The sequence below is a fragment of the Stenella coeruleoalba genome (assembly GCF_951394435.1).
Source record: "Stenella coeruleoalba genome assembly, chromosome: 15".
Lineage (NCBI taxonomy): Eukaryota > Metazoa > Chordata > Mammalia > Artiodactyla > Delphinidae > Stenella > Stenella coeruleoalba.
Window position 1 is genome coordinate 26,441,843 of NC_137161.1, and position 121,896 is coordinate 26,563,738.

The following is a 121,896-nucleotide window of genomic DNA, read 5'->3' on the forward strand; positions in this document are numbered from 1 at the left end:
GGCACAAAGTGAAGGCTTAATGAAACAATTGTTACAGAACTGTAAATTAGGGCTCTCATGCCCCTAAGGCCTAAGTGAAAGAGTCCAGATGTGATCCAAGAGAATGGAACCGGACAAACTGAAGCGCATATACCCTGTCTAAATTGTTCCAGGCCTGATATTGCTAGATGCATTTTTTTTTCAAGAGGAGCTAGGATTTTGGATTTTTGAAATACTATGCAAGCCAGACAAAACACTTCTGTAGGCCAAGTTCAATCTAAGAGCCATTAATTTGTCATCCCTGCAAAATCATCTCATCCCAAGCCCCTCATTTTACGAATAGGGTAGAGTAGAAATCGCTAGCCCTTTTATCTAAGAAACCATGGAGTTCAATGGACCCTCAGCCATCTGCAGCCACTCCCCTGAGACCCCCACCTCCACCCCATGGTCATTTTTTGCTCTGTTTGAGGGAAATTCAGTTTATGTTCAAGAAAGAAGTATGCATTTCTTGTAAGTAGATTCTGAAAATGGGAGAAGGGGGTTTTGAGGTAGCCAGTGAGTCAAGGGGCAGCTGGCCCATTTTAGGCTGAAGGGAAAGGGGGATGAAGCTTTGGTTACCAAGAATAGGAAGTTACCATTTCAGAATCTAAAAATATCTTTCACCATCTGTCCACTCGGGCACAGAATGATAAATGCAGATTAGTTCCTGGATGTAGACATGAATATTTTTTGTGTCAAGCTAATAATAATAACACCACCTTGTGTGGATAGAGCTCCTCCCACCTTTTCCCCCAGGGTAAGCTAAATGGAATATATACATCATCTAGGCAAGGCACATATGGGGAAAGCAAGTCAGAGAGAGATTTGGCAACACAACAAGGGTGACACAGCAAATGAGCAGCTGGGACAAACCCTGGGAGTCCTCTTTCCAACCCTCAGCTCAGAACTGCATCTTCTGAGTTAAGCAGAATGTGTTAACAAGTAGCAGAATAAATATAACAACAGCAATAATCACCCTTTACTCCACAGTGACTTTGACTTTTTCCATGTTTTCCCCACAGGTGTGATAATCATGATAATCTATTGCATTCCTAAAATATGTTACAGTCTGCAGGGCCTTTACAAAGACCCTCTCTCACCTGACCATTCCAAGAGGTAAGAAAATGTAGATCAATGAGATGAGAAGAGTAGGGAATCGCCCTCTCTTCACAGGTGAGGAAACTGAGGCTTGGAGGGAGGAGAGGTTTGTGTAAGATCAAATAGCAGACAAGTTCATTCTGTCAGTGCACAGTAGAGCCTAAGCTACTAGAGCAATACAGACTCAAGGGGAACCCTAGGTTCAGAATTCCCCGTCTCCAGTTAACTCAGCTCAGCAGCCACCCTCAGTCCTGGCAGAGGAAGAAGCCTAGAATTGGGCGGCTTGTACAAAGCTTCAGTTTTGTCTTACTGTCCTGAGATGAAAGGACAGATAGTGGCTATCTAATCTCAGATTCAAGATCCCATATCCCCATGGCTCTGTTTCGGGGGGCGGGGGGGGGGGCGCTGCAGAGACACTGGGGAAGTCCTAGGAGGCAGAGGAGCTAGACACCTTCTCAGCTAGGTCCACCACAACCTTTCCTAAAAGTCCAAAAAGTTTGGCGGGATATTCATTTAGCTGCCTCGAATTCTGTTTCTCCTGGGAGGTTGGGAATGGACTGCAATTCCGAACTGAGAATCTTTGAGAGCAGAGAGGGACTTCTGAGATCTTTCCTAAGCCCAGGCTCAGGCTCAGCACTCAGGCAGAGAGGAGTGGGACAGGGCTGGATGGAGCCCTGGGGCCCTGTTCCAACCTTCACATTCTTCTCCATCGGCCCTGGGCCCTCCTCATTCACACACCCCTGAGGATCTCTTTCTCTTTCTTCTTGCCCCATTCCCTCTTCCCTCAATAGCCAGATCCTAGAGGATGGTACAGAGGTTGATCAGAGTTAGAGGGCAGAGGTCAGGGAGGAGCTGGCAGAGGAGGAATCAGAGCTGCAATAGGGTGGGGCGGGGCGGGGGTCAGGACAGGAGCGGGCGTGGAGGATCAGAGAAAGGCTGGGGCGGCAGGCAGCCCCTTACCACCTCCCACTCCTCCAACTCAGTTCTCTCCACCTGAGCTTCTCCTACCTCCAGACCTGGCCGAGCTGCAGGAGGTGGACGAGGGTCTGCAGTAGCCAGACGCAGAGGCGGCGGCAGCGGCGGCGGTAGGCGCTGGCCGAGGAGGGCTCAGGTCGGGGGCCCAGATCGGGGCTGCCTTCTTTGGTACGGAAGGTGACGGCGCTGTCCTTGGTGCTGATGACCGGTCCGCCGGTGCCGCTGTCCTTGGTGCTGATTGCGGGTCCCGGGGCCCCAGCGGTCTCCGTGTAGTCGTAGACGAACCAGCGGAAGCTGAGCAGTTGTACGACAAGCGAGGGCAGGATCACAAACAGCAACGTGAGGCCGAAGTAGGTGCGGTGACCCTGCAGGTAGTAGGAGGCCGCCAGCCACAGGTCCGTGGCGCCGTCGGAGAAGAACACGAGCAGCGCGCACAGCACCCAGCAGCAGTCCCGCAGCTCGTAGCGCGGCCCCGGGCCTCCCGCCCCGGTTACCCCGGGGTCCCCGGCTGCCGCCGCCGCCTCTCCGCGCCCACCCGCACCGCCCCGAGCTCCTCCGGCCGCCCCCTCCGGCCCCGGGCCGGCCGCGGCCACCGCTCCATCCGACTTCGCGGCCATGTTGGCGGAGCAGGAGGCGGGGAGCGACTTCCGGGCGGCGGAGGGGGGTGGGGTGCGGAGTGGGAAGGACCCTGTGCGGGCGGCTCCCGCCTCCTCCTCTTCCTCCTCTTCTTCTTTCTCCTCCCCTACACTTCAATTATTCATTCCCCTCGGCGCCGCCCCCGCCCCCGCCCCCGCCCTTCCCCCACCCCGCCTGGGCTGTGACCGGATGCGGGCAGCCCTCCAGGGAATGGAGAGGGGGAGGGGAGGGGAGAGCATCCCAGGTCACCCTCCTCTTCCTTCCTCAGAGGCGTGGGGCTCCAGCCACATGCTTTCTGCCTCCAAGCCCCCCACCTCACTCCACTTCCTTCTTTCCTCTTTTCTTCACCATCCCTGTCTCCATCCTCTCTTCCATTTCTCTCCTCTGTTTACCTTCAGTGGTCTGGGTCTGAGGAGAGTAGGGGACCAGGGACTTGAAAGTAAGGGGCTTCTTAGGCAGGCACCCCAGTAGACCATCACTCCATGCTAACACCCCACTTCCTAGTTTCCAAAGTGTTCACATATTGTTCCATCCCTTTCTTTCATCTTGGGAGGTCTCTTTTCTTATTGTCTTTTTCTCATTTAGGCTGAGTAAACTGCAGCTCTGAGAGTTGCTGTCTCTTCCCACTCTCCCCTTCCCCTCCCTCAGGGAGGGGCCTTCATCTGGCCACAGCCCTAGTCGAACAGAGGCTGGGAAGGGGTCAACATCAGAGGGAAAGGGATGAGAGGAAACACCAAGTGGAGGAAAGAGCAAGTGTAAAGGCCTGGAGGCCTGAGACTAGAGGGCATGTTTTCAAGGAAGTCTGGATCACAGATCCAAGGAGGTGGAAAGCTAGGAAAGTTGGGGCTGGAGAGTTCCAAGGGATGCGATCCTAAAGAGCCAGAAGCAATGGGGAAACACTCAGAATTTGATCAGGGAAGTAATGTGATCAAATCAGGATTTGGAAAAAAGACCCTGCAGCCAGAGGAGAGAAGTGCTTACAGGGAAGCAGTGTGGAGATGGAGAGACCAGAGAGAGAGCGAGTGCTAACAGTAATCCATGAGAGGGGTAGGGTCCCTCATATGCCCTGGATATCCCTAGTTCACCACCCACTTCACCCTGCTTTGCTCAGATTGGATGCACCAGGGCACTTATGATACAAGCACTCATGTAGCAGTTTCTCTTTGCTCAGAATCATTCTAAGCACTGTACATTTACTAACTCTTTATCCTTACAATTTGTGAGGTAGTTTATGTTTCCCTCCCATTTTACAGATGAAGAAACTGAGTCTCGGAGAAGTTTATTTATGTGTTTGGAATCACAAAGTGCTAGAGTCAAATTCAAACCCATCACCTGGTTCCAGAATAAGCTTTTCTACCTTCCAAAGGGAGGATGGGAATTAGGTGAGAAAGGGAGGAGAGCAGAGGGGAGGAAGGGAGGTTTGAGGACCACCCTGCTTCAGAGTGGCAAGGAAGGGAAGATGAAGGGAGACAGCTGCCCTGGATCAGGAAGGAGCAGCCATTTGCAGTCCTTCAGCCCAACATCCCTTTCATGTCCAGGGACTGTTTTGGTCCCAGCAATGCTCAGGAGTTGGAGTGCCAGCTGTTGTCCAAGGCTGAAAATGGAGGACGAAGAGTTAGGGATTAAGGGAGTTTTCCAAGCTGGATACAAAGCTGACAGTCTTTATCCACAGGCATGTGTAGACTGGTGGGAGTTTTTGTGGGTTGGGCAGGAGGGGAGTCCGAATCCCAATGTGATTAAGCAGGAGAAGTGTCTCTTCCTTTCTTTCTCCTCTACAACTCCAGGCAAGGAGACTCATGTAGTGCATGGAGCCCTGAGCAGAGGGAAGATCTGACCTCAGATCCCCTTATGGCCCTGGGCCAGTTCTGCATGTGTATGGATAGGGCCTGACAGAGTTAGGTTCTCACCTCCCGGGCCCCACCCAATGGAGGCAGCCCCTCTACCTCCCATGCCTCTCCACATCCCAGGATCAGCCTGTTCAAACAGGCAGTAGAAGTCACACTTTTATGTACGAGACTCTAGAGCCAGGAAACCTGGGTTCAAAACCTACTCATTCCTTCCTGGCTCTATGACCTTAGGCAAGTCACTCAATTTCTCTTAGCTTCAGAAAAGAAAGTAAAATGGTGGGCTTGGGGGATAACCAGTGCCTTCCTCCTAGGGCTGTGGTGAAAATTAATGCTAATCATTAGCTGGGGTGATGCCTCCCTCAGGAAGCCCTCTTGGATCTCCTACCCAGCCGTGCCCTGCTCCCTATCCCTCAGAGAAACCTCCCTGACCCTCCCCTATTATGAGCTTCCATGACACTTTAGTCTTTTCCTTCTTGACATCAATACACTGGCAATTTATCTTTTATGTTTGCCTGTTTTGAATTGTCTGGGAGCTCCATGAGAGTCGGGACAATTCATCCATTTTCTTCACTGACAAATCGCCGAGTGCCCAGTGCTGTGCCTGGCACTCAATAGATAGTCTATAAAAATCACTGAATGAATGAATGAATGAATGAATGAACAAGTGATCAGCCCTATGAAATAGGTTCTGCTATTCTCCTCATTTTATAAACAAAGTAACTTATTCGGAAAAGGGCAGCGACTTGCGTAACTATGAAGCCCTTCTGTGTGTCAGGAGCTGTGCTAAGAAATTTACTGATATTACCACATGTTATCCTCAAACTAGCCTTTTTTTGGGGGGGGGGGTGAGGAAACTGGGACTCAGGGAGGTGCTGTCATTTACCCGAGACCATTAGTTAGGAAGTAGCAGAGTTGGCATTCGAGAACTCTAGTTCAGGCAACTGGAGGAGTGACACTGAGGAAGGAACTGATGGGGTGCCTGAGTGGGTCAGGTGGGAGGGACCCACTTGTCACTGGTGCTGTAGAGGGGACTCTGCCCTGAGCAAGTTTGGACCAGTGTGTTCTGAGATCAGAGATCAGGGATTCAGACTAAGACCAAAGAGGAAGTACAGGGGTGGTGTTCCACTGGGGCCGGGGGCAGAATAACTTGGGCAAAGGCTCTGCAGTGGGACTGAGCCAGGCTCATTCAAGGGCTAAGATGAGGCTGGGTCTGGCTGATGTGGAGGCAGAAGGTGAACCACAGCTGGTCAGAAGTGGGTAGGTCCTTTGAGATCTCATCTAGTTCCCTGAGCTCTTCTTTCATTTTACACACAGGGACACTGAGGTCCAGAGAGAAGTATATCTAGCAAGTGGCAGAAGCAAATCTGGGAGCTTTTCCTTAGTGCCCAAGGACATGGCCTCTGGGCTTTGTTGGGAATCACTCTTGGAAACAGCCTTCATCACATTTCCTCAAGTAGCTAAGAGCTTAATCCATGCCTACCACACCTTCTGCTTGGACCAGTTTCTAATACACAGGACCAGTTTCCCTCTGCTTGGACCAGTTTCTAATACACAGGACTAATTCCTTTAGTCCTGTGCAAACTGTGCACAAGATAATTGACACTGCATTGTTTATAACAAGAAAAATTGGGAACGACCCACATGCCCATCAGTAGGGGACAGGCTAAATAAATCATGGACTTCCTGACAACGGAATGGCATGTGGCAGTAAAGGAGGTGACGAAGCACTCTGTCTCCTAATACAGAGAGGCAGCCGTATGGAAAAGCAAGGGACAGAACAGGTGAAAAGTGGGACTAATAATCTATATTTGTATTTGTTTGCATATGCATAAAGAAACTTTGGAAGTCTACATAAGGAAATGAGATTACTGGGGAGCACTGGGCAGAAGGGAAACAGGTTGGGAGGGAGACTTTATAATATGCCTATTTATAATTTTTTGAATCATGTGAATGTATTTACCTATTAATAAATTGAAATAATAATGGGGACAGCTGCTACTCAGCTACTGCTGAGTGTTGTCATATGGGAATAGGCAGTCAGTATGGTCAGATTTTCCAATTACTCAAGAGAAGCCAGAAATCCAGATTTTATTGTAAAATCTCTTGATTTTTAAACCTTGGCTCCATTTTCTCTCAAATACTTTTCAGGCCAAATAAATAGGTCAGTGGGTCAGATGTGGCCTGAGGGCCACCAGGTTTCAGCCTCGGCTCTAACGGCCTTCTGCTTCCAGGCTGGAGTTCTCAGCAGCCCAGGTCTCTGCCCCACTGTGGGCAGCTGGAGACAGAAGCAGAAAAGTGTCTTGTCTTGCCCCTTTCCTGGCACCCTCCAACCCTTGCCCCTTGGGGCTGTGGTATTTGGGGCTTTTAACTCGAGACCTGCAAGGCAGAGAGAGGTTATGAACGCTCAGATAAATCCTTCCCCCGGGGCCCTGCAGGCGTCAAGGCACAGCTGTCTCCTGCTGCCCACCCATCTGTCCCTGGGAAGTGGGGACAGAAGTGGGGGTGGGCAGGAGTCTCCACTCTGAGCTTCAGATCGCTGGGCTCTGTCCAGACTCAGCCTCCAAGAGATTGTGAGGAAAGAAAAACAGGGGCTTGGCTGCACCTAGCTGGTGTGTGCTGAGGTAATTCAAGCAAATACAAAATGCCAGAGCTGGAAAGGCCCTAAGGGACCATCTCATCAAACCCCTTGTTGTGCAGCTGGGAAGACTGACCTCTGCTCCCCAGCACCCCGCCCCAGACCATAGCTTTGTCGCTACTCTCCTGGACAACTGGACTGCACCAGCCTCTTCACTGGGCGCCCTGCAGCCTTTCTTTCCCTCCTATTGTTCAGTCTCCACCATTAGCCAGAGGAGCTTCTTTAAAAGAGAAATCTGGGGCTTCCCTGGTGGCGCAGTGGTTGAGAGTCCACCTGCCAATGCAGGGGACACGGGTTCGTGCCCCGGTCTGGGAAGATCCCACATGCTTTGGAGTGGCTAGGCCCGTGAGCCATGGCCACTGAGCCTGCGCATCCGGAGCCTGTGCTCCGCAACGGGAGAGGCCACAACAGTGAAAGGCCCGCGTATCGCAAAAAAAAAAAGAAAAAAAAAAAGAGATATCTGATCAGATCCCATTCTGCTCAGAATCTTCTGATTACTTCCTACTCACTTTGAGCCTGACTCCTCAGCCCTGCCTACAATCTCTCTCCTGCTCTCCTCTCCAACCTCTCATCCTTCGGTCTTGCCCTCGCACATTCTGTTCCAGCCACACTCTTTGCTATTCCTTTAACATGCCAGCTTTTGTTCCTTCTGCTCCCCCAGGTGTTCACAAGGCTCCATCTCTCTCTTCTCTAAAATGTTGCCTCTTCAGAGGGGTTTTCCTCATCATTTCTCCCCTATGCTCTGTCGCCTCACCTGCCTTATTTTTCATCCACAGCATTTATCACTACATGATGTTATAATATGTATGTTTTTGTTTCTTGTCTAGAGTACAAGATCTGTGGAGGCAGCAGTCTTGCCTACATTGTTCGCCACTGTGTCCTCAGCACTTAGCAGATTTTGGCACATAGATGCTTAGTGATCCTGAACCAGCTGTGACGTGAAAGGGCACAGTCTACAATTCAGGTGACAGCCAGTCCTGCTTCTGCCATTACCTGCTTAGGTGACCTTAAGCAAGTCACGTCGCCTCTCTGGGCCTCAGTTTCCTCATTTGTAAAACAAGGGAATCACAGAGACACCTTCAATTCAACAATCCTGGGATGTCTTCTCTATTCCAACGTCACTCTCTCCTCCATGGAATCTGAAAGTCCTTTAAACAAACGTCATTGTGTTTATTGAATAGTTAATACATTCACAGTATTCAAAATTCAAAGGTACAAAGGCAGCACATATGTCTTTCCTATCTTGTTCTCCAAGGTTCTCCTTCCCTTAGGTACACAAGTTTCCTCTCCCTCCCTCCCTCCCTTCCTCCCTTCCTTCTTTATTTCTCCCCTGCCCCCCACTGCTTATCTTTATACTGTCCTTCACCATTCTGAAACAAATCAGAGCTTAATTATACACAGTTCTGTGTTTTGATTTTTTTTCGCATAACAGCATTTCTGGAGGTTGCTTTATATCAGTGCATAGAGAGCACTCCTGTTCTTTTTTGTGGCATCCCAGTGTTCCATTGCATCGATATACCATAATCTACTTCACCAATCCCCAGGTGGTGGGCAATTAGCTTGTCACCAGCCTGTAGCAATACTTCAGTGAATGACTTTGTGGACACACCATTTTGGATACCTGTATAATAAATGGACTTGCTGATTCGATGGTAGGTGTGTTTATAATTTGGATAGATGCCCCCTATAGGGACTATACCAATTTATCCCACACATATCAGCATTGAGTAAAAGTGCTCAAAATAAGCCTTTTTAAATGGACTGCAATAAGTCCTCAAGACTCCTTGTATAATAGATGAATAAATTGTTCAACCTTGCTAAGCCTGTTTCCTCGTCAATAAAATGAGTATCCTACTTCATAGAGTGGTGGTAAGGATCAAATGAGATAGTGCATGGGAAGTCCTCAGCCTAGTTCTTGGCACATAGTAGGGCCTCTATGAAGGTTCGCATTCCTCCTCTGCTTGATGTTATCATCTGCCCCCAGACTGCAAGCTCTGTGGGAACAAGGGCCTTGTCTGTTTTGTTCGGTGCTATAGCACAGCCCTGGCTAATGGTAGGTGTCCAATAATTATTTAGTAAGTGAATGAGCCCACTTTCCAACTTCACTTCGCCCACTAGGCCCTGCATTATGACCTAGCTCCTGCCTGTCCATTCAGCTCATCCCCTACCTCTTTCTCCCCTTCTCCTTGGGATCCAGCTACACTGCCTCCTCCAGGTTCCCTCCTGCCACAGTGCCTTTGCACTTGCTGTTTCCCCTGCCTGAAACAATTTCTTTACCCCATACCCACCCATAACCTCTCCATTTGCTTAGTTTATTTCTACTCATCCGTAGGTCTCAGGTCAAATGTCACTTTCTTAAGAAAGCTACCTCTATTCCCTGATTTACGTTGGGACACCCCTCTATACAATCTCATTGGACTCTGAGCTTTTCATTTGAGCCTTATCACAATAGGAATGGTGCCTGCATGAATGTCAATCATATCCCTGTGACCAAAAGCCCGTGAGGCTCAGGACTAGGCCTGTCCTGTTTACCATTGAATCTGCAGAGCCTGGCACAGTGTAGGCACTCAATAACCATGGCCTTGAGTGAATAACTGAGTGCCAACACCCATTTTACAGAGAGATTGAGCCACGCATCCCCACCCAACACTGTGGAAGTCTGGACTCCATGTTCCACTCTCTTTCCAGTGGAAAGAGCAACTTCTGTAATGTTTTGGTTGGTAAAGAAGAAGAGAGAGGGGCTTCCCTGGCGGCGCAGTGGTTAAGAGTCTGCCTGCCGATGCAGGGGCACGAACAGGACACGGGTTCGTGCCCCGGTCCGGGAAGATCCCACATGCCGCGGTAGCGGCTAGGCCCATGAGCCACGGCCACTGGGCCTGCGCATCCGGAGCCTGTGCTCCAGGGAGAGGCCACAACAGTGAGAGGCCTGCGTACCGCAAAAAAAAAAAAAAAAAAAAAAAAAAAGAAGAGAAAGAGAGATTGGACTCTTAATTCCCTCCAAGCATGATTATGTCACGGCCTCACTCATTCATTCAGCAGACCTCTCCGGGGACATCATCTGAGGGTCCTGGGTCCTTGAGGGGAAGCCCACAGAGCCCCTAGCCTCAGTGGGCTCCCATGTCAGTGAGAAAGCCAAAACCATGGCAAAAATAGGTTTAGTCCAAAACAAGAAAGTGATCGATGCCAGAAGAAAAGGAGGACGACAGTCCTTCTGGAAGACCTGAGGGAGAGCCACCCTCCTGGGGGACCAGGTCGGGGATGGGATGGGGTCTTCTAGCAGGAGGGGCCTTAAGAGAAGAGTAAAAGCCTCAACAAGTGGAGAAGGAAAGCAAAGCGTACTCCAGGCAGAGGGCACAGCCCAAGCAAAGGCAGAGAGGTGGGCAAGTCAGGGAGTGTTTGGGAACTAGGGTTCAAGGAGAGTAGAGGAAGATGAAGTGGAGAAGAACTCACAGACAGGTATCAGGAGATGTGTCCCTGAAGGATCATTGCAACACTTCTTACAATCCCCAAAGATGGAAAACAACTTAAGTGTCCATCCACAAAAGAATGGGTCAGTAAACATGATACTCACAACCACCACACCGGCAAGCCGCAGAAAGGTGGATAATACCTAATGTTTGGGAGGATGTGCATCAGTGGTAGGGCATAAATGAGTACAGTCATTCTGGAGGGCAGTGTGGCATTTTTCAGGGATAAAAAATGTGTGCGTGCCCTTCATCAAGGCAACAGCACACTAGGGTGTTCGTTGTGGCACTGTGTGTGTCAATGCGGAGAAAAAGGGAACTCAAGCACCCACAACCAAGGAGGAGGACGTATGAAATGTGGTGGAAGCGGTTACAGGTTCTCTGGAGCTTCCAGGAGCAAGGAACTAGAGGTACACAGAGGATGTGGATAGATCTGAGGAACATCGAGATGAGAGAAAAAAAAAAAAGTGGGACATTAACACAACTTACAGCACAATAATATTATGTGGCTTATCCGTATCTACTATCTACTAAAACTAATCATACCCAGCAATCCCACTCCTCGGTATTCACGCCACAGAAAGGATACATATGTGTGTGTACCCAAAGACATGCACACGACTGTTCATATCCGCGCTCTTTGTAACAGCCCCAAGCTGGGAACCACCACAGCTCCACCAGCAGCAGAATGGCTTAACTGCTGTGAGCCCTCTGATGGAGTACGCTTCAGCATCCAGAGTAAGTGATCTACAGCCACACCCAGCGATAGAGACAGATCCATGAACAAAATGTTGAGCGAAAGAAGTCAGACATAAAAGAGCACACTCTGTGTGATTCCATTTGTATAAAGTTCAAAAACAAGCAAAACCGATGTATGGTGTTAGAAGTCAGAGTGGTGGTTACCTTGGGGTGGAGGACGGGAGGGCTTGGAGGGCTCTTCTGGGGAGGGGGCTGCTTGATTTGTGTGCTGGGTACTTGGGTGTGTTCAGTTTTTGAACGTTCATAAACTATAGTATACTTAAGACTTGTGCACTCCTGTGTGTGTTATACCTTAATAAGAATTTTTTTTTTTTTTTTTTTTTTTGCAGTACGCGGGCCTCTCACTCTTGTGGCCTCTCCCGTTGCGGAGCACAGGCTGCGGACACGCAGGCTCAGCGGTCATGGCTCACAGGCCCAGCCGCTCCGCGGCATGTGGGATCTTTCCGGACCAGGGCACAAACCCGTGTCCCCTGCATCGGCAGGCGGACTCTCAACCACCGCGCCACCGGGGAAGCCCAATAAGAAATTTTAAAATACATAAACACATAACACAACTACTATGCATTTTTCAAGAAATCACAAATATTTAAGGACATATATCAAACACAGTAGAGAGGGTTTCGGTGAGCTCAGAATTGAGTGGGGGTGGGGGGAAAAGGAGAAAATAATATAAACAAGAGAGGGTCTTTGAAGACTAACTCATGATCACGTGCTAAGAGCTGAGAGGTGGGATTAATTCAACCACCTGTACTTTACTGCATGAAAAATAAATGTAAAACTTAATTTAGGAAACTAGATAAACAAATGAACTCTGGTGCTTATAGACTATAGAATACTCTGCAGCAGTCAGGGAATAGGAGAGAGATCTAAATATACACATCAAAGATGTCCAAGAGCAAACAGGCTGCAGAGTGATCATTTGTGTGCAGTGCCTTCCATCCCACCTCCCTACCCTGCCACGCACATAATAGTCTTACATATGTTCTCTGGGTTCCTAACTACATCTTTAAATGAACATCATCACACACCCAAACTGGGACTGTGGAGAGAACTGAGATGGGGGAGGGGTGTCAAAACGGAACTTTAGTCTTCTCTGCAATGTTTTCATTTTCAATAAGAAGAATCTATTCATGGAATTTTACATGAATGGATTTAGTATTAAAGGTAGTAGTAAAGACCAGCTCACGGGCTTCCCTGGTGGCGCAGTGGTTGAGAGTCTGCCTGCCGATGCAGGGGACACGGGTTCGTGCCCCGGTCCGGGAAGATCCCACATGCCGCGGAACGGCTAGGCCCATGAGCCATGGCTGCTGAGCCTGTGCGTCCAGAGCCTGTGCTCTGCAACGGGAGAGGCCACAACAGGGAGAGGCCTGCGTACCGCAAAAAAAAAAAAAAAAAAAAAAAAAAAAAAAGACCAGTTCAGGGAGGCCGGGAATATTCTGGGCTTGTATTATCTTTGAGGTCACTTTTAAGATTTTTCAAGTCAAGCCTTGGGACCATCTGTTGCCTGATGAAATTGAGGTGCAGGGAGTTAGGACGCAGGTCCCCACCTGGCATCCCCATCTGGCTTCATGACCTCGGGAGGATCCCATGCCCTTTTTGGACCTCAGTGTCCTCATCTGCCCAATGGGAATCAGATTTCTTCGTTCCCTGGGGACGTGGGAGGATGAAGTGAGGGCATGAGGAGAATCACATGAATATAAGGGATTATTCTCTGGGTCAGGGGAGGAGAGGGAGTGGAAGCCTCCCCTCCACCTGCCAAGCCCACAAGGCACAAAGGAAGCAGAGGGAGGCGCTGGGGACCACCCAGGAGAGCAAACAGCCCATCTGTGGGACAAGGGCACGCTGTCAGCAGCTGGGAGGTCTGGCCTGGACCACTCGCAGGCCAGAGCCCCTGGGGCAGCCACCCAGGCTGCCTGGAAAATTGGGATATTGAGCCAGCTTCCTGCTACTCCCAACTCCAGTGCAGTCACAGCCCTGTCACCTCTCCAAGCCCCCATCATCACCCTCCCACCCCCAAAACACACACACACACACACACACACACACACACACACACACAGAGGACCGCACCATACTTGCCCTTTTTAGCCCATCCTATCCCCACAGCCAGAGAGGTTTCACAAGGTAAAACTCACTCATGTCCCATGCTTGCTCAAGGCCCTCCAGTAGCTTCGTATTGATCTGGGAACAAAATCCAATCCCCTTACCTTAACAAGGCCTGGCATGACCTGCCGCTCCCACCTCCACCTCCAGCACAGGGGTTAAGAGCCTGGCCCCAGAGAGATCTGCCTTGGTTAGAATTCTGGCTCTTTTCCTCATTCATTCATTCAAAAATGTTTATTGAGCACCTACTGTGGGCCAGGTAGTGTTCTAGGTATTGAAGATACATCAGAAACAAATGAGACAAAGATTCCTGCCCTCATGGAACTTCCTTTCTAACAGAGGGAGATTAACAATAAATATAAGTAGATTAAATAGCATGCTGGAAAGTGACAAAAACTGTAAAAAAAAAAAAGTAGAGCAGAGGAAGTTGATCAGGAGTACTGGGGGGTGGGGTGGGGGTTTATTTTTAAATAGAATGGTCAGGGTAGGCCTCACTGAGAAGGTGAAATTTAAGCAAAGACTTTTAGGAGCTGAGGGAGGGAGACAAGAGAACACCAAGGGAAAGTACAGGCAGAGGGAGCAGCCAGTGCAAAGGCCCTGCGGTGGAACTGCACCTGGCTTGTTTGAGGAGCAGCAAGGTGATGGGGAGAGAGGTGGGAGAGGCTCAGAGAGGTAGGGCAGGTCATGTAGGGCCTTGCGGGCCTCGGTGAGGAGTTTGGCTTTTACTGAGTGAGATGGGAGCGTTGGAGGGTTCTGACCATAAGGGAGTGGGGGAGGCAGGACAGGGAAGGAGAGGAAGCCAAGTAGCACTTGCGGATGTCGTGTGGGTGGCTGCTTCAGCCTGACTCCATGGGGGAACTCTGGAGCATAAGTTACACCTCAGAGTTATCCACCCACACCCCTGCCAGCAACCTACGCAAAGAAGGTGGGCTTTCATAACCCTGAAATGATGAGCTACAGCTTGGAGGAAGGGTGGGTCCCCCCAGAAGGCTCCAGCAGCCTGAGAGCAGTCCTCCCGAAGGAGAGAAGTGGGTGCTGGTCACTGAACACTTACCCAAGGGTGGGGCGCACAGAAACAGTCAAAGGAGGTCCAAGGGGAAGGGGTGCAACATCGTTCTTATTGCCTCCAGTCCCCAAACACCAAAGCCCCAGTAGTTACAGCCCTTTTGGCCTGGGGCGGTGGGTGGCTAAAGATGGGGCATACCCTAGTGTGATTGGTAGAATTTTCTGGTTAGGAAAGACTGAGGGTCCACCTCCACCTGAGTTGCAGAGGGTTCCATGCTTCCACGTTCCGATAACGTGGCAGTCCAGCCTTATACACCTTATGGGATGGGGAGCTAGTTACCCTTGCGTTAGATCTGTTCACTTTTGGATACTTTGGATTTTAGAAAGTTCTGCTTCATGTTGAGCCCATGGCTGAGCACCGACTGTATGCCAGGCACCATCCTAGGTCCTGGAGACACAGCAGCAAACATGACAGACAAGGTCCCTACCCTGAGGAACTCTCAACTGGAGAGGGAGATGATTAGAGAAAAAGATGGTGTGGTAAGTGCAGAGGTGTCGGTAGCCCAGGAAGCTGTGGGGGCCCCGAGAGGACTCTTGACCTTTGGGAGGAGGTGACACCAAGCTGATAAGTGGGGGACATGTAGTATTTATACAGGTACAAAGTTTGGGAGAAAACGAATCCAGGCTGATGGAAGAGTGTGTGCAAAGGCCCGGAGAATCCCACCAGTGTTCACTATCTCCATTGCTACCCTCTGTCCAGCAACTATCCTCTCCTGCCTGGATGATTGTAACAGCCTCCTCGTGGGTCTCCCACAGAGAGGCAAAGAAGCTGGGGTAGGCAGCCACTAGCTCCTTCCTCTTCTTTGTTGAGGGCCACTCCTGTGGATGTTAACTCACCTGCATTCCCCACTCAATCTGCATCTGTGAGCAGGGAGAAAGAGGAAGCCACAGGCCTGTGCTGCAGTACTTGCAGGCCACCCCCAAGGAGGGCCTGGCCATGTGGGCGGGGCACCTATAGGCCCATCTATAGGTCCACAGGCTCCATGCCTCCTTCCCCTTTCTGACATCACTTCCTTCTCTGCCCGCCCCTCCCTCCCCCCACATTCTGTTCCACCTACACTGGCTTTGCTGTCCTTCCAACTTGCCAAACGAAGGCTCATCTCAGGGCCTTTGTATTTGCTGTTCCCTCTGCCTGGAATGCTCATCCCCCAGATGCCCACGTGGCTCACCCGCTCACCTCCTCCATATCTCTGCACAAATGCCACCTCTTCAGAGAAGCCCTCCCTGACCACCTTATCTCAAGTCGCCCCTGGTTCATTCCCTCTCCACCTTGCCCTGCAGTGTGCTCCATAGCACTTATCACCCACCACCTGACATATGGTATAGTTGCTTGTTCACATGTTTATTGCCTGTCTCTCCCACCAGACTGAAAGCTTTCTGAGGGCAAGGACCATGTCTGGTTTTACTCACGGTGGAATCCCTATAACAGGGCCAGGGCAGTCAATAAATATTTGTGAAATAGATGGTTCTGAAACATAAGTGATTCTGAAACAGGAGCCCTTCCAGGTCTGACTGTCCCAAAGTCTTAGATATGCCCTCCCTCCCCAACATTGCCAGTGGCCAGGGGTGCCCTCTGAGGGCCAGTCACAGCCAAGAAGCTGCCAGTTTGGGAGACTTCCTCAACTCTTCCCCACCCGGGCCCATCTGCCAGGGGTCAGGGGTCAGCCTGGTCCAGCCCTCTTTGAGCCCCAAGATGGAGGAGACCCAGTCCTGGGGTCCAGGCCCCACAGATGCCTGGTGAGGCCTGTTTCTCCTTTGGCAAATGTTCCCCCTTCCTTCACAGGGCCTGCGTCTGCGTTTCTGAACCAGAAGGTGTTTACACAAAACATCCTGGGTTTGGCGACAAATTCACCCTCAATGAGGAATCCTTAATGAATCTCCTTCTTTCCCCATGCCAGGTGGCTGCAGGGAAAACTAGCTCTGCCTCTAGCAGTTGAAGGAAGCCAATGGCCAGGCAAAGACGGGGTGCTACTGCGACTCCTGGGGCCACGATTTAGGGGAGGGCCTTTTTTCAGGGTCCACAGACAGCTGCGGTCTGGCTTGCTGTGTGACAGGGCATTGCCCTTTTCCCTGCCTTAGTCTGCAACTGTGAAGTGTGTAATAACACATCCCCACAAAGGTTGCTGTGAAATTCAAGTAAGGCAAGGGGTGTGAAAGGTTACAGTGGCCAAAAGGAGAGAAATAAAAAGCTGGACTCAGGGAAACAAGAGGTCAGAGCTCTAGTACTGGGTCTGCTCTTGACTTTTTAAAGTCCTCACCACTCTCTCAACCTTGGTTTTTGCAGCTGTACAATGAGGTATTGGGCTTGAAGATCTCTAGGGAACCCTCTTGTTCTGAAGGGCCGCCACTTTCCACCTGCCTACCTCATCTTGGAGGTCTTCCCAGATCCTACAGCCCACACCAATTCACTTTCCAGCACTTACACAACTTTCTTCTGAGCTGGCACTCACTGCCCATGGTTTTCCAGCCCGTTCCTTGGGTCTAGGTCAGCTATTCCGGACATTGGGCCTAACACAGGGGCTCAATGAACATGGGGGTCAAACTGAATTTAAAAAGATTCCTGCCTCCTTCCAACCCTGAGGAAAGACAATGAGGGGGAGTTTTATTCACTCTCATTTTATAAACTGGAACCTGAAGATTAATATAAGTCACACTGCCACATGGGCCTCCTTGGTGTTCCTCAGGCAGGGAGGGGAAGAATGATTTGATTTCTCCAAAGCACTATCACTGCCTGCCATAGTATATAATTATTTGTTTTGTCATTAATTGTTGATGTTTCCCGCTAGATGAAGTTGCACGAGGGCAGGGACTTTGTTTTGTTCACTGCTGCACCCTCAGCCCCTAAAACTGCCTGGCACAGGGCTTCCCTGGTGGCACAGTGGTTGAGTATCTGCCTGCCAATGCAGGGGACAGGGGTTCGAGCCCTGGTCTGGGAAGATCCCACATGCCGCGGAGCAACTGGACCCGTGCGCCACAACTACTGAGCCTGCGCGTCTGGAGCCTGTGCTCCGCAACATGAGAGGCCACGACAGTGAAAGGCCTGCGCACCGCGATGAAGAGTGGCCCCCGCTCGCCACAACTAGAGAAAGCCCTCGCACAGAAACAAAGACCCAACACAGCCAAAAAAAATAAATTAATTAAAACAAACAAACAACAAAAAAGACTGCCTGGCACAGAGGAGGGGCTCAAGAACTGTACGAAAGGGAGAGGTTGAAAGGTTTGTGCCTGCAGGGGTCGCTTCAGTCCCGCCCACAAAGCTAGGCCCCGCCTCTCGCGTCCGCCCGCCGCGCGTGCATTGGAGCCTGCGCGCCACCGTTCTTTTTTCAATTGCGCATGCGCGCCGGAAGCCCTGTCAGATCGGCGAGTGCGCGGACCGAGCCGCAGCGGAGGTAGAGCGGAGGTGGGTACGGATCGCGGCCGAGCCGAGTCGGAGCAGGTGAACACCATGCTGTCGCCCGAGGCGGAGCGGGTGCTTCGGTACCTCGTGGAGGTGGAGGAGCTCGCCGAGGAGGTGCTGGCGGACAAACGGCAGGTAGGAGGCCCGTCCGCGGGGCTGGGGCCCGGGATTGGCCTGAAGGCGAGCGCCTGGAGAAACGCGCGTGGTTCAGAACTGGCTCCAGCTCGGGCTCGCCGTGAGTTGACCTAGGCTTGTGGGCCAAGGGCTGTGACGACAGACTGGGCGGTTGTGAGAGCACGTGGGTCAAATGCGTGGCACGGCACGGAGTGGGGACGTGGTAGGAGCGTGGGGCCCTGGCCATGGAGGGCCATGTAGACCTGCACAGGGAGTTTGGGTCTGGTTCTAATGGAAATGCCAAGGGTTTTAAGGGAGTTCGTGGTGACAAAAGATACTCAACATCACTAATTATTAGGGAAATGCAAATCAAAACTACAATGAGGTATCACCTCACACCAGTTGGAATGGCAATCATCAAAAAATCCACAAAAAATAAATGCTGGAGAGGGTGTGGAGAAAAGGGAACCCTCTTACACTGTTGGTGGGAATGTAAACTGATACAGCCACTATGGAGAACAGTATGGAGGTCCCTTAAAAAAACTAAAAACAGAACTACCATATCACCCAGCAGTCCCACTACTGGGCATATACCCTGAGAAAACCATAATTCAGAAAGTCACATGCACCCCAGTGTTCATTGCAGCACTATTTGCAATAGCCAGGACATGGAAGCAACCTAAATGTGTCTGTCGACAGATTACTGGATAAAGAAGATGTGAGATACACCCACATGTATAATGGAATATTACTCAGCCATAAAAAGGAATGAAATTGGGTCATTTGTAGAGATGTGGATGGACCTAGAGTCTGTCATACTGGGTGAAGTAAGTCAGAAAGAGAAAAACAAATATCGAATATTAACACATATTTGTGGAATATAGAAAAATGGTACAGATGTACCTATTTGCAGGGCAGGAATAGAGACACAGATGTAGAGAATGGATGTGTGGATACGGGGGTGAAGGGGAGGGTGGGATGAATTGGGAGATTAGGTTTGACATAAATACACTATCATGTGTAAAATAAATAGCTAGTGGGAGCCTGCTGTATAGCACAGGGAGCTCAGCTCGGTGCTCTGTGATGACCTAGAGGGGTGGGATCGGGGACTGGGGACGGAGGTCCAGGAGGGAGGGGTTATGTGTATGCATAATAGCTGATTCACTTCATCATACAGCAGAAACTAACACAGCATTATACTCCAAATAAATAAATAACAAAAAGTTTAAAAAAACAGTAACCTATGTGGTGGGCCCGGTTCCTGTCTACGTTTTTCAGAGAGGTGAAATCACATAGCTCATAGTGGACAGCAGGATTCACACCTGGGTATTCGGCTTCAGAGCCAGTGCTGTCAGGCAGTATGCTGTACTGCCTGCTCACTCCCTTTGTAGCTGTTGGGCTGTTACCACCATCTCAGTGCCAACACCTCTGCTGTTCTGATCTAATATTGTTGGGTTTTTCATGATACTAGGTCAGAATCAACTGGAGGAGCTTGCCAGGGAGTGGTTTGCACTCTCCTAGTGATTCTGAAATGCCCTAAAGCTTGAGAACTAGTGCTTCAGTGGATAATAAAAAAATAATTACCTATTTAGTCATTAAACATTTCCCCAGCACCTCCTCTTGGGGGAAGACACCTGGACAAAGCATTGTTTTTAAGGAGCTGGAAGCTGAGTGGGGGAAGAAATACCTTCACACATCAGTCCATTTTAGGCAGGACATTGGAATTAACCTAGGAATGATGGCTTGTCTCTGTTAGGTTTTAATAGCCCTGGGTCTGTTAGGAGTACAGGCTGGGGTAAGAAGTAGCTGAGTTCCTTTCTGCCCCTGTGCTTTTCAGATTGTGGACCTGGATACCAAAAGGAATCGGAACCGGGAAGGCCTAAGGGCCCTGCAGAAGGATCTCAGCCTCTCTGGTAAGCCTAGACCTCCTCGCTGCAGCCCAGGAGGCCTGTTCCGTTTCCTTCTAAGGCCTTTGACTTGTCCCTGATAGAGACTGGGCAGGAGGCCACAGGCATGTAGCACAGCCCGTGGAGATGGGGGAGACGGTATTGCAGGTCTGACATAGACTGCGGTTCAGGGTTTCAGCAGCTACTCTGCTTTAGTTTTCTCTATGATACTTCCTCAGTAACAGGTCGTTAGCGGCCAGCTTATCAGTGATGGCACTGGGAACGTGCGGGGGGTATAAAAACCCCCAGCACGTGAAAATTGTGAATTGAAAATTCACAATGTGAAAATTGTGAGAAAGCTGAAGGAGGAATTGGACATGGGGTGGGTTTTGGAGAAGGGGATAGTGGCTCTTTAGATGAGGCCAAGTGGTTGTGACAGAGTAAGGAGCAGGGGAGGGGTGTGTGATGAGGCTGAAGAGGTGGGCAGAGGCCAGGCCATAATGAAGGGCCTTGGGGGCCAAGGGTTTAAAGTGCACCGGGAAGCCTAAAACCTTCCAGTTTCTTCTCATCTCACCCGAGTAAAATCCGGAGTCCTGCAAGACCCCATGGAATTCAGACTTCCTTGAACTCTCCCACATCATCTCCTCTGCTCTTCTCCTTACTCATTGGCTCCACCCTCGCTGGTCTCTTTGCTGTTCCTAACGCCCCGGCACATTACTCATCTTTGCTGTTCCTGGTTCCTCTGCCTGCCTTGCTCTTTCCCCAGGTGTCTGCAGGGCTTACACCCTCACTTTCTTTGGGTCTCTGCCCAAATGGCACATAATCAGTGAGGCTTTAGCCGACTGCCTGCTATAAATGACAGACTCCTCCCCTACTTTGGCATTCTCCATCTCTCTTACCCTGCTTTAGTTTTCTCTACGATACTCTTCAGGGTCTGACAGATCATATCTTTGTTTATTATCTTTTTTGTTTATTCCCTCTTCTCCACTATAACGTAAGCTATGAGGGCAGGAACTTTGTCCTATTCTGCTGTGTTCTCAGCATCTAAAACAATGCCTGGCATAAAAATATTTGTTGAAGGAATGACTGTTTGCCATTTCAGAAGACGTGATGGTTTGCTTTGGGAACATGTTTATCAGGATGCCTCACCGTGAGACGAAGGAAATGATTGAGAAAGGTAAGGCCTCCTGGGCAGGGGTCAGGAACAGGTTCCCCCGCACCCCCCAGCCTTGGTCTTAACCGAGAACCGAGAGTCAGGCTTTCTTTGGGCAGCAGCTTGATGAGAGGCGGCTGTGTGCATGTTGATCCGTGCTCTGCCACTGAGTTATTTCCTCATCTCTAAAAGGGGGACACTTCTACGTAGCACAGTTGTTGTGAAGTTGAGATAAAACAGGACGCGTGCCTAGCGCAGTGCTTGTTTATCAGTGAGGAATGAGTTAGACTGCAAATAACAGGAATCCAACAAATTGAGGGTTAAGGAAATAGAGTTCTGTTCTTCTTATGTAAGAAGTTGTCCAGAGATGGGCAGTACAGGACTGGCACAGCTGTTCAGCAGTGTCACCTTAACATGTTCTCAGGGTTATTATGTCATCATCGAAGGTCTCATGTTTGAGTGCCAGGCTGGAGAAAAGGCAGAGGGTTTTCTCCATATATGGCCTTGCCTTCTATTTTGAAAATAAGACGGTCCGCCTCAGGGACTTCTGCTGATCCCTCACTTGCCAGATCTAAGGCACATGCCCACACGTAGCTGCCGGGGAGCCTGGCAGAGGAGCTCTTATTGTTCACATCCCCTGCAGTAGCAAGTGGGTTGAAATGGACGTTTGGGAAGAGTGAACCTCTAGGGTCTGCCACAGCCTGGATACACAACATAAGTTACTCAAATCTCGCAACTACGTTCCTGGAGGCTCTTTGGAGGAGCGTCATAAAGGCAAAAGGTCAGGCTACAAATGGGTCCTTGGCTGGGAAAAGGTCAAATTTTGCATGTCTGTACCCCTGAAAACATGTGGGCCAGGAGGACCAACAAGGTTGCCTCTGTCCCTGAAAACAGGGTATCTCTATCCCTATTGAAACCGAAATTCTAGCAAAGGAAACTAGGTCCGCTTGGAGGAGAAGCTTCCGGCTGTCTTGTTGAAAAACGTACACTAATATCCTGGTTATAAAATTAAGAATTGTCATTGCACTTGGGTGGAGGCTGGAGGCCACTCAGACTAAGCTTCCGCAGGGCATCGCCTGCCTGGGTTCAGGATCCTCAGCTCTCTTAGCCCACAAGTGTGGTCTTGTCACCGACATAGAGAAGTTCTGTGACATCATCACCTCTGGTTCTCAGGGATGGACCCAGGCTAAACAAGCTTGTGTGAGACTGTGGTTCCTCATTTACAGTGAGAACCAGAACCACTGCCCAGGCCAGAGGCTCGGCTCGTTAGGGCGTTCACCCATCAGAAAGAATGGAAGTCTGTGAGGAAGACAGGAATGTCACTCACGAGTGGATGAAAACAGAGCTGGGGGAGTTGGTTGGGTGGCACCAGTCAGTTGCACTACTCACGGCACACCTGCCTTTGGGTGCAGCCCGTCCTGTAAGACACCGTCCTGTAAGACAGCCTTCTCTTCACAGCCGTGAATTAGGTCAAGCGTGAGCACTAGGCTGCATGTTGACTGTTCACGTATCAGTTACCACAATCCTGCCTTTGTGAAAACCCCTGACCTTGATGAATGTGGGTTTGTGAAATTCCTCAGCCACCTATTTTTCCATCCCTCTTAGGGTAGGCTGGGTCTAGGTTCTTTTTGTCCTTACATTTGAATTTTCCACAATTTCACTGTGGGAGGGTGACCTAAAATCCTGGCGTTGCCTTCCCCATCCACTGGCCAGGGTACTTTGCATAATGAAAACAGTTCGGTGAACTGTGAGTCAGGGGACTGGTGTGCTCAGCCCTGTTTTGGGCTCACTCAGGGGTCGGGGCAGGTCATGTCCCTTCTCTAGCCTTTAGTTTTTTCCTCAGCTGGTCTCCGAAGTCTTCTTTTCTTTCCCACATGCTGAGACCCCTTGCTCTCAAGGGGGCTGGGGAGAGGCTGGCATCCTCAGATCTGTCTATAGTATAACCTCATCTTGTTTGCATCTCATTTTTCAGATCAGGAACATCTGGATAAAGAAATAGAGAGACTCCGGAAACAACTGAAAGTGAAGGTCAATCGCCTGTTTGAGGCCCAAGGTATTGGCCTGGGGGCTGGGGGTGGGGCTGGAAACCAGGAGGGGAGACAACCATCAACACGGACTTTGAAGGCAGGGGTGGGAAGCCCCTCTGGGTGGGCAGTGACCCGGGCAGCTGGTGAGTGGCACTGAAGCTGTGGGCAGTGGGCAGGGTTGTCTCGAGCCGCCCAGAGATGGAATGGACGGGAAGTCTGTGGGATCTTATTCCTGTCACAAGTTGTTTTCAGGCGCCAGGAATGGCCTGGGATATCTCACATTTATGCCAGGGCATGGTGTCGGGACTGGGATAGCTCTGACTAAGGGTCAGAAGGCCTCAGTCAGGTGGTCCAGGTTAGAGCTGAATTTCTAGGTAAACCAAACCACTCCAGATTGGTCACAGTCTGGTGCAGATCTGGAGGTTTCTAGACAGCAGTCATGACTCTGCAGGTTCTTGGTGACTCAGGAGCAGGTGTCGATGCGCATTGTTCAGTGCATTGCAGAATTTGAGGTCCATTCCTGTCAGACCTCAAGGCCAAGTGTTTGGCAGCATGAATGCAGTGTAAGCCCCTTTCCCAGGCCTGACTCCAGGGCCAGCAGGTTGGACAGCAGGAGCCCCGACTCGCTGATGAATTGTCTTCTCTTCCTAGGCAAACCGGAGCTGAAGGGTTTTAACCTGAACCCCCTCAACGAGGATGAGCTTAAAGCTCTCAAGGTCATCTTGAAAGGATGAAATTTAAGAACCAAAGTGGGGGACCTAAGACCAGCATCCCCCCTGGGATCATGGAGGACCTAGAACTCTCCAGCCTTGACACCTGCAAGGACAGGATCTGCTCTGCAAGGGGACAGTTGTGAGGAATCTGGCCATAGCCCTTGTACGAAGCTTCTTTGTCTGTAGCACTTGGCTATTCTGTGATGGCAGGAGGGAACCCTCAGCCTGCCAGTATCTGCCGGGCCTGACCACTGGGGCTGGGTGGATACAAGGCCCATTGACAGGCCCTGGCAGCCACCAGGAGGTGGGAGGGGGCAGCGCTTGTGGGGGTGTGAGAATGACTGCAACAGGCACTTCTCAACAATGGCCTGCTATTGAAAGGGGCCCCGGGCAGGGGGAAGAGTGGGAGCTCATTCCAGCATTCCTCTCAGAAAGAGAGAGAGGCATTTTCAAGCAGTGTGTGTAACGGAATTGGAATAAAGCAGGAGGCTCAGAGGCTCCTGTCCTGAATCAAGGACAGAATCTTGGTGCTTCATGGTCCGCCATAGGCAGACGCACAGTCCCCCTGCACTGCCTCCATTTGGGCCCATCTTCCTGCTTGCCCCCAGGACAGCCCAGAGCAGGTGCTGCTCATCAGCCTGCTGCGGCTGCTCTGGAGTCAGGGAGGCCTTGCAGAGTCCTGCACCAGAGGTGGGTGAGGGGCCGCGTCTTACTGTGCTGCACTTGTGCAGGGTGCGCCTCCACCGGCTCTGAAAGCAGGGCCCGGGCCAGTGCTGCTCGGAGTTCCCATCTGCCCTCGGGGTCTGCGATCCTGATGGAAATGTGCCGTGAGGGGTGTCTTTCGTGTGCCTCGAGGGCTCAATAAATGTTACCTACGTGAGCGAATAGCAGCTTCTAGTCTTCACCTCATTCAGCCCTTAATTGCCACTCCTTTAGGATACCATCTATGAAGGGGCAGTGGTTCCTCCTTGAATTGATGTCAGGATTAGATAGGCAGTAACAGCAGAAGGTGGCAGGATGGAGAGGGCACTCCATTTGGTTCCAGCCAAGTTATATGGGGAATCAAGCTGGCATGGCCAGATCCTGTGTTTTCTTCAAGATAATCTAGAAATTTAGATTTTTAGGTTGAATCCTCTGTTTTTTAAATACTGCTAATTCAGAAAATTTTTTACAACTTGGGTGTTGGCCAACAAAACACTTTACCTAAGTCAAATTTGGCCCAGACCTATGATTTTGCATCCTCTTGAGTTTTCTTAGTAGAATTTGCTGGGTTTTCCCCATAATGGCCCTAAGAAGTAGGGAGGTGGAATTGGAAACTAAATGTCTGTCCACAGTAGATTAAAGAAATTGATAACTCCAAATAGTGCAATACTATACAGCTGTAATCAAGAATGAAGGAGCTCTGAGCACTGATTTGAAACAAGCTCCAAGATACATTAAAGTGAGAAGTAAGGACAGGTGTCTAATCTCATAATTTGTGTGCAAACAATTATGTGGTTCCTTTGGAATAGAAACTGCATGGTGGGGCACAGGGTGCAAGGGAAGGACATGTTGCTGTTGTATATTTGAAAATGGGGAGTTGTGGTGTTCACTTTGGTTGATGCTGTCTAGTATGACTGCCTGGCTCGCAGTTGGTCTGTCTGAACATTGCCACTGCTTGTCTAGCTGAGGGTGGATGCTAGGCCAAAGAAGAGCCAATCAGATTCTTTCTCCTGGAAAGATGTGGAATCCATGCCTGGGGTTGTCTGGGCTTGCCCCAGTCCCAGGGATGAGGGAAGTCCCCACACTCTGGAGGCAGGAGGCCCGGAATGGCCTGGCTTCAGGGGCTTCCCAAGGCTGGCTGATTCACTTAGATTTCCCAGTATTTTCCTTCCAAAAGCCCTCCCCACTTCTCCCCTTCCTTTCCTTCCACAGTCAGATTCTTGCAGCCAAAAGAACTGTCCTGAAAGAGGGGAGAGTAATAGAGGGAGCTGACTAGGGTCCTTGGTAGGTTGCCCTGGAGCAATTAGCCACCAGCCCACTCTTGCTGCAACTTCTTTTCAACCTAGAGGAGGCGTAGGAATGTGGAAAATGCAGACATTCTTACTTGTGCCCAACTCCCCAAGCCATCTCTGCCTGCCAGCCCAAGGCTTTCTGGTCTAAAAAGCTCAGCTCCCAACCTCAAACAGGAAGGTTCAGAGAGGCACCTAGGTCACCCATCTGACTTCGATAAGTGCACCTTTGCAGAGACTGTCTCTAAGTAGCTCTGTCTTCCTGATCCTTACCTTGTCCGTGGGTTCCCTGCCATGCAGTCAGGGTATTGTAAGGAGGGCAAGATGCATATAAGGCTCAGGCCTTCCCCAGACCCCCAGTAAACACACAATCTAGTAACTGCTTGCTTTGCAAACACAGCTTAAGTTGCATAAACCCTGAACCCTTGCTCCTGGAGGAGCTTTTCAACACTGATCCCCCCGGGGAGACATCAGAGGGTCAAAGCCAGGAAGATTTGGTTGCAGCCAACAGCATCCCCTGAGCCAAGCCTGGAGCCCGAATAAAGACTGTGATCCTTTATTAGATGTGATCTCTGGGGCAGCAGAACTTGCCGCATTTGTCCTCTTCGGGCCTGACCGCCAAGCCAGCTGATCCGTCAAGGTTAAAGTCTCTCCAGTCCTGGGGATTGGCTCTCTCCTGGTGCAGAGATGCCCAGGGTAGGGTGGGGGTGCCAGGCTAGCAAAGCAGCTGCCAGGCCGGAGGGAGGGGGAGGGAGGGAGGTGAGTTCTCTGAGGTGCTGCTGTGCTGGAAACTGGGAGCAGGGAGAGAACTGGTGTGGCACCTCCCCTGGCCGCTCTCCTCTGTGCTGGGGATTAGTTGGGAGTTTTCTTCTGGCCTTGAAGGGAGCGGAACAGCTGCCTCAGCTGTTTTTTCCGATCATTGACGCAGCCTGGAAGGGAAGTGGAGTGTTGCCTGGGATGGGCTGTCCCAAGTAGAGGGGGATTTGGGGGGAGTGGAGGGGCCTGTGCTCCCACTACCTGCGGGAAGAGGGGACAGCAGGAGCCATGCAACCACGGATGGCCTATGGTTTGCATCCTGGCTCCCCTGCTGCCTGTCATGGCCCTTAGGCAGGTCATTTACCTCTTTGAGCATCTGCTTTCTCATCTGTAAACCAGGATACCTGCTTTATGGGGTGAATGTAAGGATCATCAAAAGCAGGTAATATTCACTGGGGGCTTACCTCAAACCAGGGGCTGCTTCAGGTCCAGAATGTGGACTGACTTGCTGAACTTTCACGGGAATAACGTGTACAAGAGAAAACTGAGGCTTGAAGAGGTTAAGTAGTTTACTCCAAATCACACAATAAGTAGCAGGACTGAGGGCTGAACCCAGGCTATCAAGCTCCAGAGGCCCAGCTCCTAACCACCACCCCACGTTGCCTTACCTTCTGGCTTTGCTCTGAAAATGCACTTAAAGCTATCACAGTGCCTGGTACCTAATTGGTTAAATGTTAGTTTCTTCCCTTATCCAACCCCATGTGTCAGGCACTTTCATCTAAGAGATGGCTCTTCCCTGCAGGTGGCCCCTACTCTCATGAAAATGTGTCCCAGGCAGTCCTGACATGACCTCCCCTCTCTGAGCACGTTCACAGTGTTCCCTCCCTTTTGCGCTCAGAGCTGATCCTTGAGGCGACTCTGTGGTCATTTGCTCTTGGGCCAGGCACACTGATGGCACTCACGAATGGTGGCCGACTGACTGAATCCCCATGGGGGCAACTACTGACCTGGAGGTGTCTGCCCTCTTCTCAGCACCCCAGAGCCCCATCCCTGCCTCCTAGGCACTCACCAGCCATCAAGGCTTCACTGAGCCGAGAGTCCACTAAATGCATCCCCAGGGTTTTCCAAAGTGAGTTCCGTGGAACCTTAGCTTTAACTATAATTGGCTCATTCATAATTCTCAAACCTTTGTGTCCAGTGCAAATCTCTTCTTGGAGTTCTAGACTCATCTCTGAGTTACCTGTTTATCTTTTCACCAGTTCTCAACACATCCCTAACTCATTTCATCAGTACTCTTCCACCCCCAGCCAGCTCCTCCTGTATTCAAAACCATCCACCCAGACGCTCAGCTGGAGTCTTGGGAAGCACTGGCTCTCAACCTAAGCTGTGCTTTAGACTTATCTGGGAGCTTTGATAAATACTGACGTCCAAAGACACTTATCTCCAACAGGCGTCAGTATTTTTTAATTCTCTTGCATGATTCCGATGTTCAGCCAGGGTGGAGAACCACTGTTCTGAATCTTTGCTACTCAAACAGAGTCCAGGAACCAGCAGCATTGATATCTGAGGTGGACTGTTAACACAGGCGGCTGCCATGATCCTCCCAGGCCTATATGCACCTCTCTGCAAAGGTGCCTCTCTGTGCCGCGCCTCCCGTCAAGAAGTGGAGTCTATCTCCTTGTCCCCTGAATCTGGGCTGGACTGGCTTTGGCTACTGGATTGTGGTGGAATGACATTGTGGGATTTCTGAGCCTAGGCCTCAAAAGGCTTCGCTACATCTTCTCTCGCCCTCTTGGAGCCCTGAGACTACCATCTGAAGAACCTGGGGCAGGGCTGCTGGAGGATGAGTGGCCACCTGGAAAGAGAGGCTGCTGACAGTCAGTCTCGAGCACCACACATGTGAATGAGGCTATCCTAGACCATCACGTCTCAGCAGATCTGCTAGGTGCCTGCAGCCCTGTGAGAGACCCCGGGCGACACCTGAAGAATCATAAGCAAATAAGATAGTTGTTTTAAGCTGCGAGGTTTTAGGAGGGTTTGTTACATAACAGTAGCTTGTTAGGTATGCAGACTCTTAGCCCCCTGCTCCAGACCTACTGAGTCATAACTGCATTTTTAACAACGTTCCCAGGTGATTGTACAACTTGAAAGCATTGTATAGTCATCCTCCAGCAACACCATGGGCAGGTACTAGGGGTCTGCTGTGGGAAAACCATTCACAAACCTTCTCTCCCTTGCTTTCCTGAAGGCAAACTACTTGACTTCCCAGGCTTCCTTGCGGCTGAGGTGCCATGTGACCCAGTTCTAGTGGGTGGGAAGTCAGCAGAGGTTGCTGGGAGGGCTTCCCTTTTGGAATAAAGAGTCAAAGCTTGAAAGAAAGGCTTTGGCCCTTGGGCCTTCCTGTCTCTTCCTGCCTGAGACAAGGACACGGTGTCTGGAGTTGGAGCAGCTGTTTTGTAGCCATGAGGCAACAAGCATGAGCATCAAGGCAACATGCTGAGAGTGGCAAAGCAGAAAGAGGAAAGAGCTGGGTCCTTGTGCAGCTGTTGTGTACGGCCTACCCCATGACTTCCTGTGGCTTAAGATAAATCAGTTCCTATCTGTATAACTGTTAGTTGGCTTGTTAGTGTTTGCAGCCGAACCCAATCCTAAATCATACCAAACTCTAAAAGATACTTAAAACTTCTTTTCATCAAAAAAGAGAAAAAAAAAAATGCCACAAACAAAATTTAAAAAGCAAAATGACAAACTCAGGAAAATGTTTACAGTAAGTTTGACAGAGGGATGATATCCTCAATATATTAATATCCAAGCCCTTTACAAATTTAGAAAAATGTAAGCCCATTGAAAAATAGAGTATGGACAGCTTACAAAAGAAGAAATGCAAATTTTAAATCTGAAGCCCCACCCATAATCAATGGAATGCACAGAAAACAAGTCAATCTTTTTACCTATGAAGTTGGCAAAGGTTTTCTGTTGTTTTAAATTCAGAACTGGCAAATCTGTGTAATATTTCTAAGAAAGCAATTTGACTGTAATAAGTCCATCCTTTTGACCCAGTAATTCTATTCCTAGGAATCTGTCCTAATGAAACAGCCAGAGTTTCAGCTGAGCTTTATGTGAGAGGATGTTCTCACAGGATTATTTATAAAAGTGAAAAACTGGAATCATGCCAAATGCTCGATTATATGAAATTGATTTCATAAATTTGGGGATGTTTTACAGCCATATGGTAATCTTGGTTTTAATTGTGCTAAGGGACAAGCACTAGCAGCCAAGCATTCGGGTTTTGGAGTCACAGACAGATCGGGGTTCATGTCCCCGCTCACCACTTACAACCAAGCCCATCAGCAAATGATGTAACATCTGGAGGCCATTTCCTCATCTGTAAAAGAATAAAAGCTGCCTAAAAATGAAATGAGATAACGTACGTAAAATAGTTAGTCTGGGCCTGGCCATACAATGTTTCCAAAAGAGAGGCTCTTATTATTGAATGAGATGAAAAACGCTACATGGGAAATTAGACTCAAAGCTCCAGCCCAATGCCAATTTTGTAAAAGAAAAAGCATGAATATATGCAGTTTTGAAAAACTGGATGGAAATACACCAGATTGTTAAAGATGGTTACGTCTGGATGGTTTTTTTTTTTTATTTTCTTCTTTAATTTTCAAATATTCTACAATGAGTATGAATAATTTTTATAGTCAGGGAAATTTTTCACTTTTGAAAAACCAAATTTAAAGTCAAGCCCCGAAGTCCTTAATTTCTCTTAACAACATATCATGCTTTTTGTGTGGGTGCCACTTAAGCCTTTTGAAATCCACCTCATGACAGATTAATAATATCTCTCACTACGGCATATATTAAGACAGAAACTATTTAATCTCTGTTTTACAGATGAGGAACAGAGAGGTAAGTCCCTTGCCCAAGGTCACACAGCTGGTAAATTGTAGATCAAATTAAAACAGTCTAACCACTGTGGCAAGCTGCCTCTTAGACTACTTGGCACCTCCCATGACTCATCCCTGGTGCCCACTCCCCACCTGGCCCCACATACCAAGGTGCGTGTTGGTCACAAAGTTCCCCAGCCCCGACAGGTCATGAGCCCCGTCTTCTCTGCTGACAGGGCCATCGTTCCACATGAGGTCGAAGCCTCCCACTCGCTTCTCCCTTCCCGTGAGTCTGGACAGGCAGGAGACAAAAAGGGTTAATGAAGGTGCACCTGGTAGGGCCCTAAGACTCAAGCCAGGTCCCTGACTGTTCCCTGCACCCGACTGGTGCCCACCCTGTCAAAGTATCTTCTTTTGTCCATCCATTCACTGGTCGTTTCCCAGGCGCCCACACAGGCCTCAGACGGGTCATCCCCCATTTGTCCCCAGGCTTACACACTTGCCCCCAGTAACATGCACCTATTCGTGCTTTCTGGTTTAAAGAAGTCTGCTGTTCTTCCCAGACCACAGACTCCATGAAGTCAGGGACTAGGCCTGTCATGTCCTTTATTGTGTCCCCAGTGTGTGGCACAAGGCCTAGCACATAGTAGGGGCTCAAATGTTTGTTGAATGAATAAGTGATGATGGATATAGTGGGCACCTGAGGTTCTGCCTGCTCAGCATACATTTCACCATTTTTTAGCCTGTGGGTACCTGGGTTTTTCTTTGGAAAACCATGCCTCCCTCTCTCACTCTCATGGCTCAGGTGGGGTTAACCCCCCCCCCGGGAGGTGGGCACAATACCTAGGTCAATCAGAGTCACAGTGATTGGTTCCGGTATGGGCATGCGACTCAATCCCCACCAATGAGCAATGAGAGTCAGCCCTCAAACTTTTGCCAGAATAATTGGGGAAAAGTTAATACGGAGGAAAGAGATGAGAGAGAGGGAAGTGAGAACAGACAAACCAGCCAACACTGCCTGAGCCATTCCTGAAGTCAAACCCTGGATCTTTCTATTATATACACATCATTATATCAATAAATAGCCTCTTACTGTGCACTTTCTGTGAGTTACACACTTTATAATAAATTATCTTGGTAAATTAATCTAACAAACCTGAGAGGTAGATAGATATGAAATCTCCCATTTTACAGATGAGAAAACTGAGGCTCAGAGAGGTGAAGTGAGTGGTTCAGGGTCACACAGTCAGGAGATATTGAGGAAATCCTGCTGGACCAAATCTCAGAAAGCTGTAGTTGGCCTGCTCTGCTGGGACAGGGCTGAGTCCCTGGGCCAGGATCTGACCCTGTGTGGACATTGCAGTTTCTCCATCTGTAGAATGCTGGGGCGGGGTGGACAGAGCCATGTCTGAGGGCCTCTCAAGTCACAAGGTTCTGAGTTCTCTATCCTCGGTGGGAACCCCGATGGTCAGGTACAGGGATGCATGAGCAAGGTTGCTCTCCCTCACCTGGCCTCCATGTCCACGATGTGCAAGGTGTCTTCCAGGAGGCAGGTCTTGAGCTCATAGTCCTCCTGGCTGCTGGCTGTCAGTGATGGGGATGCATTGACCTCCAGGAGCCACCTGCGGAGGGAAGGGAGTAGAGAATCTTAAGTGTACCTGGTCCCTGAGGCCCCTGGAATTTCACTGAGAGGCTAGATAGGGTCCCTCAATTCAACCAGGGCTGCTCTCTCCACATTTCCATTTGAAGAAAGGGTTCAGGGGCTAAAACTTTCTTTTTTTAATTAAATTTATTTATTTAATTTTGGCTGCATTGGGTCTTCGTTGCTGCGCGCAGGCTTTCTCTAGTTGCAGCGAGCGGGAGCTACTCTTCATTGCGGTGCGCAGGCTTCTCATTGCGGTGGCCTCTCTTGTTGCGGAGCACGGGCTCTAGGCGCGTGGGTTTCAGTAGTTGTGGCACGCGGGCTCAGTAGTTGTGGCTCGCGGGCTCTAGAGCGCAGGCCCAGTAGTTGTGGCGCACAGGCTTAGCTGCTCCGCGGCATGTGGGATCTTCCCGTACCAGGGCTCAAACCCGTGTCCCCTGCATTGGCAGGCGGATTCTTAACCAGTGCACCACCAGGGACGCACAAAACTTTTGAAAACAACTGTCACAAACTTGGGCAGTTCCCACAGGGTCCAGGTGGTGACTTATAGGAAGCAAGTTGGTGGGGGTAAGAATGATTTTGCTGCCCTCATGCTTGTTATCGCTTTTCCTTCTTTCAAAAGAGCTGTGAGTACAAGAAAAACTCCTTTCCTAGTGAAACTTTGCCCATAAATGGCCTGACACGTCAGGGGGTGGGGAGTAGCAGGGAGGGGTAGGGACTGTGGTGAGCCGGAAAGAGCATTCCATGTCTAAAGGGGTGGCTATGGAGGCTCTAGGAGAGCGTTGCCCTGTGAGAATGTGAACCCAGAATTGCAAGATCCTCTGACTTTCCCAGAAAAGCCAAAAAATCCAGATTTTTGTGTAAACATCTTCCAGTTATTGGAGACTGTCAATGAAAATCAACCAAATGCAAAAACATCGGGAAGGCCAAACTCAAAGTGTCTGCAGGCCAGAAGCAGCTCAAGGGCCGCCAGCCTGCAACCGCTTGTTTTGTGCAACCCTGTCATTTTACAGACAGGAATCTGGGGCACAGAGAGGGCAGGGCTCACCCAGCAGGTCAGTGGGAGGCTAGGGCCCCCTTTCCACTATCTTCTGCTTCCTGCCAAGCTTGTTTCCCCTTTCAGTGTCCACTTTAATGCCCATAGCACATCTTGCATCCCCGGGGGCAAGGGAGAGAGACCCGCTGGTGCCCGGCCCCTGTTTCTCTTGAACTTGGGCCCGACTTAGGTCTTGCTCTAGGGCTCCTACTCCTAGCTCAGAAAGCCCCTCAACAACTATACAGTGACCCTGGGGAGGGGGTTGGGTCCAGGAACCTCAGTGCTGTGGGAGCAGCTCAGCCCAGGAACATGGACCCTGGGCCTGGCTCAGCCCTTGACTTACTGCATGACCTCAAGCTGCCTCAACAACCCCACTGGGCTTCTGTGCCCTGTTGTATCACGTAAGGGCCATCACTGTGTTCCCTGATAGTTCAGGTTTGTTCTACTCATCAGCTCAACCTCCTCGTGGGCCCTGGGAGGGCACAAGATTCTTGGCAGGGATCGACATGGTAACAGTACTTCCTTACATGGCACTTTGCATCCTCAAAGCACCAGGGCTAACAGAGGGGAAGCTTCTTGCCTGATAGGAGGGGAGGATCGCTGACTCAGCAGATGCTCAGCAAAGGCCTCAGTGCCAGGCATGGGGCTCAGTACCTCACTTCTTCCTCATAAAGATCTTACAGACAGAGTGACCGTTTTATTTTATTTTTTAATATTTTTTGGCCGCACCGCGCGGCATGCAGGATCTTAGCTCCCCGACCAGAGATCGAACCCGTGCCCCCTGCAGTGGAAGTGCAGAGTCTTAACCGCTGGACCGCCAGGGAAGTCCCACAGTGACCATTTTATAGACAGGCAAGCTGAGGCACAGAAAAGGAAAGTGTGCCCCACTGGGAAGTGGCAGAGCTGAGCTCAAACCCGGGCAGTCTGGGTGCAGAGTGTGTAAAACATCCCTCCAGGCTCTCCGGGCCGCGAGCCCATCCACTTACGGCTTGAGGTCCTGGTCTATGAGGATGTCATAGCCATACAGCTCGAAGCAGTGCTTGTCGCTGATGATCACCTTCTGCACGCTCTGCAGGCTTCTGATGAAGATGTTGTCCATGTCACTGAAGAGCGTCTCCACTGCCGTGGGCCCATGCTTGGATGCCAGATACTGCCGGAAGCGCTGCAGCATCCACTTGCAGCCCTGGGACCCCGCCACCGGGTTGGGAGAGGGAGCCTCGGTCAACCCGGACCTGGCCCATCCAGACCATCATTTACCATCAGCACAGCCCCTAGGCTTGGACGAGAGGGGCCCAGTCCTGAGTCCTGTGATTAGGAGAGCCCCAAGTGTGTCCCTCCTTGAGGGGCGAAGATTCTACATGCCCAAGAGCCTGTGCCTCTCTTTCTAGAGCACAGCCTGCTATCCACCACCCCAGAAGTCCCTGACCAAATGCCCTGCACCAGTTTCCTCCCTGGGCCTGCCCTTATGCAGACAGACTGCCCTGACCATTGTGCAGCCCAAGGCCCAGGGAGTCAGTCACCAACAGCTTGCTGTTTTGTGTGTGTGTGTGTGTGTGTGTGTGTGTGTGTGTGTGTGTGTGTGTTTGAAGGAAGCCCCCTCGGGGTGATGGGGAGCTGGGGACCATGTCTTCCTGGGCTCTTCTGTTCTGGCTTTTAACTCTGAGAAGTCTGAGTGTTCTAAATATGAACCTGGCCTTGCAGGTTATCAGGTAGATAGATGATAGATGATAGATAGATAGATAGATAGATAGATGATAGGAGTATATCTGTCAAGGTAGGAGGATACAACACATTTTTTTAAACAGTGTGTTCGTTTGATTTGTAACTTTTAAATATTTAGACATATGATGTGTGGGCCTCCATTTGTACTCTTGCCCTGGGCCCTGCAAATGGGAAGGTGATCTGAACTCTCTTGGGCTCCTTGGCATCCCTCCTCCTCCCCCCAGCCCAGTCCCAGAGGCCATACCTGGAGGGCAGAAGCCCAGGTTCCTCACCTTCTTTGGGTGGTAGTCGGGAGACGTCTTTTGCACGGCGACATTGGTGAGGTGAACATCTGCCAGAGATTAGTGGTCAAGGGCCAGTGCGGACAAGAAGGCGCTGAGCCCTGTGCCATGTAGCCCCCAGGGACCGAACTGAGACCCTTGCTTGGGAAGTGATGGGGGAAGGCCACCAAACAGCCCAGAGGTCACGTGCGGGGGCTTCGGAGTCAGATGGGCTCGCACCCCTGAGCAAGTCACTTAACCTCTCTGAGCCTGTTTCCCCACCTATTAAATGGGGGCGTGTAGTAGTATATTGACCTCACAGGGTTATCTGAAAAATCAGATAAGATGCTGTGTAGAAGCACCTCTTACAGTGCCTGGCGTGGCTGATATTAGATTAGGATTGTTCCACTCAAGAGGAGAGAACACTTTCTAACATGTAGAAAGACCAAGCACAGAACAGCCATCTCAGGACATTCTGAGCTCTCTGTCACTAGAGGGGCTCAGGCTGTGTGGCCACTTTGCAGGAATATCAGAGAAGTGACCCAGCATTGGGATGGGGTCATGTTGGCCGCCTTTGAAGTCCCAGCCCTGAGAGTCTGCTTTCGGTATCATTACCATCGTCACCACCAGTAACATCGGCAACACTTTGAAGCTTACAGAGCATGTTCACACACTTCAGCTCATGTATTCCCCAAATCATTCCCATATCACAGAAGAGAGCTTCGAGGCTCAGAGAGGATGACAGCCACTCAGAATACCCCTTCTCAACATCCTCCTCCACATAGCTAAGTAAGATGGATCCCCAAAACCTTGTGTAGTGACAAGACATAACTTTCACTTGGACTTGTTGGTGAGACAGGCTGAGACCTTTTGCTGCAGTGCTTGCACCTGGATACACAGAAACTATAAGGGACTAAAAATAACTGCATGCATGCGCAGTTGGGGCAAGTTATGGACAACAAGATACAAAGAGACCAAAAAGCCCAACTGCCACTTCTGAAGAGCCAGGAGCAAAAGCAGAGGGTCGGGAGCAAAAGCAGGGTATCGCACATGCCCCCTACACACCACCACCACCAAAGCGTTGGGCAAACCACCTAAGCCACCCTTCTGGCCCGACCCCTGGACACACCCCTACCCTCATCCCATATAAGGAACCAGCTCCCCCCACCTTGGTGAGTAAGGGAACTTGTTACTTGTTCTTGCCCCCCACTGCTGCAGCAGGGGCCCCAATAAAGCCTTGGCTGAATTTCTTCTCTGGCCTCTGATCAATTTCTATTGATTGAGGAGGCCAAGAACCCTGGTTGGTAACATTGGGACATTTCACAGATGCGGAGGTAGAGGCTCTAGGTCACTGACCCAAGTCTAATTCCCCTAACACGTATGTTTCTCCATATTTGTGGCATATTGGACAGGGCTTCAGCCTCTCCAGAGAAGGTGGGTATCCTCTGTAGCACCATTTTCCTAGAATGTCTTCTTTAGGGCTTTTCAAAGACCTTTTTTTTTTCACATTTGTCTGAGAGATTTTCTGCCTTAATTTCAAAAGAATAAGCACATAACAAACCACTAAAAGGAAGAGAGCCCTTACATTTTTGGTCAATTGATTTTCGAAAAGGGTGCCAAGACAACTAAGTGGTGGGAAGCAAAGTATTTCCAACAAATGGGGTGGGGATGCCTGAATATCCATGTGTGAAAGAATAAAGTTAGACCCCTTTCTCATACCATAGACAAAAATTAACTCCAAATGGACCACAGACCTAAATATAAGAGCAAAAACTATAAAGCTCTTAGAATAACATTTAGGAATAAGTCATTGCAACCTTGGGTTAGGCAGAGCTCCTTAGCTGTGACAACAAAAATACGGGTGAAATACACACAGAAAAAACTTTTGACAAAATTCAACATTGATTTATGATTAAAAAAATTCTCCAGAAAGTGAGCATAGAGGGAACCTACTTCAACATAATAAAAGCCATATATGACAAACCCACAGCAAACATCATTCTCAATGGTGAAAAACTGAAAGCATTTCCTCTAAGATCAGGAACAAGACTCTCACCACTATTATTCAACATCATTTTGGAAGTTTTAGCCACAGCAATCAGAGAAGAAAAAGAAATAAAAGGAATCCAAATTGGAAAAGAAGAAGTAAAACTGTCACTGTTTGCAGATGACATGATACTATACATAGAGAATCCTAAAGATGCCACCAGAAAACTACTAGAGCTAATCAATGAATTTGTTAAAGTTGCAGGATACAAAATTAATGCATAGAAATCTCTTGCATTCCTATACACTAAGGATGAAAAATCAGAAAGAGAAATTAAGGAAATACTCCCATTTACCATTGCAACAAAAAGAATAAAATACCTAAGAATAAACCTACCTAAGGAGGCAAAAGACCTGATTGCAGAAAACTATAAGATACTGATGAAAGGAATGAAAGATGATACAAACAGATAGAGAGATATACCATGTTCTTGGATTGGAAGAATCAACATTGTGAAAATGACTATACTACCCAAAGCAATCCCTATCAAATTACCAATGGCATTTTTCACGGAACTAGAACAAGAAATTTTACAATTTGTATGGAAACACAAAAGACCATGAATAGCGAAAACAATCTTGAGAACGAAAAACGGAGCTGGAGGAATCAGGCTCCCTGACTTCAGACTATACTACAAAGCTACAGTAATCAAGACAATATGGTACTGGCACAAAAACAGAAATATAGATCAATGGAACAGGATAGAAAGCCCAGAGATAAACCCATGCACCTATGGTCACCTTATCTTTGACAAGGAGGCAAGAATATACAATGGAGAAAAGACAGCCTCTTCAGTAAGTGGTGCTGGGAAAACTGGACAGTTACATGTAAAAGAATGAAATTAGAACACTTCCTAACATCATACAAAAAAATAAATTGAAAATAGATTAAACTTACCTAAATGTAAGGCCAGACACTACAAAACTCTTAGAGGAAAACATAGGTAGAACACATAAATCACAGCAAGATCCTTTTTGACCCACCTCCTAGAGTAATGGAAATAAAAACAAAAATAGGGCTTCCCTGGTGGTGCAGTGGTTGAGAGTCCGCCTGCCGATGCAGGTGACATGGGTTCGTGCCCTGGTCCGGGAAGATCCCACATGCCGCGGAGCAGCTAGGCCCGTGAGCCATGGCTGCTGAGCCTGCACGTCTGGAGCCTGTGCTCCGCAAAGGGAGAGGCCACAATAGTGAGAGGCCCGTGTACCTCAAAAACAAAACAAAAACAAACAAATGGGACCTAATGACACTTAAAAGCTTTTGCACAGCAAAGGAAACCATAAACAAGACAGAAAGACAACCCTCAGAATGGGAGAAAATATTTGCAACCGAAGCAACTGACAAAGGATTAATCTCCAAAATATACAAGCAGCTCATGCAGCTCAATATCAAAAAAACAAACAACCCAATCCAAAAATAGGCAGAAGACCTAAATAGACATTTCGCCAAAGAAGACATACAGATGGCCAACAAACACATGAAAAGATCCTCAACATCACTTATCATTAGAGAAATGCAAATCAAAACCACGATGAGGTATCACCTCACACCTGTAAGAATGGCCATCATCAAAAAATCTACAAACAATAAATGCTGGAGAGGGTGTAGGGAACCCTCCTGCACTGTTGATGGGAATGTAAACTGATACAGCCACTATGAAGAACAGTATGGAGGTTCCTTAAAAAACTAGAAACAGAACTACCATATGACCCAGCAATCCTACTACTGGGCATATACCCTGAGAAAACCATAAGTCAAAAAGATACATGTACCACAATATTCATTGCAGCACTATTTATACAATAGCTGGGACATGGAAGCAACCTAAGTGTCCATCGACAGATGAATGGTTAAAGAAGATGTGGCACATATATACAAGGGAATATTACTCAGCCATAAAAAGGAACGAAATTGAGTTATTTGTAGTGAGGTGGATGGACCTAGAGTCTGTCATAGAGTGAAGTAAGTCAGAAAGAGAAAAACGAATACCGTGTGCTAATGCACATATATGGAATCTAAAAAATACAGTACTGATGAACCTAGTGGCAGTGCAGGAATAAAGATGCAGATGTAGAGAATGGACTTGAGGACACGGGGGGAGAAGGGGAAGCTGGGATGAAGTGAGCCAGTAACATTGACAAATATACACTACTAAATGCAAAATGGATGGCTAGTGGGAAGCTGCTGCATAGCACAGGGAGATCAGCTCGGTGCTTTGTGACAACCTAGAGGGGTGGGGTAGGGAGAGTGGGAGGGAGGCTCAAGAGGGAGGGGATATGGGGATATAAGTATACATATAGCTGATTCACTTTGTTGTACAGCAGAAACTAACACAGCATTGTAAAGCAATTATACTCCAATAAAGATGTAAAAAAAATTATATTGAGATTAAAAAAAAAGCACAGGTGGCAATAAAAAAGTAGATAAATTGGACTTCATCAAAATTAGAAACTTTTGTGTTTCAAAGGACTTTATGAAGAAAATGAAAAGGCAGTGCGCAGAGGATTTTTAGGGCAGTGAAATCACTCTGTATGATACAATATGATGGATACATATCATTATATGTTTGTCCAAACCCATAGAATGTACAACCTTAATGTAAACTATGGACTTTGGGTGATTATGATGTGTCAACATAGGTTCATCAATTGTAGCAAATGTACCACTCTGGTGAGTGGTGTTGATAGTGGGGGAGGCTATGCACACATGGGGGAAGGGGGTATATGGGAAATCTCTGTACCCTCCTCTCAATTTTGCTATGAACCTAAAACTGCTCTAAAAAATAGTCCTTAAAAAAAAGGACAACCAGGGACTTCCCTGGCAGTCCAGTGGTTAAGAATCTGCCTTCCAATGCAGGTGATGCAGGTTCGATTCCTGGTTGGGCAACTAAGCCTGCACGCCACAACTAGAGAGAAGCCTGCGCACTGCAACGAAGAGCCCGCGCTGCAACAAAAAGATTCTGTGTGCCTGCAACCAAGACCCGACCCAAAAATAAATAAATAAATAAACATTTAAAAAAGAGAAAACAAACAATGGAACAATATATATTAAAAAATATAAAGGACAACCCACAGAATGGAAGAAAATATTTGTAAATCGTGTATCTGATAAGGGAGCAGTATTAAAAATACATTTAGAAACTTACAGCTCAACAATAAAAAAGACTACCTAATGAGAAAATGGGCAAAGACTTTGAGTAGAAATTTCTCCAAATATTTACAAATGGCCAGGAAGCACACAAAAAGATGCTTAACATCATTAGTCATCAAGAAAATGCAAATCAAAACCACTTCACATCCACTAGTGTGGCTATAATAAAAAAGGACAGATAATAACAAATGTTGGCAAGGATGTGGAGCAACTGGAACTCTCCTACCATGCTGGTGGGAATGTAAAATGGTGCAGTGCTTTGGAAAATAGTTTACTCGTTCTTCAAAAGGTTAAACATAAAATTACCATGTGACCAGCAACACCACTCCTAGTATATACCCAAGAGAAATAAAAACATATGTCCACACAAAAACTTGTACACAAATGTCCATAGCAGCATTATTAATAATAGCTCAAAAGTAGAAACAACCCAAATGTCCATCAACTAATGAATGGGTAAATAAAATGTGCTATATCTATACAATGGAACATTGCTTAGCAATAAGAAAGGAATGAAGTACTGATACAGGTTATGACATGGGTGAACTTTGAAAACATTATGCTTAATAAAAGAAGATACAAAAGACCACATATTATATGAATCCATTTATATGAAATGTCCAGAATAAGCAACATATAGAGTAAAAAGTGGTTGCATAGGGCTGGGAAGTGGGGTTGGAAGGAAATGGGAAATGACAGCTGATGAATATGGAGTTTCTTTTGGGGGATCGTGAAAATGTTCTAAAACTGAATGTGGTGATGGTTGTGTGAAGATGATAAGAACCCAATGAGTTGGGCTTCCCTGGTGGCACAGTGGTTAAGAATCCGCCTGCCAATGCAGGGGACACGGGTTTGAGCCCTGGTCCAGAGGATCCCACATTCCGCAGGGCAAGCCCATGTGCCACAACTACTAAGCCTATGTTCTAGAGCCCAGGAACCACACTACTGAGCCCATGTGCCACAACTACTGAAGCCCACGCACATAGAGCCCATGCTCTGAAACAAGAGAAGCCACCAAAATGAGAAGTCTGCACACCGCAACGACCCCACTCGCCACAACTAGAGAAAGCCCGTGTGCAGCAATGAAGACCTGACACAACCATAAATAAATAAATAAATTTATTTTTTTTTTTAAAAAAGAACCATTGAGTTGTATGATTTAACTGAGTGAACTGTGTAGTATGTGAATATATCACAATACAACTGTTATTTAAAAAATGGAAAAAGAGGATGTTCAGGCAAAGTGAGTTACTGGCTTTAAGAGGGGAAATTGCTCCCTTGTGTTGGAGGAAACACTCACATTTCTCCGCACACTGCTCCTGCCTGCGGGGAGGAGAAGTCAGGGACTTCCCTAGTTTCCAGGGGGAAGCAGAGGCTAAAAGAGGAGAGTGGGTGACTGGTCAGCTGACCTCAGAGCCTCCCCTCTCCACAGATGGACCTGAAACCAGGTTCCAATGGACCAACAAGCTAAGTGGCAAAAAGTAAGCAAACAAACGGTCCAATTCATAGAGAAGTGGAACTGATTAGCTGTGAGATCTTCAGGGGGAAAAGGATTTTCTTATCTTAGAAATGACAATAGAAATCACAGAGGAAATCAGTGGATATAGTCAACTATGTGAAAAGGAAATTAATCAGATGTCAAGGCAAAACTGAAAGGCAAACATGACTAGAGAAAAGATTTGTAACAAATATGACAGGCTAATGTTTTGTCACGTGAAAATCACGCATAAATTGTTAACAGTAAAATTGTATGACCCTAATAGATAAATAGATAAAGGATATGAAAACATAAAAGAAAAAATATAACTGGTAAAAGACCATCTGGGAAAGTGCCCAAAGTTTCTAGTAATAAAAGATACACAATTTTAAAGGGATGTAAATGGGGGAAAAATGCAAATTGGAAGAGATGCAAATTCTAAGGCAAAAAATCTGCTTCCCCATCAAGTCAGTTACATTTTTTTTAACCTTTTTATTGGGAAAAAATTTTAAACCCACAGAATACTTGCAAGAATAGTACAATGAATTCCCATATATGCTTCACCTATATATGCCAATTGTTTTGGAAATGTGTTTTTTTTTTTGAATAAATTTATTTATTTTTGGCTGTGTGACGTCTTCGTTGCTGCGCACGGGCTTTCTCTAGTTGTAGCGAATGGGGGCTACTCTTCATTGCAGTGCGCGGGCTTATTGTGGTGGCTTCTCTTGTTGTGGAGCACAGGCTCTAGGCAAGCAGGCTTAAGTAGTTGCAGTGCACGGGCTTAGTTGCTCTGCAGCATGTGGGATCTTTCAGGACCAGGGCTTGAACCCGTGTCACCTGCACTGGCAGGCAGATTCTTAACCACTGCGCCCCAGGGAAGCCCTGGAAATGTGTTTTTTAATTGATCGTCCCCAGTACTGGGGAGCTGGAATGAAATGTCAGTGGGAGGGTAAAAATATGAGGAAATCTTCTGGGAAACAATCTGGCCGATGCCCTTGACCCAGTATTTATACCCCTGTGGCATCATACAAAGGAAAAAATTTTAATATAGTAAAAGATTTATGAAAAAAATATGTTTCTTTGCAGCATTGTTTGTCCTAACAGGAAGAAACTGACTACTTCCCAAATGCCTGCAGCAAGTAGGATTAGTAAACCAGTAAAACCGGTAAAACCAGTATTCAGTGGAATACTTTGTAACTAATAAAAAATGTCTATAAGGAAAATACTTAAATAATGTTCAGTGAAAAAAAGGTTATACTTATACAGTGTGATCACTCATATATAAAAGGCCAAACAACAACAAAAAACCTGGGAGGAAAGACATCAAAAAGGTAAGTAGTTATTTCTAGAAAGTGTGACTAGAAAAGGTTTCTTTTCCTCCCTCCCCCCTTTTTGTACATTTCTGTATTTTCTGATTTGTCTTTAAAGAGCTATACTTTTACTATGAAGGCTATATCCTTTCAATGTTTTATTCTCTTTACTATTAAAGTAATTCATAGCAGTTATAAAGAACAGTTCATAATATAGAGAAATGTGTAAAGTTGACAGTAAACGGTTCCTGACCTGATTCTAATCCTCTGAATTTTTCAAAGTTAATAGATTCATGAGTATCCTTTCATACTTTCTTCTAAACAGAAACGTACTTCCCTAAAAGCAAAAATGGGATTGTAAACGCATCCCAGTTCTACACCGCACATGTTTCCACCTCATGGTCTGTGATAGACACGTTGGGTTTTTGTTTGTTTGTTTTTCTTGGCAGAGCTTTGCAGCTCGTGGGATCTTAGTGTTCCCAAACAGGGATGGAACCCGGGCCCTCAGCAGTGAAAGCGCAGAATCCTAACCACTGGACGGCTAGGGAATTCCTGTAGGTATTTTTCCATGACATTTCAATCACCTCATTGTATTCAACAGCTACACAGGATCCTGGAAATGCTTTATCATTCATTTCACCGTCCCTCTAGGGTGGGTTAAGCTGTTTCTGCTTGTTTACTACTACAGTGTTGAGGTGAATATTTTTATATTTTGGGTGTGTGTATATGCATATATGTATTTGAATAATTGTGTGTAAACTATATATGTTATATATATTTATTTAAAGTCAGGTTAATAATATTATATATTATTATTTTGTGATCCCAAGTTGCTTTATTATTTTAAAAGTTGCTGTGTTTCTAAAGCAAATATGGCAAAATATTAATATCTGCTAAATCTGGATGGTAGATGCATAGATTTCTGTTACAGCCTTTCCTGCAGTTTTCATAGAATTTAAATATTTCAGTATTTAAAAATTAAGAACAATTAAAAGAAGGGATGGAAAATTACGTGTATTCACTCACTGTGAAAACAGCAAAGGCTCATTAAACAGAAACTAGCCCTGGGAGAGGCCTCAGTTTAATAAGGCCCCATGATGTCTGGAGATAAGCAAACACTTTTAAATGGGGGTCGGGAGACCACTAACGCGTACTGAGTAGTCATTCTGGGTTAGGCATTGTCTAAGTGCTTTACATGTATCATTTAACTTTAATAAGAAATGAGGTGGCAAAAAATGAAAGTAAAATAAATTTGATGAGTTGCATATGGTAAAGGCTTGTTAGAATCACAAAATAAAACAAACATACTGGAAAGGCTGAAGTTGGCTAAATAGAAAGAAACAAATTGTAGAAAATTCTCAGGAAGGCCTAAGCCCTTCTATCATGTAGGGAATGTATTATCTTGGACAGACACTTAATTGAATAATGAAATTAAGGCACAGTGATGTGAATTGACTAAAAGCATCAGCTGGATTGCCCAGGCCAGAAGCTTGGCAACATCACTTGTCATTTCCACCTCTCCCATATGCAGGTGATCTAGTCGTGCTGATTTATCTCCTAAATATTTCTGATCATACCCCTTTTCCTCTGATGCTCATGTCTGAAAATCTTAAAAACAATCTTTGATGTTTATATTTGAACCAGATAATACATTCACATAGTTCAAAAGTCAAAAGGTATAAAAATGTATATAAGGAGTATCTCCTTCCCACCCCAGTCTCCACCTGCCCATTTCTCCTCCCAAAGGCAAATTCTGCTTCCTGTTTCTTCTACATCCTTCCAGAGATATCTAGGCACAGATAAAAACATATACAGAGATACACTTTTTTGTGTGTGTGTGTGGTACGTGGGCCTCTCACTGTTGTGGCCTCTCCCGTTGCGGAGCACAGGCTCCGGACGCGCAGGCTCAGCGGCCATGGCTCGCGGGCCCAGCCGCTCCGCGGCATGTGGGATCTTCCCGGACCGGGGCACGAACCCGTGTCCCCTGCATCGGCAGGCGGACTCTCAACCACTGCGCCACCAGGGAAGCCCCCCCATTCCTTTTTTTTTTTTTTTTTTTGTGGGACTTGGGCCTCTCACCGTTGTGGCCTCTCCCGTTGTGGAGCACAGGCTCCGGACATGCAGGCTCAGCGGCCATGGCTCACAGGCCCAGCCGCTCTGCGGCATGTGGGATCCTCCCGGACCGGGGCACGAACCCGCGTCCCCTGCATCGGCAGGCGGACTCTCAACCACTGCGCCACCAGGGAAGCCCCCCCATTCCTTTTTTTTTTTTTTTTTTGTGGGACTTGGGCCTCTCACCGTTGTGGCCTCTCCCGTTGTGGAGCACAGGCTCCGGACGTGCAGGCTCAGCGGCCATGGCTCACAGGCCCAGCCGCTCTGCGGCATGTGGGATCCTCCCGGACCGGGGCACGAACCCGCGTCCCCTGCATCGGCAGGCGGACTCCCAACCACTGCACCACCAGGGAAGCCCCCCCATTCCTTTTTAACAGCTGTATAGTACTCCACTGTATAAATGAGTAATTCATTTAGGTATTTTCTTTTTTAAAAAATCTCACAACAAGGCTGTGCAGTGAATAACATTTAACCCCCTCTTTTACTATATTGCTAGAGTACCTGCAGGATAAACTCCAGAAGGGAATTGCTCGGTCAGAGGGTCTGTGCATTTATCTTTTGATAATTTGCCAGATTGCCTCCTAAGCGGTTGTACCAGTTCACATTCCACCAGCAATGTATGTACTCCCCTAGCCTCGCCAATATAGCGTGTTATCAAATTTTTCATATCTGTCAATTTGATGGGTGAAAAGGACATTGTATTCAAGTGAATGAGTGAGCTGATGACTAGGCATGTAAAAGGACGCAAACATTCTCCAAAGGGACTCAAACACTCCTATCCTATGAGCATGAATCAATGTGAAATGATCACCAAGCAGAGAAGCCTGGGGTGAGTTGCTCTGAGCAGAGCAAGGCTGCTCTCCTCAGATCACTGGAGGATCCCCCATCTCCACAAGATTGTGAGCTCTGGAAGGGAAGTGACCAGGGCTATCTTGTTCACTGCTGTATCTCCTGTGCCCAGACCAGAGCCTGGCACTCAGCCAACATCTGTGGAGTGAATGAGTTATCTCAGGACCAGCCAGGGGACAGGCAGAGCAGGGTATGTGGAGAACACTTAGGGGTGGGGGGTGGGATGCCAGGATACACTGGTCATCAATGCTGTTCAGTGTGAAGCGGGTGTTGGAGAATCGGGCGAAGCCGTCCCGGTACAGCCAGGCTCGCAGCGGCATGTACTGTGGGGGAGGTGGAAATGGAGAGAGAGAAAAGGGAAGGGGAATCAATACCAGCACTTTCACAACTCCTAGCTTTTGCACCTGCTGTTTCCTCCGCCTGGCATGCCCTGCCTTCTCTCCCACATCATCCTTCATGAATCTGCTCAAACATCACCCTCCTTTGATTCGATCCCCCTCCTTCCCTGGAGGTAGAAGTAAGGGTAGGGAGATGCAGAAGGGAACAAAGTTAATGGGTGTCTTCTCTGCTCCACCACCACATGTGACACCCACCAGCTCACGGTGTGTCCATATTCCCCACCAGACTGTAAGCTCCAGGAGGACAGGGGCCGAGCCTGTCTTGGACACCCTTATATCCTGTTCCCAGCAGAGAATATTGCACCAGGAAGGTTTAAGTGTTCGTCGAATGCATGGGCGGAGGGAGTATAGCACCTCCTTTGTTAAGAGAGTAGGATGCCTGGATCCAAGTCCCAGCCCTGCCACTCACCGTCTGTGTGAACTCAAGCCAGTCACTCAGTCCCTTTGATCTGTTTCCTTATCTGTAAAATGAGGCCAATAAAAGATCCTACCTCCCTGGTTATTAGGAGGACTGAATGAGATAAAACCTGCTAAATACTGGGCCCGGTGCTCAATACATGCTAGCTGTGGTTACCATGGATGACTGAATGAATAAAGAAGGAAGGCAGAGTGACAACCCAGTTGCTGGGGTCTCTGAGACGGCAAAGCTTGGATCTGTTTACCCACCCCCTGGGCTCTCCCAGGCAGGTTAAACCAGACAGCTCACACGGGTGCCCCCAGAATGGCTTCTGCCCCTGTCCCCCAGTCCAACTGTCCCTTCCCCGCCACTGGAGGAAGGCACCTGTACTGGTCACTCACCGACATCACCAGCACGTAGACACGCAGGTCAAACTTGCGGCCTGTCAGGCAAGGAAAGAATTAATCAGGGTAATGAATATTGAACGTGTACCGTGCTAGGTTTGGGGGATACAACAGTTGACAGGCAGATGTGAATCCCAGTGTGCCACAGGAGGTACCGGGTGCCTGCCTAGCCCAGAGGGGGCGGGGCCTTCGCGCAGGAGGAGCTGCCTGAGTAGAGGCCCAGAGGCGACAAAGAGCTTGGTCCAAGGGCAGAGTGGAAGGAGATGTGAGTGAGGTCAGCAGAGGCCAGGTCATGTGCAGTTTTTGGATTTTGTTCCACCAACCATGGGAAGCTACTGAAGGGTGTCCGATCCATCTGGCAACTGTGTTTGGAGTAGAGCGAAGGGGGCCAGAGCAGTGGGCATCAATGCGGAGGCTGGCGTGTTGCCCTGGAGGGAGAGGACAGTGTCCGGAACTGGGATGGAGGTGGCCAGCAGGTTCAAAAGCTGCATGGGAACTTGATGGAGAACCGGATGTGGGAGGGAAGAGAGGGACGCTCCCAGAACGGTCTCCACCTTCTGGCTCGGGGGTGCGAGGGCTGCGTCCCCAGGGGGAGGCTGGTGGGTGAGCCAGATGGTGGGGGGAGGACAAGGGGTAGATGTTAGTCCTGTTGGATTCGAGTTGCTGAGAGGTGCCTGCGAGGGGATGATACAGGCTGCAGGACATCAGGGTCTGGGGTGCAGGGCAAGGTCTCGGCTGCAGACAGAAAGCTGGGAGTTACTGGATCTGGGTGGTGGTTAAAACCACGAGAGAGGATGGGGTCACTGGGAAAGGGAGGGGTGGAGAAGACACCACGGACTGCCCCGGCGGAAGGACATTTCCTGACGAAGTGAGAGGAGGTAAGTGATGTTGTCCCCTTCGGAGCACTGGCTCCTCTCAGACCAGACCCTCCCAAGACGCCCCTCCTCACATACTGCCTGACGTGTCTGTACTTCACGGCCCCTGTGTGGGAAAAGCAGAGGTGGAGACGGCCTGGGGAAATCTGAGAAGGTTTCATGCGCCATAGCCTGGTTCCGCCTCAGGCCCTTGGCCCTTACAGCTCCCCGGGCCTCCAAATCTACCCACGGGTGACTCCTAGCTGTCATTCAGGGTTCAGCTCCCCTCACCTCTGCAGAGAGGCCCTCCCTCACTCTGCACTTGATTTACTTCCTAACACTCACCGCTGTGTGGAACTATCTTACTTCTTTGTTTCTGGTTTATTGCTGTCTGCTCATTGGAGTGTAAGCTCCAAGAGAACAGGGTGGGCAGCCAGCACCCTGGACGATGGTTGGCACTGACTAGGCACTTTGTAAATATTTGTTGGATAAACGCATGAAGGAGCTGGTTCTTGAAGAATGAAGAGGATTTTAGCGAACCAGGAAGGGAGAGGGAAGGGCATGCCAGGCAGGGGGAACCTTAGGGGCAACGGCTGGGAGGTGGGAGCATGCAGGGTGGGATTCTGTCTTTGCATCCCATCATGCCTGGTGTCAGGCTGAGCCCACGTTGGGCTGCTAATCAAGGCTTGTTGACTGACTGACCGACCATCCCATGGAAGGGCAGGAGCAGAGACAGCCATCTTACCTCCTATCAGGTAGGGATTTTCGATGTAATGCTGAGCTACATAGTTCTCCACGGGAATATCATCTTTCTGGTCATCAGAACTTCTTGTGGCCTAGTTGTAATAATAATTGTTATTAACATTTTTTTCGCATTTCCTGTATATGAGGCATTGTGATAGGCACTCTACTTGGGGGTATATGATCTGATCCTTAAATCAACCCTGTCGGGAAAGTACTAATGTTATTCCCGTTTTACAGATGAGAAACTGAAGCACAGAGAAGGGGAGTGACTTGCCCATGGTAACACAGCCAACTGGTGGTACAGCTGGGAAGTGGACCCACACAGGCTGGGCCCAGAGCTGGATATTTAGCCTCTAGATCTGTGCTTCCCAGTAGGGCAGCTACTGGCCACATGTGGCTATGTACATTTATATTTTAATTGATTAAAAGGAAATGATGTTACATGCTACAATATGGAGGAAACTTAAAGGCTTCATGCTAAGTGAAACAAGCCAGACATAAAAGGACAAATATTGTATGATTCCACTTATACGAGGTACCTAGAGGAGTGGAATTCATAGAGACAGAAAGTAGAAGGGTGGTTGCCAGGGGCTGGGGGCAGGGGGCAGGAGGGAATTAGTGTTTAATGGCTACAAGTTTCAGCTGGAGAAGATGAAAAAGTTCTAGAAATGGATGGTGGTGACTGTTGCACAAAACTATGAATGTACTTAATGCCATTGAATTGTACACAAATAGAGTTAAACTGGTAAGTTTCATGTATATTTTACCGCAATAAAAGAGGAAATAAATTAAAAATCCAGTCCTTCAGTCGCACTAGCCTCATTTCCAGTGTTCAGTATATCAACATGGCGCTAGTGGTCAGGGCATTGGAGAGCACAGGTGTGCACCATTCCCACCACTGTAGAAAGTTCCGTTGGTCAGTGCTGCCTGGAGTACCACCCAGGCCTCCAAGGACCTTCCTCTCCCTTCTCTACTTGCTAATTCTTTGCAGGCCAGCCCAGCTCAGGAGGATAGCACGCTCCTTTTCACCTCACCATCTGCAAAGCCCTTTCCCACCCACTGTCCCCTTCACAGTAACCTTGTGAGAAAACCGAGGCCCAAAGGCAAATGTCACACACCTGGTAAGGTCACACAACAGCCAGTGGCAGTGAGCGCTGGAACTCAGGGCTTCTGGGCCCAAGGGCCAGAATTTTCTACACCTACCACCACCCCCACCCCCAAGCTGCTTCAATATCGAGGCAGCCAGGTCTTCTCTTTCTGGGACCCAGGGCTACCCCCACCTATACTCATGTGGCTGCCAGAGGGGTTGACAGCGCTCGGAGCCGGCTAAGCCCCCAAGCTGGTGAGCTTCTTCGCGGCGGTGCCCCGACAGTTCCATTGGAGGAATCAGGACACACGGTGGGGAGGAAAAATTCATTTATTGAGCACCTGCTGTGAGCTGCTGACACGGTAGGTGCCCGTTGTGGAGTTCTGTCATCCTGCCCCTCACACCCGCCCTGCACATTATCATCCCTAAGGGGCTCAGCAGTTTCCCCAGGACCACACAGCTGCTGAGGCAGGATTGGGACCAGGATTTCTGCTGTGACAAAGACGGGGTTGGGGGAGGGAGGGACCTGCCTCGGGCTCAGTCCAGGACCTGGAGGAAGAGTTAGCCAAACTCTCTGCAGCCAGGTGAGCAGGAAGCCCAGGAAAAGAATGCACCGTTCTCTTAGACATATTAACTCACTGATTCACAGGGGCACAGAGAGGTGAAATGACTTGCCCAAGGTCACACAGCTATTAAGTGGCAAGGTCAGGATTTGAACCCAGGCAATTTGGCTCCAGAGACCCTGCACCCATAGGCAGGCCTGCAGGCAGAGCTTCTTGGCCAGCCCTCCAAGTTTTGAGGGCAAGGAGGAGGGGCCCCTCATCCATGCAAGGGCAAAGGAGGGTTTGGGGAGGAAGGGGGAGGGGCAAGCTCACCTTCTTCCAGTCCATGATGTCCTTCAGCCTCCGGAAGAGGAAGATGCCCTTCCCCTGCGACCGGGCTACCTGGGGTGGGGGTGAGGGCAGAAAGGTTGGCTCTCAGCTCTGTGTGGTTCCCTGTTGGCCCCTGGGCTTGGGGGCCTGGGGCCCCTCCCCAGGGGCCCCTCCCCAGCATTTTTCTGTTTCCTTCCCCGAGGGCCCCCCAGCTGTCCCTGAGGAATGGCCCAGCCCAGCCTTGAAGGGGTTGGGACAGAGAAGGTGCTAAGCATGGTGGGAGGGAGAGAGGGAAGTGGGAAGGAAAGTGAGAGACCGACTGAGCTCACAAAGGCACACAATTGCATGAATAATACAAAGGAGCAGACAATTAAAAAGCCATTTCTAACAGTCCTGGGAACACATCATCCACTTCTTTTTTTGGAAATCAATTTGCCTTCCTAATTAGATTTTGCTTCAGCTAATACTGCAATCAGCCTGCCTTTGTTGAATCCCAGCATGGATAATTCAAAGCTTCACAGAGTCTAGGGGTTGGGAGAAGCTTTCATTCCATGCAGGGCAGCAGGCACCAAAGGCATTGCTCCCTCTGTGACATCCCTCCACAATGGTCACCTGCCTGACCTTGCACATTCACAGTGCCGGGGAGCTCACTACCTGCCCCCACCCCTTGACAGCCCATTCCACGGCAGGATAGCGCTATTAAGCAGTCATTTCATCCAGAAGGTACATATTAGGTGCCTACTCTGTGCTTGGCTTTATGCTACAGCAGTAACCCAGACCTCATGGAACTTTCACAGCTTAACCTGTGTTGAGTTAAAATTCGCCTGCCTGGTTCTGGCCTCTAGGCCTCCTACAACAAATCTGGTTCCTGGGCCCCAGAACAGCCCTTTGGTTATTTGCAGCCCCTGAGCAAGTGCCCCGGAGCCATTTTTTCTCCAGCATAAATGCACCCAGCCTGAGCAAACTCTCATTTCGTTCTCATCTCCTCTGAGCATGGCCCAGCTGGTCAAAGCGAGGCTCTTGGTACGATGTGAGGCGGGCAGGGCCATCAGGCATGGCCGCGGGTTGTTGCAAGAAGGGCTTCCAGCGGTGGGGGCAGTGGGAGCTAAAAACCCAGCCCTGCTCTGCCTGCCATGCTGTGCACCCTGATTCAGGGTGTGTGTGCCCAGAAGATGGGGTGCCCAAAATACTGGAGCACTGGCAGTGGTGCAGGGGCAGCCACACGTGCACAGCTCTTTTGGAAAACAATTACTCAGTGTGCATCCAGGGCTTCCAACGGTTCGCAGCTGTGCAAAGACTTGACTGGGCACTTCGGGAGAGATGACCCAGAGTAAGCAATGAAAAGGCACTGACCCATAGTCTTCAGGGAAACGCAAATGAAAACCCCAATATGATAGCACTACACACTCCCCAGGAATGGCTAAAAGTAAAGGCAGACACTACCAAGTGTTGGTGAGGATGTGGAGAAACTGGAACGCTCACACACTGCATTGTTGGAAACTGTTGGGCAGCATCCACTAAAACTGAAGGCAGGCACCCCTGTGACCCAGCGATTCCTCTCCTAGGTAACTCCGTGACAGAAACGTGTGCACGTGGGCATCCATGGACATGCACGGCAATGCCCAAGCAGCACAATTCATAATAACTCCAACCTTGAAACTCTCAAATGAATAAATATTCTCTCAATGGAATAGTGTACAACAATGCTTAGCAATTTACAGTTACCCACATCAGTATGGATGAATCGGACGGACATAATGTTGAAGGAGAGAAACCAGACACAGTGTAGCTGTACTGCATGATTCCAATTATATAAAGTCCCAAAACAGACAAAAAGAACCTATGCCGTCAGTGACTGGGGGTGGTGGGTGGAAAGCGGTCTGGGGGAGCTGCTGAGGGGCTGGCAATGCTCTGTGTATAATCTGGGTACTAGTGTTCACCTTGTGAAAATTCATCAAGCTATATCCTTAATAATTTGGGAACTTTCTGTTTTATTAAACTTCAATTAAAAAACTTCTTTTTAACAGTTCATACCTTTTGATCTAGGAACCGCCACCCCCACCCCTGTCGGTTGACTTCCCTAAAGCCATTCCACTTCCTCTTGTTCCTGGCTGACAAAGCCCACCTCTCAGGATGGAGGCTAGAAAGACCAGATACTTGTTTTCCCAGCCTCCCTTGCAGCTAATGGAAACCATGTGACCCATTTTGGCCAAAGAGACCTAAGGAGTTATCTGCTTGGGGCTTTGAGGAAAGAATTTCATCCTTGTTAAAAATATTAGGGTTGGGGAGAGATTGGGGGTGGGGGGGGAGAGATTGGGGGCGGGGGGGGTGAGAGAGAGAGAGAGAGAGAGAGAGAGAAAGTGTCTGCCCCTTGTTCAAATGCTGCATCTGAGGAGGTGAAACCTGCAGCTACAACAGCCATCTCACATCCATAAGGTGACAAGTTTGATGACAGAAACCCAACACACTGAGGAGGCAGAGTGGACAAAGAGAAGAAGCCCGGGCTTTTAAGGGCACCTTTGAGCACATCCCTAAACCTGGAACTGCCTACCTCCAGCTTTCTTGTTATATAAGATAATGAAAAGCCTTTATTGTTTAAAGCCTTGTTAGTCACTGACATGCCTATTCCAGGAGATGTCCTGGAATAATCCTAAAGAGTGGAAAATAAACTTCCTGCGTGGTGATATATCAGAGTTGTTGAGACTGGAAATCACCTAACATCTAGCCCCACCAGACTGTCGTTTCCAAAAGCAATCACAACGATATTCCCAGTCCCACATGTCTTCCCCAACCTTGCTACCCACCACCTTCCAACAAGAGGAAAGTCAATGTCCGTTCCCCTTGAATCTGCGTGAGCCTTCAGGACTGTCTCAACTAATTGTGTACAGCGGAAGTGATGCTGTGGGAATTCCAGTGCTGGGTCATAAAAGGCAACACAGCTTCCACACAGCTTTCTCTTTGGAGATGGTCACCCTTGGAACCCAGCCACCATGCTGTGAGGAAGCTCGGGTCACGTGGAGAAGCCCACACTGGGGGCAACTGAGTCTTCCAGCCCCCAACCCTGGCTGAACTCCCAGCCAGCAGCCAGCACCAACTTGCTAGCGGAGCGAGTGGGTCAGCTTGGCAGTGAGCCCTCCAGCCCTCAGTAAATCCGCCCAGGTAGATGCTGGAGCAGCCATGAGCCTTCCCTGTCAAGTGCTGCCCAAGCCGGAGGCTCATGAGCTAAATAAGAGATGATTGTTGTTTCAAGCCACGGAGTTTGGGAACGCAGCAACAGAAACAGAACTTTAGGGGAATAGTTCCTAAACAGTGGTAATATTAGAAGCTAATACTTCTCAACAATGAACCAGGCACAAGGATTTTACACACATTTCCTCATTAAACCTTTATTTTTTTCACCTTGCATTTTCTTTTTTCTTTTTTTTTTTTTTGCGGTACGCGGGTCTCTCACTGCTGTGGCCTCTCCCGTCGCGGAGCACAGGCTCCGGACACGCAGGCTCAGTGGCCATGGCTCACAGGCCTAGCCGCTCCGCGGCATGTGGGATCCTCCCGGACCGGGGCGCGAACCCGCGTCCCCTGCATCGGCAGGCAGACTCTCAACCACTGCGCCACCAGGGAAGCCCTCTATTTACTATTTTACATTAAAATTTTCTGACATATCAAAAGCAGAGAATAGTACATACTCCCAATACACAAATTCAAAATTATCGAACTTTCATTTTAAAACAAATCCCAGATGTCATGTTATTTCACCCTTACAGACTTGTGTGCATCTTGTTTTCAAAAAATTGACACTCTGCTATATAACCATAATACCATTATCATATAAGACATAATTAATAATGATGTCTTAGCATCTGATTCTTCAGTCCATAATCAAATTCCCCTGATTATCTCAAAAATATCCTTTTATAATAGGTTTAAGTCCAGACCTAAACAGCTCCCTACATTGCATTTGGTTGTTATGACACCTAAGTCTCTTTTAATTGAGGACAGTCCTCCCTCCTTTCCCCCTGCCATTGACTAGGTGTACAAACCAATTGTCCTGTGCACTGTTCCATATTCTGGGTTGGTCTGTTTCCTTGTAGCACCATTTAAAGTATTCCTCTTTTCTTTGTATTTCCTATAAATGAAACTTAGCTCTAGAGGTTTGGTTACATTCAGGTTCCCCTTTTTGGCAAGAATACACAGCTGCTGCTATTCCGTCCCAGTTGTCTGTTTGCTCCACATCTAGAGATGCTAAGATAGACCAGCTTGCACCTTTTTCAACTTCACGTTCTATCCTGAGCATCTCTCCATTTCAGCTCGTATAGAATGTCCTGGTTCCTTATTATGGCTACAAAGATCCCGTTGGGTGAAAACACTGCGTGAAAATAACAAAGTGATCATTCCCTTGAAAAGAATACTTCATCTCAATTTATTTGTAAAGATGATCATAAAAGACCCGTCAAGGTCTATGATTCTTTAATTATGTGCAACAGAAGTTTGCTTTTTAAAAGGAGCCCTTGAATGTATTTTTGCTAAAGAAGTCTGTTGTACTGTAATTAATTAGTTTCTAAATTCTGTCTAGAAAGTCATATCATGAATTTTCTTAAAGGACAGTTGAGTGTTGGCTATAATTATGTGGAGGGATAACTACAAGAAAACTATTGCATATGATACTACTATAGAAATGGTTTTGCTTTTCTCCCTCTGTCAACAGGAAAAGGGACAGAAAATCTCAGACTCCTTAAAGATAGCCTCCAAACACCAAAGGGAAACACTGGAATTATGTGTAATTAGAATTACGCATTTATAGATAACTAAGGGGCCACTTGACAAAATTCATAAAATGGAAGTGAGAGAATTTTACTGAGGAGACAGGAAAACACGGGTGATACAGATGGGATCACCTGGAAAAACTCAGTCCAAATAGAATCTACACTATAGAATGGGGGAGCCGCAGTGGAATGGATACTGGGGAGACGGTAACGCCCACTAAAGCTGGAATCCTATATGTACTTAATTTGAATAAAAAATCCTCTCTTATTTAAATCACAGCATCTCAGTTAGGTTCCATGTACCATTAGTCCCAAAGTTTTGCAAAGGTAGACACTGAGGTTGGATATAAATTATAACAAGCTACGCAAATTTGGTTTTTTTTTAAATTTAATTTTATTTATTTTTTTATACAGCAGGTTCTTATTAGTCATCCATTTTATACATATTAGTGTATACATGTCACTCCCAATCTCCCAATTCTTCACACCACCACCCCTGCCCCACACCGCTTTCCCCCCTTGGTGTCCATATGTTTGTTCTCTACATCTGTGTCTCAATTTCTGCCCTGGAAACCAGTTCATCTGTACTATTTTTCAAGGTTCCACATATATGCGTTAATATACGATATTTGTTTTTCTCTTTCTGACTTACTTCACTCTGTATGACAGTCTCTAGATTCATCCACGTCTCTACAAATGACCCAATTTCATTCCTTCTTATGGCTGAACAATATTCCATTGTATATATGTACCACATCTTCTTTATCCATTTGTCTGTCAATGGGCATTTACGTTGCTTCCATGACCTGGCTATTGTAAATAGTGCTGCAATGAACATTGGGGTGCCTGTGACTTTTTGAATTATGGTTTTCTCAGGGAATATGCCCAGGAGTGGGATTGCTGGATCATATGGTAATTCTATTTTTAGTTTTTTAAGGAACCTCCATACTGTTCTCCATAGTGGCTGTATCAATTTACATTCCCACCAGCAGTGCAAGAGGGTTCCCTTTTCTCCACACCTTCTCCAGCATTTGTTCTTTGTAGATGTTCTGATGATGCCCATTCTAACTGGTGTGAGGTGATACCTCATTGTAGTTTTGATTTGCATTTCCCTAATAACTAGTGATGTTGGGCAGCTTTTCATGTGCTTCTTGGCCATCTGTATGTCTTCTTTGGAGAAATGTCTATTTAGGTTTTCTGGCCATTTTTGGATTGGGCTGTTTGTCTTTTTAATATTGAGCTGCATGAGGTGTTTATATATTTTGGAGATTAATCCTTTGTCCATTGATTCGTTTGCAAATATTTTCTCCCATTCTGAGGGTTGTCTTTTCGTCTTGTTTGTAGCTTCCTTTGCTTTGCAAAAGCTTTTAGGTTTCATTAGGTCCCATTTGTTTATTTTTGTTTTTATTTCCATTACTCTAGGAGGTGGATCAAAAAAGATCTTGCTGTCGTTTATGTCAAAGAGTGTTCTTCCTATGTTTTCCTCTAAGAGTTTTATAGTGTTCAGTCTTACATTTAGGTCTTGAATCCATTTTGAGTTTATTTTTGTGTATGGTGGTAGGGAGTGTTCTAATTCCATTCGTTTACATGTAGCTGTCCAGTTTTCCTGGCACCACTTATTGAAGAGACTGTCTTTTCTCCATTGTATATCCTTGCCTTCTTTGTCATAGTTGACCACAGGTGCATGGGTTTATCTCTGGGCTTTCTATCCTCTTCCATTGATCTATATTTCTGTTTTTGTGCCAGTAGCATATTGTCTTGATTACTGTAGCTTTGTAGTATAGTCTGAAGTCAGGGAGTCTGATTCATCCAGCTCCGTTTTTTTCCCTCAAGACTGCTTTGGCTACTGGGAGTCTTTTTTGTCTCCATACAAATTTTAAGACTTTTTGTTCTAGTTCTGTAAAAAATGCCATTGGTAATTTGATAGGGATTGCATTGAATCTGTAGATTGCTTTGGGTAGTATAGTCATTTTCACAATATTCATCCTTCCAATCCAAGAACATGGTATATCTCTCTGTTTGTATCATCTTTAATTTATTTCATCAGTGTCTTCTAGTTTTCTGCATACAGGTTTTTTGTCTCCCTAGGTAGGTTTATTCCTAGGTATTTTATTCTTTTTGTTGCAATGGTAAATGGGAGTATTTCCTTAATTTCTCTTTCAGATTTTTCATCATTAGTGTATAGGAATGCAAGAGATTTCTGTGCATTAATTTTGTATCCTGCAACTTTACCAAATTCATTGATTAGCTCTAGTAGTTTCCTGGTGGCATCTTTAGGATTCTCTGTGTATAGTATCATGTCATCTGCAAACAGTGACAGTTTTACTTCTTCTTTTCCAATTTGTATTCCTTTTATTTCTTTTTCTTCTCTGATTGCCATGGTTAGGACTTCCAAAACTATGTGGAATAATAGTAGTGAGAGTGGACGTCCTTGTCTCGTTCCTGATCTTAGAGGAAATGCTTTCAGTTTTTCACCATTGAGAATGATGTTTGCTGTGGGTTTGTCATATATGGCCTTTGTTATGTTGAGGTAGGTTCCCTCTATGCTCCACTTTCTGGAGAGTTTTTATCATAAATGGGTGTTGAATTTTGTCAGAAGTTTTTTCTGCATCTATTGGGATGATCATATGGTTTTTATTCTTCAATTTGTTAATATGGTGTATCACATTGATTGATTTGCATATATTGAAGAATCCTTGCATCCCTGGGATAAATCCCACTTGATCATGGTGTATGATCCTTTTAATGTGTTGCTGGATTCTGTTTGCTAGTATTTTGTTGAGGATTTTTGCATCTATATTCTTCAGTGATATTAGTCTGTAATTTTCTTTTTTTGTAGTATCTTTGTCTGGTTTGGTATCAGGGTGATTGTGGTCTCAAAAAAGAGTTTGGGAGTGTTCCTTCCTCCACAGTTTTTTGGAAGAGTTTCAGAAGGATGGGTGTTAGCTCTTCTCTAAATGTTTGATAGAATTCACCTGTGAAGCCATCTGGTCCTAGACTTTTGTTAGTTGGAAGATTTTTAATCACAGTTTCAATTTCATTACTTGTGACTGGTCTGTTCACAGTTTCTGTTTCTTCCTGGTTCAGTCTTGGAAGGTTATATGTCTCTAAGAATTTGTCCATTTCTTCCAGGTTGTCCATTTTATTGGCATAGAGTTGCTTGTAGTAGTCTCTTAGGATGCTTTGTATTTCTGCGGTGTCTGTTGTAACTTCCCCTTTTTCATTTCTAATTTTATTGATATGACTCCTCTCCCTCTTTTTCTTGATGAGTCTGACTAATGGTTTATCAATTTTGTTTATCTTCTCAAAGAACCAGCTTTTAGTTTTACTGATCGTTGCTATTGTTTTCTTTGTTTCTATTTCATTTATTTCTGCTCTGATCTTTACGATTTCTTTCATTCTGCTAACTTTGGGTTTTGTTTGTTCTTCTTTCTCTAGTTCCCTTAGGTGTAAGGTTAGATTGTTGATTTGACATGTTTCTTGTTTCTTGAGGTAGGCTTGTATTGCTATAAACTTCCCTCTTAGAACTCCTTTTGCTGCATCCCATAGGTATGTATCACCATGTTTTCGTTGGCATTTGTCTCTAGGTACTTTTTGATTTCCTCTTTGATGTCTTCAGTGATCTCTTGGTTATTTAGTAACGTATTGTTTAGCCTCCATGTGTGTTTGTGTTTTTTATGTCTTTTTCCCTGTAATTGATTTCTAGTCTCATAGCGTTGTGGTCAGAAAAGATGCTGGATATGATTTCAATTTTCTTATATTTACTGAGGCTTGATTTGTGACCCAAGATGTGATGTATCCTGGAGAATGTTCTGTGCGCACTTGAGAAGAAAGTGTAATCTGCTGTTTTTGGATGGAATGTCCTATAAATATCAATTAAATCTATCTGGTCTATTGTGTCATTTAAATCTTGTGTTTCCTTATTAATTTTCTGTTTGGATGATCTGTCCATTGGTGTAAGTGAGGTGTTAAAATCCCCCACTATTATTGCATTACTGTCGATTTCCTCTTTTATAGCTGTTAGCAGTTGCCTTATGTATTGAGGTGCTCCTATGTTGGGTGCATATATATTTATAATTGTTATATCTTCTTCTTGGATTGATCCCTTGATCGTTATGTAGTGTCCTTCCTTGTCTCTTGTAACATTCTTTATTTTAAAGTCTATTTTATCTGATACGAGTATTGCTACTCCAGTTTTCTTTTGATTTCCATTTGCATGGAATATCTTTTTCCATCCCCTCACTTTCAGTCTGTACGTGCCCCTAGGTCTGAAGTGGGTCTCTTGTAGACAGCATATATATGAGTGTTGTTTTTGTATCCATTCAGCAAGCCTGTGTCTTTTGGTTGGGGCATTTAATCCATTCACCTTTAAGGTAATTATCGATATGTATGTACCTATGAACATTTTCTTAATTGTTTTGGGTTTGTTTTTGTAGGTCCTTTCCTTCTCTTGTGTTTCCCACTTAGAGAAGTTCCTTTAGCATTTGTTGTAGAGCTGGTTTGGTGGTGCTGAATTCTCTTAGCTTTTGCTTGTCTTAAAGCTTTTGATTTCTCCATCAAATCTGGATGAGACCCTTGCCAGGTAGAGTAATTTTGGTTGTAGGTTCTTCCCTTTCATTACCTTAAGTATATCATGCCACTCCCTTCTGGCTTATAGAGTTTCTGCTGAGAAATCAGCTGTTAACCTTATGAGTGTTCCCTTGTATGTTATTTGTCGTTTTTCCCTTGTTGCTTTCAATAATTTTTCTTTGTCTTCAATTTTGCTAGTTTGATTACTATGTGTCTCAGTGTGTTTCTCCTTGGGTTTATCCTGTATGGGACTCGCTGCGCTTCCTGGACTTGGGTGGCTATTTCCTTTCCCATGTTAGGGAAGTTGTCGACTATAATCTCTTCAAATATTTTCTCGAGTCCTTTCTCTCTCTCTTCTCCTTCTGGGACCCCTATAATGTGAAAGTTGTTGCGTTTAATGTTGTCCCAGAGGTCTCTTAGGCTGTCTTCATTTCTTTTCATTCTTTTTTCTTTATTCTGTTCTGCAGCAGTGAATTCCACCATTCTGTCTTCTGGGTCACTTATCTGTTCTTCTGCCTCAGTTATTCTGCTATTGATTCCTTCTAGTGTATTTTTCATTTCAGTTATTGAATTTTTCATCCCTGTTTGTTTGTTCTTTAATTCTTCTAGATCTTTGTTAAACATTTCTTGCATCTTCTCGATGCAAGGATCTGAAGGCTGGCCCACTCCTGGGAGACAGGGGACTCCTGACAGCGACTTGGGCTTGAGGCCTCCGCAGGCCTCGTTGAACTTCCGTCAGGCCACGGGGCATTAGGAGACTTCGCCCACCCTTCCTTCCCTCTCTCCCTCACTGGGGTTGGCCTTGGTGGGGTGACAGCTCCCTCAGCCTCCCCAGGCTCCCTCCGCCTCGTCTCACAGGCCAAACTCTGGCCTGTTAAATCTGTTTCTCAGAGGAGCCAGACAAACACAGCTTGTAACTGTTTTTCGATACAGTTGCTTTCTTTTATAATCAAACATACTTTATGTTATGCGTTTAAAAACACTATTCTGTGATGGGGTCCACACATTACATCAGATGCCAAAGAGAACAGTTCAGAACCCCTGCCTTCTTGTTTGAGCTACTGTGAACTGGGTTTTCTGTTGTCTGCATCCAAAACATCTCAACTCTTGGGAGATTTCAGTGAAAAAGTGTGAGAAGCTCTGGTTGGGGTAAACCCGCGTAAGAGAATGTTAAAACTCGGCTCTTACCATCCTGCACTTTGGACAGAGGCCCCCCAAAGCCCAGAGCAGCACAGTGGTTGCCCAGGATGCTCACAGCCCTGAGTGAAGCGTTAGACCAGTTCTGTGGACACACAGAGAGACGGACAGACAGGGTCCTGAGAGCCCAGCACCTGCTTCCTAGCCCCACAAGGGAGGCTAGAGGAGCAAGCGTGGTCCCTATGATCTGGGTCCTGTCCGTTTCTCTGACAAACCAGAGGGCCTGGGCTGGTGGGAGGGGAGAACACTTAGATGGAAAAAAAAGTTCGGATTGAGATGGGCTTTACACTAGACTGATGGGGTGGCGTGAAGGGGGTGATGCTGCCTGCTCCCTTCTGAGTCCAACTCAAACCCCTCTTTCTAGGACTGCTCTGCCGTCACGAAGAGGAAGGTGGAGGCTCGCAGGCCCTGGGGAACAGGGCAGAGGAGACATCTGAGGGAAAAGGCAGGCGGGTGGCTGCCCCAACTGGCCCGGCTACTGCAACTATGTGAACTATGTGAACATTTTTTCTTCTTTAACTTTTCCCCACACCAAAGGAATCCAAACAACAGGATCCCAGAGCTAATGATCTAGCTCAGTGGTTCTCAGAGTGTGGTACCTAGACCAGTAGCATCCTCATAACCTGGTATGATGGTTAATTGCATGTGTCAACCTGGCTGGGCAATAGTGTCCACTTGTTTGGTCAAATGCTCGTCTAGATGTTGCTGTTAAGGTATTTTATAGAGGTGATTAACATCTAAAATCAGCAGACTTTAAATAAAAGATATCAGTCTGGATCATCTGGGCGAGCTTCATCCAATCAGGTGAGGGCTTAAGAGCAAAACTTGAGGCTTCTGGAAAAAGAAAGCAATTCTGCCTCAAGACTGTAACAGAGAAATCCTGCCTGAGTTTTCTGCCCTCACAGATTTCAGACTCACCAGCTCCCGCAATATCACACAGCCACTTCCTTATACACACACTAACGGTTCCATTTCCATGGAGATCCCTGACTGCTGCAGTTGGGAATTTGTTAGAAATGCATATTCTCAGGCCCCATACCAGGCCTACTGAAGCCCACACTCTGGGGGGGGGGTGCTTTAATAAGCTTTCCAGAAAATTTTCAAGTTTGAGAACTGCCCCTCTATATTCTCACTACTCAAAGTGTTGTCTGTGGACCAGCCCCAGTGGCATCACTGGGAGGTGGTTAGCAAGGCAGACTCTCAGGCCCCATCCAGACCTGCTGAAAGGGGCTCTGCATTTTAGCCAGATCCCTGATGATTTGTGAGCACGTTAAAATTTGGGAAGCACTGACCCAGTGCTCCCCAGGGGCAGCGGGAAGAGGCAGTGTTGTCTGGACTCTCGGTGATAACAATAAAAGCGGTTAATTATTGGACACCTAAGAGCCAAGCCCTTTATACAGCTTGTATAATTCATGTGTAACTTCACTGAACCCTCTCACAACCCTGTAAGGCAGGTATACCCATTAAGGCCGTTTTACAGATGAGGAAATGGACTGAGAGGGGTTTAGTAACCTGCTCAGGATCACACAGCTCATAAGTGGTGGATCAGAATCAGAACCAGGCTTCTAACTAGAAGCACCCACTCTCCATGCCAGACAGGGCGCCTCAGCGATTCAGGAGAGAGGACACACACACACACACACACACACACACGGAGCCAAGATTCCTCCTCTTAATTACAGCTGTCTCTGCTGCTAACAAAGGCGGGGGCTGGGAAAGGAATCAACTTAATATGCAATTGCTTGTTCCCAATTTGCACAAATTACCATTTGTCTGAGGAGATAATGGTGGGAATTGGGATCGCCCGGTGGGTTGCAGTGTTCATCTGCCTAACACCCTTCTGAGCCCTCCTCGCTGGCCTTCCCGCCTTCCTGGGAAGGGGGCCGAGCCTTCCAGTGAGTCTTCAGGAGGCCTGGGTAAATCCTGGCTCTGGCCTCTTTGGGAGCACTTGGTGTGTTTTGCCAGTTTCCCCTCCACTCACCTGTGCTATTGGCTAAATCTGCATGAGCAACACCAGCCCATCTCCAGCTCCACAAGGGGGGCTGCCCCCTCCTACCTTACCCCCCAACTCCCTTCCTGGGGCCAAGCACATTTCCAATCCCAGAAAATACTAGGGGGGCTTTGATGATGCCATTCAAGGCCATGGTGGCATTGTGGTGAGAGCCAGTCCTGGCACGAGGAAGGGCTGAGGGGCCGGCAGGTGCTCTGGTACCCTTGCCCGCCACTCAGTTTCTTGATCTAGGGCTTGCTCCAGATGCAAGGCCTTTGGTCATGCAGTTCCCTCTTCCTGGAATGCTCTTCCCTACCTCTGCCCTTCTCCAGGCTGACTCCTCTGCATCCTTCAGGTTGAAGCTCAATACTAATTCTTTTTAAAAAATTTATTTGTTTTCTTTTGTTTGTTTGTTTTTCAATACTAATTCTTATAACAACAACATCATTCGTTGAGGACCTAATATGTGCTGTACCTGTGTTAACTCATTTAGTCACACAACATTATGTGATAGGTGCTATAGTTATTCTCACTTTGCAGATGGGGAAACCGGGACACAGAGAAGTTAAGTAATCTGCCTGAAGTCACACAGTAGGTGGTACAGCTAATATTTGAACCAAGGGGTTTGGTCTCAGAGCCCAATCTCTCACTTCTTCTGAGAAGCCTGCTGAAGGGCTGGGGGAAATCCTCCTGCTGTTTCCTCTGCTGGCACCATTCTCCTTATTGACACTTAGCACAGCTATAATCACACGTGTATCCTCTGCATATTGTCTGCCCTCAAGGAGGGCAGAGACCCACGTCTGACTTGCTGAGAGCTGTATCCCCACCATCTAGTTCTGTGCCTGGCACATGGCAAGTGCTCAATAAGCATTTGTGGGATGCTTGAATGAATAGGTCTCAGGCTCCTCATCTTTAAAATGGGGCTGGTAATACCTCCTCCCAAGGACCATTACAAGAAGTGGGGCAATGCAAGTAAAGCACTTCTCACAGCCTGGCCATTGTTTTCATTCATTTCAGGAAGAGAGACTCTGGATTCCCTGCCTTGGTGTCCTGAGGATCACTTGTTTATCTAGTGAACATTTATTGAGCATCTACTGTATACCAGCAGTCATAGGTGCTGGGTCCACACACTGCAGAGAGGAGGAGATGTAGTCAGTCCTTTAAGGCAGTGGTCCCCAAACTTTTTGGCACCAGGGACCAGTTTTGTGGAAGACAATTTTTCCCACGGACAGGGGTGAGGGTGGGGGTGGTTCAGGCAGTAATGCGAGCGATGGGGAGCAATGAGTAGCAGCAGATAGAGCGATGGGGAGTGATGGGGAGAGATGGGAAGAAATGGGGAGAGATGGGGAGAGATGAGGAGCGATGGGGAGAGATGGGGAGCAATGTGGAGAGATGGAGAGAGATGGGGAGTGGGAGATGGAGCAATGGGCAGCGATGGGGAGAGATGGGGAGCAGTAGATGGAGAGATGGGGAGTGATGGGGAGTGATGGGGAGAGATGGGGAGAGATGGGGAGCAATGGGGAGCGATGGGGAGAGATGGGGAGCGATGGGGAGAGTTGGGGAGCGATGGGGAGAGATGGGAGAGATGGGGAGAGGTGGGGAGCGATGGGAGCGATGGGGAGAGATGGGGAGCAATGGGGAGCGATGGGGAGCGGCAGATGGAGCAATGGGGAGAGATGGGGAGTGATGGGGAGTGATGGGGAGCGATGGGGAGTGATGGGGAGAGATGGGAAGTGATGGGGAGAGATGGGGAGAGATGGGGAGTGATGGGGAGCGATGGGGAGAGATGGGGAGCAATGGAGAGTGATGGGGAGCAGCAGATGAAGCTTTGCTCCCTCGCCTGCCGCTCATCTCCTGCTGTGCATCTGCTTCCTAACAGGTTCCGGACCGGGAGTTGGGGACCCCTGCTTTAGGGAAAGGCAGATGGTGCATCTAAGGCTGAATTCCCAGGCAGAGTCCTGTCCTTCTCCATTGGCAGACTCCTGTGTCAATGGAGGATCCCTGCTCTGGTCCCTGGGACACCCCCTCTCCCCAGTCCCCAGCACTGGGCACTCACAGGCTTCATGATCCAGGTGATTCCTGGGTTTTTGCGAAACTCCTCCACAAACAGACGGTACTCGCAGGGCATCTCAAAGGTTTTGGGGAAGAAGTCACACTTGGCTGCCTCCAGCTTTCCCGCCTCGCGCTCCAGCTGTTTCCGGAAGCGCTTCAGGTTCTTCACCATGTAGTTCTTGCGGGTCAGCTGAGCAGCATGATGGACAGGCAGGCCATTGGCGCTCATGCCCACTGCCCTGCACCACCCGTCCCACCAACTGCCCCTCTCCAACCACCCCACCAACTGCCCCCCACAGCCCCCATTCTCTGTACGGTAAGAGTAACAATAAGAGGGACTCCCCTGGTGGTCCAGTGGGAAGGACTCTGTGCTCCCAATGCAGGGTGCCTGGGTTCAGTCCCTGGTCAGGGAACTAGATGCTGCATGCCGCAACTAAGAAGCCCGCATGCTGCAACTAAAAGATTCCACACGCCACAACGAAGATCCCACGTGCCTCAACTAAGACCCGGCCCAGCCAAAATAAATAAATAAAAATAAATCTTATAAAAAAAAGGGTTAAAAAAAGAGTAACAATGAGAGTAACTTTGACTGAGAGCCTGCTATTCTATAATTATCCCCACTTTACAGGTGAGGAAACTGAGGCTCAGAAGGTTGTCAGTTGCCCAGAGCTATCCAGCTAACAGGCAGCACAGCCAGGGTTTGACCCGGCCTGTCTGATGCCAAAATTCTTTTTCTAACTGCTAAGCTGCACTAAACTTTTTAAATCTCCCACCACTGGCCCCTCGAGTCCCATCTTTGTGGTATGGTTCCTCCCAGAGCTCTCTCCCATCTCCAGACTCCAAACAGCTCAACTTGCCTCACCCTGAAATCACATAATCCCTCAAGCATCCTGCTTCTTTAGCCTTCGCACCTGAAGTCAGACGGCCCATGACCTCAGTCCCCTCCCCAAGGTGGGCTGTTCCTCAGGTCTGAGATCCCTATTCCCTCACACTATTTAGCTCATCGTGAATCTAGGGCACATATCTCTCACCCGGCATGTACCCCAAATTCCCTTGTACTTTTCCATTCTGGTCCTTGTACCCCCAAGCCAGCCCCTGCTCATTGCCACACCCAGCCCCCTGGGCCCACCCAGCTCACCTCGTAGTGGTTTCGGAAGTGACTGATCCGCACGTGCTCATCCATGTAGGTGTGGTCGAAATTCTCCCGGAGCCAGCTAACATCGCACCAGTAGAAATCCCACTCCCCTTCACTGGGGGTGGGGGTGGGACAAAAGTCAGGACCTGAGGACCTCAGCACTGCTGGAGATCTGGGGCCCAGGGAGGTGCAGCTGAGGGGTAAGCAGCGGTGTGCCCATCAGGTAAGTCTCAAGGAGGTGGCCTCGGGCTGTCGCTGCCCACCATGTACTTTGTGAGGCGAGAGTGAAAACTACAGAAATGTCCCTGCAAAAATCCAGGCTACTGGTTTCCTTCAAACAATCAGCAGATCTGGCCACATTGAGCCCAGATGCCCCCTGGCACCCACCACCTTAGACAGGGCACACCCTCTCCAGATCACAGTCCCCACCATGCCCTATGGCCCATGACAACGGGCCAACCTTACCTGGTCATGTTACCTGCCTGGGCTCTGGAAGCATCCAAGTAGCCACCCCTGAGCCCACACTACCAAGCAGTGGAAACAGGCAACATTTATAAGTTCAGAAAACCCTCCTCTCACTGAATCCTCAGAGCAGCCCCAGAAGTGACTACGATCACGCCTGGATCCCTAAGACGGGGACAGCCTTGCTCAGTGAGGACATGGCAGCCTCAGGATTCACACCCACGCCTGCCCGACTCCAAATTCTGACCCTGTTCTTCACCACCTTGCCAGAGAGGGGGACAGGAAACCAGACTGATCTACCAAATCCGGATACCAGAGCTGGAGTACACAGAGGAGGCGCTTCAAAAAGACTTGACAGGAAATGAAATGCACAACCATGATTACTTCCAAATTTTTGAGTAAAAAATTACAGATATAACTGAAGCCCCGCGTATATTCCTGACTGATTCTATCTCCTACTCTCCTGTCCAAAAGGAAGCCATTAGACTGAATTTGGAATCATTTCTATGAGTGTCTTTATAGTTTTACTGTGTATATACGTGCGTATCCATATGTGGCACATGGCATCGTTTGGCATGTTCTTAAAACTTTCTAATGGCTAATACTTACTTCCACTTCCCATGTGCCAGACACTGTTCTAAGTACTTTACAAATATTAACTCATTAATCCTCATAGTAACTGTTAAGTGTTAGGTTCTTTTATTATGCCCATTTTAAAGATGAGTGAAGTGAGGCACAGAGAGGTTAAGGAATTCACCTAAGTTCATAAGCTAGTAAGTGGCAGAGCAGGACTGGAACTCAGGCCATCGGGTTCCAGATTCCGAGCTCTGTGGTTAGAGCTACTCTTGTCTATTTCCTTTCACAATTTGCTTTTTTTTTTTAACCCACCTTTTGTTTTAGTTGAATGAATAATGGATGAATGAATGAATAATGAAGTATTCATTCATTCATACAGCACATAGGTGTTGAGGCTGTCTTGGTGTTGGAGACAATGTTGGATGCAAGGATATAGGGGGAACAAAAACACCTGGCTAGGTGGCACATACAGTCCTGTGGGGAAGATAAAAAATAAACAAGGAAACAAATACACAACTCTCTAATGAGGAATTGTGAAATGTTATAACCCAGTTGGAATAATCCAGTTGGAGGCCATGAGGCAGGGCAGCTGAGGAACCTATTTAGGTGGAGGCTACCCTGTGGAGCTGACCTTTCAGCTTAGATCTGAATGGTAAGGAGGGACAGCCAGATCAAGGGCAGTGGGGAGAGGGTTCCAGGAGTGGGAAGGACAGGAACTGAGGCCCTGAGGTTGGAAAGGGCTCATTCAAGGATATGAAAAAAAAGCCAGAGTGGAGGGAGAAACGTAAGGGACGACACTGAAACTGGAGTAGGGCCCAACAAACAGGGCCTTGTAGACCATGATGTGGATTTTGGATTCTTTTCTAATTCCACAAGTTTGTTCATTTTGTATACCATCTTCATGATTATCACAGTCAAGTTGCTCTTAAATCACCCAGGAAGACATTAAACTGCTCAACAAGGCCAACAGGAAATCCAGGTTCTTTCTACCTTCTCATTCTGCCATCCTTAACATGTTGTCTTCATGCTCATCACCTCAAGGTCACAAGATGGTTGCTGCAGTTCCAGGCATCAAGGACAGCTTTCTTTGTGGGAAGCAAGGGAGGGGACAGCTCTGGCCACATCTGTTCCAAACTCTGACCTAACAGGCTGATGGTCTGAATTGGGACCTCGTTCTATCTGGAAATACCAGACCCCAGCTTAGGTCCTAAGGAAAAGGTCTCACATTCACCGAGCCATGTCTGGTGTAAAGGCCCTGGCCTCTAGCCTTTCCTGACTTGAGGACTCTCGAGGCAATTTGGGATCAGCCAGGAAACAACCTGCTTCATGGACTCCCACACTATCAGCACCAGACGAACCCTCAGACCTTCTTCCACTTGACCATGGAGCAAGGCTGAGGAGAAACAGGGGGCAGCCTCAGATCACGTGGCAGGTCAGGACAGTACCTTTTCCCATATACCTGCCGGTCACCTCCCCCGCCTCATCCTCCACTACATCCAGTTCTTCTGGATCCAGGGAAGGAAAACTCATTCTGATATTAGTGTGATACATGAGAGAACCAAGAAGGAAAATCCACAGTAGCTGCCGTCATCACCACCATCACCGTCATCACCATCACTGTAATACTCCCCAAAGTGCCAGAGAGAGGACTCTGCCATCTTGGATTCCCCATACCACGCTTGCCACCGTCAGCCAATTCCTAATTTTTTTGTGGGATGATTTAGTAAGGGTCTGTCTCCTCTGCTAGACTCCAGCACCAGGCAGCAGGAAGCATGCGTTCACCTATTCACTCATTTGTTCCTTCAATTACTGAGAGGCTGCTAGAACAGGGAGGCTGAACCTGGGACTCTGCAGACAGCCAGGCTAGGTGAAAACCCTAGCTCAAGCCCTGACAAGATGGTATATTCCAACACTTTCCAACATGGTATATCTTTCCACTTTCCAACATGGTATATTTTTCCTCTTTTTGTCCAGTTTTCTCATCAGGAAAATGGAGATGATGATAGCACCTACTGGAACGTTTACTGGGATGATTCAAAGAGGTCATGCGTGTAAAGTGTGCAAGAGTGTCTAGGAGGCTTAGTTGTTGTTATGCAACAAATATTTATTGAGGACCCTGGCAGGGTATCTGGTTGCCCTCACCCCTCATATCTATTCTCTCCTTTTTCTACAGTCATAGAATTTCCAACATTTACCTGGAAAATGTAGTCTACATTTTTCAGATTCCCTTGCAGCTAGGTGTGTCCACATGGCTAAGTTCTGGCCAGTGAAATGTGAGGGACTTCTGGGTTGTGTCCTTCAAGGGTAGGACATGCCTTTTCTTGTCTCCTTCCTACCTCCTGCTGCTTGGAATGTACAGGAACTCCACCTCAGACCAGGAGGATGAGGGTCTCACTCAAAGGATAGCAGAGTGGAAAGACGGAAGCAGATGGGTTCCACATTTCCATACCATCTTTGAACCTCCTACATCTGGACTTCAATGGGACGGGTAAATCAACTTCTAGTCTGTCAAAGCCTCTTTTATTTTGTGTCCCTGTTACATGCATCCAAACCTTAACCTTCACTAATATTAACACCTACTACGTGCCAGGAATTGTTTGCTTTTTCATCTCAGTATCCCCAGGGCCCAGCATAGAAGAAGAAATGTAGGCTTAGGGGTCAAAAAACTTGCCCAAGGTCACAGAACTAGTAAGTGGCCAGGACCTGCCATCACCGGAGGATTCACCCCACAGGTCTGTGATGGTTGCATAGAGAGTTATAGGACACTGGCTGTGGAATAGTCAAACTGAACTGGGTTTGAATCCCACTCTGACACTTACGTGCTGTGTGACCTTAAACAACTGACTTAATATTTCTGAACATATTCACATCTTTCTGGATGGTTATAAGGCTTAAATAAGACAGAGATGGCATCAGTAATGCACCTAACACATGGTGAATGCTAAATAAATGTCGGCTCCTGTCACAGCCAAATTGGGACAAGTCCCAGTGGCCACCCAAGGGAACTGAGACAAAAACGAAGGGAGACAAGGACCTGTGAGACAAAGGGAAGGAGAAACAAGGCTGGGGATGAGGGCTTCTTACTCCTTTACTTCCACCCATCCTGGCCTGTGGTGAAGGACATCCATGAGGGTATTCATAGGAGTGGTCTTGAACCGGATTGATGCTCTCTGCTCTCTGCAAGACATGGCAATGGAACACTTGCTCAGAATCAACTATTTCCCTAGGACAGTCCAGGGATAGGAAAAAAGGGAAAGGAAGAAAGGTCAAGTTCCATACGTGGAAATGCCAAAACATAGAGTTACTGAATTTTAGAATTTAGCATCATAGCGTGAAACAAAATAATCAAATTGAGAATGATAGAATCTTTGAATCATTGAAAAATAATAGCAATCATTGTCTTCAGTGCCTTTCATGGTCTGGTTGCTTTACATACGCCATGGCTAATCCTTATACTAAATGATACGTTTTCGCAAATCCCCCTTTCTGTCACTCATCTGAGAAGATGGAATGGATATACTTTTCCCTCTTCCTCCTACCAGGACAACTAAAACCCCAGGACATTAGATATAAAACAAGTAGAAGAAGACCCTGAAAGGTGGACAGAAGAAGGCAGATCGGCTAAGGACCTCAGGACCCATGGAAGAGCATGTGGTGAATTCCCTGGGTTCTCTTTTTGCCTCATAGATCCCAGATGTGGAGAAGAAGAAGCTAGCAAGTCTGAAACACCAATGGGCACAGACAAAAAAAACCCTCCAGCAAAAGCCTGCTCTCTCCAGCTGACAAAATCAGGAAAGGAACACTTAAGACAATAACTTCTCTACTCTGGCCAACCCCAGCAGAAACAAATCTGTGACCTACGCTCACTTATGCTAGCAAAGGCTGAGTGGGGAATCTAGACTTCCCACCAGGTTGTAACAAGGTACCCAATATCCCCCAAGACCCCTGGCTAGGCTGGTGTCAGAGAAGGTCAAAGACGTAGCCAGGACTTTCATCCCTAGCAGGTGGTAGTGAGGTGCCCACCCCTGCTGTGTCAGTGGAGACCATGTGCCTGGGCTTCCACCCCCACCTGGAAGTAAGGAGGCACCCCTCTCCCTTGGGCTGATGTCAACGGAGGCCTAGTGGAGAGTCAGGACTTTCAATACCACCCAGTGGTAATGAGGCTGCACTTCCTGTGGTGTTCATGTGAGTCAGGTAGGGAGCAGTAGCAAGGAACTCCTAACCCTCCTGGCCAGGGTGGTATCAGCAGAGGCCTAGTGGAACCAGAACTCCCATTCCACCCAGCAGTAAGAAGGAACCTCCTTTACCCTCAAGTGTCAATGGAGGTCAAGTGGGGAACCTGGACTTCTACACTCTATGGTAGTAATGAGGTGGTACCATGCCCCCTTCCCTGGCCGGAGTGATGTCAGAAAATGTCACCTAAAAGAGGCTTAAACAAGATCCAGAGTTCTATGGCATAATACCCCAAATGTTCAGGTTTCAACTGAAAATCACTTGTCGTACCAAGAATCAGGAAAATCTCAATGTGACTAAGAAAAATCAATAGATACCCAAGAGGGAAGAGATATGGGAACATATGTATATGTATAACTGATTCACTTTGTTATAAAGCAGAAACTAACACACCATTGTGAAGCAATTATACTCCAATAAAAATGTTAAAAAAAATCAATAGATACCAATGCCAAAATGGCAGATGTGTTAGAATGATCTGACAAACATCTTAAAGCAGCCATCATAAAAATGTTTCAATGAGTAATTAAGAACACATTTGAAGAATATGTGAAGAATACTGGAAGAAAGCAAGGGTGTCTGCTCTTACAACTCTTATTCAACATAGCACTAGAAGTTCTAACCAGTGCAATAAGTCAATAAAAGGGACATAGATCAAAAAGGAAGAAAGAAAACTGTCCCTTTTTGCAGATGACTGTGTAAAAATTCCCACGGAATCTAAAAAACAATTCATGAACTAATAGGTAAGTACAGTGAGATCACAGGATATAAGATGAATATACAAATCAGTTATATTTCTATATACTATCAATGAACACATGAACTCTGAAATTAAAAATACAATTTACAACTATTACTTTTAAAAAAAGGAATATTTAGGTGCAAATCTAACAAAACATGTGCAGGACGTAGGTACTAAAAACTACAAAATGCTGATGCAAAAATTCAGAGGAGGTCTAGATAAATTGAGAACCCTACCATGTTCATGGATTGGAAGACTCAGCAGAGTACAGATGTCAATTCTTCCCAAACTGGTGTGCAGACTTAATGCGATTCCTGGGATCAAAATCCCAGTAAGATTTTTTTGTAGCTATAGATAATTCTAAAATGTATGTGGAAAGGCAAAGATATTAGAACTAGAATACCTAAAACAATTTTGAAAAGAAGAATAAAGTGGGGTAAATCAGTCTAACCAATTTCAAAACATTATGTAGCTACAATAATCAAGACTGTGTGGTATTCACAGAGAAAGAGATACAAAGACCAAGAGAACAACCAACCAACCAACAACAAACAAACAAACAAGAGATGGACCCACACAAATATGCCCAACTGAATTTTTAAAAATTATTTATTGGGCTGCGTGCGGGCCCTTAGCTGCAGCATGCGGGATCTAGTTCCCTGACCAGGGATCTAACCTGGGCCCCCTGCACTGGGAGCGTGGAGTCTTAACTGCTGGACCACCAGAGAAGTCCCTGCCCAACTGAATTTTGACAAATGAACAAAAGCAATTCAATGGAGGAAGAATAGCCTTTTCAATAAATGGTGCTGCAGAATTGGATATGCACATGCAAAAAATGAACCTAGGCTTAAACCTCATACTTTATATAAAGTATAAAGTACTTTAACTCAAAATGGATCACAAACTTAAGTGTAAAATGTAAAATTATAAAACATAGAGGAAAATCTTTGGGATCTAAGAGCTAGGCAAAGAATTTTTAGATTTGACACTACGAGCATGGTCCATAAAAGGGGAAACTGATAAATTGGATAAACTGATAAACCTTCAAAATTAACGATTTCTGCTCTTTAAAGGACTCTGTTTTAAGTCAATGAAAAGGCAAGGTACAGCCTAGGAGAAAATATTTGCAACCACATATTTGACGAAGGACTACTATCTAGAATACATAAAGAATTCTCAAAACTCAACATTAAAAAGAAAATCCAATTAGAAAATGGGCAAAAGACATGAACAGATATTTCACCAAAGAGGATGTACAGATGACAAATGAGCACATGGAAAGATGTTCAACATCGTTTACCATTAGGGAAGTACAAATTAAAACCACAATGATATAGCAATACACAAGTATCAGAATGGCTAAAATAAAAAACTCTGACAACATCAGCTGCTGGAAAGGACACAGAGAAACCGAATCACTCATACATTGCTGATGGGAATATAAAATGGTGCAGCCACCTTTGAAAATAATTTGACAGTTTCTTAAAAAACTAAGCATGCAACTACCGTATAATCCAGCAATTGTACTCCTGGGCATTTACCCCAGTGAAATGAAAACTAACACACAGACCTGTACTTGAATGTTCATAACAGCTTTATTCATAATAGCCCCAGACTGGAAGAAAACCCAGATGTCTTTCAATAGGTAAGTGATTAAACGCATGGTGGTATATCCGTTCCCTGGAATACTAGTCAGCAATAAAAAGGAATGAACTGTTTATGCACTCAACAACCTGAATATCTCTAGCGAAGTTGCTGAGTGAAAAAGGCCAGTCCCAAAAGGTTAGTATATAATGTGTGATTCCATTATAAAAACTCTTTGGGGCTTCCCTGATGGCGCAGCGGTTGAGAGTCCGCCTGCCGATGCAGGGGACACGGGTTCGTGCCCCGGTCCGGGAAGATCCCACATGCCGCGGGGCGGCTGGGCCCGTGAGCCATGGCAGCTGAGCCTGCGTGTCCATAGCCTGTGCTCCGCAGCGGGAGAGGCCACAACAGTGAGAGGCCCACGTACCGCAAAAAACAAAAAAACCAAAGAAAACAAACAAAAAAAACTCTTTGAAAGGACAAAATTATTGAAAAGAGAACAAAACAACAGTTGCTGGGGGTTAAAGATAGGGTACGTTGGGATGGGGAGGAAGAGGGGGAGGGAGGGGAAGTGGGTGTGGTTATAAAAGGCACTATGAGGGATCCTTGTGGTGGTGGAAATATTCCATATCTTGACTGTATCAATGTTAATATCCTAGTTGGATGCTGTGCTATAGTTTTACTCTGTTACCACTGGGGGGAACTGGGTAAAGGGCACATAAGATCTCTCTGTATTATTTCTTACAACTGCATATGAATCCACAATTAAAATGTTCAATTTTAAAAATTAACAGTTTTTTATTTTGGCTGCACAACTTGCAGGATCTTATTTCCCTGATCAGGGATTGAACCAGGCCCTTGGCAGTGAAAGTGCGGAGTCCTAACTGGACTGCCAGGAAATTCCCAACACAGCTTTAGATGTCTGGATAATGGCTACCTTTATCGAGCAATGATTAGAAGAGGGCATGCTGGTGATGTTCTGTTTCCTGATGTGGGTATATTAAGTTTATGAAAATTCACTGAGCTGTAAAATTATGATATACTCAACTTTCTGTATATATAACAGAACTCTATAACAAAACATACCACAAATAAAGTTAAAGGACTACCTATAGATTAAGAAAAAATATTTGTGGTGCTTATAATCCATAAGAGATTTGGACCAAGTACATAAAGAAAGAGACAAACTCAATAGAAAAATGTCTAGAAGCTATGAACAGGCAATTAATAGCATAGGAAATTTAAATGACCAACAAGCATGTTAAAAGATACTCAACCTTACCAATAATTAAGAAATGCAAATTAAAATACCAAGGAGAGGACTTCCACTTTGGGTTATGATGTAAAAGAATGTAAAAGACTTTCAATCCTGTAGTAACAATGAGAAAAAAATGTACAAAATAAATATACTTGTCCATGGGGCTAGTGGAGAGTAATAGACAAAAGAAAACTTGATGAACCGATTCCAGAGAGAAACAAGGCCTTCATGGGGGGCAGCAGAGAGATGCAGCCGTTTCCAGATCTGGGCTGGCTGCCTGGCCTGGGGTGGGCAAGTGGAGGAACAAGCCAGCCGTGGAAGAGAGAGTCTGTGGCACCAGGAGAAATCAGCTGAGCTTATACGATATGTAGGATGGCAAAACACATCAAAATCTGGAAGGGCCCATTCCAAAACCAAACCAAACAAAACCGGATTCTGGCAAATTTGCTTAAGAAAGGAACAGTAGAGAAAACAGTACAGCTGAGAGAAAACCCAGACTCCTGCATGTTTACATGGTGTTTGCATTCCGGCAGCCCTGCCAGAGTTGAATTCAAAAATGAACAACAGGGGCTTCGCTGGTGGCGCAGTGGTTGAGAGTCCGCCTGCCGATGCAGGGGACGCGGGTTCGCGCCCCGGTCCGGGAGGATCCCACATGCCGCGGAGCGGCTGGGCCCGTGAGCCATGGCCGCTGAGCCTAAGGAAAAAAAAAAAAAAAAAAGGAACAACAACAAAAATCAAACAAACAAACAAAAAAACTGAACTGCAGTCCAATGTCCTCCCAGGTCAAATACTAACAAGCTCCAAATGGTAGTACAGGAGGCTGGGCTTGGGATGAACTCAGTGTAATTAAAGCTTTGGTCCAACCCACGTTCCCAGTGCATATAAAATTTATGTTTACACTATACTGTAGTCTATTAAGTGTGCAATAGCATTGTGTCTTTTTAAAAATGTACATATCTTAATTAAAAAATACTTCATTGCTAAAAAAGGTTAACCATCATCTGAGCCTTCAGTGAGTTGTAGTAGTAACATCAAAGATCGCTGATCACAGATCATCATAACAAATATAATAATCATGAAACAGTTTGAAATATTGTGAGAATTACCAAAGCGTGACACAGACACGAAGGGAGCAAATTCTGTTGCAAAAATGGCACCAATAGACTTTGTTGATGCAGGGTTGCCACAAACCTTCAATTTGTGAAAAACATAATATCTGTAAACTGCAATAAAGCAAAACACAATAAAATGATGTATGCCTGTATACACACATACACATATGTGGGTGTGGGTGTGGGTGTGTGTAATTTTTTGGTCTTCACTGCTTTTTATACACAATGACCAGAATGGAATATAAAAAATAGAAGACATGCAATAATAAAGCAAAAAAATTTTAATGCATGATCAAGAGGAAAAACTCTATATTTTGTTATAGAGTTCTGTTATATATACATAACTCATAAATGACCCAATTATTGGAATTATTAAAGACTTTAAACAGATATTGTAAATGTGTTAAAGAATTTACATGCAAAGTGAGAGAGCGGCATGGACATATATACACTACCAAACGCAAAATAGGTAGCTAGTGGGAAGCAGCCGCATAGCACAGGGAGATCAGCTCCGTGCTTTGTGACCACCTAGAGGGGTGGGACAGGGAGGGTGGGAGGCAGACGCAAGAGGGAGGGGATATGGGGATATATGTATATGTATAACTGATTCACTTTGTTATAAAGCAGAAACTAACACACCATTGTAAAGCAATTATACTCCAATAAAGATGAAAAAAAAGAATTTACATGAAAAGGTGGATATAATGAGTAAATATATTTAATTATTTAAATATATTTAATTACATTTAATCAGTATAATGAGTTATTGCAGAAAAGACACTGAAAGTCTAAAAAAGAACCAAAATGGAAAAATGTAGAACTGAAAATTATAGTATCTGAAATTAAAAATTCATAGGATGAGCTCAACAGGGGATTGGACATTGTAGAAATAAGGATAGTAATGTTAGTCAAAGGGTACAAATTTCCAGTTATAAGAGGAATGAGTTTTGAGGATCTAATGTACAGCAGGGTGACTATACTGTATGATAGACTTGAAAGTTGCTCAGAGTAGATCTTAAGTGTTCTCAAGTAGATCTTAAGTGTTCTCACCATAACAACAACAAAATGGTAGTTATGTGAGGTGAAGGATGTGTTAACTAACCTTATTGTGGTAAACATTTTACAATATATATATGTGTATCAAATCATCACATTGTCCACCTTAAATCATACAATGTTTTATGCCAATTATATCTCAATAAAGCTGGAAAAAAATTTAAGATAATAAATTTGAAGACAGGTCAATAGAAATTATTCAATTTGAATTAGAGAAAGAAAAAATTTAGAAGAACAGAATCTCAGTGCCTTATGGGATAATATCAAGCAACCTAACATACATGTAACTGGAATCCCAGAAGGAGATGGGAGCAAATAGGATGGAAAATATTTTTTAAAAAAATGATGGCTGAAAAATTTCCAAATTTGACTAAATTATCAAGTCACAGATCCAAGAAGCTCAATTAACTCCAAGCAGAATAAATACAAAACACACACACACACACACACACACACAAAGGCGAACAAACTATAGTCAAATTTCTGAAAACCAGAGGAGTCTTAAAAACAGACAAGGGAAAAAGACACATACAGGTGTGTGTGTGTATGTGTATGTGTAACTGCCGGGGCGGTGGTGGGGAGACAGTGTAAAGGACAGCTGACTTCTCATCAGAGACAATGCAAGCCTAAAGACAAAGGGACATCATCGTTTAAGAATTTTAAAGGAAAGTTCTTCAGGTAGAAGGAAACTTATACCAGATGGAGATTCAGACCTATAAGAAGGGATAAAGAGTGGAGTAAATTTGAAATACTTTCTTCCATATCTTAATTAAAAAAAACAAATAGTTAACTATGTAAAGTGAATATAATGAGAATGTATTGTAGGGCTGGGACTTCCCTGGCGGTCCAGTGGTTAAGACTCCATGCTTCCACTGCAGGGGGTGAGGGTTCGATCACTGGTCAGGGAGTTAAGATCCCATGTGCCAGGTGGTGTGGCCAAAAAGTAAAAAAAACCAAAAACAACAACAAAAAAAAAACTACATTGTAAAAAAAAAAAAAAGAATGTATTGTAGGGTTTATAATATATTTACAAGTAAAATATACGACAAAAATAGCAGCACGAAAGATGGGAGGGGGGTAAACAGAGCATGCTGTTCTAGGGCTCTTATGTTGTACACGAAGTGGTATAATATTGAGTCAAGGTAGATAGTGATAAGTTAAGGATGCATATTGTAATTCCCTAGAGCAGTGGTTCTTTTTTTTTTTTTTTAATTTATTTATTTATTTTTTGGCTGCGTTGGGTCTTCGTCGCTTTCTCTAGTTGTGGCGAGCCGGGGCTACTCTTCGATGGCATGCGCGGGCTTCTCTTGTTGTGGAGCACCTGCTCTAGGCATGGGCTTCAGTAGTTGTGGCACGTGGGCTCAGTAGTTGTGGCTCACGGGGTCTAGAGCGCAGGCTCAGTAGTTGTGGCACTCGGGCTTAGTTGCTCTGAAGCATGTGGGATCTTCCTGTACCAGAGATGGAAACCGTGTCCCCTGCATTGGCAGGCAGATTTTTAACCACTGCACCACCAGGGAAGTCCCAAAGCAGTGGTTCTTGATGTGTGGTCCAAGTACTCCTCAAGGTCCCCAACTCTCAGGGGTACACAAAGTCCTCCCCTTTCAACAACATATCTTTGTGAGGCTAGATTTTCTTCCTACTCTTCAGGCAAAACAACGTATCACAACAGATTGAATACAGAAAATTTGAGAAGCTGAATGTTTTCTATTAAGCCAGACATTGAAGAGCCTCACAAAAAACCAGCCTCACAACCACCACTCATCTCAGTAAATTTGGGGGAGGGAGAAAATAGTTATAGTTCATAAAAATATGTTATTTATGCTTCCATGTAATGAGTATGTGATTGCTTTTTTTTTTTTTTTTTAAGAAGATGTTGGGGGTAGGAGTTTATTAATTAATTTATTTATTTTTGCTGTGTTGGGTCTTCGCTTCCGTGCGAGGGCCCTCTCTAGTTGTGGCAAGCGGGGGCCACCCTTCATTGCGGTGCACGGGCCTCTCACTATCGCGGCCTCTCCCGCTGCGGAGCACAGGCTCCAGACGCGCAGGCTCCAGACGCTCAGGCTCAGTAGTCGTGGCTCACGGGCCCAGCCGCTCCGCGGCATGTGGGATCCTCCCAGACCAGGGCTCGAACCCGTGTCCCCCGCATTAGCAGGCAGACTCCCAACCACTGCGCCACCAGGGAAGCCCTGTGATTGCTTTTTAAATGAATTAATAAATAAGTATTTTTTAAATTTATCTTTTAAAATTTCTAATGTGGTAAATATTGATAAGTATAAGCTGCATAAACAAAAGTTATTACAGTCCACAATGATTTTTAAGTTGTAAAGGGATCCTGAGGTCAAATTTTGAAAACTACTGTTCTAAAGTAGTGAAATATTTAAAGCTAATCCAAAACAATAAAGAAATACAAGTTCAAATCCATCAGATTGGAGAAAATATTAAAAATCAGGCAAATACCAAGTGTTTGCGAGAATGTGGAGAAATGATAGTGATGCTGATGGGAGTGTAAATTGGATAAACTTTTGGAGAGAAAGTTGGCATATTAAAACCATCGATTACTATTTCATACACATTAGACTGGCAAAAATCTAAAAGTCCAAGTTTTAGCAACAATGTGCTAAAATGGAAACTCCTCCTCCGCCAGTAGAAGGCACTTTGAAGAACCACATGGCAGTATTTAGTAAGTTGAATGTGCATATACTCTACACCCAGCAATTCTATCCTAGAGCTACACCCTAGGTAGATACCCTACATATGTACTCGGCAATATACATACAAGGATGTTCATCTGTAACTGTTAATATTTTTATGGAAGTAATCTGCAGCACACACTGTTGGTGGTCCATCCTTATCCCTTGGGCATTTGCCATTCCTGTGCATGCAAATCACAGGGCTTTCCTCTGCCAGCACCTGCAGTTCTTTACCTGAAGTCTTCTTCTAGCCCTTGGTGTGCTCAGCCAGTGCTTGGAGTAGATCTGAAGTACCAGGGAATTAACTGCCCTCCCCCCAACAGCATAAAACCAATGATGACTGAAGTTTATGGATAAATCCTCCAGCTCTTTCATCACTCAGTTGGGGTAAGTCTACGGTGTGTTCTACACTCTCTCATAGGAATCCCCGGTGGGATGGAGCCCCACTTGCCCACAGCAATAACCTGTCAATAATGCACTTTTTATTGGTTTCTTTCCCTTAGCTGTCTCACTTCCCCACTTCCCTGCCGATGCTTACTGGAATCACCTTCCAGATAAACGATCTGCTCTCACATCCTTATCTCAGGGTCTGCTTCTGGAGGAAACCAATATAAGACACAACCTAAGTGCCTTTCAGAAGGCAGATAGAAAAATAACTTGTGGTAGATAATGGAACTCATACAGTAGTTAAAATGTATCCAGAGCTACATGCACCAACATGGATAAATACTGAAAGTATAATTTTGTGAGACAAAAGCAGGGTGCAAATGTAACAGTATAATGCCACTTATGTAACTTTTATTCCTAGCCACTCGGGCAGCTAGGGGTGTCCATGTGACACAATTTGGGTCAATAAGATAAAAGCATAAAACCGCTAAGGAGGGTAGGTTCCTGGGAAGTGTTTGTTCTTTTGATTTGAGAGAGAGATGGCTTGAGTCTGCCCTCCTCCCTGCTTCCCATCTTGATCATAACATGAAGGCTGAAGATGTAGCAGCCACTTGGTGTCTATCAGGAAAATGTGAAGGCAATCACAGAGACACTAGCTCTGACGTTGTTGCACCACTGCACCAGCCCCACGGAAGATTTGTTACATGAGGAAAAGAAATACAATTTTTTAAAAGTACTATTAGTTGGGTTTCCTGTTACTTGTAGCTAAATGCATTTCTAATCAATATCTGCCTTGATAAAACAGATGGATGGGTCTTGTTAACTGAAGTGCTCTTTGTTTTGTTGAGGTGGGAGTGGGTGTGTAAGTTCCAGGAGCTGGAACACAGTGGAACACTGTGCATGCAAGAGTGAAAGGTTTGAAATTGGTGGAAAGGAGTCAGTACAGAGACAAAGAAGGCAAAGAAGATGGGTGCTGCATGAGAGAAAGGTCAGAGGCCATGCATGCCTGCCCCAGAGGTGGTGTAGCCAGGAAGGGCATTAGAAAGAACAGAAATATATAATGAAATAGGGAATAGAAAATTCTAAAATATTTGCCATGGTGTGTGCAATGTAAACTACCTCCCCTAATTCCCACAAAAATCTTCAGTAAAGTCTGCATTGCTCACTCCTGCTTTGTGCAAGTGGATTATTTTTAAGAAATCCGAAGAGGTGCTGAGTTCTATAACCAGGTTATTGGTGCAGAGCGATGCAGAAGTTCAGAGTGCAGTTGACATTTGCATTATCAAGTCAACTTCACGTGGTTGTTGAAGGAGGCAAGGAAACACAGTTAGACAAAACATGGGCCATGGAGTCCAACAAGCTCTGCCACTAACAGATGCTATGGTCTTGAGCAAGTAACTTAGCCTCCCTGAGCTTCAGTTTCCCCATTGGTAAAGTGGACATAAGAGTAGTATCTATTTCAAAGAATTGTGGTAAGGATTCGATGAGATATACAAGTAAAGTAACAAGCCCAGGGCCTGGCACATGGTAAGTGCTCACTGATTGTTTATTATCATTATCATTATTTAAGTAAAGAAGTGGGGAGGGAGGGATGGACAAAGGGAAGGAAGGAAGGCAGCTAGCAAGCAGGAAGTTAGTTCTGGGTTTATTGGATTGGGTGGGACCACTCACCGCTCTCTTCCCTTTGGCAGTCCATGCCCCTTGTAATTTTGATTCTGCAATGAGAAAAGGAAAGTGATGTAATCTTATGCATATCTACCTGCTTCCCAAATCAACTTACTGTAGATACTAAAATGCTCAAACTATCGGACTCAACACTGCCCAGATGCTATGACATGAAGGTTCAGCCTGGCCAATTTCTTATTAGTCAACATGTGCCTAGTAACTTGGTCCTTGAAATGAACCTCCAAGAATCCAAGGGTCCACCTCACTGTAGGCTTACTCCACAGGCATGACCAGTATAGTGAACATCCGTTTTCAATGCTCTAAAAGTCCAACCATTAACCCCAGTTTGAGGGCTGAACTCAGCAGGCTCTGTGAGAAGGATGTGGACCTACTCTAACCTTGAATGTTTGATTAGACCCATGATCCAGGAGGAGCTGGGTCAAAGACTCAGAGCAATGTTAATTTCTTCTACCCAAAATGGACCTTCCAAATCCTCAAAGGGTGGTAGGTATTATTCTCCTCCAACTATGTCCAAAACAGTTTCTCCCTCAGTCCTGATAAGACTAATCCCTAAGGCAGATATGAAAAAAGAACTAGAAATTGGTCCGATGCAGGATGACCTTTGCACCTTGGCCAGACGTGCCATCTGTATTAGTTTTCTACTGCTGCACTGCATAACAAATTACCACAAACTTAGTGGCTTAAAACAGTGCAAATCTATATCTCACAGTTTCCTTGGACCAGGAATCTGGGCACATCTTAGCTGGATCCTCTGCTCAGGTCTTGCAAGGCTACAATCAAGGTGATGGCTGGAGTTGTGTTTCTCCTCTGGGGCTTGGGGTTCTCTTCCAAGATCATCCAAATTGTTGGCAGAATTGTTACTTGGGGTTGTAGGACTGAGGTCCCTGTTTACTTGCTAGTCATAGGCTGGGACTGCTCTCAGCTCCTAGAGGCCACTTGCAGTTCCTTTTGAAGTGGCCCCCATAGGCAGTTCACAACATAGATGTTGCTTTTCTTCCAGGCCAACAGGAGCATGCCCTTCTGATTTCCAACCCTCCCCCCACTCCAAGTCAGCTATGGCAGAGTCTTATATAATATATTGTAATCATGGTAATAACTATCCCATCAAATTCAGAGGCTCCATTGACACTCAAGGGAGGGCATTATACAAGGTGTGTACACTGAGGATGGGAATCTTGGGGGCCACCTTAGAATTCTGCCTACCACACAATCCTACCCCTCAAAAAGCCAGTGGAAGGGGATAGAGCCCCTCTAATTCCTCCAGAACTAGTCAAGTGTCCTAATCTTTTTTCATAATATCTTTTCTATTCTCATATGTTTATGTATGTTTATTCAGTTGCTCCAGAGTCTTTGCTTGAAAAACCTTCCCTTTCCTCACTGAATTGCCTTGCCTCTTCTGTCAAAATTCAACTGATGTATATGTAGGTCTATCTCTAGACTTTATTTTGTTCTGTTGACTTATTTGTCTACCCTTATGTCACTACCACACTGTCTTAATTACCATAGCTTCGTAGTAAATCTTTGAAATCAGGGAGCATAAGTCAAACTTATTTTTTTTCAAGATTGTCTTCGCAATTTGAGGTCCTTTGGACTTCAGTATAAATGTTAGGATCAGACTTCCCTGGTGGTGCAGTGGTTAAGAATCTGCCTGCCAATGCAGGGGACATGGGTTCAAGCCCTGGTCCAGGATGACCCCACATGCCACGGAGCGGCTGGGCCCAAGTGCCACAACTACTGAAGCCCGTGCGCCTAGAGCCCATGCTCTGCAACAAGAGAAGCCACCGCAATGAGAAGCCCTCGCACCACAATGAAGAGTAGCCCCCGCTCTCTACAAACTAGAGAAAGCCCCCGTGCAGCAATGAAGACCCAACACAGCCCAAAATTAATTAATTAATTTTTAAAAAAATGTTAGGATCAGTTTGCTATTCTATCAAAAAAAAGTATGTTGGGTTTTTTATTGGGATTGTAGTGAATGTACAGATCATTTTGGGAAGAAGTGACACCATAAACTATTGAGTTCATCATTCCATGAATATGGTCTATCTCTACTAATTTAAGTCTTCAATTTCTTTCCACAATGTCTTCTAGTTTTCAGTATAGAAGTCTTGAACGTTTTTAATTAGATTTATTCATAGGTATTTGATTTTGTGATGCTATTGTAAATTTTTAATTTTCCAATTATTTGATAATAGTATATTGTGGTAAACAAAATAATGCTCCCTCAAAATGTGTCCATGTCCTCAGGCTTCCCTGGTGGCGCAGTGGTTAAGAATTCGCCTGCCAATGCAGGGGACACAGGTTCAAGCCCTGGTCCGGGAAGATCCCACGTGCCGCAGAGCAGAGTAACTAAGCCCATGTGCACTACTGCAGCCGACACGCCTAGAGCCCATGCTCTGCAACAAGAAAAGCCACGGCAATGAGAAACCCGCGCACCGCAACGAAGAGTAGACCCCTCTTGCAAAAGCTCGCGCACAGCAACGAAGATCCAGCGCAGCCAAGAATAAAGAAATTAATTAATTTAATTAAAAAAACAATTAAAAAATGTGTCCATGTTCTAATCCCTAGAACCTGTGAATGTGTTACATTACATGGCAAAGGGAAATTAAGGTTGTAGATGGAATTAAGGTTTGGAATCAACTGACGTTAAAACAAAGAGATTATCCTGAAGTACACAGGTGGGCCCAATGTAATCACTCATTTTAATGCTCTGGGAGGGAAATAAAGAAATTTATTTCTTTAGGTACCATTCATCAGAGGTGCCACACGGGATAAGAAGCAGGTTGGGGTGGGAGAGCTGGATTCTAGAGTAATTCATTCCTCTCTCTGGGTCTAATCTTTCCCACTTCTGAAATGGGGGAGTTGGCCTGTGCACTCCTAGAGGGCAGGGGCTTGTCAGATTCACCTCTGTGCCCCCATTGGCCAGCACTGGGGTCGCCTGGGAAAAAAACACATTAGCGTTTTGGGGGTGGATGGATGGAGGGATGGATGGATTATAGATGGATGAGCGAGTCGTAAGACGGCACGGGGTGAAAAGATCTCTAAGAGCTTTTCCAGGTCAGGAAATACGAAATTCTGAGCTTCCCCGGGGGTCACAGAAATCGCTGAGTACAGTTTAGAATCCTAGCGTTTCATAAATTTCCCGCCAGCAAACTGGGTTTCTTGGACTCTCGCAGGAACTCCGGCGTTGCGCGGCATGCCGGGACTTGTAGTTTTTTCTCTGAACTCATCATTTTTCTTCCCATTCTAACCGGAATCCCTCCACGAGGACCCCTCAACTTCTGAATCCCTCCGCGATTTCCCTCCCTCTCTGGGACGATGGAACATCTGGATCGAGGGGCACCCCTACCTTCTGTCGCGACATGATACAATTCCCCAGGGCCCGACCCAAACCATCACTGCGTCCCGCTCGAGCGATTGCGTCCCGTTGCCAAGGCGACGGAGGGAAGGCTCTGCCGCTCTGATTGGATGAGGCAAAGACACGCCGTTTGGCGCAGCTCGCAGTCTCGAGCTGATTGAAGCCCTTGCGTGTCATTGCGGCCCGGACCTCTCTGCTCCCCTCTACTTTCTCTCCCAGCCCCACGCCTCCGCGACCCTGGGGCACACCGGGCCAGAGACCGGCTGCCAGCCGCGGGCACTCACTGCCTAGCGTCTCCTCCGGCTGCACTTCGGTTGAACTAAATAGCGCTGCGTCTGAAAAGTTGTCAGTTTTTGGTCAATGCGATGATTCTAAGTTTCCTTACTCGGTCCCTCACTGAGTTACCTGGTCAGTTGGTCACCTGGCCAATCGGTCACTTCTGATCTCTCCCAGTCACTCTAATTCTTAGGCACCAACTATGCTAGGACTCGCCTCAATGCCTGCAGTAGCCTCCTGTCTAGTTGTGCCCACTTTGCCCTATCCATTCCAATTCATTCTCTGCACTGCAGGCAAAGAGCCCTTTAAAACACAAATCTGATCTTGTCTCTCCCCTGCGTATAACCTGAAGTGGCAATTTATTCGTCATTGCACCCTGTATTGGCTCCCTGTCCTTCCACTGCCCTGGAATCTCTATACCTATATCTATATAGCTGACTAGAAACTATTCAAAATTTTGTTGTTGTTGTTTTATACCAACAAAACGTAAGTTATGTAGGAATGTATCTAACAAAATATATGCAAGGCATTCATTAAACAACAAATTATTATTAAGCATCTACTCTATGTCTTGCCCCATTCTTGACTCTGCGGATACAGCAGTGAACAAAACTAATAAGGATTGTGGAGTTAATATTCTCATAGAGAAAATTACAAAACATTATTGAAGGACATTAAAGAAGGCCTGAATAAGTGGAGGGATATACCATGTACGTGGATGGGAAGACTCAGTATCATAAAGACATGTATTTTCCCAAATCCAATCAGGATTTTTGAGAGCCCTTATCAAACCAAAAAAACAAAGTGTATTTGTTGGGGAAAGGAGATATTTCTCTGCCTATTAAGTCACATTATGGTGCAGGGAGAGGCAAATATTAATGGAATACAATGGAGATCCTGGAAACAGACACAGGTGTGTGTGTGTGTGAACTTGATGTACCATACATAGAGGTGGCATCATAAATCAGAAGGGAAAGGATGGAGAACTCAGTAAATGGCACTGAGAAACTGGCATTCCATAGGAATAAAAAATAAGATACCTAATTCAAATGGATTAAAGAATAAATATGGCAAACAAATATTTCGGACTACAGCTGACCCTTGAACAATGCGGAAGTTAGGGGTTTCAACCCCAAGTAGTTGAAAAACCATCTATAGCTTTACAGCTGGCCTTCCCTATAGACGGTTCCGCATCCTTGGATTCAACCAACCTCCGATTGTATAGTACTGTAGTACATATTTATTGAAAAAAATCTGCATGTACGTGGACCTGCTTAGTTCAAAATCATGTTGTTCAAGGGTCAACTGTATATACGTACATACATATATATATAATTTTATGACTTCATGGTGAAGAAGGATTTCTTAATAAAGCATAACTCATAAGGGAAAAGTTGATCTGTGACTCTCTCAAAATTTAAACTGCCATGTAACGGAAGACATTGCAAATTGGATTAAAAGACAAGCAATAGACTAGGAGTAAAAACCTGCAACCTATATAACAAAGGGCAAGCATTCAAAGAACTCCTGAAAACCCTTAAGAAAGACTCTCCCCCACAATCTGCAAAGGAAAAGTGAACAAAATATATAAATAGGGAACTTTCAGCGGAAAAAAACTTGAATTGCCAATAGGCAACTGAGATACATAAATCAAAATAATTATAAGAGATGATTTTAAATACATCAACTAGACAAAATTAAAACACATATGCATGCCAAGTGTCTGTGAGCATGTTGGGGAACAGGAATCTTTATATGATTACATTCACACTTTGGAAGGCAATTTGGCAATATCTCATAAAGTTGAAAAGGCACACACCTTACAACTCGTCGATTCAACTGCTGGTTATACAGCCCATAGGCTCTCTGAATACAGCTGCACCACCCATGGACTACCTTTTGTTTTACAGCTAATGTGCAAGATGACAACCTTCCCTAAAGAAATTCGAACACTTGTGCATAGGTTGTATGTATAAGGATGTTCTTTGCATATAATATAAAGCATTCTTTATATTAGTGGAAAATATTAGAAATGATTTAAATGTCCATTGGTAGGGTGATGGATGAATAAAAGGGGATATACCCTAATAAAAAAATACTATACAGTGATTAGAATGAATGATCCAGCTCTATATCAACATGGAGATATCCCCCAAACCTATTGTTGGATCAATAAAAGAAAGTTGTAGAATGATAAATATTTTTAAAGGTTACCTTTGTGTTAATTATAAACACACATACAAAAGCACATTCTATATATTTATGGGCATATAGGTATTACAAGTGTAAAAACACAGACTGGAAAGATGCACACCCAATTCATGATAGCGTTGCCTGTGGGGAGAGAATTAAGGAGGAGGAGAGAGGAGAGGGAACTTCAACTATGTCAAGTTTATTTGAAATGGTTTTTTTTAAAGAACCCAGTTGAAGCAAATAGGTCAAAATATTCTTATCTGGATTTGTTTTTCTTTTTTTTCTAAATGAAAAACAAGCCATAGTAATAAAAGAAAATCAGTACTATGATAGAGGAAGTTTAGGATGTTTTGGGAATGCATAACAGTGAGGTCTAACCAATCTAATTGGGGTCAGCAGAGACTTCCAGGAGGAAATGGGAGTTCATCTGGTAAAGGGGATGGGAAGGGCATTCCAGGCAGAGGGAACAGCATGTACAAAATTGGAAGACAGTGAAGAATGTTTGAGGAAGTGAATGAAGATCAGTGACCAGGAAAGAGTGAAGAGAGGAAAGATGAGACGGCCAAACCTATATGTTTTTGTTTGTTTCCTTTTTTACAGATGCAGAAACAGAGTCCTAGTGAGGGGAGTAGAACCCAGGCCTCCTAACTGCCTGTCAATTGCTCCGTGATAATAATAATGACAACAACAATAATGATGATAATGGTGATGTGCTGTGTGCAGTCTCTCTAGTAGGTACTTTAAATATGTCCTTGCATTTAATCTCACTACAGACCTAGAGGGTTTTTTCCTCCCCATTTTACAGATGGTAAAACTGAGGCCCATAGAAGTTAAGAAATTTGCTCAGAGTCACAGTGGCAGAAGCCCAATCCCACAAGGCTTTGTGTGCCGTACTTAGCAGGTTGGACTTTTCCCCAAGGGCACTGGTGAGTGTATTAGGTTCCTATTGCTGCTGTAATTACCGTAAACTGAATGACTTAAAACAGTACAAATGTATTAGCATATAGTTCCTGATGTCAGGAGTCTGAATCGGGTCTCACTAAGCTAAAATGAAAGTGTTGGCAGGGCTGAGTTCCTTCTGGAAGCTCTATGAGAGAGTCTGTTTCTTTGTTTTGCCTTCCTCATGGCCTCTTTCCATCCTCGAAGCCAGAAATCATAGCACTGTGACCTCTGCTGCTGTCATCACATCCCCTCTGACTCTTATACTCCTGCCTTCCTCTTTCACTTATAAGGATTCTTGTGATTACACTGGACCTTCCCAAACAATCCAGGATAATCTCCCCAACTCACGGTCAGCTGATTAGCAACTTCAATTCCATCTGCGGCCTTAATTTCCTCTTGCCATGTAACATAACACGATCCCAATTTCCAAGGATTAGAGAATGGACATCTTCGGGGAGACCATTAACTTGCCTACCATGGTGAACCACTGAATGGTTTTAAGCAAGGAAACACAAGGTGAGAACTGCATTTTAGCATCTTCATATTACTGGTTTTAAAAAACTGTCACTTCCCGTGACTCATTTAAGGCAAATTGGGCTTTGTAACAACTAACACTTTCAAAGCCTGAACAGTATATAGATATTAAATGTGTTAAATCTAATAACTACATTTTTTTCCAGGGTTTTTAACCTCATAGAGTTCTTTCCTACCTGTGCTTTGATTATTTCCCCAACAATCAAGTAGAGGTACAAAGGGTTATGTGTTAATTGCCCCCAGATGGATGAGGAAACAGACCCGGGGCATTCGGTCACCTGCCCAGGTTCACGGAGCTGCTAAGGCCAGGGTCATGATGAGGAACTGGTCTTCAGGCCGCCTTCTCGGCATTTCTTTATGCCATCCATGGGGTGGGGACTTCTGGAAAACTCAGGTCAGACAGTACATCTTTTGCAATATTTCCTGTATAACCTGGGGTCCAATAATTATTTGTTGAATGGATTAATAACCCTGATTTTACTTCTGAGGCACAGATAGCGATTTTCAAGGCAGGAAAACTGGGAGTCATCCTAGAATTCCTTCCTTTTTCGCACATATAATCTAGCTACATGTCAGTTATGCTGCCAAAATACTAATATATGCTGCATCTCTCCCCTTCTTTGCAGCCTCTCCACTCCCTCTTTGTCCCAGGGCACCTCATCTCTTGCCATCTCTCACCATCTCTCCTCAAAGCCTCCCTTCTTTGCTTCTCTAATCTATACTCCAGTTAGGGGCCAATGTGATCCATGTAAATCAGATGACATGGCCACTCTGTTTAAATTTTCCTACTGGCTTTCCATCATACTGAGAAGGAAACTCTAAACCCCCAATCATGGCCATACGTGGTCCTTCATGCTTGGCCTCTTCTCCTCTTTAGCCTCAATCTTACCACCTTCCCTTGGCCTCCTCCCCTCCAGTCCTACTGGCTCTTCCCAAAGACCAAGCTTTCCCACCGCAGGGCCTTTACTCGTGCTGTTCCTTCTGCTGGAAATCTCTCCACTCTTTAAACAGCTGTGTCCTTCTTACATGTCAGGTCTTATCCAAATGTCTCCTATTTACAGAAGTTCTTCCTGTCCTCCAGTTTGCTTCCTCCATAGAAAATTGTGACCGTTTGTAAATGCTTTGTCTATTTGTCTATTTTGTTTGCCTTCCCTCCTAGCCCTGATGTCCAGTATGGAGCTACCAGCCACATATGGCGATTAAGCATTTGACATGTGGCTAAACTGAATTGAGATGTGCTCTAAGTATAAAATACACACTGGATTTTAAAGACTTAATACAATTAAAAGAATGTAAAATATGTCATTAATAATGTTTAAATATTGACTACACATTGAAATGATAATATTTTGGCTATACTGGGTCAAATAAAACCATGAGTAACAACCTGCTTCTTTCTACTTTTTCAATGTCGCTACTAGAGAATTTGTGATTACCCATGTGGCTCACATTGTATTCCTACTGGGCAACACTGGTCTAGACCGTTAGCCAACAAAGGTAGGAACCACTGCCACCTTATCTGTTAGGGACATCCCTAATGCCTACCATATAGTGGGTACTCAGTAAGTATTTGTTGAATAATTTGGTTTATATGAGAACCTTGGACACAGAGCTGAGACAGGCAGCCCCATGTACACTGTGAATTTGAGGAAGAAAGAAATACCAAAGAAACAGTTTTATTTTCCTGCAGTCACTGCATTTCAAACAGGTTCCTCCGACCCTGTCCTTCTCTGTACCCACATTCCTCCCACAGTCACCACTACAGATGGAGGGGGGCAGGTGACGGCTAGAGGAGTAAAGCTGGTTCAGCTGCTTCTATTTCAGTCCCACAGGAGGTGTGTGCTCTCAGTTATTTCACATTCTCCATCTTTGGTCCTAGTAGCAGCACACTGAGACATACCGTTTGCGTAGCTGGGAGCCCAAATGGATTTGCCTAAGGTCACTGAGCAGGTCAGAGGTGAATGAATAGGGCCTGGAACCCTGGTCTCCAGACTCACCTTCTGAGACTCTTGCCTCTAACTACATCCTGTCGTAGTCTCCTTTACTCCAAGGAACCCAGGTGACTGTAACACTCACTCGTCTCCCTCTCCTCACATGCACCTCTGATTTACTGGGGTCCCTAAGCAGAGTTATGCCTGGTCCCAGCAGAGCTGACCCAGATGGCACTATCCTCAGAGGCCAAAGTATATGGGAGGAAGAGATGGGAGGACGGCTGGATGAATGAACAGACAGACGGAACAGTGAATGGATGGAGTGGAGGATGGGAGGACAGACTGGCTGCAAGAGTTGGGGAGGAGGATGGTTGGCTGGTAAGATGCCTGCATGGGGGACGGAGCAGGGAGATGTACAAAGGGAAGGAATTACCCACTTTTCTCGTCTCAAACAGAATCTGAAGATCAAAGTCCAGCCCCCATCACGTTTCTGCTAGAAAACCGAGGCCGAAGGAGCTAGGCGTTTCGCCCCAGGGCCCGCAGGGAGGGCCGGGCAGAGCTGGAGCTGGGATCCGAGTCTCTGAGCCCGCGGCTGGGGGCTCTCTCCGCCCCCGCCCCGCCCGCGCCTGACGGTGCCAGGGTGGGGGGAGCGCCCCGCCCCCACCTCCGGAGGTGGAGGCCCCTCGCGGCCCCAACAAGCTGCCGTTGTCCCGCGGGCCCCGGGCCCGGCACACTGGGGCTTTGTCCAGCCCCCCGCCGCGACCCACGGGTGGGGGGGCGGCCCACATGACCAAGGGGGTAGGAGGAGCCTGCAGCGGCGGTGGCGGCGGCGGTGGCAGCGGCGACTCCAGCATTTCCCTCCCTGGCCGGGGGTCGGCGGGCGGTGGCGGCGGCAGCGGCGGCGGCGGCAGCTGGGCAGGGCTGGGCCGAGCTGCGGACGCCAGGCCCCCCGATCCCCGCCAGGCTGCGGACACTAGGCCCCCCGATCCCCGCCAGGCTGCGGACACCAGGCCCCCCGATCCCCGCCAGGCTGCAGGCGCCGGGCCCGGGCCGTCAGGGCAGCTGTGACCCTTGCGCTCAGCGGGTGGCGAGCTGGGGGTGCGCCCGGATCCCCGCCCCCGGGATCATGGGGAATGGCATGACCAAGGTAGGGGGCCGGGATGGCGCAACCCGCACCTGGCCGGCCCCAGCGCCGGCCGGGCGCCCGCCTCTGACCTTCTGGCTCTGGCGGTCTGTGTGTCTATTTCTCTGTCTCCCTGGGACCCTGAGATCGTACGTCTCTGTCTGTCTCTCTGGGGCGGTATCTCTCTCTGCCTCTGCCTCTCTGTGTCTCTGTCTCTGACAGTTTCTGTGACTCTGTATTTCTTGCTGTGTCTTTCTGTGGCACTCTTGTCACCCCCAGACTATCTCTTCCTGAGTCCCTTTCTCTGTCTCCATGTGTCTCTGTCTCCCTGGACTCTCTCTAACGCTGTTTCTCTATCCTTCCCCATCCCCCACCCCAAGGCACGACCCCCATCTGTCCCTGCCTTCCCACCTCCTTCTCAGAATTCCCCATCACCCACCTTAGAAAGTCCACCTCTCCCTTTGCCCCCTCCCCTGTGCTCCTCCCACCCTCTTTCCCTAGGTCTTTGTGCCCCTCCTTCCTCTTTCCTCTCCCCCTACCCAGGCTGGCCTCCCTTGATGCCCCCCTGCTGCCCTCCCCAGACATCACTCATAGAGCATCCAGGCCCACAAGACGGGGGTGATCGCTCCCTGAGTCCTGAGGGCCAGACGCCCTTCATGGGACTGAGCGGGGCTGCATGCACCCCTACCCGGCTGACCCCGGCCTGTCTCTCCTGTAGGTACTTCCTGGACTCTACCTCGGAAACTTCATCGGTGAGCACCGCCCATTCTGTCCCAAGGCCATGGCATACTCCCTGTCCCAGGCCTGTGTCCACCATTCATGCTCTGGCCCACGCACCCTGGACACGCTCAGGAATGGGGCCGGGGGCAGGGAAGCGATGCCAGGCTGGGAGGGGGAAAGAACTCATGAAGACTAAGGGGGACGTGGGTGGAGGAGTGTCCCCAGTACAGAGGGCTCCGAACACTGGACACTGGGCAAGGCTGCACCTGCTCTGAGCCTCAGCCTCTCCCACAGCACAAGGCCCACCCCTGCTTCTAAGGATTTTGCCAGCCCTGAGGTTCTGGGTTGAGGTCTGTTTGGAGGTGTTGCTTCTAGCTGGGAAGCTGGGAAGGCTTCCTGGCACAACCTCCTCCTCAGAGGAGAGGTCTCTAGAGACTGGACTCTACGTCAGAAACTTCACCGGGGAGCACTGCCCGCTCTGTCCCAAGGCCACAGCACTCCGCCTGTCCCAGGCCTGGGCTAAGAGACAGGCTGATCCGGAGCTTGGGAGACCCAAGGCAAGAAAAGTCACTTCCATCTGTGGAGTCAGAGAAAGCTTTAGGGAGGGAGGGGCATCTGCACAGGGGCAGAGCTTTCCCCATCCACTCCTGTCCCACTCTGGGCTTAGGGGCCCCACTTTCCTAAACCCTGGTCCCTTCCTCCCCGGGAGCTCCCTCAGCAGCTCACACCACACCGACTTCTGAATATTTGGTAAGTAAGGTCTGAACCCCCTTTAAGTGTGCAGGCCCACGAGGGCAGGAGCCATGAACTTGACCCCACAATGCCATGCCCAGCCAAGGCTGCACATGGTAAACACTCAGTAAATGTGGTGAATGAGGAAGTGGGCATGTGGAGATCAAGTGTTATTTCTTCGATTATAAAAGGTCTGCATGCACTGGAAATCCAGCCCCTAGAGATGGCTACTGATAGCTGTGGGAGGTATATCCCTGGGTTGTTTTCATGTATCTTCGTACATATAGATATAATATTTAAAACAAAAATGGAGGCCTATTCTGCATGCTGTTCTGTAACCTGTGTTTCCCATTTAATAATATATTGTGGGCTTCCTTGCACATCAGCACACAGAGATCTTGTTAGTGGCTGCACAGTATTCAAGTATGAATATACCATTATTTATCCAGTCCCCTTGTGGTTTGTTCCCTTTTTTTTTTTTTTGGCTGCATTGGGTCTTCGTTGCTACACGCAGGCTTTTCTCTAGTTGCGGCGAGCGGGAGCCACTCTTCATTGTGGTGCGCAGGCTTCTCATGGCCGTGGCTTCTCTTGTTGTGGAACACGGGCTCTAGGCGCACGGGCTTCAGTAGTTGTAGCACGCGAGCTCAGTAGTTGTGGCTCGCAGGCTCTAGAGCGCAGCCTCAGTAGTTGTGGCACACGGGCTTAGTTGCTCCATGGCATGCGGAATCTTCCCGGACTAGGACTTGAACCCGTGTCCCCTGCATTGGCAGGCGGATCCTTAACCACTGCACCACCAGGGAAGCCCAGTTCCCATTTTTAACTGTTTCTGATGTGTTGACAGTCATAAGCAGCAGTGCAGAGAACCATCTTCTACACACAGCTTTCTGTGTGAGTTAACCCTTCTGTAGGCAAGATTCCTAGAAGAATTGCCTGGTGAAGGATATGCCACAGAAGGGTGTTTGCAATGGAAAGAACAGCAGGGGCAAGGCTGGGGAGGTGCTGGGCTGTTACCTGTGGGTGCCCCAGTGGAGAGACTGAAGCTTAGGGGTGTGACAGGACCTGTCATGCTGGGAGCAAGAGGTGGTGAAGGAGCAGGGAGCCGGCAGAGGGTGGGCCAAGGTGGAGAGGGCGGGCTGAGTAGGAGAGTGGGGCCGTGAGCTCCCGCCTCACTTGGCCAAGTGAGTATATATATATCGGAGTATATAGGTCACACCTGCCAGATTGGCTCAAGCATCCTTGTTTCTTTCAGACGCCAAAGACACGGATCAGCTAGGTCGGAATAAGATCACACACATCATCTCCATCCACGAGTCACCCCAGCCTCTGCTGCAGGTAAGCCTTACCCCCATCCCAGAGCTGCACATGGGTGGGAAGGGGGGTTTCAGACCCCCACAGCACCCATTTATCAAGTACCTACGACGTGCCAGATCCTCGACTGGCACCAGGCCTTCCTGACCCATATGCTAACTCATTTGCTTAAAAACTGGCCTGTTTTACATTAGCATCCCTATTTGCTCCCTCTCTGGCAACTGAGGACCAGAGAGGTAAAGTAACTGGCCTGAGGTCACACATCCAGGAAACTAAGGAGCTGGAATTTGAACACAGGCCATCTGGCTCCAGAGGCCTCACACTAAACCTTAAAAAGTCTCCCACAGGGGCTTCCCGTTGTCCAACTGAATAGATGACTCCACGTAGATGTTTCTGGGCTCTGTGTCTCGCTTGTGACCTGGGGCTATGATTTCACCTGTCTGGGCCTCTGATCCCTCAGCCCTATCTGCCCCCAGGGGACTGTGACATGGTAAAGATGCTTTGAACACTGTACAGCACGCCCCCACTGGGAGGGTTGGAGCTGGTATTATCGAATCCTGGAAAAGACGGGGTGAGGGTGTTATGACCTAGAGTAGGGAAGTAGGAAATCCAGGCCACATGTGCTGGAGTCAGGAGCTCTGAGTTCACATTTTCACCACATTCTGACTGTAACCTTGGGCACAGGTACTTCACTTCTCTAGACCTCAGTTGCCTGATCCGTAAAAGGGGAATTTTATAACAGTACCTACCTCACTGGGTTGTTGAGAGCCACAAAATAGGCGCTCAGCAAATTATAGCTGACATAATAACAAAGTTAATCATATTCTCAATCCATAAACAGAGCCCCTTCCTCTTTATCTGTTAGAGTCTGGCTCACCCATCGACGGGAGAGAACTGTGGGTGGGAAGGGACTCGAGATCTGAGATCCAGACCGGGTTCTGTCACAGCTTTGCTGTGTGCCCTTGGGCAGGGTCCTTGCCCTCTCTGGGCCTTAGTTTCCCCTTGTGTCAGATTTGATGGTCTCTAAGAGCTACCTCCAATAATCTGTGGTTCTCAGTGTCACAGAGACACTAGAAGAAATTTCCAGGTCAATGGAGTCTGATTTTGCTTTATAGAGCAGGCTTGTTTTGGAGTATTTGGAGGATGCAAGTCACTAGAGTGCCTGAGGAAGGTTGTCTAGGCATGACTATATTTACTAATGAAATGACTACTGGCAAAATGAGTCCCTGCTCCGGCAGCCCTGCCCTCTTCTCCCTCCCCATCCATCAGTGAATTTACCAGTCAGGGTTTGATAATGCCCTGCAAATCCAAGGCCAAATGTGTTGCAAAGCGAATTTGCAAACCTCGCAAAAGATGCAGGCTCGCAAAAGATGCAGGCTCGCAAAAGATGCAGGCTTGCAAAAGATGCAGGCTCGTGGGACCTTGGGGAGAGTGAGTTACAGAGAAGGGCTGGAATCTCACACAAAGCCACTAACAGATGAGGACCTAGCCAGGCGGTCACTTAGTCACTGGCTGGAGGTGCGCCAGTCCCTTGAAAAGAGCCATTTGAATATCAAAGGACTAAGAGAGGTCCCTGAGAAAAGTGATTCTTGGAATGTGGGCAGGGCTCATCTTTAAGATCTTGTGGGAAGGTTAGGCGTGGAGTGAAAGATGTGGTAGCAAGTTTGTTGGAGAAATTCCTGACAATTCATTCCTTGATTATTTTAATAATTAGCACAGAGTTTTATAACCACAATTCATGAACTAAAACTAATCTTCATATTTCTTGTTTCTTTTCAAGAGAATAAAATCTGCTTTGCCCTTCTTACTGTGTAATTTTGTAATCCTTTTATGGAGGGGAGTCAAGTTAAGTGGCCCTTTCCCAGCTATTAAATAAAAGGTCCCTGAATCCTTTTCGGCAAGTCTTTGTGCCCGAGTCAGCTACGGGGTTAGGATACCATCTTCTCAGAAGGTTCTGGAACCACAGATGGTCAGACCTGGGAGGCCCTCAGAGGAGGTGTCTACCCTCTTTGGACAGAGACAATAACAGTGGCCCAGAGAGGGGCAGGAACTGGCCTAAGGTTGCTAGGTGCTTGGGAGGCCCAGGCTGGGGTTGGGGTGCAGGCTGCCCATGTGTGTTTTGTACTTGCAGGACATAACCTACCTTCGCATCTCAGTGGCCGACGCCCCTGAGGTACCCATGTAAGTTCCTCTGGACGGGCTGACAGATGGACAGACAGCTGCTTCATGTGGGGGGAAGAGGGAGGGTGGGAGGTGGTCTGAGGGAGGACAGAGAGGACTCAGGCCACAAAGCTGTCCTGGAGACCCCAGCACAGGTGTTCTCCCAGACCACCTGGACTCTGTCTCAGCCACACCCTTGCCTATGCCGCTGGCCAAGTCTTAACCTCCCAGAGCTCAGTCTCTTTGGCTATGAAATGGAGAAAACACCCCGTCCCTCAGGCTCAGACGCCCCAGTGGGTTTGAAAGGGTCAGGCTCAGCCTGTTCCTGGCCTTGGAGTTAAGGCATCTGGGTTCAGGCCAGGCTCTGCCACTTACTTGCTGTTTGACCTTGGACAAATCACTTCCCCTCTCTGAGAGAGAAAATGGGTGTGTGAGGGGTTGGGGCCATCAGCACCAAGGAGGCTGTCATAGATCAGATAGCGCAGGTTGAGGATCTAGGACAGGGCCTGGCGTGTAATGAGGGCTCAGAAAGCAGGATTTTGGTTTATGTTATTAGCAGTAGTACACCCCAGCCTGGGAGGGACCCAGACAGACACTCCTGCCCCTTGGGACTCTTGCTCCCAGCCCTGTTGTTGACCGTTATTGTCCCCAGGCGCTCTGTTTGCAGACCCCAGAGGGGTGGGACTCCTCGCACCCATTTCCTTGAAAGGTCAAGATAAACCCTCCATGAAAATAGGATCCACAGGACCCGTTGAAGAGGTGCTCCTGCCTCTGTGGTGGGATTTGCCAGCATTGGCCTCTCTCACCTCCTGAAACGCCACCATTATTGCTTCACACACACCTCCACCAGTACTACAGTGTCAGCCCCTAGTCACTGCACGTGCTGGCTGACCTGAGGATCCAGGGCTCTGTCTCTTGCCATCCCAGAAATGGGGTGGGGGACAACTCCTAGGAGACCTGTCCCCCCCCCCAGTGCTCTGTACCTTATTGCTTTCTTCTCTAGCAAAAAGCACTTCAAAGAATGTATCAACTTCATCCACTGTTGCCGCCTCAATGGGGGAAACTGCCTTGTGCACTGGTGAGTTAAGAGGGGAGTGGGGGGAGGGGAAGTGAGTGGCCTTCCTCCATCCTGAACATGCCCTCATCCTGTGGGGAATGCAGAGCCTGCGATGGATCTTCTCCAGCCTGTCACGATGCCTGACAGTCCACCATTCGTCTGACAGGCTGATGGAGGACTCAGATCAAGGCTCTGTCTCTTACCAGCTGTATGGCCATGGCCAGATAGCTATTTCTCCCTGAGACTCAATTTTCTCATCTGTAAAATGGGAAAAAAGAATGTTGACCTGGCGAGCTATTGGGAGGAATAGGTGAGGTCAGGCAGGTAGCCCAGCATCCTTCAGTAATTCCAGCTCCTTCTCCTCCCCTCTAGCCTTTGAGGCAGTAGTACAGGGCAGTGAGGAGCCCCAGGCTGGGAGATGGGACCCCTGAGTTTTCCCAGGGGCCCCTGGCCCTGTTGATTTCATTCATTCCATAACTTCTCACTACGCCTGGCTCAGGGTAGCTCTGCCTGAGCCCCAGCCATAGGGACGGCTCCTCCAGCCTGCCTCTCCCCCTCTCTTCTTCCTTTCCTTGCTCCAGCTGTGCTGGCCATCTCCCCATTCTTCAAGTCCACCAGGATCCCACCCACATGGTCTTTGTACACTGCCCAGAACATTCTTGACAATCCTTACCCGTCTTTCAGGATTCAGCTTGATGTCACTTCCTTGCGAACCCCTTCCCTAATCCTCCGCATCCCTTCCACTAGATTAATACCTCTTCTTATACAATCTCCTAGCCTCTGGACTCATCTTCGAAGCAGTTATCACCACCTGAAATTGTTTCCCTTGTTAGCGTCTGTCTCTCCCAACCATATTGTAAGGCCCAGGATAGCAGAGACCATGTCTGTTTTATTCTCCACTATATCCCCAGTACCTGAAAAATCACAGATGATCAGGAAACGTGTACTGAATGATTGAGTGAAGTGATGTTTCACTCAGGCCTTTGATGTGGGTGAATGCCAGGCAGAGGGAACAGCATAGACAAAGGCCTGATGTGGGAAGACAGGTCCTGGCAGGTTCCTTGTGGTTGGAGCTCAGGAGGCAAGGGTGGGAGAGCTGAAGTGGGGATGGGGCGCCTGGAGGACACGGAGGAGATTGGGCCTTACCTGAAGCCTTGGGGTGGGATGTCCCAGCTTTGCAGGCATCTCCCGAAGCACCACCATCGTGACGGCATATGTGATGACTGTGACAGGACTGAGCTGGCGGGACGTGCTTGAAGCCATCAAGGCCACGCGGCCCATCGCCAACCCCAACCCAGGCTTTAGGCAGCAGCTTGAAGAGTTTGGCTGGGGCAGTTCCCGGAAGGTAGGGGCAGGGGCAGGGGTGGGAAACTCTTCTTACTTGAGCTGAGCACTGATTGGAAGGAATTTAGCCTGTGGCTCTTGAGCTAACCTAGCCCCTAGGTTGGACGGCCAGGTGTTTTCTTTTCCTTTTTAACTTAGGATTTGAACACCCGTGGGCCTGATTATGGACCCTTCAATCTGGCTAGGTTCCAGCATTGCCTGCTCTGCCTACCTGGAGCCTGAAGGCATTTGAACATTTGGCTCCTCTGGGGAGACATGTCCAGTCCTTATTCCACCCCTGGGTCCTTGATGAGGCCAAAGCAGTTCCTTCTCTTATGCCCACTGGGCAGATGGCACATGGAGATGTCGGGGACTGAGCTGCGCCCTCCCCCACCCGCAAACAAGAGATGAGAGAGAGAAGCAGTCAGTGCAGGAAGGCAGGCTGCTGCCCAGAGACTTGTCTGCAAGGCTGCATTAGGAAAGAGGCAGGCAGGGAAGAGGGCCTGCTTGAGTAGAGTTGTTGGTTAGTGTGGGGAGGGGTTAATGTGGTCCCCACTGTGCAGGTGGGGGGCTCACTTTAGTAGGTCTGGAAGATGGAGTGTCAAAGGGGAAGGGGATTCAGGGAGAGGGGAGGGATTCGGAGGGAGAGGGGCTCAGTTAGGGGGATGGGGACGCAGAAGGGAAGCTAAGAGGATGGTCAGGACGGGAGGGGCTTAGCGAGGTGTGGGAAGCTCGAAGAAGAGCGGAAGCTCTGAGGATTGGGGAGGGGACCGAGCCGGCGGCCCGGCATCGACCCCGACTCCACCCCACCCCAGCTTCGCCGGCAGCTGGAGGAGCGCTTCGGGGAGAGCCCTTTCCGCGACGAGGAGGAGGTGCGCGCGCTGCTGCCGATGTGCGCGCGCTGCCGGCAGGGCTCTGCGAGCGCGGCCTCTTCCCCCGCGCCCAGCTCCTCGGCCTCGGAGGGGACCTTGCAGCGCCTGGTGCCGCGGTCGCCCCGGGAAGCCCACCGGCCGCTGCCGCTGCTGGCGCGCGTCAAGCAGACTTTCTCTTGCCTCCCGCGGTGTCTGTCCCGCAAAGGCAGCAAGTGAGGATCCTGCCCCGCCGTGGCGCCCCTCGGCCTCTCGACCGGTCCCCTTCGGGGATTGTCTGCGCCTCCCACGGCCTTCAGGACGGGCCCAGAGCCTGTGGGAGCCCCGCGGCGGCCTGATCCCCGCCCCTGCCCCCTTCGCGCCTTGCTTGTCTGCGTCCGCGGTCAGTGTGTCCTCCATCTGTGTGTGTGGCTCTGTGTCTGGGCCGGCCTGCTGCAGCTACCTGGTGCCTTAGTTCTTGGGCTGGGGGAGGGTGCCCCGGCCCCCCCTCCCATTAAAGGCGGTGGGAGTGGGAGTGGGTGGGTGGGGTAGTTGGATGGGCCTGGAGGATATTAAAGAGACACAGAAGCTGCCTGTCTGATCGCCTCCCAGTCGTTCCTTCATTGAGCAAAGGCAGGGCTGCAGGACTCTGCCAGGGGCTGGAGCCTGCCGGAAAAAAGAATGGGAGGGGGTTTGCATCCCCTAGGGCCTGAGGAGCCTGCCACCCTCCGTGAACTGCAGTCTGCAGGACTGAGTTCCACTTCCCTGACCCTCACCCCATCTCTCCCTGGAGCCCTGGTCTCCTGAAAAGGCCGCCAGCTCCTCCTCTCTGAACCCCTTTCCCCCTGGCTGAGCTCCTGTCCTCCCTGAGCACTGCGCCCCGCCCCCGCCTCCTCCCCAGCTCCTTTCCTTTCCCTATCCACAAATCTTAGCTAGTAAAGGTATAGTAGTAGTACCTGCCTCATGCCTGACTTTTTACTTGAATGAGTTCACTTACTCCTCGGGGAGGAAACTGAGGCTCAGAGTGGTCAGGCAGCTTGCCCAAGGACACACAGCTAGAGTAGGGGAGGCTGGGTTTGAAGCTAGACACTCTGTGTCCCATGATGGTTGTTAAGAAGCAGCTCCTTCTGGTCTTGAAGGTTATTGGCAAGGAGGATCCACCCCCAGCTAGTGGGAATGGCCCTCCCCACCTAGAGTTTAAAGGCCAGGGGAGCCACTGTGGAGGGAGGGTCTCAGGGCAGCCCATAAAGCAGCAAACTGACTCTGAGGATGAACAGGGGTCACCCGAGCTGATTTTTCCTAAACTAAAATTAACTTAGAATTAAGAGAGATCTGAAATCTCTATAATCTAATAAACACCTGTATGGGGGTTCTTATTATGCACCAAGCAGTGTGTTCAGGGCTGTGGGGGAGGCCCAGATTCCAGTATTCGGGGTGGGAGGATGGATGAAATAACCTTCACCTGCTACCCAACCTCCTCCTCTGCATTCATGCAACATGAGTTCATTGAGTACCTACTGTATGCCAGGCATTGTACTGGGCACTGAAGACACAGCAATGAGCAAACCTGTGCCCTGGTGTTGCTGACATTCTGGTGGGAAAGACACTAGATAAACAGATAAACAAAAGAAAAAATATGTCCGGGGGACTTCCCTGGTGGCGCAGTAGTTAAGACTCTGCACTCCCAATGCAAGGGGCCCGGGTTCCATCCCTGGTCGGGGAACTAGATCCCACATGCATGCCGCAACTAAGAGTTCTAATGCCTCAACTAAGGAGCCAGCCTGCCGCAACTAAGACCCAGTGAAACCAAATAAATAAATATTTTTTTAAAAAATGGGGGGCTTCCCTGGTGGCACAGTGGTTAAGAATCCACCTGCCAGTGGACACAGGTTTGATCCCTGGTCTGGGAAGATCCCACATGCCGCGGAGCAGCTAAGCCGCACGCCAAAACTACTGAAGCCCCCGCGTGTAGAGCCCGTGCTCTGCAACAAGAGAATCCACCTCAGTGAGAAGCCCGCACACCGTAACGAAGAGTAGCCCCCGCTCGCAGCAACTAGAGAAAGCCCATGTGCGGCAACGAAGACCCAACTCAGCCAAAAAAAAAAAAAAACTCCATTCCTATCATCTCTAGGACAAACAAAACCCCTTGATCTGATGTTCCAGGTCCTTCATGATGCTCCCCGCCCCCTTCCATTGCTGCTTTTACCACACTGTGGCTCAATAAGAGCAATAATACCACTCATTTATTGAGCACTTACTGTGGGCCAGGCAATGTGCCAAACACTTTACCTGCATCTCATTGAATCCCCAAGCAGCCCTGTGAAGTGGCTGGTCAGCTAGCAAGTGGTGGGGCTGGGATTTGAATCCAGGCAGTCTGGCTGTGGACCCCATCCTTGTCATTACTATGACTCTGCCCACCGCCCCCAGAAAAAAATGAAGAGATTGCCTGACACAATCAATACTCCTGCTTAGATGTAATTATTACTCTTGTATTTATTATTTTATTTTATTTTTTAATTTTTTATTTTATTTTTGGTTGCATTCGATCTTCACTGCCGCACTCAGGGTTTCTCTAGTTGTGGCGAGCGGAGGCTACTCTTCGTTGTGGTGCGCGGGTTTCTCATTGCAGTGGCTTCTCTTGTTGCGGAGCACAGGCTCTAAGCGCACGGGCTTCAGTAGTTGTGGCATGTGGGCTCAGTAGTTGTGGCTTGCGGGCTCTAGAGCACAGGCTCAGTAGTTGTGGCACATGGGCTTAGTTGCTCCGTGACATGTGGGATCTTCCTGGACCAGGGATCGAACCCGTGTCCCCTGCATTGGCAGGTGGATCCTTAACCATTGCACCACCAGGGAAGTCCCATACTCTTGTATTTAATCATATGAAATTTTTTGTGCTCCATCAGAGTCCCACAGCTCTGATTTTGAATCCTGGCTGTGACTGTAGAAATGTCAGAACTGGGTGGCTGCTGCCATATGAGGACAGAAGGTGGGGATCATGAAGCAAGGCCCCTGACAGGTACACATGAGGGACAGTGCTCCCAGCCTCTGGTCAACACTGGCTGGCCATCCAGCTCGGTGCTCCCTGCAGTGAGGGGTGGTTTCTCCCTCTCAGAGCCTCAGTTTTCCCAGGTACACAGCCAGGGTGGAGCGGTCTGAGCTACTTGACCTCTTTCATATCACAACCCCCCTTTGACAATTTAATGAAAGATACAAACCCTAGAAAAATGCGTAGAGATGAAAAAATTGCATACACTTTGGGCGGGTCACGGACCCCACCCAGAACCCATAAACTCCAGGTGCAGCTGTTGGGAGGCAGTGTGGGGCACTGTTCAGCCCCCTGGGCTCTGGGGGCAGAGGGTCCTGGGTTCAGATTCTGACTCCCCCAGGCACTAGCTCTGTGACCTCAGTCCTCTTAACAAAGTAGGTAATTACACTCATCTCACGTGCTGTTGTGAGAACCCACTGAGACACTGCAGAAAAGGCTTCAGCCAGGCCCAGCACCATGGTGAGCAATCAGAAAGGGACTCCCAATATTTAAGGAAATATTTCTCCAAGGGTGACCCATGGACCACCTGGATCAGAATCCCATGGCGGGACTTGTTTAAAATGCACATTCCTGGACTTCTTGCCCAGAAAATCTGATTCTTCAGGTCTGGGATGGCGGCTAGGAGTATGCATTTTAAACCAGTCTCTGCCTCCCAATTCTACTGGGAGTTAGTCTGAGAAGCACTATGCTTTTCCCACCTCTACAGTCCAGGTCCTGGAAAGAGACTAAGTTTCCGGTAGGCTGGGAAGAGCAGAAAACAGGTGCAGGGATGGTGCAAGGGATGCCTCTGAGCGCCCTTCGGGGGCCCCCCTCCAGGGATGAGCAGAACCCGGGCTACCCCACCCCGTACCCTTCAGTGGGTCTTGGTGGTGCCTCTAGCTGCCCCCGACGTGAGGACCGACGCCCTCCGGGCCAGGCGACACGGGGAGGGGCGACAGGGCCTCTGGGGAGCAGAAAGGAAAGTGAAACCTCCTGCCCAGCCTTTCGCTTTCGCCGCCTCCACTCGCCGTCCAGGTGGCCCCCGCGATCCCCTGTCGCGCTGGGTCTGGCCGCCGCGCTCCCCAGACCTGGTCCCCGGAGCACTGTGTCCCCGATGGCCGGCGACCAATGGCGGAGGGACGAAGGGAGGGTCCCCGACGGCAGGCGACTCATGGCGGGGGCCGGGGGTCCCCTGCGTCTCCGGGACTGGCTGGTGGCGCAGATCGAGAGCGGGCGCTACGCTGGGCTGCGCTGGGAGGACGCGGGCAAGACCCTCTTCCGCATCCCCTGGAAGCACGCAGCCAAGCAGGGCTACCAGGCGCAGCAGGACGCGGCGCTCTTCAGGGTAAGGATGCGCGGGCCGGGGGTGGCCAGCCCGGCCCGGGAGGGCTCTGCGCTCACACTGTCGCAGAGTCCGGAACCGACCCGACACGCTGTCACCTCGGGCCACAGGTTCACCCCTTAACCTCAGTTGTCTCTAGGTTGAGGGTAGTGTTCTGTATACATGGGAGACCCTCCCACACCCTCTTAAAAGAGAATCAGACAAGGGCTGCATAACCTGCACCATCCCCACACCTCAGGAGACCTCTCCTCCCTCTCCTTGAGGAAATTAGATGCCACCGCCACCATGGAAATTCCCTCCACTTCCCACACGTAAACTGTTAACCCCAGCAGCTTCGGGGACATTTTCTGTGCTTTCCAACACCAGCCCTTCTCAGGGACCTCCTCCAGGGATGCCCTCCCTTTCCTTAGACACCATTAACTTCCTCCAAACTGGCTCTTTCCCACCAAGATTGAAACTGGAATCTCTCCTGTGAGCAAAAAGCAACCAACCGCATCCCAGGCCACCGCCACCATCCCAAACACCACGTCTCCAGCTCCTGCTTCTCTGGCCTCCCCTCTCCTTTCACAGGGTGAAGCACCTAGAAAGGGTCTTCTGGACATCAACGCCCTCACTCATACCCGCCCCCCCGCTCCTCCCCCACCCACAGTGTGGTTCCTCTCCCTCCTGCTAACGTCTCTAATTTTGCCAAATCCAAGGATGCCGTTACTATCATCTTCTTGGACCCCTGGGTGGGTTTGTGTCTAGTGGACCCTCCCTTCTTGAAACAGTCTCACTTGGTTTCCAGGATCTGTGTCCCCTCCCCACTCCAACCCTGACCTGTTTTCCTCCTACCTTCCTGGACCCCGCTTCTCAGCCTCCATCCCTTCTTCTCCTCTTTTGGGGCTCTCAGCACTCTCTCTTGGACCTCCCTCCTCACGTCCCACTCTCCCCTTCCACAGCCTCAGTGTGGAGCCCAGCGTTTCCCAGCCTCCCAGCCAAGCCCCAAGCCTGCTGGTCTGACAGCCCAGACCTCTCAGACTCAGCACCTCCTTAATAGCACACTCGTCAGCTCCCTCCTACAAACGTCTGTATTTCCCAAAATGGAAGATGGCACGGATCGCCACCTAGACCCCAGAGCTGGGCACCTGAATCCTGGCCGCTCCCCTCTCCTGCAATCTCATTCTAATCCATTTCCAAGGTCTTCGGCTCTTACTGCAGAACTGCTCTTTCATCCGTCTACGTGGACCAGTTCCCACCATCTCTCACCAGGATAACTGAATGCCCTGCTTTCCCATCCCTCAGCTCTCCCCTCAGTCCTCCAGAGGTATATTTCTAAATGTAAATCTTGCCTTGGCACTCTCCTACTCAGAGTCCTTCCGTGGCTCCCCATTGCTCTTGTGATAAAGTCCCAACTCCTTACCAAGACCTCAAAGCCCTGCATGAACTGCTCCTCCCTGGCCTCTGTCCGTCTCTCTCCACTCCTTCCCCAACCTTAGACCCAGCCAGACAGTTCCCTTCAGTCTCCAAATGCTTCCTGTCTCTCTCACCGTGAGAACTTTGTACATTCTGTTCCCCCTGCCTGGAACACCCTTTCTTCTTCACTTTCACTAGCCAACTCCCATCATGCTCAGCTTAAACATCTCTTACTAAAGACAAGCCTTCCCTGATGCATTCATTTGCTTAATGCATTTATGAAGCTCTCAGTGCTTCTCCCAAGTCATCCCTGATTCCTTCTGCTTCCTCCATGGAACCGCTTTCCCTATGAATTATAAGTGCCTTGTATGAGTCTGCCTCCTCCAGCTGCCCGTGAGTGGTGACCTTGAGTGCAGTGCCTGGCCCACAGAGGACTGGTTCAGGAAGTGTTGAACAGGTGGTTACCTGGCCTGCCCCTTAAGGCTATGTGCCGTTCAGAAGCGGGAGATTCTGGGGACGGGCCCTCCCTGTCCCTCTTTGGCACTGCTTTAACCCATCCCTCAACCCACCCCTGACACACACATGTGACTCCCTGGCTTCAGGCCCTCCTGGTGCCTCAAAGTCCACGGGATAAAGCTTGGCCTTCGAGGACATTCATGATCCAGCTTCAACCTGTCTTCTTCCTTTAATTCCTCTTCCCCTTCCCCCCCACCACACACAGTTGATCCTCATTATTCACAGATTCCATATTTACAAATTCTCTTACTCGCTAAAATTATATGTAATCTCAAAATTGATATTCAAGGCACTTTTGCAGCCATTCACAGACATGCACAGGATGGCAAAAAAAAAAATTGTCACCAACATGCATGTTCCCAGCTGAGGTTGAGCAAGGTGACAACTCCAGTTTCAGCTCTTCTACTGTAAACAGGTGTCCTTTCGCAGACAATATTTAGTCCACGTTTTTAATATTTTTGTGCTTTTTGTTGGTGATTTCACTGTTTAAAATGACCCCCCAGCTTACACAGTGTTGCAGCGCTGTCAGTATTCCTGAGCACAGGAAGGCTGTGACGTCTGTAAGTTTCTTTCAGACGTGAGTTACAGGGTTGCTGGCCATGAGTTCACTGTTAATGAATGAACAGTTTATATTAAATAAGGTGTCCTTCAACAGAAACGCTCATAGAACAAGGTTATGTATTTCCCTTAGGAGTGATGGTTCAGTGTTTGCTAACTCAGTGGTTGTGTAAATTTTATAGAACACAACTACCAGGAATAACAAGAATCAACAGTACACATACCCTCAGACACGCACACCAGCTCCAGTCACACCAGGCTGCCCACTGACCCCTGCGCGTCACGCGCTTCCATGCCTTTGCTCGAGCTGTTCCCCCTGCCGGGAACGTCACTCCACCTGGCAACGTCCTATTTATCCTTCGAGGCCCAATTTGATTCATTCAACAAATACTTATTGAGCATCTCCTGTGTGCCAGGCACCACTTTAAATGCTTAGGGGCACAGCAGTGTCCCCAAAGATCCCTCTCTCGTCATGGTGACAACACCCTGTGCCTTGAGCCCAGGTTACCTTTGAGTTAGAGCATCCTTAACGTAATGAATAAGTACTGCAATAAATAAGCAGCGTGTGCCAGGTGCTGTGCTAAGCACGTTACGTAGACCGCTCATCTTACACGCGCCACAACCAGGTGAGGTTAGGTATTATCGGCACAGTTTACAGACAGCAAAATCAAGCCTTAAAGGTCTCACCACTGGCAAGAGACACCAACAGAGGAACTGTGGCTTTTCAGTCTGGTGTCCCACTAAGCCTGGGATCTCCTCCGAGAGCAATGACTGAGCGTGATTTATCAATTAAATCCCCCGCCCCCCATCCCTGAAAGTGAGCAATGCGAACAAGACATCTCCTACTGTCCTCCCCTTTGACTACTGTGCTCCAGCCTCACTGGCCTTCCTTGAATCTCTCCTACCCCAGGACCTCTGCACTTGCTGTTCCTTCGACCTAGTACAGCCTTCCCCCAGATCTTTGTCCGACTCCATCCTTCTTTTCAATCAGGCTTCAGCCCAAATGCCACTTCCTCTGCGAGGCCTTTTCTGATCACCCTCTCTAAAGCGGTCCCTCATATTTATTTATTTATTTAGTCCCTCTACCACAACAGTCATTCTAATGTGTTTAATGAGTACCTTTGGTTTGTATGTTTTCTTGCAAAGTGGGCATTGCTGTTTCGTGTGTATTCTTACCTTATATACATCATAATTGTGTCATAGATCTCATTCTGTGTCTTACTTTTATTTCACTCAAGGTCATGCTCTGAAGATCTATTCTTGTTCTCTGTCCATCTAATTTGTTTCTAGATGCTGCCTAGAACTCTCCAGTGGGCATCTATTACACGCACTCCCCCACCTACTTTCCCAGGGATGGACACAAGTTTGCTTTCCAGACCACAAATAACGCTGCAGTGGATCCTTGCCCTGGTCCCCTCATGAGCCTCTGTGAGAATTCCTTTGGAATTGGCATTTCTGCTCACAGGGTATGCTTATACTTAATTGGACTAGGCATGCCTGATTGCCCTCCAGAGACTCTGCTCCCATTCCATGCCCACCAACTGTGTCCACATCCCAACCAACTACTGGCTTATCCAACTGGCTAAATTTTGTAAGCTTACAGGTGATATCTCATACTTTTATTTGCATTTCTCTGGCACTAATGAGTTTCAGTACCTTCTCCTATGCTCATGGGATTCTGGTTTCCTCTTCTGTAAACCACCCATCCTTTGTCCTTTGATAAGAATGATTCTTTAGGGGATGCTTTCTGTTTCTTACTGATTTGCAGAAGTTCCTGTATGTTCTAGATCTTAGCCCCTTGCTGATTTCAGACATTGCAATGTTTTTGCCTTATGGTTCATGCCTTTAAAGTTTTGGTTAAGAAGCATTCTCTGCCCCAGAAGATTTTCTTCTACATTCTTTCCTATTAAGTTTATAGTCTTACCCCTTACTTTTGGTTTTTTAATCATCTGCAGTCCACTTTGTTTGTGGCAATAGGTAAGGATTCCGTTTTATGGCTCTCCAGATAGCAAGTCACTGCCAGCATTTTATATCCCATCGTATTTTTTTTTTATTTATCACAATCCATAATTTGGAATATAGTTATTTCCTTTCAGCTGTTTGCGGCTGCCTTCTCCCATGAGACTTGAGTTCCTTGAGAACAGGGACCATGTATGTCTTGTTGTTCCCCATTTAGTCCTTAACTTGGGCCTGGCACACAGCAGGAGCTCAAGGAATATGTGTTGGATGGAGGGAGGGAGGAAGAGAAGGAAGGAGGGAGGGGCCGAAGGACAGAGGGAGAGAGAGAGAAGGGTGGGAGGCAAGGCAGCCCTCATCCCTTTCCACGGCACCATCCCCATCTCCCACGCTATTCCTCCCCCAATGCCCCTGCTCACCCCCAGGCCTGGGCCATATACAAGGGCAAGCACCTAGAGGGCGTTGACAAGGAGGACCCCTCCACCTGGAAGACGCGGCTCCGCTGTGCCCTCAACAACAGCGCTGACTTCTGTGAGGTGCGCTCGCTCAACCAGCTGGACATCTCCAACCCCTACAAGGTCTACCGGCTCCTGTCTGCCGGTGCCCACAACCCAGGTACCATCCTGTCCCTGGAGGTAGCAGCTGAGGATGGCTCTCTGGGCAATAAGGACCTCACATTGCCCATCTGTAAAATGGGAAATGGTGGGCTTATTGAGCTTAAATAAGCTCATGGGCTGGTAAACCTAGAAGGACCTTACAGTTTATCTCCCCATTCGAAAAGGAGGAAACTGAGCCCAGAGAGAGGTGGGCCTTGCCTGAGATCATGCAGTGAGCTGGGTTACTCTGGTCTGGGCTCACCTCAGACAAGGTTGGGGGGTTCCCCTTGGGGCCCAGGAAACCACAGACTATTTCTTCCTTCATCCAGTTACCAGGGCTTGTGCCCCCTCTAAAGAGGAGGGCATTCTTCATAGCCAGCAGGTGCCCCCTGGAGAAGTGACAGAGCTGGCCTGCAAGACAGAAGAGCAGGTCAGTGAGTCCTTCCAGCCCCTACAGCCTTGCTAGCCCAGGCACCTCGCACCCATACCACCCCCTGTATAATCTCCAGCGCATTCATCTCATCCTCTCCATCAGCTCCTGCCCATCTCTGTTCCCACCCATCAGCTCTACTTCCTGCCTCTACTCTATCTCTGCCATCATTTTCATCTCCTTCATTCTATTCTCCTTGACTCCATCATTTCTGTCCCATCGTCTCCACCATCTTCACCTCCATCTCTCTGTCTGCGCCAGCCCTATTTTCTCCCATTTCAGCCCCTCTTCCCTGTCATCATGGGATCAATCACTCTGTCCCCACTCATCCCATCAGATCCAGTTCCATCACTGTATTCCCTTCACCTGCATCACCTCTAGCTCTCATTGTTGCCATCACCCCTATCATCTCTATCTCCGTCACTGTCTGTGTCACTCTTACTCCACCCCATCACCTCTCCCCCGTCATCTGCGGTTCATTCCTCTGTTCCCATCTCCCCATTAGCCTGGTTCATTCCACTGTCCCAAGTGTCCCCATTCCATTGCTCTATCACCCCATTTCTATCACCCCATCTCCTCATTCACTGCTAGTACTTTTCTCTCCCTATCACAATGAGCTTCACCTCCAAAAACCCCATCAACTCTCTCTTTAACTCTACGGGGTGAACTTCAAAGTCCCTATCAAGCCCGGCTGGCTTTCAGTCTGTCCAGACCTCCCCCTGCCCCAGTTTAGACTGTCTGGGAGCTCCTGTGGCCCACAGGTCTCCTCTTCCACCCTCACGACCCTTTCTCCCGATGCTCAGGTTGGCTCCAGATTAGTCACAGAGGATAAAGACAAGAAGCAGCCCCCCAGGCTGGCCTCCCTGCCCCCAGGCCCTTTGGCTGGCCACAGTAAGGACTGGGTCTCCTCACCCACCCCTGCCTCCTCCCCGGCCTCTTCCAGGACCTTGATCTAGGGGTCGAGGGACCCAGGGTTAGGCGATGCCTTACTGCTTCCCCTCCTTCTCCAGGGTACCAGGCTCAGGATCCTGCTCACCCCTGGGGCCCCTTGCCTTCTGAGGACTTCAGCAACCCCGGTAAGGAATCCGAAGGCCCTCTCCCCTGACCGCTGTGCAGAACTGGGGAGGACCTAGGGTTGGTGCCGAATAGCCTCTGTCTCCCACCCAAAGCACCCAGCCCAGACTCCAGATAACAACAGCTAACATTTGTTGAGGGCTTAGCTTATACCAGGCTTCCTTCTAAGTCTCCCCACAGCCCTGTGAGATAGATACTGCCATTCTCCCCATTTTACAGATGCAGAAACCAGACACAGAGGTTAAGAACCCTGCCCAAGGTCACACAGTTAGTAACCCTGGGAAAGTTACTATCAGATCACAGCTCCTAAGGGGCAGTGAGAGATTAGAACCCAAGGGCCTGGCTGTAGAGCCCACAGCCCTAACCACTGAGCATACTGCTAGCTCTTCATATGGGAGGCTGCTGTTTTGTTGTTGTTGTTGCTATTATTATGATGATTATTATTTCTACCGGCATTAAAAATATTTACCGGGAAGAAACTCCTAGAATCCCAGAAATTTGGGCTGGGAGGGCGTCAGTGTCATGCCCCCATTGTACTGATGGCCCCAGACCCTATGCTTTTGAAGCTCAACTACCAGTTTGTTTATACTGGAAGCTGCTATTATTTACTACCACCACTACTACTAGAATTACTATTATTACTTATCGGGAGGGAGTGTCAAAAATTCCCGAGGTGGCGGCCGGGTGACCTCTGGGTTCCCTGCCCTGTTGTGAGGGGAGGGGGAGCCGGCGCCGCCAACGCCGGGCGCGCGTCCCCTCCCTCTCCCGCAGATTTTTGGCTGCACGTGCGACTCTTCTATGGCGCGGAGCTGGTGCGCGAAGCCACAGCGCGCGCGGCCGAGGGCTGCAGCCTGAGTCCGCGCGCAGCCGCCGCTGCCGCCGAGCTCCTGCTGGGGTCGCCGCCGCGCGTCGCGCAGGTTCGTTTCCCGGAGCCGCCGCCCGGCGCCCGCGTCCTGCGGCGCCTGCTGCCCCACCTGGAGCGCGGAGTGCTGCTCTGGGTGGCGCCCGAGGGCGTCTTCGCCAAGCGCCTGTGCCAGGGCCGTGTGTACTGGCGCGGCCCGCTCGCCCCGCACCGCGCGCGGCCCAACAAACTGGAGCGAGAGCGCACCTGCCAGCTCCTCGACACGCGCAGCTTCCTCGCGGGTAAGAGCGCGACAGCGGGGCCGCTGGCGGCGCGGGGCGGAGTGGCCGGGCACTGGGGTCGGCAAAGGAACTCGGACAGAGGAGAGTGGGCACACGAGATGTGGGCGCGGGGCGATGGACTTGACGATGCTGGGCTGGAGTGGGAATGGAAACAAAGGACATGACGCAGAAGCACCGGGGGTGGGAACGAATATGGGCATCGGGAGGGCTGGGCACAGATTAGACATAGGCGTATGGGAGGTGTAGGCACGAGGCAGGCTGGGGCACTGGGTGTGGGACATAAGCATAGGACTTGGGCACGTGTTGTCATAGGGCGTTATGCATAGGGTGGGCATCGGGGGCACTGGACACAAGATAGGCATAGGTGAGTGGCAGTGGGCATGGGGTGGGCATAAAGGCATGATAGTGAGCATAGGGCAGGAGGCATGGGGCATGAAACCTAGAAGTGGGAGCAGATGTGGGACATGAGGCAGGTGTGGGGACGTGGAAGTGGGCATAGGGCATGGGCACACAATGGGGATGTGGGCTTACGGGACGTGTGCATAGGATGTGAGCACAAGATGGGCACCAGGTGGGACGCCCCATCTTGGCCCAGACCCCACAGTCTCGGTGCCCGTAGAACTGAGAGCCCACCTGCATCATGGTCGCCAGGAGCCCGAGTACCAGATCCGGCTGTGCTTTGGCGAGGAGTACCCGGGGCCCCCGGACCAGCCTGAGGAGCGTCTCATTATGGCCCATGTGAGTCACCTCCCACTCCAGCGGAGAACCACACCCTCCAGCCTCCCCGAACGACCTCTCACTGCTCCCTCCAGTCCCAGCTCCGCTCTGGACCTGCCTTATCTGATCTGGAAGACCTTGCGTGTAAAATGCATGTGGAGAGGAGCTGTCACTCCCGTCCCCCGACCCCAACAAAGGGTGTGGGTAAAGGGGAAGGTTGGCTCATTGCCCCACCCCCACCCCGCAGGTGGAGCCAGTCTTCGCGCGGGAGCTCCTCCTACACTCGAAGCTCCACGGCCAGGTGCCTCGGTGGCGCGTTCCCAGCCCCGCAACCCCGACAGCGTCACTCACCTGCTGACACAGCTGAGTCAGCCCTGAGCGGTTGTTTCCCCCTCCCGTACCCGCTAAAGCAGTCCCCACAGGGTGCAGATCCCACCCCAGCCCTGCCCTAGCTGAGCCAGGGGACTTTAGGTCTCGCCTCACTCATCGCCCAGGTAGGTTGAGACAGCGGAAGCCAGTCACGGCCTTCAACCTCTCAGCCAATGAGAGGGAGCCCCGGGAACCCAGGAAGGAGGCGCATAAGCGGACAGCCGGGCAGCTGGGCCTGGGGCGTCAGGCTTGGGAACTAAACTCGACCTTGAGGTTCCAGAAATAGCAATTAGGTCAGAAACAAGACTTCATCTTTTTGTGAAGAGCCGGACATGCCCATAGCGGTTTACCTAAAGCAGACCTTACCTGCAATTGATCCATTATAAGGTTTGCTTAAAGCTGAGTTTACTGGGAGTTCCCTGGTGGTTAGGACTCTGTGCTTCCACTGCTGGGGGCCCAGGTTCGAGGGATCCCTCGTGGAGGAACTAAGATCCCACAAGCCCCCAGGTGCAGCCAAAAAGAAAAGGGGCTGAGTTTACCAATAATAAGACCCTCCGCATAGATTAGACTGAAGCCCAACCAGTAACAGAATTGCCCCACCTCTGAGGGGCTGTGAGTTTCCAGACCCTCCTTTCACCTGCCACAAGTCTCTCTTCTTTTGGGGTGGGTGGGGATTGTAAGGGGAGGGAGTCCCAAAACAGAGGACTTAGCCTGAACCTGGGGCTTTAAATGCTAACCACTGAACCACCGCCAGTAGATACTGTCTTTGGAGAAACTGAGGCAGGCCTAGGACAGAAGCCAAAGTGGGAGCCAGGAGTCCAGCCCCTGCCCAAGCCCCCCCAATCTTTGCAAACTGTAAGTTGTAGGGAGTCCTTGAGAATTGGGAGGGAGCCCTCTCCACCATGAAAGCAGTGACCCTGCCTTGTCAGTAAAGTCACTGTTTTCTACCCCAGATATCAGACCTTTTACCTTTTCTGATTTCTGACTTTATTTATAGGAATTCTCTTACAGATGGCAACATAATAAATCTTTTAGTGATACATTAATAAGCCACTTTTATGGGGGGAAACCTGTATGATTCAATAAAGGGCAGAATCAGTCTTAAAATTCATTCAACGAATGTTTATTGAGCACCTACTCTGTTCCAGGCAGATACTGGACACTTGGGATAGAGCAAAGCATGGTTCCCTATTCCCTTGGGGGTCACAGCCAGTTTTCCAGTGGGGGCCCAGTGACAGTCCTCTACCCCTGCCCCTCACGGAAGGAGTAGTGTTAAGGAGTTACGGAATTCTGGGTTGAAATCACAGCTTTGTCACAGACTAGCTGTGCCACCTCAGGCAAGTCACTTAACTTCTCTGAACCTCACATTCCTCATCTACTCAAGAGAAGCTATTAAGGCCTCTGGAGCAGAGTTGGTCTGAGAAGTAAATGTCGAGAGGGGAGGGGAGCTGACCTGGCATGGAGAGTGGCACACAGTAGGGGCCCGATGACTTGGTTACTTGTGGGTGGGAGAGTGTGGAGGAGGTTGCCCCATCCTTCAGAAGGCTTGACTGTTCTGGGCTTCGCTGTACCCTCGGCCCAAGGCTGCAGCTATCGGGGAGCCTCAGCTCAGGGTGACAGTCCTCGTCATGCCCAAGCCCCTACTCTGTACCAGGCTCTCAAAGGGCACTGGATTCAGTGTAAGGGAGCCCGTTGCCTCTCCACCACAGCCCGGACAGCTGCAGAGTCTTCAGCTCCATTTTAGAGATGGGAAATGAAGGCTCAGCCAGGATCTTGGTTGAGAGCCTCTTGGGAGGGTGGATGGCTCTGTCCAGATGTCTGTCCTCCCCACACTAGTCACTAGAGGGCGCCAGGGCTCAGCAAACGGGGTTGGGCCGGCCCTCGTCCCCACCCTAGGTGCCCCACCCTTCGTAGACCCCAGAGCTACGAGGGCAGGGAATAGTGTGACCTCGAGTGCTCTGCACTGTGGGGAGAAGAAAGTAGACCCCAGGCCTGGGAGGAGGAAGAGAAAAGAAAGGGGGAACCAGAGGTGGGGACTCGAGAGGCCCCTGAGGCTTTTCTCACAGGAACTCCCTGTTCTCCAGTTCAAACACAGATGCTACCTCTCTCCTCTCTCATTAACGTGTGTGTGTGTGTGTGTGTGTGTGTGTGTGTGTGTGTGTGTGTGTGTGTATTCCTCTTCCTCTCTGTGGATTCCTTTCTTTCTCTCATTCAGTGATTCTTTTTCTGTACTCTGTGTGCACGTGTGCACGTGCGTGGGGCTGGCTCTCTGTGTGTCTCCCTGTTTTCTGTCTCTTTCTGCTCTTTGTCTCTCTTTAAGTCTCTGCCTCTATCTTCTCTGTATGTTCCTGTCTTCCTCTTATTATGCCCTTACCTCTCTTTGTCTCTGTCTCTCTGTCTCTTTTCACTCTCTCTTTCCATCTCGGCCTCTATCTCTCTTTGTTTCGTCTCTGTCTCGCTCAGTTTCACATCCTGTCCCTCCTCAGCCACCACCAGCCAGCACATGTGGGCTAAGGGTCTCAGTCCCTTCCCTCCTGTCTCCTCACCCCTGGCAGCTGCTCACGGCTTCCCAATCCTGGCCTCTCCTGCCCGCCCCTCTTGGGCCTTGTGGGAGGGGGGCGAGGGAAGAAGGGAGGGCAGCCTGGCGGGCCCACCCCTTTTTGCCTTTCCAGGCTGGGAGGCTGGGCCAGTGGGCCTTTTAACCAGCCTGGGCAGGCTGTGCCGGACACCAGCCCTGGACACCGTGCCTGGCCCCCGTGGTTCCGGCAGCCGCCAGCCTGGCCAGCCCGGTCAGCATGCAGCAGCAGCCCCCACCCGGGCCCCTGGCCCCTGCGGCCGAGCCGACCAAGCCCCCCTACAGCTACATCGCCCTGATTGCCATGGCCATCCAGAGCTCACCGGGGCAGCGGGCCACGCTCAGTGGCATCTACCGCTACATCATGGGCCGCTTCGCCTTCTACCGCCACAACCGGCCCGGCTGGCAGAACAGCATCCGCCACAACCTGTCCCTCAACGAGTGCTTTGTCAAAGTGCCCCGTGATGATCGCAAACCGGGCAAGGGCAGCTACTGGACGCTGGACCCCGACTGCCATGACATGTTCGAGCACGGCAGCTTCCTGCGCCGACGCCGGCGCTTCACCCGACGGGCAGGCGCCGAGGGAGCCAAGGGCCCCGCCAAGGTGCGCCGCAGACCCCTCCGAGCCACCAGCCAGGACCTAGGAGCCCCCGACGCTGCGACTGGCATGCAATGCCCGTTCCCACTGGAGCCGCCAGAGCCCAAGGGCCTAAGCTTTGGGGGTCTGGTGGGGGCCTTGCCAGCCAGTGTGTGCCCGGCCACCACCAATGCCAGGCCTCGGCCACCCTCGGAGCCCAAGGAGATGCCCACGCCCAAGCCTGCAGGGCCAGGGGAGCTCCCCGTGGCCACCTCATCTTCCCCGAGCCCCGCATTTGGCTTTCCTGCCAGCTTCTCTGAGGCTGAGGGGTTTAGCAAGGCCCCTGCCCCCATCTTGACCTCCGAGGCCACCATCGGGGGCAGCTACCAGTGCCGGCTGCAGGCGCTGAATTTCTGCATGGGGACTGATCCTGGCCTTGAGCACCTCTTGGCCTCAGCAGCCCCCTCCCCTGCACCACCCACCCCTCCAGCCTCTCTCCGGGCCCCGCTGCCCCTGCCAGCAGACCCCAAGGAACCCTGGGTTGCAGGCAGCTTCCCTGTCCAGGGAAGCTCCGGCTACCCACTGGGGCTGACCTCCTGCCTATACCGGACGCCAGGAATGTTCTTCTTTGAGTGAAGCCAGCCGGCCTCAGGCAGTCCCTGCAGAGACTCTGCCAGCTACGCCCTCCAGGTTGAGCCTGACTCTAGGATCTGGGGAGCTCTCAAAGGACGCAGGCCTGGCAAGCCCACAACAGCCGGGACAGGAAGCCAAGACTGGCGTGGTGAACACTCAGCCAGCGCCCAGGGTCTCTGGACAGACTTGGGGGTGAGGGGAAGCAGGGCTCCCTTGGGATTTACTCTATGGCTCTCAGGGCCAATAAAGCCAGTGTGATGATGAGGGTCAGTTTGCTGGATGGTTGGGGACTGAGGGCCAGGACGCCTGGCTCCGTGGGGGGCGTATGGTTGTGGGGTGGTATGGCAGGGACGGGGGACCCCAGATAGGAATGTCCCACATGAGGCTTTCTCCTGCTGGGGACCTTCTCAGGGAGTTTCCCAGGAAGGCCGAGGAAGTGGGAGAGAGAGAGGAGGGATGCAACCAGGAGAGACACCAGGCAGGAGTGAGGCTGGGCTGGACCAAGGGGCTGATTCTCCAGCCCCAAACTCTGTGACAGCACCTCACATTACGAGCAGCCACAATACCTGTGACCATCTGTGGCAGTTATCCTGTCCTGGACGCGTGTATATCCTTTCACCGAATCCTGGGTGGTACGGAATGTTATCTCCATTTAACAGTGGTGGAAACTGAGACTCAAAGAAGTTGGGGCTCACTAGCTCCGGCTCCAAATGACCAATGAGTGGCAGAGAGGAAATCAAAACCAGGTCTGTGTGGCTCTGCCCCCCTGCCCCTACCTGCAGTTTGTGTGAGGATGCAGCGTGGCCCACAGGGTGACCCCCGCCAGAGGGAGGCGGGCTTCTTTTGAATCCTGGCATGCCAGGGTTAAAAAGCCACCCCTCACCCCTTGCACAGACAGGGAACCCAAGGTTCAAAAGGCAGGCACACTTCCCTTGTCTGGATTTCCGGCGTGACTGGGAGAACTCCCCAAGCCCCCAGCTCTCTGAGGTCTCCTGGTGACTCTGAGAAAGCATTTCCCTCATGGGGGGAGGCGGTGGCTACCCTGGGTACAGATTAGAAGAGACTGAGCCTTGACCTTTGGCTTTCTGTAGCTGCCCCCTTGGGTAGAAGCAGGAGAAGTGGGTATAGTCGTGGTCCCCATCAGAGGAACAACTTAGGGACCTGAAACCTCACTGTCCCCATACCCTCCAACACCAGACTTGCTGAGGCAGATGGCTTCCTTCCGGAACTTCAGTCCCCCCACCTGGATCATGGGTATAGGGAGAGAAGAGGGGCCAAGGATACTTTCTGGTCTTTGCTGGAGGGTCTTATGTCCCATGAGGTGATGCTCAGGTGGCTGGAGACCCCTTTGCTGGGCAGGCAGCCCTGTCCCCTCCAAAACATCCCCCTCGGGCAGGCGGCCACGCTGGCTTCAGTCTCTGTGGCTCCCTCCTCCCTCCGCAGGTCCCCTGGGGCCTGGGAGGAAGTGAGCCCGGCTGGACAGCCCCAACTGTCTGGTTCCCACAGACTCCAGAGCCGGGGTGGAGGGGGCACCTGCAGGGTGCGGGCTCAGTGCGGCCAGAAGGGGGTGGAAGAATGCCCGGCCAGCTGTGCGGACCCTCCCTAGCGTGTGTGCCGGACCCCAGCCTGGAACCCATGGAGCAATGGGGGGAGGGAAAGAGGGTCTGTCCTGTCGCATTCAGGCGGCCTCGTGGCTGAAAGGGGAGGGGACAGAGGCCTGCGAGAGCAGGGCACGGGTGAGGAGAGGTTCGCACCACCGTGTGTGCCTGAGTGGGTCAGTACGTCTCCGTGTGTACATGAGTGTGTGTGTGTGTGATGCGCAGAGACAGTTACGGAGACAAGGACAGATTCGGGGGGGCGGGGGTTCTTTCTCAGCTGGGTCAGGGAAAGAGGCCTCTGCCGGGCACTGTTCCCTGTGGTGCATTCCTGTGGAGACCTGGTGACCCCAGTCCCTTCCCAGCCTGTGTCCTGAGCTTGTAGGAGGATGGGGAGGCTGGCCCGACTCGGGGATCCCAGGCTTCTGCATCCTGCCCCGCCCACCCCCCCGATGAGGTTGAGCATCTAACTGGGGTGGGAGCCTGGGGGGAAGAAAACTGCCCATGCTCTGAGGTGGGGGAACATGCAGAGGGGTCAAGTGCACACAGAGGCACAGACTTAGCTCTGGGCATGAGCCCCCTCCATGTCCCTCCAGAGAGTCAAGAAGTGAAGACAGTCCCCTCAGCCCCAGTCCCTAAGCAGGGCCCTGGGCTCAGAGCCTGCCTTGGACTTGCTGTGTGAGCCTGGACCAGTGCCCATCTCTCTGGGCCCTGATTTCACTCCCTTTGTCCAGTGAGGAGGTTGCAGGGTGAGGGAAAAGGGCAGCCTGACTCTTTGAATCCGGATCCCAGGGAGGGTCTAACCTGGGGGACAGCCTGGAAGGGATCCCATCCCCAGAAATACTGGACCAGGAGGCCCAGACACCATGATCTCATGTTGCCCTCTGCTTGCTGCCCAGCCTGGGGACCCCACCCACTGGGCCTCCTGCCCTCACATTCTTTCCATGACCAACAGACACCCCCTGCCTCTGGCCTGGCCACCCAGGGGTGGACAGTGCTTAGCAGAGATTCAGAATGCCTAAGCTGGGCCGACCCAGAGAAAGCTCCTTGGCACAGATGGAGAGACCAAGGCCAGAGAAGGTAAGTGACATGCCCAAGGTCACACAGCAGGGCAGGAGTACCCCTCTGCTGCCTTAACTGTAGAGTTCTAGGGTACAGGGGCCACCCCATCTGACTCTCCTTACTGGAGGCTGGTCTGTCTCCAGGAGGCGATCCCAGCCCCCACTCCTCCTCAGCAGGTCGGAGCAAAAGAGGGTGCCGAGGGGCCTTGTAGAGTTAGGCTAAATCGAAATCTAAAATTGTAGGATCAGTGGTATTTCAGAATATTCCAGAGTTTTTAATCACAGCAGCTCAGATTCTTGGAATATCAGAATTAAAAGGGCGTCTCCTGCCTGATTTCTGAATCCCCTCTACACCAAGCAGTTCATATCAGGTGGGGGGGGGGGGCGGGTTCCAGGAAAGGGGAGCCTGCTGCTTTCAGAGCCGGCCCCTTCCCGACCAAGTTTGGCAGCTCTGAAGGGCAGTCAGGAAGTTCTTCACCTGCTGGTCCTTTGGTCTCTGCTCTCTCTGCCTCCAGGGAGGCTACCCCCACCCACAGGGCTGGGCCTTCCTCAGCCTCTCCTCCACCCTCCACATCTTATCTCCCTGCGCCTCTCCGCCCACCAGCTTCCTTCCCTGGTTTATGGCATTCCACTGCCCTGAGTTCCAAGCTCCTTCCCACACCCCAGACAGCGCCTGGGCCAGGGTGGGGAGACGCTCTCCCTTGGCGGGGCGGGCACTCTGAGGCCACCACAGAAATGAGGAAGACGGTGGGGGGAGGTTGTGTCGGCCGGCCTGGCATGTCTGCCTACTGGGAGTGTACAAACCCAGGAATCCAGGCCTCAGCCAGAATGTCACCTCCAGTCACCCCTGAAAGGCCAGGCTCCCAGAGGCAGTAGGTACAGCAGCTAAGAGCAGGGGCTCTGGACTCCAACTGACTGGCTTCAGATCCCAGCTGTCACTTCCTAGCTGTGTGATCTTGAGCAAGTTGCTTCCCCTCTCTGGGTTTCCCTCATCTAAAACATGTGGACACTAACAGTACTATATCCATGGGATTGTTGTCAGGATTACATGAATTAATACTTGCAAAGTGCTTCGAACAGGGTCTGACACATGGAAACAGCAATTTAAGTGTTTAAGCAAAATAAATATTTCGGCCCTGGGGGCTTGTCTTCTTAACCTGATTTACCCACCAGGAAGGCCTAGCTGCTGTAGAGGTGGGAAGATGCAGGGGGAGGGAAGGTTGTTATATACACAAAGCTTTGGATTCAATTCCTGGCATCTTTACTTCCTTGCTGTGTGACCTCGAGCAAGTAGATTCACTTCTCTGAGTACTAGTTTCTTCATCTGTAAAATGGGGCAATGATTTCAGCCCCCCAGGACTGGCATGCGGGAAACCTCACCTTGCACGATATGTGTACAATTCAGTCAACACGAATGAAATGGGACATCTGAAATTAATATAATAGTGTACATCAACTAGT

General features: G+C 48.6%; 6 protein-coding genes across 8 annotated transcripts in view; 4 read left to right on the forward strand and 2 right to left on the reverse strand.

The window, feature by feature from the left end:
• Window positions 1-2,788, reverse strand: part of XKR7 (XK related 7) — a 23,899-nt gene extending 21,111 nt beyond the window's left edge. Inside the window, exon 1 of the mRNA XM_079943762.1 lies at window positions 2,125-2,788. Within this exon, the coding sequence (XP_079799888.1) occupies window positions 2,125-2,708 (584 nt within the window). The 5' untranslated portion in view covers window positions 2,709-2,788. The remainder of the gene's footprint in view (window positions 1-2,124) is intronic.
• Window positions 2,789-17,542: 14,754 nt separating this feature from the next.
• On the forward strand, window positions 17,543-25,357 carry PDRG1 (p53 and DNA damage regulated 1). The gene is made up of 5 exons (XM_079945129.1): window positions 17,543-18,132; window positions 19,949-20,024; window positions 21,100-21,174; window positions 23,123-23,203; window positions 23,829-25,357. Exons 1-5 carry the CDS (start codon window positions 18,046-18,048, stop codon window positions 23,909-23,911), a joined length of 402 nt encoding a protein of 133 aa, XP_079801255.1. The 5' UTR covers window positions 17,543-18,045; the 3' UTR covers window positions 23,912-25,357.
• A 1,376-nt stretch (window positions 25,358-26,733) lies between these two features.
• On the reverse strand, window positions 26,734-82,397 carry TTLL9 (tubulin tyrosine ligase like 9; the record flags this gene model as incomplete). Its single annotated transcript, XM_079944625.1, is given in 16 exon segments — window positions 26,734-26,810; window positions 30,695-30,819; window positions 32,036-32,149; window positions 34,192-34,388; window positions 35,200-35,258; window positions 46,365-46,452; window positions 47,326-47,366; window positions 48,928-49,018; window positions 50,217-50,252; window positions 50,256-50,291; window positions 50,889-50,953; window positions 53,981-54,092; window positions 65,458-65,643; window positions 66,592-66,703; window positions 70,711-70,803; window positions 82,360-82,397. Coding segments are annotated over 15 exon segments (1,395 nt in total). The 5' UTR covers window positions 70,767-70,803; window positions 82,360-82,397.
• A 9,680-nt stretch (window positions 82,398-92,077) lies between these two features.
• On the forward strand, window positions 92,078-101,386 carry DUSP15 (dual specificity phosphatase 15). Of its 2 annotated transcripts, XM_079944004.1 has the most exons (7): window positions 92,078-92,752; window positions 93,447-93,480; window positions 95,430-95,512; window positions 97,620-97,669; window positions 98,652-98,726; window positions 99,879-100,050; window positions 100,844-101,386. In XM_079944004.1, exons 1-7 carry the CDS (start codon window positions 92,732-92,734, stop codon window positions 101,114-101,116), a joined length of 708 nt encoding a protein of 235 aa, XP_079800130.1. In that variant the 5' UTR covers window positions 92,078-92,731; the 3' UTR covers window positions 101,117-101,386. The 2 variants fall into 2 exon arrangements, with proteins under 2 accessions (XP_079800130.1, XP_079800131.1); XM_079944005.1 differs by lacking the exon at window positions 97,620-97,669 and having other exon boundaries at window positions 92,733-92,752.
• Window positions 101,387-104,817: 3,431 nt separating this feature from the next.
• Window positions 104,818-115,472, forward strand: LOC307197736 (interferon regulatory factor 4-like). Of its 2 annotated transcripts, XM_079944003.1 has the most exons (8): window positions 104,818-105,243; window positions 110,091-110,280; window positions 110,591-110,699; window positions 111,506-111,582; window positions 111,702-111,767; window positions 112,537-112,908; window positions 113,528-113,646; window positions 113,873-115,472. In XM_079944003.1, the coding sequence occupies exons 1-8, from the start codon at window positions 105,013-105,015 to the stop codon at window positions 113,981-113,983; spliced, it is 1,275 nt and encodes a 424-aa protein (XP_079800129.1). In that variant the 5' UTR covers window positions 104,818-105,012; the 3' UTR covers window positions 113,984-115,472. The 2 variants fall into 2 exon arrangements, with proteins under 2 accessions (XP_079800129.1, XP_079800128.1); XM_079944002.1 differs by lacking the exons at window positions 110,091-110,280; window positions 110,591-110,699; window positions 111,506-111,582 and having other exon boundaries at window positions 113,528-115,472.
• A 1,225-nt stretch (window positions 115,473-116,697) lies between these two features.
• Window positions 116,698-117,918, forward strand: FOXS1 (forkhead box S1). The gene has a single exon (XM_079944007.1). It carries the CDS (start codon window positions 116,790-116,792, stop codon window positions 117,780-117,782), a length of 993 nt encoding a protein of 330 aa, XP_079800133.1. The 5' UTR covers window positions 116,698-116,789; the 3' UTR covers window positions 117,783-117,918.
• Window positions 117,919-121,896: the final 3,978 nt, after the last annotated feature.

Coding starts and splice junctions, on each gene's coding strand:
- PDRG1 (XM_079945129.1), top strand. CDS start 18,046: ATGCTGTCGCCCGAGGCGGAGCGGGTGCTTCGGTACCTCGTGGAGGTG. Junction 18,133..19,948: donor TGCTGGCGGACAAACGGCAG/GTAGGAGGCCCG, acceptor TGTGCTTTTCAG/ATTGTGGACCTGGATACCAA. Junction 20,025..21,099: donor GAAGGATCTCAGCCTCTCTG/GTAAGCCTAGAC, acceptor TTGCCATTTCAG/AAGACGTGATGGTTTGCTTT.
- DUSP15 (XM_079944004.1), top strand. CDS start 92,732: ATGGGGAATGGCATGACCAAG. Junction 95,513..97,619: donor CACCCCAGCCTCTGCTGCAG/GTAAGCCTTACC, acceptor TTGTACTTGCAG/GACATAACCTACCTTCGCAT. Junction 100,051..100,843: donor GCTGGGGCAGTTCCCGGAAG/GTAGGGGCAGGG, acceptor ACCCCACCCCAG/CTTCGCCGGCAGCTGGAGGA.
- LOC307197736 (XM_079944003.1), top strand. CDS start 105,013: ATGGCCGGCGACCAATGGCGGAGGGACGAAGGGAGGGTCCCCGACGGC. Junction 111,583..111,701: donor AGGCCCTTTGGCTGGCCACA/GTAAGGACTGGG, acceptor CTCCTTCTCCAG/GGTACCAGGCTCAGGATCCT. Junction 113,647..113,872: donor AGCGTCTCATTATGGCCCAT/GTGAGTCACCTC, acceptor CCCACCCCGCAG/GTGGAGCCAGTCTTCGCGCG.
- FOXS1 (XM_079944007.1), top strand. CDS start 116,790: ATGCAGCAGCAGCCCCCACCCGGGCCCCTGGCCCCTGCGGCCGAGCCG.